This window comes from Bidens hawaiensis, unplaced genomic scaffold, assembly GCF_021521415.1.
Source record: "Bidens hawaiensis isolate Kalapana, Puna unplaced genomic scaffold, B.hawaiensis_p1.1 tig00034242_1, whole genome shotgun sequence".
NCBI classification, from domain to species: Eukaryota; Viridiplantae; Streptophyta; class Magnoliopsida; order Asterales; family Asteraceae; genus Bidens; species Bidens hawaiensis.
The window spans coordinates 1-144,179 of NW_027495918.1; the positions used below are offsets into that span (position 1 = coordinate 1).

The window sequence follows — 144,179 nt, forward strand, 5'->3', positions numbered from 1 at the left end:
TCAATTCATAGCAACGTAAACTTATTAGCGCGTAACAAAGCAAGTCTTATATCTATATAGTAACTACGGTTAATTACACAATTGAAATCCAGTTTGCTCTTATTTCAAGTATATCGAAGTTAATACATTGAACCAAACACTCGACAGCACATAATTAAAGTGAGATTTAGAACAAATAAGGAAATAACCAAGAACACTTACAAAATTTGGTTACTACCGCAACTAACGAATAAAATGATTATTTCTTGCTATATGTGTATTATTTGTCTTGATTTGATTCGAAGAAATGCCTAATATTACCAAGGAAATCATACATCTGTTGGAATTATGGACCGATTCGGGTAAGTCAATACGGCCAACCGGGTTATGACCCGTGAGAGTTACACCGTGAGGTAACGAACCATAAACCCGCTAAAGTTAGTTAACCGGGTTAGACACTTTAACAAGATAAAATTACATGGAACGAGCTTTGAAACAAGACATGGACTTATTGGCCCATTAGGTATATAACTAATTAGATTAGTTAAACCTAATTGAGGGGTTATAAATATATAATATTTTATAACATGAACCTAATCCTGACAAGTCCATCTCCTTCTTCCTCCACCCTAGTTGTCGGCCACCTGCTCCACCGCCGTTGCTTCACCGCCGGCGCATGACCAGTCGCTGCCAGCCTGTCCACCGGTGCCGCCGCCACCTGCCGCCGCTGACCAGTCGCTATCCGCTGCCACCGACCGCGCCTCCAGCCGCTGCCGCACACCACCACCAATGCCGTTGCCGTCGTGCACCGCCACCGTTGGTCGTTGATTTCGTTGTGTCACCTAGCTTGGTTCGTTAGCCTTTGGTGTCTCAACCGGTTATTTATTAACCGAGGTAAACTTAAATATATCATTAGTTTAATTATATATTTAATGTTTTGACTCGTACTCGTTTTCTGTAACCGGATCCTGTCGGGTTTAGTTTCGGTGCCGATTAATTATATCCCTTCTGCTGCGTATAACTATAATTAATAAGATTAATTATTATTAACCACGTTTATTGAACCGGTTTTAATAAACAAAATTTTAACTGCTCACCACTGAAACCCAACAGTGGTATCAGAGCTTTGGTTACAATATACGAGTCAAATCCGGTATTTTCACCGGTTCTACATCATAAACTTCAAGGTAGTTGATGTTTTTGATCTAGATAAAATATTAGGGCAATTCTAGTTTGGTCAAAAATTTTATTTATTTTATTTGACAAAAATATTGCCCGACTTATTTTTCGTTGAATATGTAAATATGGCCCGACCTTGTTTGTTTGGTGAATGATTTTATTTTGACCATATAGATGGTTCAAAAGTTGTATTTAGTTTTCGGTTTTATTTTATGGTTTTTGGCCACCTTGATGGTTCAAAATTGTAATAGATAGGGTTTAGTTTTTCATTACTTGTATTAGTGTAATTTTGTAAAGAAGACCCGAAGAAAACCAAGGACGATGACGAGCTCATGGAGTTCTTGAAGTCAGTGGGAGTTACCAAAGATGACGGGATGCACCAAGAGTCCATCCTTGTGGTTGTTTTGTGTTGTGACCCCTTGACCCGATTGATCTTGATAATAGGCTCTAGCAAGATCAATCACTAATCATGGCCATTTATGATTTACATATTCTGTTTGCGATTTTGGTTGCTTGCTTGATTATAATAGGATTATAATACCACCAACCTAATACCAAATATATTAAAATAAATTAACCAATCAAGTTTTGCAAAATTAAACTAAATTTAATTTTCCATAACAAATAACTTAATAGGTAAAACTATTAACTTAAAATTGGTTGGTATTATCGTGACAAACTTAGTTTTAATAGGTTATATAAAACTAAGTGTCCTGAGAGATGAAAGGGTTCATCAAGTTGTCTTGATCAATAAAGTAAAACTGGACTTTTACTCTATTCGGTAATATTTAAAATTAATCCCAATTTAAATCAATAGTCTATGTCATCCTATTATAAGTCACACTTGAGGCATACTGCGAAAACTTCAAGTGTTTGGAGCTACAGCACCGCACTTGATTTCTAGCCTATCCTTTCAAGGTGAAAGGGTTTCGTTGACACATCCGGCTCTTTCACAAGTGACTATACTAGGGCGACTATTACTTTACTCTCTTGTTACGTGCTACAGATGTCTTGAGACTAAGGTGGGCATAGATGAGGCTAAACGTATCTACTTAGGCAAATGTTGTCTTAACAGGCCTCATAAACGAGAGTTGTGCTCTATTCACAATTGGCAATCGTTGTCTGTCTGCCTAACTACTTACTAATGTTGTGTGCTACAGCTGCTATTAGTAACTGGAAGCCAGATTCTCAAGTTCCTATTTACTAATGTTATTGGGTCACTATAATAGGATTAAAAAATCGAAAATACTAATAAAATTTACTTTTGCTTATTTTAAACAGATGTCTACTGATAATAACTCCTCATTCACTCTCAAGGCTATCCTTGAGAAAGAAAAGTTGAATGGCACCAACTTTCCTGAGTGGCACCGCAACTTGGGACTTGTTCTCAAGATGGCAAAGAAGCACTTTGTTCTCGATGGACCTGTTCCAACCGAGCCTGAAAACAATACTGCTGATGCCAAGAGGGTTCTTGGCAAGCATATGGACGACTCGGTTGAAGTCGCCTGTATCATGCTAGCCACCATGTCTTACGAGCTTGCAAAAGGCTTGGAATATTTTGGTGCCTATGAGATGCTTGAGCAACTCAAGGGCATGTTCCAGAAACAAGCCCGTCAAGAACTCTATGACACCATGAAGCAGCTTATCAGCTGCAGAATGGAACAGGGATCACCTGTTAGTGCGCATGTCGTCAAGATGAAAGGGTACATCGAACAACTAAGGAAACTTGATTATCCCCTGTCAGATGAAATGACAGCGGATTTCATCCTGAACTCTCTTCCCAGATTTTACGACCAGTTCGTAATGAATTTCAATATGAATGGCTGGGTGAAGACAGTGCCGGAGCTTCATGGAATGCTCAAGACGGCTGGGATGAATATTCCCGCTAAAAACAATCAAGTACTTATGGTTCGATCTGCTGGTGTTGTCAAGCCTAAACCCAAGAACTGGGGTCATAACGGTAAAAGGTTACTATTGCTGCCAGGAATGCCACCAACACTAAGAAAGGTGTTGCAAAGTTACCATCGCCGCCTCCTGAGGAGCGCCAGTGCTACAAGTGCAACAAAATGGGACACTGGAAACGTAATTGTCCCGACTACCTTGCATAGCTGAAAAGGCAGAGGACCAATGGTGAAAGCTCCTCTAAAGGTATTTCTGTTTACGTTATTGAACTTTTCACTGTCTCTGGCAACACGTGGGTATTTGATACCGGATGTGGTTACCACATCGTTAATGTCTTGCAGGAGCCTGAAAACTGGAAGAAACTGAAACAAGGTAGCATGGAACTCATCGTTGGTGATGGGAAGAGAGTCCCAGTTCTTGCAACTAGCACATATCGTTTTGCTTGTCCGTCTGGCCTTGTAGTTACTTAGGATAACTGTTTGTTTGCACCTGGTTTGACCAGAAACATTATTTCAATTTCTTTACTATTTGAACAAGGATTTAAGTACATTTTTAATATTAATGCTATTTCTGCCTACTTGAATGATATCTTTTATTTTGAAGCTAAGCCTCGAAATGGTATTTATGAGGTTGATGTTCAAATAAACAATAACGTATATAATCTTTCTAAACGTATCAGATCTGACATCAATGATTCATTTCTATGGCATTACCGACTTGGCCACATAAGCAAAGCACGAGTTAAGAGACTCCAATCCAAAGGGATTCTTGAATCCACAGGACCAGACTCTTTTGATGATTGCGAATCCTGCTTAGCTGGCAAACTCGCCAAAGGCTCCTTCACTCAAAAGAATGAATGAGCAAAGGATCTGCTAGGAATCATACATACTGATGTATGCGGTCCTTTCAGAACCATGTCTCGGAATCATGAAAGATACTTCGTTTCTTTTATTGACGATTACAGTCGATATGCTTATGTGTATCTTATGAAACACAAACATGAAACTTTTGAAAATTTTAAAGAGTTTCAAAACGAAGCGGAAAACCAACTCGGGAAAACTATTAAAATGCTTCGATTAGATCGAGGCGGAGAGTATCTCAGCTCAGAATTCATACATCATCTGAAAGAGCGTGGAATTGTTTCACAGCTTACTCCACCTGGCACACCCCAACACAATGGCGTGAGCAAGAGGAGAAATCGAACCCTGCTAAACATGGTCCGATCAATGATGTGTAGAACTAACTTACATCACTCCTTTTGGAGCTTTGCCCTTTTGACCGCCACCCTCATTGTCAATCTGGCTCCAACTAAAAAGGTAAGCAAAATCCCATATGATATATGGCATGGGCGAAAGCCCAATTTGTCTTTCCTTAGAGTATGGGGATGTGATGCTTATGTCACTAATGACTCTGATGATAAGCTCGATCCTCGCGGTGTAAAAGTTGTTTTCGTCGGATACTATAACCAAAGTGGATATTATTTCTTCCATCTTGATACAAATGTGATTTCTAGCAAAAGGAAGGGCCACTTTCTCGAGAAGGAAATTCTCGATCAAGGAACTGGAGATAATATTGTGGATCTTGAAGAAATTCAAGAACTACAAACAAACGCCGAGGAAGTTGGAACGTCTGATTAACAAGTTGTTGTTGAGACATCAGACATGAACACAAGCGTTCGCAGAAGTAATAGGACTCGCGTATCGAATTCTAAATACCTATGGCATCTAGATGGTCCCTTTCTCTAGTCAACCTCTTCAGAAAAAAGATATTTTAGGACCATTTGTCACAAACTATGTCACGTTCTCTAGTGCAGACAACCTAATCAGTAATCACTTCCTAATGTTACCCAGTAATAATATAATACAGACATCAAGCAATAATTTATATATAGATCCTTACATAATAATAGCATACACAATACTTATAATTAAAATACTACACACATAATGTACAAATGAAGTAAAACAATCAATTTCGCAAGTAATCACTGTTTACTTCTAATCCATACAGACATATATTGCAGAGAAGCAACTCTTCATGACTCTTCCCCAGATTCTACTGTTCTCGTATAATAAACAAATTAGAACACATTTATCTATGATTAATTTATAACAGAGAAAAGAACAAATGAATAAGTAAAGAAGATTCAGATATCATACCTATTCCAGGAACAATTATGACAGGTGCTGCTTTGCAGTTGTGGAAGCAATACTCACTCACACTTCCTTGCAATACACTAAATACATGAAGCAAAAAAGAAAAGGATACAAGTAGAGTAAGAGAAGGAAAAAAGAATGTGTTTCAGGTCAACCCGATCCAATATTAACCCGAACCCCTTACAAACCCACCCATTTAGCAACCTCTAAGAATACCTTTTCATCAAGCTCCGGCCTCTTGTACCCATGACAACTGCTATAGGCTTCACTTTTTCTGCTTCCTTGCAAATTGACTTACCCGCATCTCCTTGCACTATCCGCGTCACTATTTTTACCTGTTTTCAAGTAAAAGTATAAAATTCATGAACAAAGTCAGAAAATTGTCAACTTAGAATCGAGTACTCTGATGGTGGAACTAATTACTTGGTTAGAGAAATTAAATAACGTACTAACTCGGTTCATATACAACTCACATAGACACATAGTCTTCATGTAGCAAATTGTCTTATTCCAAAAATCTAAGTAATTATACATTAGTTAACAACCTCTATTTCTTAGTTACCACTAAACCTTATTATCAGGACATGAGATTCTAATGAGTACAAAACACTCTTTGTTAAACAAAATAAATAATTAGATCCTGGAAATCAAGAGCATATAACGTGACATGGGAGAAATTCCTTGTATAGCTACAACAAATTTGTAAACCAAAGTCATCAAGAGCATATAGCCAGGGACATGGTACATTACTAGGTCATCAATATGCAGAATGGTCACAAGAAGTAAGGATGCCAAAGATGTTCTGGGCAAAATTTGTTAACCAGCAACCGGAGATAGAGGCAACAGTGGTGATGATGGCAGTGAGTAGTAGTGAGGTGGAAACGGCAGTGTGCATGTTGGTGGCGATGGTGGAGTGATGACAGCAACGATGGAGTAGGTGGTGGAGACAACAATGGTCATGGGTGTTGTTAACCCATTTGGACCCTTTTTGAAGTTTTATAAAAGCACCCGTTTTGACAGTTTGCCCCCATCACACTCTCTTTAGACCCTACCAATAGCTTATGCTATGAGTGGAACTATACAGGGTATCTTTGTTTGTTACCCATTTTAACAGTTGACTAATTTGAGCAGACCCAAATTGACCCGTTGACTAATTTGAGGTGACCCAAATGAACCCATATACAAGTTAGTTTTGCCCAAATCAACCCATTCTATGAAGAATGGGTCATGATTGCCACCTATAGTGAAAAGTCTAATTCAGAAGCCTTGTGTTCAAAAGAATCTACAGTGGAGCAGGCTATAAAAGAATAGATGGGTTCACCACACTTGAAAAGAAGCAGCTGTATTCAGGGTTTAAGAAGAGAATGATGACGGCACTATTGTTATTTGAAGAAATGCCATCCCTCTTACATTATACTTTTGTTGCATCTTGATAACATGTTGATAGCAAAACCTGACATGAAAAAATCAACAGAATAAAGAGGCAATTATCACAGTATTTTGAAAAGAAAGACCTTTTGGGGCTGCAAGGAAGACACTTGGCATGAGCATAACCAGAGAAAGAGCATAAGGCACTTTAAAGCTATCTCGTGAAAAGTAAAATGGGAAAGTACTAGAGAACTTAGCAGATGCATGTCAAAATTCAGGCATGAAGCATTAGGAGGCAGTTAAGTGGTTGTTACATTACTTGAAAGGAAAAGTAGCATTATATTACAGACAAAAAAAAATATCTTTGAAGGTTCCATTGATGCAGATTTGGTGGTCATTGCAGAAGCAAGCGAAGTGCTTATTCCATTAAAAGTTTCCTATCAGAGTTAGGCAGAGAACAAAATAACAGTTATTTATTATGACAAGTTGACGAGTAAAGTGCAACAGCCAACAAAATAACAAAGTTTCCCATCACACATTTTCCCAACATCGATCACATTACACACTGCGTGAGGCACATAGTTATATTAAAATGCACAAATATATAAACGCACATATGTGCTACATTACATGGTGTTCGACTTTATCCCAAGGTCAACTTGAAGCTGAGTCTTTAGTAGCTGTTGGGTTACATGATATTGTCTTTTGTAAAAAGAAAAAAGCAATAAAATAGAGCACATAGATTAAAAATAGACAGAATTGTCTTAAACTCTAGCCACGTACTTCAGAACTCCGAGGTTTGCAACAGGATGGTTTTCAAGTCCCGAATCGATAAGAAACACCAAACAAGAATTTACTGAATAACTCCCCAATATTTATTATCAAGAACTTATAACTCAAAAACATCAATTACAATCTCCTATGAATAACCCTAACTTGCAAAAAATATATTAATAGACTCACCCAAACTTTGTCGAACAAGAAAACTAATAATCTAAATCCCACCCGTTATTAGAGTTACACCTGCCGGCCCACCAACTTGAGAAGCATCAAGTAATTATTCGGCCAACAGGTATCATATTTATACAATCACAGCAGCCTTAATGGTCACTAGGCCTTGGCAATACAGCGAGATGAAATCCTAGTGATTATGAATTCTTTATTATTATAATTATTATTATTATTATTATCGAATAGAGAAAAAGCAGAATCATGTTGAGCATAAATAAATTAAATAAGTTACTGACCTTAGAAACCTTCAAAGCCTCAGCAGAGAGTTTATCCATGAGCGTCTGTGATGCATCGCAAACAATATTGTTTTTTAAACCTAATTACAACGGCACACGTATAAAAGATGTTATTATCTGAATAATCATAATAGTGATCAATTGGTGCGGTGCTGTACTATATTCAACTTACTGGAGACAGAGTGCAGGAGATGAACGGTGTCGCCGGGGCGGCAGAAGTGGAGGAGTGCCCAGTCGAAGGCGTGCTTGGACTTGGGGCCGTGATCGACGGCGATGAGGATTTCACGGCCGTCGGTGGAGTCCTTCTGGGTCCAGCTGTACTCTTGTTCTTCCTTGAGAGTTTGCATTCGGAAACTCATTCTGTTGTTTGGTTTGGTTTGGTTTGGTTTGGTTTGGTTGGATCTGAAGAGGAAGGAAGCGTGTTGGTTAGTAAAAGTCATCCCTGCCCCTAAACAGTAAGTCGTTTATTGGTTAATAATATTTTGACCTGACCCATGGTGACACCCGTAATTTCAAAGTGATGACATAGATTCATTCTCAATTTCTCATCACAAAATTATTATTTTTAACACCAGGTTTTAACTCTCAAACTTATGAATTATCATCTCCTATTTCACACATCAATCAAAAATATAATCTTTGATTTAACACGTGAACAAGATTAAATATGATCAATCAAGTAGTAGAAATGTTGAATTGAATAAAAATAAAATAAGATAATAAATAGTAGACACTAAATTATATTATTAATTTATTGTAAGAAGATATGATTACTAGAGTTATATGCAAAATATAACGTTTATTATATGTTTGAGTATTATTAGGAGTTAGAATCAGGGACTGATTTACATAGAAGTTAGGGGGTGTACGAGAATCCCCTGAGTTTCGAAATCATAATGTATTGCTATATATAAAATATGGAGTGCACCCCTTATAAAATTGGAGCACAATCACTAACCGTGTTCGAGTCTTGATACTGGCCGGATTTTTAATTTTTTTATATAAACATAATGTGCTATAGTGTGCATTTAGGTTGTCTAATATTGTTATGTATGAAAACATAGCAGTGATGCATCTATGTAGCGTATTTTCCTATTGTATTCCTCCTCCCGTATTAGTTTCTTTATTTGTGTTTTCGGTCACCTTGATTTTCTTAAACTTAAGTAGCATAGTAGACGAGTATCAAATAATCAAACTCTTCACTTAACAATAAACTTGAATGTAAATCAAACCTTGTGGTCCTTTGAAGATTAACATGTACTTTTCACCTTTTGTCTGTGACCATATAGAAAAGTTAGTAAGATACATGCTTGATGTTTTCTGCATTGATGAAGATGATGCAATTAAATTTTATTATTGAAGGATTAAGCTACGATTTTGTTATTATGGTTGTTGAAACTCAAAAGACGAGAACAACTATAGGTATTTTTTTAATTCGTAAAGATCATTGTATTTATATTATGTATTTTTTGAAATTTATAATTACGATGTCTTTTATATTATTGTATTGTATTTTTATTATGTGATGAACCTTACCCGAACAGTCGAACCGACCCAAATTTTTTTTATTCGACTTTATGAAACTAGAGAAACAACAAATAGTGCACTTCCTGGAAAAAATTCCTGGATTCACCACTAATTAGAGTTGGAGTATTAAACGAATATAGGCTAGTATAAACAAATGTTTAATGTTATTATCTGGTTTGAAAATCACATTGTTTCTACACTTCATAAAGTCTACAGTGTAAAAAGGAAAATTGCTTGGATTAATATTGTTCGTGTTGCTCAATCCAGTTAAATCCAATATATACCACACGCTACAAAAAAAAATCATAAACCAAACCCATTTGAAAAAATAATAATAAAAAATAAAAATTATCAACTACGTGTATACCATTCAACTTTTATATCATTAATTAAGGATATTTTTCATGTTTAGTAATTAGTCTAATCTCTTTGTGTTTCGACTACATGATGTAACATGATAATATCTAAAAACAAGTTGAAGATCCCAAGCGTTGCACTGGATAGAACTTAATTCACAAATGAACCCGATAGAATCCAAACCCTCTCTATAGATGCTTTTGACCGACGCGTTATGGCGGGGACACGACAATAACTCGGTTGGTATCGAGTCGGAATGTTACGGTACCATCAAAATAAAAGTTTTGTGAACAAAGATAAAATGCTGAAAGTCTTATGTTAAAAGTATAAATTCATAAAACTTAGATGGGTAAAGTTTGAAGAAGATGTAACCTTGATTATTAACAAAATAAACAGTTTTAAACTTTGTTTCTAAAAGATTTGGTGGGCAACGTAGAAAGAAACTTTTAATAGTTATATAAATCATGTTAATTTTTTTTATTTTTAATAGTATCTGGACACACCAAGATATTTATCTGGATTACTTTATCAATCCCTAAGCAACCATAATTAGACACCACCTCACCTCGCCGCCGTAGACAAAATGGAAGACTCACCGGAGCCGAAGAATACAAAATCCAGCATATTAATAATCGGCGTAACCGGCAGACTAGGTTTCGAACTCGCCAAAGCTAGTCTCCAAGCATCTCACCCTACATTTTGCCTCGTCAGACCCTCCACCTTCTCCGACGCCGCCAAGTCCCGGAAGCTTCAAATTCTGACCGATTCCGGTGCAATTGTTATCCACGTAAGCTCTACCACCACCACCGTCAGTCATTGTTGTTTGAATGTGAAATTGGTTTGATCATAATTAATGTTTGATATCTAGGGTTCGTTGCATGATGAAGGGAGTCTTGTTGAGGCGTTGAAGCAGGTGAAGGTTGTGATATGCGCTGTGAATTCCAGACAAATACTTGATCAGAAGCCTCTCATTTCGGCTATTAAGAAAGCCGGATGCATTCAGGTCTTATTGTATTATTACATCTTCAAATCATTTCATAATTAAGTTTTCATTTGCAAAGATGTATTAAGGATACTTAAATCAACTAATTTATATCCATATTCACTTTTGTTAAATGCATCAACCCTAACCTGGATAAACTTACAATTGTGTAACTTGAAGCCTTGAAAACGACATTTAATCGAGTTAGACGTGTTAGCGGTTTGTAAACACGTTGGACATGTTGTAATCAAGATGTATACGGGTCGGCGGCTTGACCTTATAAAGTTTTTTTTTTTATTCTAGTTTTAAACAAGTCGTCAGGTCGACTTTATAAAGTTATTGCTTTTATTCCAATTTTAAACATGTTGGCGGGTTGACCGTTGACCTGCTTAAGTTAAAAAGGTCAACCTAAGCATGATCTGTTTAGTAAACATGTTGGACATGACAACCCATGATATTATTATTATTATTATTATCATCATTATGTTTTATGTTTATAGTCACCTCTAATTTAGCCACTTGTTACTAACACACATGATTATTGTAGAGATTTATTCCTTCAGAATTTGGATTAGATCCCGATAAAACTCATATATCCGAAATGGATCAAGGGTTTTATTCAAAAAAATCTGAAATTAGACGACTTGTAGAGGCCGAAGGCATTCCTCACACATACATTTCTTGCAACTTTTTCATGAGTTATTTGATTCCTTCTCTTGTTCAACCGGGCCTCAAGTCCCCTCCAAGGGATAAAGTCACCATATTTGGAGATGGAAATGTCAAAGGTATGTTTTATGGTCTCATTTTTCCTTGCAAATTAGAGGTGGTAATTCCAGTACGTTAACTTATAAACGGTAGCTAAAAAGGAAACTCGTCAAATGAGTTGAAGGGGTCAAATCAAATTGCCAGTCAACTAAAAAATGTTTCTTTACCACATGAATGCTAACTTGCTTACGGTTTTTCAGTCAGATGTATGCATTAGTTATTGGGGTAACTTTACTCAATAGTAACCAAGTTTCCCAAATGTTCCACTAAAGTGACTTTTTGTTCCTATAAAGTTGTTCAATTTTCATTTGGTGTTACAATCTTGTGAAATTGCGTTATAATTGTTTACATTTTTTAAATTGAGGCAATGAAACACATATGAATCTTGGTTAGTATTTACTGACTATTTTACATTTTTCAATTTGACTTAGATTGAATACTTATGAAAGTTGGTTATTATTTTGTGAGTTTTTTCTTTACTATTACCTCCTACTTCAGATAAATTTGGAAAAAGAATCACTAAATAATAACTAGGATTCATATATGTTCCATTTAGTCACTTTTTTAATAAAATTCTCAAGATTAGAATAGTTAATGAAAATTGTGTGACTTTAAGTGGAACACTTGAAAAACTTGCTCACTATTGGGTGAAGTTTTCCCTTACTTGTAGTTAGTTATTTATATTAAAATTTAAATGTTTGAACAAAAAAGTGTTTAGTATGTTAGACCCTTCGGCCAAATATCAATTAATAGGGGTGTCTAATGTTGTCATTATCTTGTATTTTAATCTTGTAATTTGTCACTAGTAGAGTGAGTATTCTAAGTGAATGTAGAAACAACACCTAGTTGAAAAGTTGTGGTTTATCACTGTCTATATTTCATGAATTGAATACATAAAAAGAATTACACCCGTATTTTTATTAAATTTGTAGGTGTTTTCATAAAGGAAAGAGACGTTGCTGCATTCACAGTTAATACAGTGGATGACCCGCGCACTCTTAGTAAGGTTTTATATTTGAGACCACCAGGAAACGTATACTCCATGAACAAGTTAGTTGAGATATGGGAACAGAAGATCGGGAAGAAGCTTGAGAAGATTTATGTTTCTGAAGAAGAACTTCTTACGAAGATTAAAGGTAATGTGAATTCAAAAGAAGCTTATGTATGTTTTCTGGGATTTTAAAGATTGTATGTAACAGAAGGTGGTGTGTTTGTAGAAACACCATATCCGGAGAACATGGAAATGGTTTTCATATATGCGGCGTTTGTGAAAGGGTTTCAGACATGTTTCGAAGTGAAGGCAGCTGGTGGTGTTGAAGGGTCAGTGTTGTATCCAGAGTTGAGATATACTACTATAACAGCCTATTTAGACACCCTACTATGATTATGATTCTGTTAATTTTGAGTATCAATTAGGTGGGATCTTAGTATAAAAACAGTGGGTCATGAGTTTGAATGTGTGATATGCGTGAGCATATGTGATGCGTGAGCATCTGTGGTGCCTGGGCATATGATGCCTGAGCATATGTGATATGCGCCCTGCGCATAGGTTTTGGCTTTGTGCCTTCATAATGTCTTGATTTCAAGTCACTTGTCTGTATCTTTGTGGGTTGACCCGCCTCGCTCGGTGTTGAGGCGGGTACATACCTCTTCAATAGCATTTTTTTCTATGAGGATAAAAAATAAGAACATGCGATGAAATCGTTATCCATAATAGCATTTTTTTTATTATTATTTTTTGTGTTTTTCTATGTCATTAGTTTTTGTCTATTATGGAAGCCATTTTTAGTGTTCATTTTTTAAAGATTTTTTAAAGATGTTCTTTGACAAAAACTATAAAAAAAGAGTGATGTGTGAGGTCAGATGAGGGATGCTTCTAGGAATCTTAATTGGGTAGGTTTTGATGTTTTTAAAGAATAGTATTTTGATGATGTGACAGCTTACTAAGAATGCTTTTTTTTTCTTTTCGGGTTTTGTGGCTCCTTATTGTGAATTCCTTATTGTGAATGCTCTGACTGATTGTTCACGATCTATCATTCTAATGTCCTAGGTTTAAACTTTAAAGTTATACAAAAACGACAAAACATTGATAAATCCGTACACATAAGCCGTAGAGTCAATGCCATGTATTGACGGTGAATTAACGCCACCTTAGAAGCTCAAGTAACATACAATTCACCATCCTAGCTGAATCAACTAATCAAACATACGGTTTAAGTTCAAACATTTGATTTAAGATGAACCATGGTCCCATCTCTAATGGTGCACCCAGACTCCTTCAAGGCCATGTCAAAGAAACTACCACCATCAATCCTAGAGTCCATGCAAGGAGGAGCAAACTCCATAAGAATATCCCTTAATGTTATCATTCCTTTCACCCTTCCACTCTCATCCACAACAAAACTAAAGTTGCTTTTCTTTTCTGCTATATTCTTCATCACTTGCTTCAACGTATCGCTCCCTTTGTTTGTAACCGGCGACTCCATTCTCGGTTCAAACTTATTGTTCAGTGCCAAAGTGCCAGCTGATATAAGAGCCCCAAGCTCATGGTTCACCTCATCGTTGGTTGTACCCGTATCTCTGTGCATGAACCGATCAACGCTTGTATCCCTGTAAATAAAAACACCAAAATCTGGTTATAACTAAATCAATCATGATGTACTGGAAAGTGATAAGAACTAATACATACTGTCTTTCATTAAAAATGAGATCATCATCCAAAAGATGATGGATGTCACTGAGTCTGATGCATCCGATGAGCTTATCCGTTTGTCGGTCCACTACTGCAATTGCACAGACTTTTTTATTCCATAATACATCAACTGCTTCTGCAATGCTTTGATCATTGTAGACCGAAACAATTTGGTCATCGTGTTCAAACCTAACAAGTAGCTTTCAAGATTAGCTTTTTGATCATTTTAAGGTAAGTTAAGAATTTGCATGTTGGATTTGGAACCTGAAATCTGATAATGGTTTATCTGCAATGCTGTCAAACCACTCAAGCCCGCTAGATTGCAGGAGTATATGATTTACTGAATGCTACATAAACAAATATGAAACTTAATATTATGCAAGAATTGGTACAGATGGACACATACGGGTTGTGAAAATGATTAGTTACCTCGGTAACATAGCCAACAACCTTTGAGCTAAAAGATTCGGCCACTGGGACCACACTCAAGCGGTGTTTAGACAGCAACAAAAGAACATGGAAGAGGCTTTGGTCCGGTTTTACAGGGAATACAGGATTCCATAAAAATAATGCGGCTAGTTCGCTTATCTGGATCACGTTAACAATATCAGATAAGCGTTGATTATATTTTAATAAGAAAACTTGCACATTCAAGTTGAAAGCAAAAGCGATTATTTTTACAGTTGAGAGAGAACACCTTAGCCTCGAAAACAGCGGGTATTTTAGCAAGCAAAGAGAAGAATCCATGCGGCTTAATCTTCTTCAAACCTTTATCATGATCAATCTTGGTTCCTCTTTGATGTTTTTGAAATTCCTAGAATTGAATTCATTCATCTGTGAACATGCCTCAGATAAAAATCCATAACGATGATAAATGTTTAACGGGCATGTGCTAAGATTCATAAGATAACTAATTGGGAAGAACTAAACAAGCACCGTTAACACACCATCCAAACACCAGTGACATGTACGGGCCAGATGACATGGAGAAAATGCTCATATGATGTTTTTGACTGACAAAGTCATATGCCGTATGATGTGACAAGCTCTGGTGTGCAGAGTTTGTTTGACATCATACGGGCCGTATGATTTGACAGGTGCTCCCGAGTATTAACAACAATCATCATCATAATTATTTTCAAATGTTGAAACTTCCAACTGAAACTAATAGGTCAAAATGGGTAATTTCAGTATGGCTCGGGTCACCATTATCGCATGCAGCGATTATAGATGATTTGGCAATCACCACTTTGATGGTGTGGCATATGACCTGCCTGCGGTACCAATGTTGAAAGCTAGTTTTAGTCAGATAGTTATCCACAAATGATCATTCTATTTAGTGGATCTTTGTTCTCATTTTAGATTTTAATGTTAAAGGTGTTGTTCTTTGACATAATTTACTGACCGTTATTGATACCTATGATCATACAAAGGACAGCCATGGAGTAATGTGGTTTGTGATTATACATCAGGCTCTTATTCGTTCAGATTATTTTCTCCATCAAAGGTTCGGGATGTAGGACCGATTACGAATGGTCCAGGACCATCCAGGACTGAGATCGGTTGGAACCATGTTAGGACTATCAGGCACAAAAGTAGCCTGGTCGTTTTGCTTTGTTATTGACTGCACTTAATCAGCACTCGTGACTGGTCAGACCAAGATTGGTTAGGTTATATCATGCGACTGGACAAGACCAAGATTAGGTGTCTAACTTGAACGGACCGCTAGGAGTCGGTAAGTATTGGGTCGTATCAGTATAACCGATCGGGACCGGATGATAAACTGACTGCAAAGAAGCACCACCAAGATATTTGAAATTTGCTTTAACTCAAACCATTCTTAAGATTCGAATTTGAAACAAAAACCAGTCCATCTAAATATTATACGTTATTAATATGCACAACATGCCAAATGGTAACTTGCAAGTAGAAAGATTTTTGACATAAACTTGAAATCAGACAAGTTGCGATTGATATAACACAAGCTCCAGGAGGCTCAGTGCTTCCTGTTAACTGCTAAGAACCAGAAAGTTAACTCCCCTACGCTGCAGTAGTATATACAAGACAGTATACCAAAGCTATTGTTTAGAAACATGACACTGTAATCAAAAAGTTGGACTATATTGGAGGGGGGCGCCAGGCCGTTGTGGTAGTGTAAGACCAAGGCGACACATGAAAACCCAAGCAGCAAGCTACTTTGACGGGTCTTTCCCCATAAAAAATAAGATTAATATCAAATGAGCCAATGGCTCACATATCAGATATTAAACTGATAAGAACAGATACTACACTTGATCTTAGCCAAAAGGCCGAGAAAGGTATGCTTGGCTCAATACATAGCTTTTGCTTTTATAATAAACTCAACCCTTATATGTTAGCTCTCTTAGCCGATGTGGGATGCAGAAACCCATCTTTCCTTCCTTAAATAAAGCTAACAACGCTAGCTGCCTTGTTTCTTGTAAACATCAATCTATGAATTTGATCTTCCTTATGAATCTCTATTCCGTATCTACTACCATATAATTGTAGCAAATTTATTGGAGATTATAGATAAAACTATGCCTTCATTAATTCGGAAGAGAGATGAAAAGTTCTTGGATCTTGTAGTTATGCTTTCAAATTCATAAATGATAACGAAATCAAGTACACCCCCGATAAGTTGACAAGCAAACAACACTCTTGATCTCCCACAATTTACAACTGGGGTTGGTCACCGGGTATCTCACAGGACCAACTTAACGCAGATTCAAACTAGAATACTAAGATAAGAGAAAAACGAAAAGGTGATCTTGCTGATGTTCAAAATTAAGATCCGGCACACCAACTCGTGCAATCATGGGGTGCAACACTTGCACCCAAATGACTTCCAAATGGGCTTTTAATAAAGGTGAAACAACCGTTAAGCTTATATAGCCGTGTAAAGAGGGTCATGCGGTCGTTTATTTGCAGCATGTCAGAATTAGCTTTGCCGAGTATCTGCACCTCTTGTTGACACGAAGTGAAAACCTCTCAACAACTGTTATGCACAAACCTAAAAAAGGACATTAAACCACTCTCGTGTGGGGCTTAAAGCTTGGATTTAAATTTTGATTACTACACTAACATTCTTGTTTCCATTAACGTGTTTGTCCCTTGAAAAAGTAACTTCTATATATTTTTAACATGTCATGAAAATTTAATAAGTCGGGTTCATACTCTTATAAACACAACATGCATAACTTTCATTGCTTATGTATCTATTATATAAGCAGATTTGGTTTCTTTAAAAGAACCTCCTTGAGTTTTGTAACTTCAGTTAGATCTTTTGCAACTAGTAACTTGTTAAATATGTTAGAATCAGTCGCTCTTAGGGTGTGTTTGGGATTCCCTATTTTCCTCTCCTTATGACTTATGATGGCTGAATAAGTTCTTTTTGTGTTAACAAAGTGTTTGGAACACATAAGGCCTTTTCCATATCTCCTTATAAACAAAGCCAAAATAAGGGTTTTCAACAAGTTGGAGTTTGCTAACTTATCTCCTTATAAGATTAGAATACCCATTACACCCTTCCAAGTTCCATTCCACCCAACTTATTCACTTATACAAAAATGTCCTTTTTGGTCATTTTACATCAATAAGTTAAACCAAACACTTTATAAAAACAACTTATTGTCTTATGTTAATCCAAACACTTTTTTGGAAACTTCTTACTAAAAAGCCATAAGACCTTTTCAACTTATCACAAAAAGGCCTTTTTACCTTAAATCAGGAATCCCAAACACACCCTTAAACGGCTAGATTTAGTTTCTTCCATCTTTGATCAGCTATGAACTTTTACGTTCATTAAATAAAAATGAAATCAAATGAATTATTTGAGACGCTAAAACACCCAAACAAAAACTTCCTTTGAATCAATGCTTCTTCTACCAATGGTTTTGTGGAGAAAAATGCCAGCGCGTAAGAGTAGAGAGTCTAGGCAGATGCCGAGCACTTAAAGAAAGTAAGGTTAGAGGGATATTTCAAGAGCAGCAAGCTGATCTTCAAATTTCTAAATATAAGATGGTGTGTTAATCTGTTATTGCTTTATGTGAACTAGACGTTGGAAATTATAAAATGTAGACATAGACTTAAGACTATACTTATGAATAAAACTCAGAAGCAAAAAATAGATAGCACGATTAAATGAGCTTTATAACTAGGGCCTTAAACAAGTTGGGCCAGCATTGGTTTGAGCTCAAGCTCAAAATTAAACAAGGAATCTCAGGCATCTCAGCATAGCATAAAGTCAAAATTAAACAAGGAATCTCTAGAAGACAAAAACAGCCTTATAACTCAACCTATGTCTTGAGTAAAGTTTAATTGTATATTGGAAGGATGCGTCAGGCCATGGTGGTGGTGTAACACCAAGGCGGTATAACAAAGTTATTATTTAGAACATTCAATTATATCCTAAAAGCCACAATTACCAATACCCAACAAATTGAAGAATTTAGTTATCTCCCCAAAGCCATATTAGATCATGTTCATGGCTACACATTCGGATCTTCAGGAACCACTTTTATTAGGATCTCAAAGAACCATACTTTATAAACAGTCTTCATGAGACCTGACCTTATTAAACTAACTAAGGGAAAATTTCAGACGGTTGAAACATACAAACTACACAGATTTTAACTATACATTGGAGGATTGGAGGGGTGCGCCAGGCCATGTTAGTAGTGTAAGACCAAGGCATGGTAGTAGTATAAGACCAAGGCAACGCATGAAGACCCAAGCAGCAAGCTACTTTAGCGGGTCTTCCCTCATAAAAATAAGATTAATATCGGCTCACATATCATATATATTAAACTGATAAGAACAGATACCACATACCACACTTGATCTTGGCCAAAAAGCCGAGAAAGGTATGCTTATTCTAATCCAGGGCGTTTGCTTTTATACTAAAATCCCCCTTGTCTGTTATTTCACACAGCCAATGTGGAATGCAAAAACCTATCTTTCCTTCCTTCAATAAAGCTAACAAACTGAGCATTATCTCAATTTGGTCTCCCTTTTATCTACTTATACTATTTAGGTGCTGTTTGTTTTTGAAGACAAAAACTGTCTGCAATCTGATTTCACCTGATTTTATGTCTGCAACTGAAGATGTGGTCTGAAAGTCTGCAATCTGAAAATATAATAATGTTTGTTTTATAAACTGGGTATCGTCTGCATAAGCTGAAAATTAGTTACCTATCATACATATCACAGTAGATAGAAGTCATTTAACGTCTTTAGACTAGTAAAATAGTTGGTGGTAGGAGGTGGACGGTGGGTGGTGGAGGTGATGGACGGCGATGGTGGTGGATGGTGTTGGTGGTGGATGGTAGGTGGTGGTGGTGGGTGGTGGGTGGTAGGTGTTGGTGGTGGTGGTGGGTGGTGGGTGGTGGTGGGGGACGGTGGGTGGTGGTGGTGATGGATGGTAATGGTGGGTGGTCGACGGTGTTGGTGGCGGATGGTAGGTGGTGGTGGGTGGTGGTAGTGGACGATGGTTGTAGCCGACGGGTGGGTGGCGGTGGTGGTGGGTGGTGGATGGTAGGTGGTGGTAGTGGGTGGTGGTGGCGGACGGTGGGTGGTGGTAGTGGACGATGGTTGTGGCCGACGGGTAGGTGGTGGTGGTGGTGGTGATGGACGGTGGTGGTGGGTGGTGGGTGGTGGCATACGGTGGGTGGTGGTGGTGGTGGCGCATGATGGGTGGTGGTGGTGTTGGATATTAGGTGTTGGTACTTGATAGGATGTTAAGAAGTGTGAAGATGTGTGAAAAAGTTAAACAATAACTTCTTTTTTAAGACCGTAAAAGCAGTTTGCAGATCTTATTTAAAAAAAACAGTCTTCAAAAACTTATGTCTGCGAACCCGCAGATATAAGCCTCATGCAGATGTTTTAAGCAAAAACAAACACCACCTAAATCAATAACTATTTCCATAAATAACATTTATTCTCATAATTTCTTACTAATAAAATAATTCAAAATTAAATTAAATTACATTTAACATATTCTAACTTAGTATACTATTAATATACATATATTTCTTAATGACTTTGGGTTTTCTTTCCAAAGTTTCGTGGTAGTTGTTTTTTATTTTGGTTTCATCTAATTCGGTTTTTGTTATTATAAATTTTGTTTCGTCTCAGTTTCGTTTCTATTTGATTTTATTTTTTTCGTGTTAGTTTCGTTTTAGATGGGTTTAACTTTATTCAGTTTTTCGTTTCGGTTTTACAGTTTTTGTTTTTGGTATGGTTTCAGATTTATCAATTTTAGTTTTCTCAGTTTTATTTTGATTTTTATTTTAGTTTTATTGGTATTTGACTTTATTTAGGTTTTTTGTTTTGGTTTTTTTCAATTTAGTTTTGCTTCAATTTGTATTTACTTTGTTTGATGTTTGGTTTTAGTGTCTATTGAAAAATGAAATAATATGACTGGTTCACAAATTAAGTGAAAGGTTCACATAAGTTTTAACTTTTAAGTGAGTTAAAGTCATTGAAGCTTTATATATATATATATATATATATATATATATATATATATATTGGATATTCATAAACAATACTAATGAATTCGCATTTGGTGTAAAGGATTTCAAAAGCTAAGAACGTTGTATGTATTACCCTTTAGTTTTTTTCTTAGTCTTCAAGTGTGTTATTTCAATTTTCATTTATGAATATGGGTCTTTTTATAAATGTTTCGATTTATTTGACTCAGGTCAAAATGGGGCATTTTAAAAGGGTATAAATTTAGTTATGGTCAACAAATTAACATAAAAAGGTATCGATTATGTTCGTGTTTCAACGGATCTTTTTAAAATCGTATTGATTAGGTTCGAGTCATACAGGGTCAATTTTAGAAGATATCAACTTGGTTTGTGCTAAAATGGGTCATTCCCAAACGTATCGATTTGATTCTGGTCAAAACAACCCATTTTAGAAAGCTTTCTATTTGGTTTTGACTCTTAAATGCGCTTTGCACGTGCTTCAGTTTATTAGGGTGTACGACTTTTTCACATGAGATGTAAAACATTATTTGTAGTCAGTTAGTCACTATGTTTGTTACATTGTTGTATTAATGTTCATGTCATCCATCAACTGTGTTCCCGGTCTAGGAAGAAAGAAGCCTGAATCATTCTTGGATGCTTATAGGGAATCTTTTCTGGATGTTTATTTTATGATTTGTTTGCTCTCAAGACTAATGTTAGTGAAGTTTGTTTGTTTCTATTGATATAATTTTTTAAAGTTTATGTTCTAAAGTTTCAAACGTTCTTCGTAAACTTTCTATTATGTAAAGTGATTATTTGTAAATTTATGTATTTCAGTACTTTGTACGCGTATGAATATGAATTACAATTAAACATCATGTTGTTGTCTCAAAAAATATATTAAAAAATAACTTGTCGTTTGAAATTATACATGTGTTTACTTAACGATTTCTATATTTACACCCGTGTCGTGCACGGGTCAATACCCTAGTATACTATTAAAACAATATGTTTTGTTTGTTTTCTATTGGTCCATTTGATTAACTTCCATAAATACAATTTATTCTAAGAATTTGTTGATAATAAAATAATTCAAAAATCACTTACATTCAACATAACATAATTGAATTTGCTAGACCCATTAAATTTAAAAAAATGTTTTGACAATTAATAACAATAATAATTAAATAATTTATAGGTTTCAACTCTCCTATTTTTGTTGCATATTTATGAAATCATTTTTACATTAAAAACCGTTTGACCATTAATAACAATATTAATTAGATTAACGTTCAGCTTTCTTATTTTTGTTGCATATTTCAAATTTCAAATTTATGTGCAAACTGATTACCTTGAATGAAATTGAGAATAACATTTATTTTTAAATTAACTAACAAAAAATATTTATGATATTACCCATCTCTATATACTTTCAGTTTTACACAAAAAATTTCACACCACGTCTTTTCAGCTATCAAATTCTGCAATTTCACATTTCTTTGTAAGCTTCATTTGATTTACTCAAATTATTTCATTCAATCATATTATTGATATTGTTCATATATTTTAATTATTATTAATTTAATACTTTGTTTATATTCTTATTATTTTATTACAAACAACACAATGGAGCCAAAAAAAACATGTTTAATGAGCTGGATATGCTTAAGAATGATTGTTTTCTCAAGATTCGTATATTGAAGTTATTGTGTCTAAAGGCCAATAAAAAAATCAGATGAATGTTGATGAAGGAGTGTTGTTTGCCACCTCAAATGTTGATATGTGATGGACGTTAGTGGCTCAAAATAAATGCAACCTTTGAACCGTTTTTTTTTTGCCTTTCAGTTTGAGTGTGTTTTGTTTTCTAAGACAATTTCCTCATGTTTTCAACTTGATTTGATTTGTGTTGGATTTTTATATATCGTAAGAATTTATGGTTTGTTTTATAATTTGGTATTTTATATTCTAAGGTAATATGTCGATATCTAAGTCTTTAGCATACATGGTGTTTGGAAAGTAAATGTTTTTTTTGAATTTGTTACACGTAATTGTTTTAATTCTCTGACTATTCAAAACATACTTTTATAACATTTGCATTTTGTTGTCTTCACTATATGTTAAAAATTAGATCATTTACCAATGGTATATGATTTTCAAAATCATTAGTAATATTAAACATTTTATTGAAGTTAATACAATGATCACCTCGATAATTTATACTCAACATGTTATCTACTATTTGTTAATCAACAAAAATTTTTTATACTCACAAAAACCGTGAGTAGCGAAAATGGATTATTTATAACTATAAGGTGTGATGTTCATAACAAATTTTTAATTCATGCTGGTTAAATATGTAGTCTATTGGACCTTAGTCAATTTTTCTTATTAACCGTCTCTTTGATTTTCTGGTTAAATATAAATATGAACTCATGGTAGACATGCACCATGGCTTTACACTAGTTTATCAAACTTATTAGTTTATGAATTTTAAATTTTTAACTTTTAATTGTGTTTCTAAACATTGTACTTTGTATCTTATTTTTATTTATCTTTATGTTTGACAATTATTTCCTTTCGTACCAGTATTATTTACAACTAAATATCATGTTGTCGTCCCAGAAAACATATTACAAATTACAATATAATATAAAATTATATATGTTTGTTAGACGATTTCTATACGTCCACCCGTACATGCACAGGTCAATAACCTAATTTATCAATAAAACTAAAATCCCACTTGTCTCCGCATTCATAACTTTTATCAAGTCTGCTAATCTAATGAGCAAAGAGATTTAGACCAACAGATCTCTCTTTCTCTCTCGGTAGAAAGCGCATTCATAGAAGCATAATCCCCCCAGCAAAACACAAAAAGGTACTTTTATTTCCCTGTAAATCATATATTTTTACTAACAGTTGAACAAGAAAAGCTAAAGAAGAGTCTTTTTTTCTCAATTCCATGTTTGAAGTATAAAAAATTGATATGTGGTGTTCGTTATATCATAAAATATAGCATGCAGTTAAAGCGGCTGTACTTTCAGAATAATGCAAGAAAAAATTGTAACTTAATGGCGGTTTCAACAATCTGGGAGTGTTTGGTGGCAGCAATTTTCAGGTTATATCATGTGACTGGTCAGATCAAGATTGATCTGGTTATATCATGTGACTGGTCAAAACCAAGATTGGGTGGCTAACTTGAACGGACCGTCAATAGTCAGTTGGTATTGGGTCATATCAGTAAATCCGGTCAGGACGTACAGGATGATGAGCTGATTGCAAAGAAGCGCCACCAAAATATTGGAAATTTTACCATTCTTAAGACGTGAATTTGAAACAAAAACCAGTCCATCTAAATATTATACGTTTTTAATATGCATTAACATGCCAAACAGTAACTTGCAAGTAGAAAGATTCTTGCATGAACTTAAAATTAGTTGCAACTAGAAAGATTCTTGCTTGAACTTAAAATTAGACAAGTTGTGACTGATATTGTTGGTACATAGATGTCAGTAGTTCATATGTATAAAGTCTGTAATCGAGTCTGTAATATTGTTTATGTAATTGTTTGTGTAACAGCGAAGTTGTTGACAAGTTCGCTTAGGCGAACTTGTTAACCAAGCGAAGTTGTTGACAAGTTCGCCTAGGCGAACTTGTTCAACGAGCGAAGTTATTGACAACTTCGCCTGAGGCGAAGTTGTCGTGTATTTAAGTAACCTACGAGTTACTGTTTCATGGTTGGTCATTTTAGGTTTTGGTTGATCGAGTTCAGTTACGTGTGAGTCTATTGACGTGAGTCTGTAAGCATCTCGGTTTGAGTTATCAATATAACGTGTGGTTGTTCGTATTGTGTGTACGTGTGTTCGTGAGCTAATATTCTACGTCCGTAACGATCTACACAGGGATTCCGCACCTGTGTATATCGGGATATCTCGTGTAAGATCCGTCCAGGAACCTACAATTGGTATCAGAGCATTTGCTCGATTGTGTGGTTCGGGATATTCACGCGGGTGTAGAATTCGTTCCATTTCGGGTGTTACCGGGACGAGTTTGTGGTGTTTTTGCTCATTCTAGCTTCCTACCAGTGTGTTTAAGCCTTCAAATCGTCAAAATCGTCGTTAAAATCCGTTTTTCAGATCTACAGAAAGTTCAAGTTCGTCAGGCGAAGTTGCTGTTCATCAGGCGAAGTTGCCGTCAGGATTCGTAGGGTTTCAGCGAAGATATAAGGAGAAGCGAAGTTATTCATAACTTCGCCTACCTCCTCAACTTCGCCTAACTCAGCGAAGTTCTTCTCAAGTTCGCCTCGTTCAGCGAAGTTCTCTTCAAGTTCGCTTACTTTCTAAGTTCGCTTATCCTAAGCGAAGTTATTCTCAACTTCGCCCATTTACGCGAATTTACAAAGGATCCAGCGAAGTTTTTACTTAAGCGAAGTTATACTTAACTTCGCCTACAGTACTGTTTCGAAGAAATTTTTCTAACTTCGCCCATTTCAGAATTCTTCAAGAAGGATGTCGTCAATCAACATTTCAGAGCTTGTCAAGATGGAAGTTGAAGCGGGGTCAGCCACAAAGGCCCCAAGATTGCTAAAAGGAACCGACTTTGTTGCGTGGAAGGATCGGTTCATACAGTATGTTAAGTACCAGGATGCAAAAATGTGGGTATGCATCCAAGATGGATATATTCCACCAATCATGCAGTATGAGGGTCGAGACCAAATAAAGAAATACAGTAAAATGGAAGAGGAGGAGAAGAAGATGTACGAAGCCGAAAGCAAGGCTCATGCGGCAATCACAATGGCTCTTCCGCAAGAGATCCTCCATACATTCAGAAAGTATACATCGGCTAGAGAGCTTTGGGAAGCTCTTGAGAGCAGATTCGAAGGAAATGTAGGCATTCGGGCCTCAAAGATAAAGCTGCTTAAAACTCAATTTTCAGTCTTTAAGTACTTAAAGAACGAATCTCTTGATGATATTATCACTCGATATTATCATCTCATGACTGAATTGAGTAACTACTCCATTTCCTACCGAGAAGAAGAGATTGTAGAAAAACTTCTCGATGCTCTCCCACCAAAATGGGAGATGTATACTGTATTAATGAGGGAAGACAAGGACTTCTCCACTTATGATCTTGAAACCGCTGTCAACAAGCTCAGAACTTTTGAGCTTAATATGGTGAGGAAAGAAACATCTATGGATCAGGTTCAAGATCCAAGCATGTATGGTGCGAAAGTGAACTCCAATACAAGTTCAAAAACTGACTCTGCCGCCTACTACTCGAAAGGTGAGTCGGGTGCCAATTCTTCATAGGAGGGGCATGTGTCAGTAAATTCAAATGGGGATGTTTGCTTTGTTGCGGGTGGATCTAGTGGTACTCAACAGACAGCAAGCCAGAGTGGTGGATCTTCAAGTTCCTCAAGCAATAATTACTCAAAGATGCCAATGAGCGTCAAATCTGCTGAAGAGCAGTTTGGCCTCTATGCTTCATTTATTGCTTCATACGAAAACTATATTCAAGGAAAGGTAGTTGATCCGGCAATGCTAGATGAAGACTATGACCAGATCGATGCTGATGATCTGGAGGAGATGGATTTACAATGGCAGATGGCCATGATAGTGAGGCGAGTGAAGAAGTTCATGAGGAAGACGGGGAGAAAGTTTGTTGGTGGCAGGCCAGGGTTCGACAAGTCCAAGGTAAGGTGCTATAACTGTCAACAAAACGGGCATTTTGCCAAAGATTGCAGAAACGAGAGAGTTGAGCGTGGTCAGGGCCGATCCCCACAGCACACTGGAAGTGCCAAAGAAGTCAATGCCATGCTGTCCAGAGAAGCAGGTGAATACAACTGGAACCTGCATTTGAATGAAAATAATGAACATGCAAATATGGCTAAGGTTGAGAATGAAGAACGTGAGAAGAATACCGGAGAAGAGAAAGCTACTGGTAAGGAAAAAGCTTTCATGGCATATAACAATGATCAAATCTCCGAGGTAAGTTCTAAATCTAGTTGTTCTAAATGTGAGAATTTGTCTGAGCAACTAGCTACCATGACTGATCAGTATGTTCGTTTAGATGCTGAATTTAAAACTCTTAAAGAAGATCATCACTTTACGAAAGCAAGAGAAAACAGTTACAAAGTTAAAATTAAAGCATGTGAAAAAGATATTAAGAGCTTAAAAACTAAACTTGCTGAGAAAATTGAAGTTATTGATCTTAGTTATGAGGTTTTAGAAGAAAAGACTAAACTGATTGCTGAACGTGAAAAGCAGATTGCTGACCACCAGGTGAAAGTGGTGGAACTGAACCGAAAACTGGAGCAGTTCCGAAATTCCTCAGCTATTCTTGATCACCTTGTTAGTGATCAAGGTACCTCTACAAAGAGAGGAGGAATTGGTTATCACGAGGTTCCACCACCGTATAACCACAATTACACGTTTAACCCTAGTGTACAGAAATCTGCTGATTTTGAAGTTCCTCAGACAGTTCCTATCAAGGTTACAAGTAAAGATTCAAGTGTTAGCAGTGGCGAAACGAGTTCGCCTGTTTCAAGTGTAAATATTTCTGTTACGAGTCAAGTCTCATCGGATTCGGATAAGTTGTCCGAATCGGGTAAGACAAAAGAGAAGGTAGTGTTATCCACTGGTGGAGATAAAGATAAAACTTCTAAAAAGAGTACTCCACTCAACCCGTACGTCCCACCTTATGTGAGACGAACGGCTGGTAACACTGCCTCTACATCCAAAACAACATTTGAAAAGAAAATGGAGTATAGGTGTTGTTTTCGGTGTAATAAGGTAGGACATCTTGTTGCAGATTGTCCTCTGACGCCGAAATTCAGAGGTGCGAGGCCTATTAAAACTGAGCATAAGTCTACTGGTAATTTTAATACTGTTAAAAATGAAAACCCTTTAAAGTTTCAAAATGTAACTAATTCAGGTTTTCACAGAAACAAACCTCAGTTTTACAATGCTAATCACCAAACCGTAAGATATAATACTTTCAATACACATAGGTTTGGAAGGCCTCACATTCAATCTCCAATGAGATTTCCTACTAGGACTGACTGGAATTATTCAAATGCTAACTTCGGAAAGCAGAAGTACGGGATGTATAGATCCAAGACCAATTGGTCTTGGGTCCCTAGATTCTAATCATTTGCTTTATTGTGCAGGAACAGTTGAACAGGGCTGCCCACAGTCTTTGGATTGTAGATAGCGGCTGTTCCCGGCACATGACGGGCAACAAATACTTGTTGCACGACTTAAAACCTGTTCAGGGAGCCAGAGTTAGTTTTGCTGGTGAAAGTGGAGGAAGAATTACCGGGAAAGGAACGGTGTCCAATGGGAAGATGACACTTGAGAATGTTAATTTTGTGGAAGAGCTGAAGCACAATCTGCTGAGTGTGTCGCAGATTTGTGATAAGGAGTATACTGTTCACTTCACGAAGAATGAGGCGATCGTGTTGAAGTCTGGTTTTCAGATACCAGAAGAGTGGATAGTGATGACAGCTCCACGTGATACAAATACGTATGTGATGGATATGAGGTCTACTGAAATGGCCTTGGGAGAATCAAGTTTGTTGACGAAAGCAAGCGAATCAGAATCCGAACTATGGCACAGGAGAATGGGGCACATTCATCTTCGGAAGATGAACCACATTGTCAAAAATGGGCTTGTGATGGGAGTTCCCTTGAAAAGTTTTAACTTTGAAGACAAATGTATTGCATGCAAGAAGGGAAAGCAACACAAGAAATCCCATCTCACCAAGAAGGTCAACTCAATTGCCAGTACTCTAGAACTGCTTCACATGGATCTCTTCGGTCCAGTGAATGTAAAAAGTCTAGGAGGTACTTCTTACTGCTTGGTGATCACTGATGACTACTCGCGATACTCGTGGGTATATTTTCTGAAATCGAAAGATGAGACGGCTCAAATGGTGAAGAGTTTGATTACTAAAGTTGAGAACGTCATGAGTAAAACAGTTAAGTTCATCAGAAGTGACAATGGGACAGAGTTCAAGAATTTTGAAATGGAGATCTTCTGTCTTCAGAAAGGAATTGAACATCAATACAGCGCTCCGTATACTCCGCAACAGAATGGAGTGGATGAAAGGAAGAACCGAACTTTAATTGAAGGAGCCAGGACTATGCTGGCAGATTCGAAGCTTCCTGTGATGTTCTGGGCTGAAGCAGTCGCTACAGCCTGCTATGTTCTGAATAGAGTGTTAACCGTTAAGAGACTTGGTAAAACTTGCTACGAGCTTATGCATGGAAGGAAGCCCAACTTGAGTGGTCTTGAACCATTCGGGTCTCCTTGTTCGATCTTGAAGACAAATTCGAAATTTGGAGAAGTAGCCGATGAAGGAATCTTAGTCGGTTATGTTGTTGGGACTCCCAACAGGCGTGTCTTCAATACTTCGACTTGCAAGGTGGAGGTGGTATGTAACACTGACATCACAAGTTACCAACCGCCAAAACCAAGCAATGGACCTGCTGAGCTTTTCGACTATGTTAAGCTTTTTAAGTCGTTTAACGTACCGGATTTGGAGATTTCTGAAGAAGAAGAAAGAGCTGCGACGAAGATGATGCTCGATGAGGAAGAAAATCTATTGCAAAGACAGCTGATTGAAAAATGTCAACCTTCCTCATCAAACACTATTGATACCCCTGCTGCCTCAACTGAAGAAGAATTTATCAATCCTTTTCACTCTCAGCATGAAACAACCATTGATGAGATCTCTTCTAATTTGGAAGATAATTTGCATGTCAGTTCTGTTCCGACCACGAGAATTCATAAAAATCACCCTTTGGACAATGTGATTGGTGATGTGTCCTCAGGTGTACAAACGAGAAGCAGCTTGAATGAACACACCTGTGTTTATACAAGCATTAAGGAGACAGGAATAATCGATGAATGTCTGTATACCTGCTTTATAAGCCAGATTGAACAGAAAAATTATCAAATGGCTTTAAAGGACAGCTCGTGGGTCGAGGCCATGCAAGAAGAGTTGGCTCAATTCGAGAAGATGGAAGTTTGGACTTTGGTTGAAAAACCAAGGAATGTGCATGCAATTGGCACAAAATGGGTGTTCAAGTGCAAGAGAGATGAAAAGGGGATCATTATAAGAAACAAGGCGAGGCTGGTCGTTAAAGGATTTAATCAGCAAGAGGGGATAGACTATAATGAGGTGTTCGCTCCGGTGGCCAGGTTGGAAGCGATACGATTGTTTTTGGCGTTTGCTGCGTTCAAGAAGATGAAGGTGTTTCAGCTAGATGTGAAGAGTGCGTTTTTGAATGGGATAGTTGATGAGGTTGTGTATGTTGAGCAACCTCCGGGTTTTCCTGACCCAGACTATCCAGATCACGTATACAAGTTGAGCAAGGCGCTGTATGGATTACATCAGGCACCTCGTGCCTGGTATTCAACGTTATCGGACTACTTGCTAGAAAATGGTTTTGAAAGGGGTTTGATCGACAGTACTTTGTTTGTGAAGAGAGAAGGAAGTGACATCCTGCTGGTTCAAGTCTACGTGGATGACATAATATTTGCTGCATCAAGAGTCTCCATATGTCAGGAATTTGAAGCCGTCATGAAGAAAAGGTTTGAAATGAGTGCTATGGGTGAACTAACTTTCTTTTTAGGATTGCAGGTTGATCAAAAGAAGGATGGGATGTTCATTCATCAAACAAAATATGTTCATGATGTCCTCAAGCGTTTCAAGATGGAGGACTCTTCTCCATTTGACACTCCAATTTGCGTCAACCACAAGTTGGGAGCTGAAATTGACGGTGACGCAGATGTGGACCCAACTCAGTATCGGGCTATAATAGGTTCTTTGATGTATTTAACTGCTTCTAGGCCTGATATAATGTTTGCTGTTTGTCTTTGTGCTCGTTTTCAGGCAAACCCAAAGGAATCTCACATGAAAGGTGCAAAGAGGATACTGCGGTATCTCAAGGGCAAGCCGAAGCTGGGGTTGTGGTACCCGAGAGGAGGTGACTTGGAGCTGGTCGCTTACACAGACTCTGATTATGGAGGGTGCAATCAGAGTCGGAAGTCAACAACTGGAAGTTGTCAGTTTCTCGGTGGAAGATTAGTTTCATGGCAGTGCAAGAAACAGACGTCAGTTGCAATCTCAACGTGCGAAGCTGAATATATGGCAGCATCCAACTGCTGTTCTCAGGTTTTGTGAATTCAGCAACAATTGCGCGACTATGGTCTGAATTTCTTACTCACTCCTATTTTAATTGATAACACTGCTGCCATCTCAGTAATTAACAATCCCGTGAAGCATAGTAAAACTAAACATATTGACATTCGTCATCACTTCATACGGGATTGTGCTGAGAAGAAACTGATCAAGGTCGAAAAGGTCGATACGCTGGAAAATTACGCTGATTTATTTACAAAAGCGTTTGATAAATCCAGATTTCAAAACCTAATTGAGCTGAACGGGATGATCAATCCCGAGTAACCATGTTTTTATGATTATTCGAAAAAAAAAAAAAAAAAAAACATCACTATTGCTTAAAATCAGTCGGTTACCTCAGTTTGATGGACATATCCTCGGATATGTTTTGGTCCTCGTTTCTACTTAGAGAATGAGGGTCGCCATTAACCAGATGACTGAAAGTGACCGGGGCAGTTAAGATGTGTTTTCTTTCTGTCACTGAAAATTAGTCGGTCATTCTTAGTGAGAAGGACACATACTTGTATGTGGTCAGTCCAGTTGATCCATTGGATCTTCGGGATTGCCGTTTACCTGAAGACTTTGACGTGATCGGGGTGACTAAAGTCAAAATTTTTTTTTTTTAAGGGGAAATGAAATTACTTTTCAAGTCTAATACTTCGTAAGAAGTTCTTTGCTATGTTTAACAGAAAATTGATCCAACCTTGGAAAATGATATATATACTAACTTTGTGTGCTTAACTGGTGAAGTTATTAGGCTTAAAAGGCTTTAGGACAATCATTGTATGTCATGGTAACTTTTTATGGTGCGTAAAAGTAGATGTGATACAAATTAAAGTTTACTTGATTTTATGTGGAAACTCCTTAAGAGTTTTGCGTGTCTTCATGTATATCTTTCCGAATGATAGGCAGAAAAGTGATTACCCAGTCATACACGAGCCCGTAAGTGTTCTGATTCCCGTGAAGAAGGCGTTTCAAGACACTGCAGTGATCCAGATTCGGGACTTGCAGTTATTTATTACTCTGAAGTCTATAAGTATGTTTGAAAAAAAAAATAGTACTTATGAAGTTATTGTAACATTAGAGAGTTCAAGATATCGAGACTTCTCAATCATGGAGTAAGAATGAATACAGGATCCAGACATAGAATACTTACAAGTTAATCAGACACTATGGGTCGAAGTCAATTCGGGGTGACTTGGGAAAGCCAATTACGCTTTGAGGATAGATAGAATGCATCAATATTTCTGAGTTGTTGCCCACTTAAATTTTAAGGATTAATTGAACCTAACTCGTATCACAGAAATGATGAAAACCATCTTAAGTATATTACCTGCTTACAACCTGTCACTATATGTCATAATACAGCTAAACACGGATCTATGTAACAGTCACGTAGTTAGTATGATTCCTGTTAGGATCTTTTCTAAAACGTGGTGTCCCTGTCTAGACTGAAATTTGATCCCTTATTTGTTAAATTTTTATAAGTTTTTCCTCTTTTTGTAGTTGTATTATTTTATAACTGGTTACTTAGACATGATCATATTGGTTTAACTCTTTTTGGAAGTTTCAAATGTTAATTGCAAAATGTTCAAACTTAAAGGTTTGATTTTGAAATTATAGGCGAAGTTGTTGAATCAGGCGAACTTGTGCTTAACTTCGCCTAGGCGAAGTTATCCGTAACTTCGCCTGAACTACACTGACCCTATATAAGGTTTTTTAAACAGTAATTTTCATTATTTTCAAAGTTATCAGCGAACTTAAGCTCCGAATTTTCCGGCGAACTTAAGAATTTTCCGGCGAACTTGATTCCTTTCCGATTTCGATCTTCGTTTCCAGTTTCGATTATCACTTGAGGGTACGTGTTGTCGATATACATCACTAACATGTTCTTTCATAGAAGTTTTTACCCGGTTCGAGACCTCGGGTCGTCGGACCTTCAAAACCGAGTTTTTCAAACTTGTGTTACGTGTTCATGGACGAACTTTTAGTCTTAATAACATTAATATGTTGTGTTCTTCTCTCCTGGATCGTCAAATCGTGCGGAATCATCGGATTTTTGGCCGTTTGAATCTGAACAGTCGCCGATTCAGATGAAGGCGAAGTTATGGTTTAGGCGAAGTTATCCACAACTTCGCCTGGGGCTTAATTTCGCTTGAGGCGAAGTTATCCGCAACTTCGCCTGAAGCTTAATTTCGCCTAACTCTTATCTTCGCCTAGGCGATGTTGTGATAAGGCGAAGTTGACTTCAACTTCGCCTAGATCATTTTACTTAAAATTAATTAGACGAACTTACAGATGAAGCGAAGTTGTTCCCAACTTCGCCTCACCTTTAACTTCGCCTCACCTTTAACTTCGCCTATACATGTTTGATCACAACTTCGCTCATGGTATAAAGCGAACTTGTGAGTTGCTTAATGGTTATCTAACTTAGTTCGTTTAGTGCAGATATGGCTGCTGTTAGAGGAGCTGGTGGTGATGACGGTGACGATCAGAGGCAATTCTTTCCAGCTCATAACCAGTTCATCACTCTAGATCCAGATGCAAAAGGCGTGGAGGACTACCGGGAGATTATCACCTTTCTACTGCGCTCAAGAATATTTCACGCTATTACAACTACCCTGCCTATTTCACTGCCGAATATTGAAGACTTTTGGCAGACGGTAGAGTATGATTGCTGTAACACCCCGACCAAAGGCGGATTATACATCGGGGCGCCACATATTGTTTCATTACTCGTGACACTATTGGGTGTCAATATTTAATAAATACATTCATTCGCGCACGCGCAAAGTAAACATAAGATAACATAAATCATCATAAATCAATATATTATAAATCATAATATTCGAACAGCAAAAACTTGTCTTGATACATTTTAATCTAGGTCCAAAATAAAGAAAACTTCCTACGTGTCCACAAGCTCCAAAACAGCTACTGCAAACCTGAACATGTGTTAAAATAAACGTCAAACACTTGCGTGTTGGTGAGAAATCAAGTTTAATACAATACATAGGTAACAATAAATCTGCGCGCAACACGTGTATGTCTGGTGTTTAACAAGGGTGCAATCAGATTGTGATCAAGCCTAGATAGATCATAGCTCATAGTTCATAGTTCAATCCGTGCTCCCAATTGAGCACAAAAACGAGAAAACATCTGTGCAAGTGTAAACAAAGAAAACCGTAAACGATAGGTCTCCCGTGTTCATCTAATGGATCCATGAAAACTTCGGAATAGGCCGAACAAAGCGGTTAATGATACACACATACAAATAAACAGCCAAGTAAACGTCCTCAACACATGGGATACTGCGCGACTAAAGTTCATAAACAAGTTTAAGACTCTAAGTTTGTATGAACACATGAACATCCCAAAACATTAAAAATAAAAAGGGATTAGGTACGAGATTACTCACTTGATAAACGATGCGGTGTAAGATAAAGCAAGAACCAACTTTAAACAAGCACAAGTTAACCTATAATTAAAGATTATTGTTTTAATGATTTGTTTTAAGTCTTGATTATAAGTTAGCATAATTAATAAGTAAATTATTATATATAATATATATTACCGGAAAAGCAGGGTAGAACAGGGAGGAAGACGGAGGCAGAGAGGAGGCGGCAGAGAGAGCAAGGAGCAAGAGAACAGGAGAGATTAAGTGTTTTGTGTGTGTAGTGTTATGAAAATATTATTATTATTTATAGAGAAACCCTAGGGAACACAATCCCTAGAAAAGGGGAAAAAGATCTCAAAAAGCAAAAGATTCCAAAAGCAAAAGATATGGAAAGATATGGCAGCTGCAGAGGCAAGATAAAGCTGACAGGGAACAGTAAAAAGCATGGGCGGGTCAGATAAAGGTACTGGTCAAGCATGGAAAAAGCAGATCTCAAAAGATTATGTCAGTCACTTTATCTGCCAACCAATGGGGTTGGTGCGCATGCTGCGCCGAAAGTAACTTTTCAGACATAAAGCAGATTAGGTCAACAGCTCAAAAGACAAGACAACTCAAAAGCAACGGCTAGATTAAACAGAAGAAAACTCAAAGGGTTTAGCGCGAGAAGGCTGGAGGGCGAAGGCAGACACAGAAGGTCAAGAGAGCGCGAGCGCGAAGGCAGACAGAACCAACCTTAACGCATCGCGGAAAGAACTACATTTCTTAGCGCGCCGCGGGAAGAACTATAATTCTTCGCGTGCTGCGAGAAGAACTACAAATCCTTAGCGCGTCGCGGGAAGAACTACCGTTCTTAGCGCGCTGCGAGAAGAATTACAATTCTTAGCGCGCTGCGAGAAGAGTTCGTCTCGCGTATCGCTGAAACAGGTGGTCTTCACGCAGGATTCCTTGTAAGGGGTCTGGCGCGTGGAGCAGCGCAGACAACCTTAGGCGGGAAGGAACAAAGGACAAGCAAAGAGTTAGAAGAAAAAGAGGGAAACAAGGCGTAAGGGCGGGACGGCGACAAGAGGGAAAAGAAGGCGGAAAGAGAGAAGAGGGACGGAACGGCGGAAAGAAAGAGAGAGAAAGAGGCGGGAAGGAAAAGTATATTATTATTATTAAAAGTAAAATATAAGTATAAATAAATATTAAATCATAAAAGAAAGAGATCGGGTAAGAGAAACGGGTACCTGGGTCGGGTCGGATCGGGGCAGATGTCACAGTCTCCCCTACTTTAAGAAATTTCGTCCCGAAATTTATCTCGAAGTAGGTTGCGCAGAGAACAGGTGCGGGTACTTGATCTTTATTTGATCTTCCCTTTCCCATGTAAACTCGGCTCCGCGCTTGGACTCCCAACGAACTTTCACGATAGGGATACGACTGCGCTTGGTTTGCTTAACCTCGTGATCCATAATCTCAACAGGCTTCTCAACGAAATGCATAGTTTCATCAACTTGAACTTCATCAAGTGGAATGTGAAGGTTCTCGTCGGCTAAACACTTCTTGAGATTGGATACATGGAACGTTGGATGCACATTACTGAGCGCGGGCGGCAGGTCAAGTCTGTAGGCAACTTTTCCCACACGCGCGAGAATCTTGAATGGTCCAACATAACGAGGAGCAAGCTTACCTTTCTTCCCAAAGCGGACAACACCCTTCCAAGGCGACACTTTGAGGAGAACAAGATCACCAACTTGAAATTCGAGAGGCTTTCGTCTGCGATCTGCGTAACTCTTCTGTCGGCTTCTAGCAGTCAGCAGATGATCACGGATCTTGGCGATTTTATCGGTTGTCTCTTGAACAAGTTCGGGTCCTGTGATTTGAGTTTCACCCACTTCGTTCCAACAAATCGGGGAGCGGCACTTACGACCGTAAAGTGCTTCAAATGGGGCCATACCGATACTGGAATGATAGCTGTTATTATAAGAGAACTCGATCAAAGGCAGGTGCGAATCCCAATTACCTCCAAAATCAAGAACACAAGATCGGAGCATATCCTCAAGAGTTTGAATAGTTCGCTCAGACTGACCGTCAGTCTGAGGATGATATGCCGTACTCATGTCCAAGCGAGTTCCTAGCGCAGATTGGAGAGATTTCCAAAAGCGAGATATAAAACGGCCATCGCGATCGGATATGATGCTCAAAGGAGTACCATGGCGGCAGACAATTTCCTTGACATAAAGCTGCGCGAGTTGCTCAACACGGTAGTTTTCACGAATGGGCAGAAAGTGAGCAGACTTAGTCAAACGATCCACTATTACCCAAATGCTATCATGTTTGCTTGCTGTCAAAGGTAACTTGGTAATAAAGTCCATCGCTACACATTCCCATTTCCACGTAGGAATTTCAGGTTGTTCGAGCAAACCAGATGGGCGTTGGTGTTCAGCTTTCACTTTAGAACAAGTCAGACATTTAGCTACGAACACAGCAATATCCTTTTTCATACCGGGCCACCAATAAGTAATGCGCAAATCCTTGTACATCTTATCAGCGCCAGGATGAATAGAATACCGAGATTTGTGCGCTTCACTCAGGATATCAGCGCGAAGATTCTCATCAAAGGGAATCCAGATGCGATTAAGATAGCAGAGAATTCCACTCAGATTAGGGACAAAATGCGATTCCGCGCCACACGCTAACTCGGCGCGAAGGTTACCATTACTGATGGATGCGCGCTGCGCGTCACGAATACGCGATTCAAGGTTGCTTTGAATCGGCGCGAAGTGAAGCTGGGTGCGCGGCAAGATACAGTTAAGTTGGCAGGGTTTTCGGCTGAGCGCATCGGCTACCACATTAGCCTTACCAGGATGATACCGGATCTCACAATCGTAATCGCTGATGAGTTCGTTCCATCGGCGTTGCCTCATGTTAAGTTCCTTTTGATCAAAGATATGCTGAAGGCTTTTATGGTCAGTGTAGAGGATACACTTAGTACCATAAAGGTAGTGTCTCCAGATCTTCAAGGCAAATACCACTGCGCCTAGTTCGAGGTCGTGAGTTGTATAATTCTTTTCATGAACCTTGAGTTGCCTTGATGCGTAAGCGATAACCTTGCCTCGTTGCATAAGAACACAACCGAGACCTTGGTTGGAGGCATCGCAATACACGACAAAATCTTCATTACCCTCAGGTAGCGCAAGAACAGGAGCTTCACACAACAAACGCTTGAGCGTCAGAAAGGCTTCTTCTTGCTTCGAGCCCCAAATATACGGTTTACCTTTGTGCGTTAGAGCTGTTAAGGGCAAAGCGATCTTTGAGAAGTTCGAAATAAATCGCCGGTAGTAACCAGCTAAGCCCAGAAAGGAACGGATCTCGGAAGGAGTAGATGGCGTAATCCAGTTCTTGATTGCTTCAATCTTGGATGGGTCGACATGAATACCCATCTTGTTTACAACATGACCAAGAAACTGTACTTCATCAGACCAGAATTCACACTTGGAAAGCTTAGCATAGAGCTGCTCGGTTCGAAGCTTTTGCAACACCAACCGAAGATGTTGCTCATGCTCGGCCTTGGTCTTAGAATACACCAGAACATCATCGATAAACACAATCACGAATTTATCCAAGAAAGGCCTACACACCCGATTCATTAGATCCATGAAAACGGCGGGTGCGTTGGTTAAACCGAAGGACATGGCCAAGAATTCAAAATGGCCATAACGAGTTCGAAAAGCAGTCTTCGGAACATCTTCATCGCGGATGCGCAACTGGTGATAACCAGAGCGGAGATCAATCTTCGAGAAACAAGAGGCACCTTGGAGTTGATCAAAGAGGTCGTCAATACGCAGTAAGGGATACCGGTTTTTAATGGTGAGTTTGTTCAACTCGCGGTAATCAATACACATGCGAAACGATCCATCTTTCTTTTTAACGAACAACACCGGAGCACCCCAGGGCGAAGAGCTAGGGCGAATGAATCCTTTAGCAGTCAACTCTTGAAGTTGGCTTGCCAATTCTTGCATCTCAGCGGGCGCAAGACGGTAAGGAGATTTAGCTACGGGGGAAGCACCAGGGACAAGATCAATACGGAACTCAACTTCACGAGCGGGAGGGATACCAGGAAGATCATCAGGAAAAACTTCAGGGAAATCACGCACAACAGGGATATCGCGAAGCTTCTTCTCTTCAGCAGGTTTGACCACATGGGCTAAGAATGCACCACACTTCTTCCGCATAAGCCTTTGGGATTCGGCGCAAGACATAAGCTTAAGACCGCGGGAGGGTTTTTCGCCGTAGATATGAAGATCACCATTTTCTCGAGGTATGCGAATCATCTTCTTGGCGCAAATAACTTCGGCGCGATTATGCGTAAGCCAGTCCATACCAATGATAACATCAAAGCTTCCAAGAGGCATGGGGATGAGGTCGATTAGAAAATCGTTTTCGTTAAGGTTAAGCGTGCAATCTTTAATCACCGAGTTAATTAAAACAGTTTCGCCATTAGCCAATTCAACTGAAAAATCTTCTTTTAAGTTATCGCGCGGTCGCGCAAGCTTCTGCTCGAAGGCGCGAGAGATAAAACTTCGATCGGCGCCAGTATCAAAAAGTACAGAAGCATAAAATCCGTTAAGCAAAAATGTACCATTAACTACGTCATTATTCGCTTGCGCTTGGTGCGCGGTTATGTTAAAAGCTCGTCCACGCGTCACTTGGTTTGAAATCTGGTTCACCGGATTCGCTTGCGTAATCTGAACTTGTAGTCTTGGGCACGCGTTCCGGAAATGACTGGGATCACCGCAGTTAAAGCACGATCTGGGTCGTGGGTTTTGGTAGGTTGGTTGTGGATTCTGCGGGTAGACTGGTGGTGTTGGCGCAATTGGATTGGCGGGAAGGACTCTACAGTTCTCAGCAGTGTGACCAGTACGGCCACATCGGTTACAAAGTCGACACGGGGTTTGGGTTGGGTGGTGAAATCTACAGGTTGGGCAAAAGGGATGGTTTCCTGTGTAAGGTTTCTTAAGTGGCGGGGCAGGGAGTGCTGGATTGGTTAAGGCATAGTTGTGGACTACAGGAGGTGTTGGGTAAGCTGACAGAGGGTTAGGCGCGTAAACTGGGGGTTGGTAGATGGGTTGCTGGACAATGGGCGGGTTGGTAAGCGCATAGGCCTTGCGCCTGCGCTTGAGGTTGTTACGGTTCGAGGGTTCAGGTTTGGTTTCTGTTGGTTCAGGGGCAGTCTTGGTGAGTTTGGTCTTCTCAGATCCCCGCAGGAACAGGGTTCCTGCTCTGACATGGTTGTCGCTGAGCACAGCGGCCAACTCGATGGCGTCAGAGAGGGTAACTGGGTTTCTGGCCCATACAGAATCTTGAATTTCCATGGGGAGACCCCCAAGGAATTTCTCGATGGCTCGGCGTGAAGGGGTAACAAGGTGAGGGACCAGTAAGCTTAGCTCGTGGAAGCGCGTCGCGTACTCGCGCGCTTCTCCACTGTATTGCTTAAGATTCCAAAATTCCTCCTCCAGGCGCTTAACTTCGTTGGGAGGGCAGAATTCTCGCGTAAGAATTTCCTTGAATTCCTCCCATGTCATGCTAGAAGCAGCCTCTGCGCCACGCGCATGAGCTACTCCATTCCACCATGTAAGCGCTCTGGATTCCAGGACACTGGAAGCATATAGGGTTCGTCTGTCTGAGGGGCATTGGGTGTGGAGGAAAGCGTTTTCTATTTTCTCAAGCCACTGGAGCATCACGGTGGCTCCTTCAAGACCTGTGAACTTTGGAGGGTTACCCGCGTTGAAGGATTTAATGTTGTAACCAGAGGTGTTGGTATTGTTTTGGCTCAAGGCTTGGGCTATCGCGGCGGCCATTTCCTGGGAACGTTGCTGTCTACGCATGCGCGAGGCTTCTCTTCTCTGAAATCGGCGAGATAGCGGAGGCATTCTATAAAAGTTTTAATTTTAGTTAATATCTTGGTTTTAGCGCAAAGTTTTAATCTTATAAAGCTTGGTTTCGCAGAGTTAGATACTATCAAAAGTTAAAGTAAAATAAATGACCCTAAATGCAGACTTAATAAAGGTAACAAATTCGAATCGAGAATCGACAATTCATGTATCACCATGATCTTCCAAATTCTCAATTTAAAATGACGAGTAAACGAGTATTGGAGATTGACGATTCATGTATCACCATGACTTTTCAATCCTCAATATAAAATATACAAGAAAATGAGTATTGGAGGTTGACAATTCATGTATCACCATGACTTTTCAAGTCTCCAACCTCAGAACATAATCGTAAATGGAAATTGAAAATCAACTATTCATGTATCACCATGACTTTTCGGATTTTCAAACCCAACAAACGAATATGTAAGAAAAATCAATAAAAATCGAAATTCAACAAAAATCGAAATATCGCGGAATAAAACATAAAATCATATACTGCGCAAGCGCGAGCATATTCATAAATAACGAGTAATTAACAATAAGCGCGCAAACATGAGATTTCTCTCATGCGCGAGAAGGGACTCTTAGGTATTCTAGGCCGTTACGTCTAACCACCTATCCTAAAGTCAACGAGCTCTGATACCAATCTGTAACACCCCGACCAAAGGCGGATTATACATCGGGGCGCCACATATTGTTTCATTACTCGTGACACTATTGGGTGTCAATATTTAATAAATACATTCATTCGCGCACGCGCAAAGTAAACATAAGATAACATAAATCATCATAAATCAATATATTATAAATCATAATATTCGAACAGCAAAAACTTGTCTTGATACATTTTAATCTAGGTCCAAAATAAAGAAAACTTCCTACGTGTCCACAAGCTCCAAAACAGCTACTGCAAACCTGAACATGTGTTAAAATAAACGTCAAACACTTGCGTGTTGGTGAGAAATCAAGTTTAATACAATACATAGGTAACAATAAATCTGCGCGCAACACGTGTATGTCTGGTGTTTAACAAGGGTGCAATCAGATTGTGATCAAGCCTAGATAGATCATAGCTCATAGTTCATAGTTCAATCCGTGCTCCCAATTGAGCACAAAAACGAGAAAACATCTGTGCAAGTGTAAACAAAGAAAACCGTAAACGATAGGTCTCCCGTGTTCATCTAATGGATCCATGAAAACTTCGGAATAGGCCGAACAAAGCGGTTAATGATACACACATACAAATAAACAGCCAAGTAAACGTCCTCAACACATGGGATACTGCGCGACTAAAGTTCATAAACAAGTTTAAGACTCTAAGTTTGTATGAACACATGAACATCCCAAAACATTAAAAATAAAAAGGGATTAGGTACGAGATTACTCACTTGATAAACGATGCAGTGTAAGATAAAGCAAGAACCAACTTTAAACAAGCACAAGTTAACCTATAATTAAAGATTATTGTTTTAATGATTTGTTTTAAGTCTTGATTATAAGTTAGCATAATTAATAAGTAAATTATTATATATAATATATATTACCGGAAAAGCAGGGTAGAACAGGGAGGAAGACGGAGGCAGAGAGGAGGCGGCAGAGAGAGCAAGGAGCAAGAGAACAGGAGAGATTAAGTGTTTTGTGTGTGTAGTGTTATGAAAATATTATTATTATTTATAGAGAAACCCTAGGGAACACAATCCCTAGAAAAGGGGAAAAAGATCTCAAAAAGCAAAAGATTCCAAAAGCAAAAGATATGGAAAGATATGGCAGCTGCAGAGGCAAGATAAAGCTGACAGGGAACAGTAAAAAGCATGGGCGGGTCAGATAAAGGTACTGGTCAAGCATGGAAAAAGCAGATCTCAAAAGATTATGTCAGTCACTTTATCTGCCAACCAATGGGGTTGGTGCGCATGCTGCGCCGAAAGTAACTTTTCAGACATAAAGCAGATTAGGTCAACAGCTCAAAAGACAAGACAACTCAAAAGCAACGGCTAGATTAAACAGAAGAAAACTCAAAGGGTTTAGCGCGAGAAGGCTGGAGGGCGAAGGCAGACACAGAAGGTCAAGAGAGCGCGAGCGCGAAGGCAGACAGAACCAACCTTAACGCGTCGCGGAAAGAACTACATTTCTTAGCGCGCCGCGGGAAGAACTATAATTCTTCGCGTGCTGCGAGAAGAACTACAAATCCTTAGCGCGTCGCGGGAAGAACTACCGTTCTTAGCGCGCTGCGAGAAGAATTACAATTCTTAGCGCGCTGCGAGAAGAGTTCGTCTCGCGTATCGCTGAAACAGGTGGTCTTCACGCAGGATTCCTTGTAAGGGGTCTGGCGCGTGGAGCAGCGCAGACAACCTTAGGCGGGAAGGAACAAAGGACAAGCAAAGAGTTAGAAGAAAAAGAGGGAAACAAGGCGTAAGGGCGGGACGGCGACAAGAGGGAAAAGAAGGCGGAAAGAGAGAAGAGGGACGGGACGGCGGAAAGAAAGAGAGAGAAAGAGGCGGGAAGGAAAAGTATATTATTATTATTAAAAGTAAAATATAAGTATAAATAAATATTAAATCATAAAAGAAAGAGATCGGGTAAGAGAAACGGGTACCTGGGTCGGGTCGGATCGGGGCAGATGTCACAATTGCCGGGTTGAGCCCCCGGTGATGCGAGCCACCGTTAATGGTCAAGTTGTTCAGTTTTCCTCTGAACACATACGGGTGGCGTTGCAATTTGGAGAAGAAACAAGATACGACCCCACGGAGTTTGTTGCTCCTTTTCGTGATGGCGCGTTCCTAAGGATGGGGTATTCAGGTCTCTTAGGAGATACACAGCGAAGGAAAGGATTCTTATTAGATCAGTGGCGCTTCCTAATGCATGTCATGATAGTCTGTATGTCGGGACGGAAGGCGGGCACTGATGGAATGGGTGCGACGATGCAGTCTGCTATGACTGCCCTGACTTACAATAAAAGATATTCTTTTAGTCAGATGATCTTTTACGAGATCGATCGTCAGAGGAGGGCTGTGGCGCGTGAGCGGTTTACAATGTATCCTCGATTTCTACAAATGATTTTAAATCATGTGGCTCCGTCGCTACCTCAAAGACGCCCTATTCGATACGTGGAATGTGTGACGAAACGTATCTTTGCTCAGTGTCGCACGTCTAGCGCACGAAGCAAGCTTGAGCTGCGTCCCAGGCATACTCCGCTTTTTGGGTATCTTATAAACCCAGAGTATGTGCCTGCGGCGGGGGACGAGTTCAGGGACCCAAGACCACAACAGGCGGCAGCACCCCAGGCTGTATCAGCTGCGCCTGCTGTATCCACTGCTGTATCTGCTGCTGTGCCAGCTTCTGAGATTGATCTTGACGCCATGTTCGGCGGGCAAGGGCTGTTTGATATGGACCGGTTTGATCCACATGAGAATATTCAAGTCTCGGGTCCACAAGCAGATTTTGATGAGGTGATGGAAGAGGCCAGACAGATGATGGTGAGACATGAGAGAACGGTGGGTAAGCAGAAGAGAATTGTCGATGACGACGATGAGGAAGATGATGAAGAAGAGGCTGTGCAGCTGGTGCGCAAGCGCTCAAGAAGGGAAACGACAGGTATGGGTGTAGGAGCCGGAGAGACTTCAAGGTTTGCACGATTTGCTCCATCTGCCTTGTCTGGTATGTCCCTTGTTCCTACCTCTGTGCAGGTATCAAGTACAAGCGCTACGGTTGTTCCCGTAGTGGCTACATCGTCGGCTGACATTCAACAGATCACAGCCGTCCAGACGTCGGCTCCAGAAATTGTGTCTCTACCACCTCAATCGCGTACTCCACCGGTGGTAGTAGCACGATTTGTTGAGTCTACGGTCACCACTACTGCAGGAGTATCGGGTACGGTACCACCTGCGGACACGCCCAGTTCTGACTCGGAACGGATAGCTTCACTAGAGCGGATTGTAGCTGAGCAGTCAAAGACTATTCAAAGCCTAGTGGAAGCAAATCAACTGCAGGCATCCCTCCTGGCTGAGCACGGGAAAATAATAGATGCCTTGAAGGAGTTCTTGGCATCTCAGGGGGAGATGAGCTGTAGAGGAGATGAGTTGAGGACCAAGCGTAGAGAAGACCGAGACGATGATCCCAATGCACCGGAAGGTGCAGGTGGTGAGCTGCCAAGAACCTCACAAGCTCTTGGGGCTTCCACAGCTGAGGGGGAGTCTACCGAAGCGGCTGGTGGTGATGACGACGTGATCGATGCGCTGAAGGAACTTGATGATGACATGTTCAGCGACGATGTATTATTTGATGAAGATGTTCTGCCAATCAGTGAGATTGAAAAGATTGGTGCAGAAATTATTGTTGAGGATGTGATAGAGGAAGGAGAGATTGTGGAAGAAAATGTCGAGCACGAGATCCCTGAAGTTGAGAAAGCAGATGTGAAGGCTGAGATGGATGAGACTACTGAGTGGGAGGAGCAGCCTAGGTGGAAGGAAGGCTGTGCTCATTGATTTATCAAGACCAAGAAGCCTGCTGTTCCAGCCATGTTCAAGAAAAGCTATAACATTAAAGGCTATGCTGAGGCGAAGAAGGGAATCATCTGTTGGATTTATGATGAACAGATCAAGTTATTTGTGGTAAAACGCTATGATGGCATTCAATACTTCAAAAGAATGTTGAGATCTCTCAACACGTTGCCGGAATGCGAGGTGAAAGATTTGGGCAGGTTGGGCCTGATAAACAGAAGTAACAACAATATGGCAAGAATGATTGAGAAGATTGTATGGAAAGAAGGCGTAAAAGAAAAGAAGTTTGAACTCTTAAAGCCACAGAAGGGAAAACTCGTGGAGGATACAGAGAGGGGATTGAGAGCGGATGGCAAGCCATGGATGGTGATGAAGTACAAGCCGATCCGATGCATCAAAGAGGTTCCAATGAAGAATTTGCCTCAAGATGTGTTGAAGAATCTAAAATGGTGGTACGTTGATTGCCAGACTGCTGAAGCTGTGATGGAAGATGAGGATGAACAAGAGATACTTAGAATTTACGATCCGATGCATCTTGTCAACTTATCGCAAGCTGATCTGAAGATGCTCAACGAGAAAAAGATCTTTTATATTCCAGCTTGGAAGGATGAAGCAAGAAAGTATCAACGAGTTGTGACGGTGTGTGTGAGAGAAGGAGTGCACGCATGAAGATACAGGATTACGAGACAAGAGCTGAAAGATCAAGATATGAAGCTACTGCCAAGGGGGAGTCTGTTGGTACATAGATGTCAGTAGTTCATATGTATAAAGTCTGTAATCGAGTCTGTAATATTGTTTATGTAATTGTTTGTGTAACAGCGAAGTTGTTGACAAGTTCGCTTAGGCGAACTTGTTAACCAAGCGAAGTTGTTGACAAGTTCGCCTAGGCGAACTTGTTCAACGAGCGAAGTTATTGACAACTTCGCCTGAGGCGAAGTTGTCGTGTATTTAAGTAACCTACGAGTTACTGTTTCATGGTTGGTCATTTTAGGTTTTGGTTGATCGAGTTCAGTTACGTGAGTCTATTGACGTGAGTCTGTAAGCATCTCGGTTTGAGTTATCAATATAACGTGTGGTTGTTCGTATTGTGTGTACGTGTGTTCGTGAGCTAATATTCTACGTCCGTAACGATCTACACAGGGATTCCGCACCTGTGTATATCGGGATATCTCGTGTAAGATCCGTCCAGGAACCTACAGATATACCCAACCTACAGGAACTTCAGTATTCCTGCTAACTGCCAAGGAGCTTCCCATCATGATAGTTAATGTCCCTAAGCAGTATAACAAAGGACAAGAAGACATAGATGAGATGCTTTTGAGCCTTTATTTTTGTTCAAATCCTCTATCAGGAACACCATACGTAGTTATAGTTAAATTGAGCTATTAATTGGAGAGGTGCGCCAAGCCTTGGTGGTAGTGTTAGACCAAGGCAACACATGAAGACCCAAGCAGCAAGCTACTTTGGCGGGTCTTCCCCATAAAAAATAAGATTAATATCGAGTGAGCCGATGGCTCACATATCAGATATTAAATTGATAAGAACGGATACTACACTTGATCTTAGCCAAAAGGCCGAGAAAGGTATGATTATTCTAGTCCAGGGCGCTTGCTTTTATACTAAACTCGCCTCTTATCTGTTATCTGACTTAGCTGATGTAGGATATATGCAAAAACCCTTCCATAATACTAACAAACTCATCATTCTCTCAATTTGTTCCTTTCATAACTTTTATTAAGTTTGCTAATCTAATGAGCGGAGAGATTTAGACCAGCTGCTCCCTCTCTTTCTCTCTACGCAGATAACTCATTCATGAACTAACGAATTTTCTTTAGTGGATTGATCTCTTTGTTTCTTGTGTCTCATTCATATTAGACCTGAATCCATCTCCCACCTATAGTATTTTAAATATTTGAATACTATTGGTGGGAAATGGTTTCTCAGTTGCCTGCACCTTATCTCTATTTAGATATCTAGAACACAATAGAATTCATGTATAAATATGTGAATAGAGTCCCTGATCAATATCATATCTGTGTTACCTTAATTTTTAAAATTGAGCATTTACAGTCCAACTGTAGCAAGAATAGGGGCCGCTCCACCTATAATGCAAGCTGTCATGACTCCAGCTGGACCTTTGGATCTTTCTACTGTGTTATTCAAGAACCGCATTATTTTTGTTGGTCAGCTAATCAACTCGCAGGTAGCTCAGCGACTTATATCACAGCTTGTTACATTGGCCACAATATACGAGACACAGACATTCTGGTGTGATTTCATTTTTTTATCACTCATATCTTGGGAATTTTAATCCATAAAATGATTATTAAATATACGAACTACCTTTTTTTCCTTATGTAGATGTATGTAAACTGTCCTGGCAGGAGCACTTACTCCATGTTGGCAATTTGTGATTGCATGTCTTGGGTAAGATTGAACACTTTGTTTTCATTTTCTGTTAGTGAAACTAGTTATAAGAAAATGTAGCATTTAATTTATATGCTGTTATGTTCTTCTAAATTTTGGTTTTAACAATAAAACCTAAAGTTGGTATGGTGTGTTTTGGAGTTGCTGCAAGTGAAGGGACACTTTTTCTTTCTGGTGTAGAGAGAGGGATGTGGGGTATGGTTAAATTTTTATATTTCACAGATTTTACAGTTCAGTGTCAATATTGGATATTTTGATGCTAGAATCGATTCGTATTTTGGTGAACTTTTTATAGGGTCATGTTGAAGATTGTGGTACATGTACCAATCTTTCCCACGGGTTCTTCACTTTTCAGGCTTGGCCTGCCAAAGACAAAACACCATTAAACTCACAGTAGGAAGCCTCCAAAGTATTTCATTAGAAAGTGTAGATAATACATACTTGATGTGCTTAGAGCCTCTATTTTCACTATCTTGTTGCTATGTTCAGATCTTAGAAGATGTTTAAAAAGTAAAAACCATTTGCTCATTAAGGTAGTTTCGCTATGTAATTGAATATAGTAAAGCAGTAACAAGCTGCATTACTAAAAGTGAAAGTTGAACTAAATATTGGAGGGGTACGCCTAGACTTGGTGGTAGTGTAAGACCAAGGCGACGCATGAAGACCCAAGCAGCAAGCTACTAAAAGACTATACTTATGAATAAAACTAAGAAGCAAAAAAATTGCACTAATTTTGACGTTATTTTACTAATCACGTGAAAATAACGTTAAAAGTGGCGGAAGGTTAATCAGGCATCATGTGGTGGCGTTGATAGCCGAAAGACAAGGGCACATGCACCAATCAGCCGGTGTCCCGATGATTGAGTGTTATGTGTCTTATGTCCAAGGCTTGATTCAAAACCATTATCGAGCCGGGGGTCTCACCGGAAGCAGCCTCTCTATCCCTACATCTTACCCTCCTCAGACCCTACCATAGCATTGCTATTGGTGATATATACTGAGTACGATGATGATGATAAAAAGAAGCAAAAAAATAGATGGTTAAAGTAGCTAAGAGCGCAATTAAATGAGCTTTAGGGCCTTAAACAAGCCGTGACAGCATTGGTTTGAGCTCAAGCTCGAAATTAAACAAGGGATCTCGTGCCAGAACTAGCTTGAGCTCAAGCTCGAAATCAAACAAGGCATTTCAGTATAGCACAAAGTCAGCAAGTTATCTAAGACACATAACAGAACCAACAAATCACGTTAAGCTAAGACAGCCTTAAAACTAGACCAATGAATTAAGAAGTCTAACTTCTTAAATTGGAGGGGTGCGCCAGGCCTTTGTGGTAGTGTACACATGAAGACCCAAGCAGCAAGCTACTTTGGCAGATCTTTCCTCATAAAAAATAAGAATAATATCAAGTGAGCCAATGGCTCACATATCAAATATTAAACTAATAAAAACAGATACCACACTTGATCTTAGCCAAAAGGCCGAGAAAGGTATGCTTGGCTCAATACATGGCTTTTGCTTTTATAATAAACTCAACTCTATCAGTTATTTCACTCAGCCGATGTGGGATGCCTAAAGCCTTTCTCTGTATTATAAAAATAAAACTAACAAACTCTTCTTCATTCTCTCAATTTGATCTCCCCCATTCGTAACTTTTATTTTAGTCTGCTCTCTCCCTTTATCTCTCTGTAGAAAACACCTTCATAGAAACATAATCCTTTCACTAAAACACAAAAGGGCACTTTTTATTTCCTTGAAAATCATATACTTTTACTAGCAGCTGAACAAAAAAAGATAAAGAAGAGTCTTTTGTTCTCAATTTCCATGTTTGATGTTGTCTACCTTAGTGGTTTGTAACTGATCTGTGGTGTTTGTTATATCACATAATATCACATACAGTTAAACCGACTGTTCTTTCAGAATAATGCAAGAAAAAAATTGTAACTTAATGGTGGCTTCAACAATCTGGGAGTGTTTGGTGGCAGCAATTTTCATGAGCTAATGAATTTCTGAAGTGGGTGTGAATCTCTTTGTTGGTCAGCTAATCAACTCGCAGGTTGCTCAGCAAGTTATATCACTCGTATACTTATTTGTTATTCGTTTCAGAGGTATCATTCAATTGCATTTGTAGATCTTGTTCAAGAAACAGATTCAACCTTTTGTTCTCTTTGGTTCCATAAATTTAAATTTCAAATTTTAAAACTTTAACTGAAGATTAATGAATCAAAACTGGTAATTTCGGTAGGGCTCGGGACAAGTTGACCCTCAAAGGACTTTTGTTCATGTCTCTTTTAGTTTTGTGAATAGTTATTGTGTTAATTATGAGTTACGATGTTTTTACAAAAGTAATCTTAACTTTAATTGTTATAAATTTTTAGACCAAAACCAAAGTGCTTAGGTTTGATTCAAAGTAATGTATTATCATATACTTAGGTTTGCATTAAACTGGCAAATCAAACAGTAACACAATGCATAAACTTATCAAACACAAAATCCAAAAATAAACAGAGGAGTTACAATTACCTGGAGAGACCAAAGAACCATATTAGAAAAACTAATGAATCCAATATACGGATGGGAGAACGATGCAGTAAAACTGGTGGTCGGATCAGGTTCCGAACTATCATCAATAAGAGCTCCACTCACATTCTTTTCATACAACATCTTAATCCCATCCTTCATGCACGTATGCGTTTTCACCACCAAAACTGCCATACATCCAATTCACGTCAATCAAACGCCCCAAATTTTGAGTATATAAAGTCATATGTAGTGGGGCGTCAACCCACTGCCAACTAGGACCCTGGGCGGGGCGTCGGCTAAAAACGGCATGGCATTTTTCCGTTTGTTTGTGGAACCACTACGGGTGTGTATGGGACGGTTTTGACCCAAAACTATAATCATAACTGAGATGTTGGTTAATGGATAACCAATACCATAATCATAACCATAACCGATCACCAATTAGCTATGGCTGCTTCGGTTAATCGATTTTGAAGGTTATAGCGGGTCCATTAACTGTGAATTTGGACCTAGCAAAAAGTAGCTCCATTCAGTATAATTGAGCCTGAAAGTTTGGCTTAAAACTTTTTAACCATGAAATAAATTGTTATATGTATATTAGTATATTACATAGCATTGATAGTGGCGAAGCTTGGACGAGTTTTAAGTCGAAAACGGATAAATCTACACTACGTAAAAATAATTTTGGATGAAAACGAGTAAAGTTACGTCACTACTAAAAAAGGGCCTAGGCACCCCGGGCCCTCACTAACCTTGACATTGAAAATATAAATATAATTAATAATATTAAAATTAAAAAAAATACGTATAATAATTTCATATCCGTTCAGTTTTGGCGGGTATGAGAACTATTAACACACCCACTATGGGACGTTTACGTCTTTGGTTTCATCGGTTAATTCGGTTAACAACTGGTGCGTAAATGGAGACATATGTTAACTGTGGAAGGGGAATTGTGGATTCCAGGGATGGAGGAGATGGGAATGTGGTCGAGGAAGAGTTGGAGAGCGGTGGCGGAATCAACCGGCGGTGTTGTGGGATCGGCCTCGGAATTGGGTTTGGAGAAGGTTGAGAGGATTGCGTCTTTCTTCTCGATGATTCCACCTTTCGAATCATTTCTTCAACCTTTCGAAGATCCATTTCTGTTTCTGCTTTTGGTGGTTTCGTCTGCGTTATGGGGAAGAAGATTGTCCACGTGTACTGTTGCTTCGCCACGTGGCTTTCCAGGATGTGTTAAAAGAGTTGTGACGCTCGCTATTTTTTTTTAAATTATGCTTAATAATCTCCCTTTAAATACGTATAATAACCCGTCTAGCGTCCGATTTGAATTGTCAATTATCGACCTCCAAAGTTTTAATTGAGAGATCACATATTATCAGTATATAGTAAAATTACTATAACTTTTGGTGCCACAACATTGATGTTCCAGAAGTTTCGTATATATTAGATATTTGTAAAAGAATTACAACCAAGTATGTGTGGTCTGTTGGTTTTGGTAGGTGTGAAATGGTGTTTCATTGTCATGTCTAGAGATCGATTCTGGGCTAATGAGGGCAACTGTTTTTATCAAACAGTTTTAAATTTTAAAACATGTTTCAGTTACCATAAATTTATAGTAGGTTTATTATAAATTCAACTCCAAAAATGTCAGAGTTTTATCAACCGAATAATTGTCGTTTTAAAATATTTTATTTGTTTATATGTTTGTTTTTCTATATGTCAATATGACGACTTTGATTTTTGGGTTTAACGTTTTGGTTTTACCGGCTTTGTTTATACCATAATGAACATGATAGGTACTGACCGAATTCTTGTCGACTCTGCTTTTACACCCTCTGGTGTTACCAACGCTCGGATTTTACCAACCGAATAAATATTGTTTTAAATTTTTATTTTTCTTTTATGTTAAGTTGAATTTGGTTTATTGGGTTTAATTATGATACCAACTGAATCCACATTGATGCATCGCTACAATATGTTGGATACATAAAAAGATCCGACTTGCCCAATGCAACAAAAGCATGAGGTAATCAAACTTTGCCGCGCAACGTCCAATACCGACAACGCCTGCGTTTTACCCACGCCCAGGTTTTGCCAAACTTTATTTTAGTTTCGTCACCGTAACAAATACCGACCGCTGGAAAGCTTGGTTTTTTAGCAGCGCACCGGTTTTACCGACTCTCCACCACAATGCCTGAACATGAATCGACTTGCCGTTGCAACGATTGGGTTTTACAAACGCCCAAGTTTACCGACCGAGTAAATGTTGTTTTAAATATGTTAACTTAAAATTTATAATATGTTATACGAGTGTCGTGGAGTCACTGCCTTTGCGTCTGGGACCGACCGACGTCACCAAATTAGCTCACCTCAATTTTTATTTTTATTTGTTGTTTTCATTTTGTTTTAGTTATAATACCATAGCGAACGTTGCTAATACTGACTAAATTCGTGTTGACTCGCTGCTTCCGTCCAGGACCAACTGACGCCACCCCATTGGCGTAACTCAATTTTTATTTTTTTTGTTTCCATTTTCTTTTAGTTACAGCACCGTAACGAACGTAGCTAATGTTGACTGAATTCGAGTTGATTCGCTACTACAACACTTGGGTTTTACCAACCGATTTTACCGCACAACGCGCGGGTAAATCACTACTTACACCTAAGGATGCAAATAAGCCGAGCCAAGTCAGAGCTCGACTAGGCTCGAGCTCAGCTCGTTAACTTACACATAGCTTGAGTTTGGCTCGTTTCGAGCTCTATTTTCAAAGCTCGAGCTCGGCTTGTAAGTATATTTTCAAGCTCGAGCTTGGTTCGTTTACTATTTATCAATTATTTTATATGTGATTATAATTATTTTTATATAATGTTTTCTATAATAAGTTTATTTTATGCATAAAAACATATTATTATTTAGTTACTCTTATTTATTTTTTTCATAATATTATATATATTAATTAATAATTATTAAATATATATTCTAATAAATTGTATAAAGGACAGGCTCATGAGCCGGCTCGAGCTCGGTAAGAGAAGCTTAGGCTCGGACTCGATTATTAAACGAGCTTACTTTTAGGTTCGGGCTCGATTAAGCTCAATTTGATTGAGCTTTTAACGAGCCAATCTCGAGTAACTCGTAAGCAGCCCGGCTCGTTTACACCCCTAATTACACCATATGATAATCAGATATCATTGGAACAAATTCCTTATAATTTTTAAAAATATTAAATTTTAATTACATTAATATATTGCCCGATAAAATCTCACATGTGTATATCATGAATAACTTGTTCTGATCCAAATCAAAATATAATATCCAGATAACGTAGCTCATAATAAGATCGATTATTTGACAATAAATTGTTTATTGCTTCGTAATAAACATGAGGGGATATGATGATTTCTTCAACCTCCATTGTTGTCAATCATCACCTTTTTTTTCAAAGTTCTTTTATTTGAAAATCATTATTCCAGTCTAATAGTTTAAAATTTATGATTTAAGACCATAATCTTTTATTTTCGTTGCTATTAACTTCGGGCCATCTAATCTAACTTCATTTACTTATTTTGTTAGTTGTAAGCTAAATAACCAAAATATAAAGCTTAATATATTCGCTAATAATGAGTAAATGAATGTCAATGTGACAAACAAACATGTACAAAGTTTAATTTAATAGTAGTCAAATAAGTAAATGATCTTTTACGAGTAATGCTATACACACACCACTTTATTTGGAGTTAAGTGGCGTTTAATAGTGAAACACAAGAGCTAAATGCTCGATTTGCTAGAATTGTCAAGACTAAACGCTCATTTAACCGGAGTTTAGTACATTTAACATAACCGCATGTATAAGCGAAATCATTATAACTAAATATGGTTTTAAAAGTTAAAATGATGTAATGTGAGTCGGGTGGCGTAGACCAATCCCCCCCCCCCCCCCAAAAGTCTCATAATATTTAATGTGTGGTATTTAAAAAACTAAATAGAGGCGAGGCATTCTTTGATGGCGGATGATCATGAAATCATGCACGTTTAAATCACCTTCCTCTTCTTCCGTTCAAAAGGTCCTGCAACTTTTTTATCTTTTGTCAATGGTAATTCATTCCTCCTTCATTTTTCTTACTTTTACCTGTTTGTAATAATAATGCCAATTCTAATTCTTCTTGTTTTCTAACATCAATAAATAAATGATTCTTGCAATTTCGATCAATAATTGTATTGTTTTGTTTGTTGATTTGCTGATGGTTTTTTGCAGCAGCACGCCTATGTAAACGCATGCTCAGGTATGGATTTTTCGGTTTCTTTAGGGCCGTTTTTTTTTACAAATTTATTTTGTATGATTTTCTAACATGTATTAGCCAAAAGGTGTAGGCATTTGGCAATGACCATAAATTCGGTACTGGAATCTACATCACAAGATGCAAACATGAGTGACCATATGCACGGACCTCTTGACCGCCCTAATCGATCAAGTATGTTTATTGAACCTAGAAGATGCTCAAATGCAAGGTTGATCATCAACAACATGACTTACATTTGTTTTAATAATAAACAGGTATGGAAAAACTCGACCTTGAACACCATGATGATGAAAAGAAGAGTAAACACAACTCATTTAAAAAGAAGGCAATTAGTGCATCGAAAAGGTTCAAAACCTCACTCAAAAAGAAGGGAAGGAGGAACAGCAGGGTGATGTCCTCGGTTGTCGTTGAAGATATCCATGATGCTGAGGATTTGAAGGCAGTCGATGCTTTATGTCAAACGTTAATCTCAGAAGATTTATTGCCACCAAAGCATGATGATTACCATACCATGTTAAGGTTTAACATTTCTTTCATAAACCCTTTGGAGTGTTTTAGTCTTGCCATAAACGGGTCAAAAGTCAAAACGCGTTTGGTATTGTAATTCACTATGGGTGAGCTTAAAACATTAATGCTTCAACTTTATTGCAGATTTTTGAAGGCCAGAAAATTTGATATTGAGAAGGCCAAGCAAATGTGGGCTGATATGCTCCAGTGGAGAAAAGAGTTTGGTGCAGATACCATCATGGAGGTACCTTTTGGAACATATGCAACCAAAATATTATCAATTTTTTCATCTAAATGAAATTATGCACATTTTTAGGATTTTGAGTTTAACGAAAAGGAACGCGTGATTGAATATTATCCACATGGACATCACGGGGTCGATAAAAATGGAAGACCTGTTTACATTGAGCTAATTGGTCAAGTTGATGCTACAAAGCTTTTGCAAGCGACAACTCTTGACCGTTATGTCAAATACCATGTAATGGAATTTGAAAGAATCTTTAGTGATAAGTTTCCCGCGTGCTCAATCGCTGCTAAAAGGCATATTGATCAGAGTACCACCATTCTTGATGTACAAGGAGTCGTAAGTTATACGAGTCCCACAACTTACAGCATCTAGTTCAAGTTAACTTCAGTTTTAATTCATTTCTATAAGATAATTTAGTCAAAGTAGTTGACTGGTTATGAATCAGGGACTAAAAAGCATGAACAAAGCTTCTAGGGAACTTATACAAAGTCTCCAGAGTATTGACGGTAACAATTATCCTGAGGTCCGTATATTGTGAGTTACTGATCTAGAAGTTTATAAATATACCTGTTTGTTTAGTTTCCTTTTTTTGTTATAGACACTGAGTAGCATGTACATAATCAATGCTGGCTCTGGCTTTAGGATCTTGTGGAACACAGTGAAATCATTTATTGACCCGCGGACTACTGCTAAGATTAATGTAAGTTTTACAGTTTGTACTAGAGGTGGAAATTTTGACCCGTTTGATAACGAATGGGTCAATGTTGGTCGTGTTTACTTCTAAGGATCAAACAGGTAGACTTTGAAAAGTGGTTTAAAAGGAAACAAGTCAAATGTGTTGAAACTCGCCCAAAATATTTTTTTAATGCATAAAACCATCTAAGACATTTATTAGAATATTTTACTGTTGTTATTGAAACAATGTAACTTTTATAACTATATTCATCCACATGTTGACCCACCAACCAATTTATGGCCGTTTAACCCATTTTTTACAACCCACCCACTCGATTAACACGTTTTGCAACTTGATTGTTACCCAACAACCCGTTTGACACGTTTAGATAAATGGGTTAAACGGATCGTGTTCATATTACACGGTTTTAAGTGTGCGCAGGTTGGCTTGATGTTCTTGACACAAATAAAAATATTGGTTGTGTTTGTTGAACAATTCAACTCATCAACCCACCAACCCGACTCGCTTCAACAAGTACGAAAAGTCACCTTTTGACCCATACCCAACCCGCTTGACCCATCGTTTTTCCACCTCTAATGTGTACAAATCTTCTAACCTCAAAAAATTTCAAGGTTTCTTGAGATCATGACAAATAAATGACATTGTGTTGACTAGGTTTTGGGCAATAAATACCAAAGCAAGCTCCTGGAAGTCATCGATGCTAGGTACTTTTTCGAAACAGTTGCCAGGTCATCAATGACATGTCACTTCAATTGTTACATTTCCTTATATATGTTGACAGTGAACTACCAGAATTCTTGGGTGGTACTTGCACCTGCACGGATAAAGGTGGCTGCATGCGATCCGATAGAGGTCCATGGCAAGATCCAGATATCATGAAGGTCATTTTAATATAAATAGTATTAGTTTATGTTACTTTTTAATCATGCATTATCTCTAAAATATTCTCAAATTCAATTTGTGTGGCAGATGGTACGTAACGGTGAACACATATGCACAAAGCATTCAATCCAAGAAGAGAATTCAAAAAAGGTATCATCCCTGATTTAGAAAAAAAAACAAAGTTAAGAAGTTAGGCATGATTAAAAACCATATTGCCTTAATAATAATAATAATAATATAAATTGTTTAATAAAATGATTTAGGAGGTTGTGCGTATTGAAGAACACATGAAGCCTGCGAATCTGCCTCCTGTTAATGAAGAAGTAAGCTACATAATATTCTTATAAGTGAAACAAATTCCAATTTTGCCTTATGTTTTTTATTAGAAATTTGATTTATAATGATTTGTAGGATCATACAAACAAAAACATTCCAAATGCAAATGAGCCCGTAGTTGACAAAGCAGTTGATGCAACTTCTTGTAAACAAAACCACAAGCTTTCTCTCTCTAAAGGTACAAAATTTAATGTCATTAAGGTCATCAAGTACTTGTAAAAAGACATATTATCAATCATTGTTAATTTGGTTAAATAAACACTAACAGTTTAGTTTTCATAGATACGAATAATAATGGTTGGAAGAAAGCTTCCACAAGTAAGCTAGCCAACCAGGTTGTTACATTTATGATGACATTGATGATGGGACTTACGACATTGGTTCGTATGACACGTAACATGCCTAAAACAATTTCAAATGCCACTTTATACTCTACTGAATTTATAGAGGATTTGCTGGTAAATAAAAAGAAGCAAGCCTCCACTATCTCAACTGCTGAGTACCTAACACTGATGAACCGTTTAGCCGAATTGGAGGAAAAGATGATTGTTTTGGATAATAAACCAGCCGAGTTACCACCCGAGAAAGAAGAGGTTCTTAGTAATGCTTTAAAACGTGTTGATGCGTTGGAAACAGAACTTGCTGCTGTCAAGAAGGTACCTTTAACATTCTTGTTTGTGTCAGAATATTTGAAATAGTAAGATATTATTGTAATGCGATATGATTTAGGCCGTTTTGACCATTTATATATACGTTAGGCGACTTTTTGACATGTTTTAACTACTTGAGTAAATAATTGATGTGATTATAATGCAGTCTCTTGATGAGTCTCTTACTCAACAACAGCAGCTGGTGGCATATCTGGAGAAGCAGAAGAGGAGGAGGAGGAGGAAGAGGAAAAAGAAATTCTTTGTTTTTTGAACTATATATATACACACACACACCAAATATCATGGCATATGATACCAAAACAAAAAAGAAAATTTTGTTATGTGACTGTACAATACTACTCTCACTCACCTGCTGTAGCAACTCCTTATGCATTTGTTTTTGTCCACTTGATTAATGAAGTATGGCCTTAAACCTTTATCTCCAAATGTTCTTTGTGTTCTTATATAGTAGTAATTAATAGTAAAGCTTAGGATTTTGTGTTTATCTTTTTGTAGAAGTTTGATATCTGAAGTTAAATGCGGTGCTTTTAACCGAAGAAGGAAGAAATATATTTTATTGTAATCAGGTTCATGGCGAGACCAAAGGGGTTTTAGTTAAGTTATAACACGGATAAACTGATATTAAATCCTTAACCCATTGAAAGGAACCAAAAGGGTTAGATAATGAAGTTAAATTTGTACTTCGGAAATTCGAGTGTCATTAAAAAAACTGACCTTATGTTAACCAACTTTGGCTTGCCCATGACTATGTAGGATTTGCCTAACATCCTAAGATGCTACAAACAATTCTTTAATCGAGTGCAAACAATTCCTTTGTCCTCGATGAGTTTTGCACCAAAAACTCAAGGACAAAGAGAAATGTGACTCTACCTTCCACATCGATTACTGTATGGCCTTAAACCTTTATCTTTAATGTTATTTGGGTTTATGCAGTAGTAATTAATAGGAACACTTGGCATTGCAGTTTGTCCAGCATTCAATATTTATTCCTGATCATACGTGGGGAAACAAATGTTTTCAGGTATTCAATAGTTGCGCAAAATAACTTAGGGTGATGAGTAAGCTCGGCATAAACAGGCAAACCCAAATATGTTACAACCACGTGAGTGATATTAGGGTTAAATAAACATAGAAATGTCACTTTTGGGAAAATATCCATATACAGTTATATTAAATAAAACATGAGAAAAAAACAGTTGCATACGCATCCTTAATTCAACTCCTTCACCAGCATGATGATTTCTTCTTCTACAAACATATAGCAATAATAAATAAATATTTTTTTCTATTTTCATTAGAAAAAACAAAAAGGTGTTCACCAAGTCTATTTTCAACTCACCCTGAACTTTTTCTCCTCTTGACTGTCAATGTAAGCTAGCAATTCCTCTTGCCTCATCAAAGCTTCATGCAGGGCCTGCACATAGAGGGAAGGTTTTTAATAAACTAGTATATCGAATCGAAAATGATAATAAAAACTAATTAGAATGGCAAAACGGTCATGTTTTCCCTTGTTAATTAAAAGTTCACCTTTTTGGTAGCAATAAGTTCTGCTTCTAAAGCATCAACACGGCAAACAGCAGCATTTAGCAATTCCTCTTTCTCATAAGGCATCTCTGATGGTTTTGCTTTCAATGTATCAACTTTCTCTTCAAGATCACCTAATCTTTTCAAAAGAGAATTGAAAATTTCTGATTCTTTAAATAAAGGAGTCGGTGATGGAGGCCGAAATTCCTCTTTATTTGATGACGCATCAAAACTGAACTCCGTGCTTTCAACAACCTCAGGTGCTGAGTCAGCAATTGCCTTTTTAGTTACACGACTCATTGCTGTATTGAACATGGTCAAAATAGTCATGAAGAAAGCCACAATCATCATCCATATATGAGTATGAAGTTTTTCCGGTCCCTTTTGAGCTTCCGGTTCAATAAGTGCCCCTATACATATGTTTGAAATGTCAAATTCAACCAATATAATAACAAATTTCAATCGATTATCTTCACGTGTCTTAAAACCTATAAGTCATTCAAACTAATATACTGTTTATAAACAAAATCGCCAACTGTGTACTTTACGCATAAAACACCTAAAATAGGGATGTAAACAAACCACACCAAACGAGACCTTGTTTGTGTTCGTTTGTTAAGAATTTGCTGAGCAAACGAACGGTTCATGAGCACATGCTGAACGGAATTTCTTGTTTGTGTTCATTCATTAAAGAAATGAATTTGCTCGTGTTCGTTGGTGTTGGTTCGTTAATTCCATGAACGAACGCAAACAACATAAATGAACAAACACTAATAAAACATATATGAATTTGAAAACAAAAAACAACATTCTTATTCCCAAACATAATACATAACCAGCCAAAACATAAACAAAGTTAACTACTTTGATATAATTATCCAAACGAACGTAAATGAACAAACGTTCATGAAAACATTGCCCAAGTTCACGAACACAAATTAACAAACGGGACCTCTTTTCATGTAAGTTCTTTTACTTAATCAAATGAAATTCCTTGTTCACATTCATTCATTTATTAAACGAACAACCAAACGATTCGCTGAATGTTGGGTTCGTTTACAACCATACCTAAAATCATACTCAACAAATTAGATTAATATCGACTATCTTACGTGTTAGCAAATTAGAGATTAATTATCTCTACTTTTTTTTATTTATAAAAAAACCAACAAGCGTGGGTCCCAACCGCACATTTTGCCACCTGTACTCACCTTTGGGATCATATGGCTTAGGTGAAGGTTGTTTCTTCCAACCAGAATCAACAGCTTTATCAACCATGGGAACATATTCATCATATCCGGAAAACTGACCACCATAGCTTGTACCTCCAATTATCTTTGCCTATATATTTATAACCGCTATAAAAATAATACCAGCAAAAATGAGAATTCATACATTAAAGATAAAAAGAGGTGAATGCTCACTTCTTCACGAACAGGAGTTAACCGAAGATGTGAATAACTCCTCATTGCTTTAGGGGATGCAATATCATCAGCTTCAGATCCAGACTCAGCAGATGTATCACTGCTTCTCAGCTGCTCAAAATAATTACAAAATAATAAAAATGACAAATTATCCAGCAGTTGATGATGATGTGGGCAACAAGTTGACCAAAACCAATTAACAATATGATAGTTTTGTCTTCATACCGCCGGAAGCTGAGGCTTAGCATATGCAACAATCTTTCCCTCACTATTTAAAACTTTAACCACCTGTCTCGCACGTCTTGCTTCACTATTGAGAGCCAACTGCAGTACAGTTAATTCAGTTAAATAAAAGACAAAACTAGTAATTAAATAATATTAAAATGCTTTAAGATCAATGATAACCTTCAAGATATCAGGATTATTCCATGGTCCTTTATCAGATAGAAGACAACCACCTTTATCTGCACACGTGCAGGTGCCACCTAAGAATTCTGGCAATTCACTGCACAAAATACCATTTTTTTCATTTTCAAGTATTTAGACAATATTTTGTTTTGTTATGAAATATGAATAATATGAAGAATTACCTGGCATCAATTATCTCAAGCAATTTATTCTTGTTACCCAGAACCTGTGAGTTCAAAACAGAAGTAAAACTAGTGATTCTTATTAACACAGCATGAAAAAATATAATACACCATGCGTACATGAATCTTTGCAACCGTTTTGGGGTCTAGAAATGACTTCACGGTACTCCAAAGCGGTCTAAAACCAGGACCAGCATTGATTATATACATTTGATGAAGCGTCTGAACAAATAAAAAGTTAGTTGTAAATAACAGCTATAAACAAAACATGACAAATTTCCATTTGCAAACTGATTAATCTTACTTCAGGATAATTATCTCCATCGATTTTTTGTAACCGTGTAACAAGTTCACGAGCACTTTTACCAAAGTTCTTCAGCCCCTATAACAATCAAAATAAGAATAAGACATTGATTCCGATAATACAAATACTATTCTAACATGTTACATACCACACCCTGAACATCCAAAATGGTTGTGCTTGAGTCAATGTGTCTTTTTGCAGCAATTGAACAAGCGGGAAACTTAAAAGCAAAGCTTTTTTCGAACTCACGAACGTGATACTTTATATATCGTTCCATGGTTGTAACTTGCATGAGTTTGTTAGGGTCAACTTTTCCTAATCTTTCAATGTAAACAGGTCTTCCCTCTTTATCTACTCCATGATTACCTTGGGGATAATACTTCAAAACTTCATTCAATTCAGGAAAATCAAAGTCCTGATAAGATCCAATAAAAGATATATTAGTTTTGATGCTATAGATCACAAACGCATTAGACCAACGCATATAAAATTGTATACATAATTTAATCACCTCAATAATTGTGTCAGCGCCAAAATCCTTTCTCCACTGAATCATATCAGCCCACATTTGCTTTGCCTTTTCAATATCAAATTTCCTTGCTTTCAGAAACCTAAAGCAAATTAACATCAAGTCATCAATCATAAACTTTTATATCAATATAGTTTGCAGTATAACAGAAATCCAGAAGCTAAAGTACCTCAACATCATATGATAATCATCAAGTTTCTCCGGTAGCAATTCCTCCAAAATGAGTGCTTGTCTGAAAGCATCAACAGCTTGTAACTCCTTTACATCTCTAATATCCTCAATTGAAACCGAGCTGACTCGCCCATCACCTTTCCTTCTATTGCTCTTTTTCTTGAGAGAATGTTTGAATTTGCTAGATGCATTTAATGCTTTCTTTTTCAATGAACCAATTCTTGTTCTCCTTTCATCTTCTGAGTTTTCAAAATCAGATTTTCTTTCTCTTCTCTCTGATCTCTCTCTTCTTTCTGGCCTCTCATCATTGCCTGATGACCCCTCAAAGCCTATGAACAAATAGTCAAATACATGAAAACTTGTGCTTTTAATGTCGCACTAGCATATACAAAAACAACATCTTAAGGTTAGACATCACATATAACATAATCAGAAACAAAAACAACAGCTAATGTTATAAACTCTAAACAACAAACAAGATCTATAGGTTGAGTTTGTAGAGTATAATTATTGATCACAATTATGTGTTACCATTTATACTTAATCAGAAACAAAAAAACAGCTAAAAAAAAACAGGATCTATAGTTAAGTGTATAAACTATAATTACTATTGCTCACAATTATGTGTCACATTTTATGCTCCACTATAACACTGCAAGAAACTGAAACCCTAGCTAGAAAGATTAACAGATCACAAATTTCAATAATTAATAATGCATCATGACATAAAAAATTCAAGAAAATAAGATAATCAACAACATGCCAATCAAAACATACAAACACCTAACTAATTACACACTAATTCAGATTGTATAACAAAAACTGTAACCTAGCTATACTGAAACCCTAAATTCATACATCACATCACAACAACATATCAACTAACAAAATTAAACACGGCCTTGCAAATCGATCGAGCGGTCCAGACATCGAATCGCCGTAATCAGCAAAACCCTAAGAGCTCAATCGCACAATTAAGCCACGTACTCTGCATCAAATTGTAAACACAAGCTGAATTAATGAACAAACAGTCTTAATTGAGCACTTAGCATTGAATAATTCAATTAAACGTACCTTGAATTACGCGAAGAAGACCGAATAATCGGGCGGTGATGATGATATTGATCTGAATAAAAAATAGAATTATTACTATTATTATTAGGGGTAAATATCGGAAGAGTCAAAAAGACGATGAGCGAGATGAAGGGTTATGGAGGTGGGGCCAGGATTGGTGAGTGGGGTAGGATGTGCCACGTGGCGGATTGAGTAATTTGGATGGATGGAGTCAAGACGAATATTAATATACCGTCTTTCTGTTTTGTTTGGCGCCTGCAAGAGCGGCATTATTCGGGTACAAGGCGGTGTGTGTGACATGGGATTCCAAAGTCAAATGCTTAAATGTTTTTGACTTTTTTGTGGTTGTGTTGCGGAGTCATTTTAAGGAAAGTGTGTTCATTTGTTAATTTGTTCTTTTTAACAAAAAAATTTGTATTATTTCCTCAAGCTGACTTATGGGTTTTCTATTAGACTCCACGTTATGGGCGTTGTCGAGGTGGTTTTTTTGAGCGCCGATGGAGGGGGAACAGTACTGGAACACCGCCGGGGGCATGGAGAAGGCGGTCGCGAAGGGGGAGGCGCCTTCTCTCTCTCTCTATTCCTCTCATACGCACACATACATATATATTTATATATATAATATATAATGGGACGTCCAAAGGGGCTTTAAACCATTGCGGGGCACTATGGAGAAGGGCTTCGAAGCCCCCCGGTGCCCACATGGCGTTGACTAGGGATGAGTTCGGTACCGTACCGGTACCGAAAATACCGATCCCGAAAATCGCCAAATCTTGGTACCGGTACCGAAATATTCGGTTCGGTACCGGGACGGTACCGGTATTGAAGGCAAAAGTTCGGGAAATACCGGTACCATACCGATCCCGAAACTCAAAACTTTGGTACCAATTCGGTACCGACGGTACCAAATCGGTACCGATTTCGATACCGGTACCAAGTACCAAATGCTCATCCCTAGCGCTGACGTGGCACTGTGGGGAGCTTGGATGCCCCTCACCATAGCGAATAGTCTTAGAGTGGAAGGGATAGTCGTGGGTATTAATTATTAATTCATTTTTAATTAGGGAAAATTTTTAAAATGACCCAATTATGATAAGAGATTCCATTTTTGTCCCTTTAAATAAAAGTTTTCATAAATGTCCCCTACAAACACGTCTTTGACGACGTGTTAGTCCTTAACGCGTCTTTCATGACCTGTTAACCTCCAACGCGCGTCTTTCACGGCATGTTAACCTCTAACGCGTCTTTCACGATATGTTAGTCCTATTAATTGTTTTTTAATATTGCATTATTATAATTAATTTAATACATATTTGCCATTTCTTTTACAACTTGTAACGCATAAAGTTTTATAAAGTTTCAAATTTTACTTAAATTTTACTTAAAAGGAGACTGGTCAAATTTTACTTAAATTTTACTTATTTTTATCTATGCGTTGAGACTTACTTATTTTTATCTATGCGTTGGCATAAATTTTACTTAAAAGGAGACTGGTCAAATTTTATTAAACATTTATTGAACATTTTAATATCAATTTGACACTCGGTATTGAATAAAATTTATGACAACGGGTATGTTTGGCAAGGAGCTTTTAAGAGCTTCAAGCTTTTAAAAAAAAACTCATACTCAATTAAAAGCCTTGTTTGGTTGAAGGAGCTTGAAGCTTTTAGGTCATGAGAAAAAGGTTAAAGCTTAAAGCTCCAACTAGTAGCGTTTAGAAAGAGCTACAAGCTTTTAGTATTTTAATTACTTAAATAACCTTCCAAAATAATTATATTTAATATTATTGTTTTTTAGTTATGTCCATTTTGGTCATTTTATATATTTTATTAAAAACTCCAGCTACTCTACCAAACACCTAAATATATATAAAAGCTACAGCTTCCGGCTACCAGTCACCAGCCACCAGCTAGTTTTGCCAAACATACCCAACATGTAGAAAAATAAACACATCTCAACGACATATTTAAAATTATATATAAAAAGAAATAGAAAATATGTATTAAATTAATTATAATAATGTAATATTAAAAAAAACAATTAATATGGCTAACATGTCGTGAAAGATGCATTAGAGGCTAACATGCCGTGAAAGATGCGCACTGGAGGTTAGATGCGTACTGGAGGTTAGTAGGTCGTGAAAGACACGTTAAGGCCTAACACGTTGTCAAATACATGTTTATAGGAGACATTTCTGAAAACTTTTATTTAAGTGAACAAAAATAGAATCTCCTATTATAATTGGGCCATTTTGAAAATTTTCCCTTTTAATTATCCAACATTTGTCATGGAATCAATTTCGTGGCAAATCTTTGTTACAAAATGAAGCCATGTACCTTAACCACATGGAGTGATAGCGGTGATACTATGTTGTTTATAGGTCATTTACCCTACCCATGTTAGTGTCTCGTTCTCTCTTATGGTCGTTTGAAATGGTTTTAGACCTTTAGGTATGGATTTTATAAACACGATAGTGAAATTTGATGTAGTCTTCTTTGATTTAAGCGATGCAAGATACACTATCTTCGCTACTAATTGTTTGGTTCTTGATTTGATAAACAATATGTTTCAATCTTAGCCACTTGACTTATATCATTATTAACGAAAATATACTATGTATGGTTTATTGTATAATTTATAGCATTGCTAGAATACGTGATCTGTACAGGTTTTATTTGTAATTGTCTTTATTTTACTCCAATAAATAGTTGGGCGGTAATACACAAAAGTTGTATGATTTTCATTATTTTATATGGTATCGTAGTTTTAGAGTTTTTGCATTATTGTTCATGATCTCTAGTTTACCTTTCTTTAAGTCATAAAAGCTTGGTTGGTTGTTGACCCTCTTCACCCATCAAGACATGAGTATTTTCAGAGATTAATTTTTATGAATTGGTTTCCAGATGGTGTTGTATGCTCGTAAAAAGCTAGACAAATTTCAATAGGTTGTTTTGTGAATGTGTGAAGACAATGGTGTTGTGGATGGTTTAAACAAAACACTAATCTTCAAACGAGGATCAAAAGGCCAACTAAAGGCTAGTAGTAAGATTTATAGCTTTTACATAATTCAACCATAGATGTAATTATAAAGATAAGAGTTAGGTTCAAATAAGAAGTTTGATTTTCCTAAGAAAGCTAGGAATGAGGGTATTTTTGTCTTAACACTTTTATATCAAAACCCACTTACTTTAATCTCAAAACCCACTTACATAAAACCCACTTACATCTTCACTCATCTCCTACATCCACCACCACTTCACCACCCACCGCCACCACACCCGTCACCCACCTCGCTGGAAAAGTCCGAAAAAAACACAATGAAAAACACTATGAAAAACACAATGGAAAAAAACACTATAAAAAACACAATGATAAAAACACAATTGTAAAAATGCAATGTGTTGATAATATGACGAAAGTAAAGAAATATTTAAGTTTTTATTTCAGACGAGTTTCAAGATATGCAAACTTCAATTACATACATAATAACAAAATAATCTATCAACAAAAATGATAAATATCAAATCAACTTGAATACAAAATAGAATGCATGCAAAGATAAATATATATTATTATAACAACTTTGTAACAACCGTCTCTTATAAAAATTTTAAAGTACATCACGGTTAAGTTTGACATTCTTATTATCTTTTCTCATTTTTACTTATTTTATTAACCATTCGGATTTTATAATTAAAAGGCAGTAACATGTAGCATCACCTGTATTTTTAATAATAAACCGATGACACATAACAACATTTAATAAAATCTATGAAATGTTAGATCACCGAATACATAATTTTATGTTTTTATTTAAATCATAGGGAAAGTATCCATAATTTTACTCGGTGGTTTCACTCATAATTTTAACGTCAAAATTGCTAGAATCATGGTATCACGAAGCCTTTATGATTATAGAATAGAATCATGATATCATTTTTGTTAAGTGACAATTTATAAGGCCGTACAAACCGCTCGTCGCTTGAACTTGCTAGCTACTCGTTTAAAAATTGCTTGGAAATGCTCGCTCGTTTTTCACTCGATTGTAAACGAGCCGCTCTGCTCGGTTCGGTTTGTAAACGAGCCAAGCAACGAGCAATGGTCTACTCGGATCGGTTCGATTTGAATATTTTTAATTTATTTTATATATAATTATATATGAACAAATATAAATATATAGATAACACACATAAATATAAGTATAGAATTCTTTAAACCCTTTAAAATTTTACTAATTCCGTCAGTTTTATAGCTTTATTTGTTCACTTCAAATTTTTAGAATACTAGAAGTTTGTTTGCACATATCATTATATCTTAGTTGAAATTTGTTTCATCATAAATTACAACATATTACACATTTGTCTAAAAACTAATTTGTTTATAATATATATTATTACAACCTTTAAACTTGTTTTCTAATTGAAAATTTTGAAGTGAAAAGAAAATAAATTATGCTCGATCAAAAAATGCTCGATTCGATTTTGGCTCGTTTCGATTTTCGCTCGTTTTGAATTTTAGTTGTTCGGTTATAAAACGAGCCAAGCAACGAGTAAGCGTTCGCTCAGTTCGGCTCAACTCGTGAACCGCAATTACAACTATCCACGTCGTTTTACAATGCCTAATTACAATTTACAACTATGAAGTATGATTGTATGAACTATCCACGCTGTTTCTGTCACACCCGGCCCTGAGCGGCGGAAACAGCCGGGCGCGCGCGAGTGGGGATTGATAATTAAGCACGGGCCATTGCAAAACATTCAAAGATTTTCATTGCGCATGAAATGTTTAATACAAATACATTACATTGTTTAAGATTACATAAAAACATCCAAGTATAAAAACTGTTGAAGATTTCCACGCCATATCCCCTTGCGCGGCGGGTACAACCACGCGCATCGAAGGGATAGAACTAAAATCTTCCAAAAAGCTAGTTTTAGATGTTCAGCGTGAGGTGCTCTAAGTGTGACTCCATGCGCTACCTAGTTATCTCCTGAAAGACACGTAAAAACATTTGAATCAGTATAAACTGAGTGAGTTCACAAGTTTTAGTAACTTGATAAATCGTATTGCGTCATAATCATTCTGAAACATATTCTGTTAGCATCATTAAAACACATGCTTGGTAAGACAGTTATATTAACATATTCTGATAAAACCGTTCCGCGGGTTACGCGCGAACATTTCTGGAAAACTGTGCTCGTCTGTGTAAGTGGCGCTGCCACTACGAGCGAATATATGCTGTAATACCGTCCCGCGGGTTACGCGCGGACGTTGTGCCGGAAAACAAGGCGCTCGTCTGCGTAAGAGGAGCGACCTCTACGAGCGGGCTTAATCCCATAGTACTGCCCCGTGACATGCTAGGCACTCGTCTGTGTAAGAGGTGCGACCCCTACGAGTGGGCGGATCAAACCAGCAGTCCCTACCCTTAGAGTTCCAATGGTAAAGTGATCACTTACTCGAATCTGGTGCACTATCATCGAAAAACCATAGATAACTGTTCGCGTTGCTCATCATGAAACATAACTTAAACACGTAATCGTTTGCTTAGCTTGTAAGTATACCATGATAAAACATTATTTAAGTACGTGTCCCTCGCCCCGAAAACAGTTTAAAATAGTGAAAACAGTGAAAATGGGGCTGTGAGACTCACCTGTGGTTCTTGTTAAGGGATTAATCGAGACTCGGGTTTTCTTGGTGTTGGCCTCGGAATCGAAGGTCTAGAATACGATTAAATAACAAGTATATATATTAAGATCAAGATATAAGGGTTGGAAAGTAGATCTCAAGGTTATAATCTCGGCTTACCTAGTAACAGGATCGGAGCTGGAAACAACGGATGCTTGGGAAAGGATTAGTGCAAGTTTGTAGTTCTTTGAAGTGTGTTTTGGGTGATAATTTAGGCTACAAATTTATAGGCAAACTCAAGGGAACATAATCCCTTGCTTTAGGGAATTGTAATCTTTTGAAATGATGATAAAGTATGGAAATTATTATTATTTATTAAAAAGAGTAGAAAAGTAGATTAAAGATTCTGATTTGATATGGACAGGACATGCAGGGCGGTGGCTGGTGAGAGTGGGTGGCTGGCAGTTGACTTTTACAGTTTGCTTTTTCAGTGCTTTAGACAGTGTACAGTAAAAAGTAGAAGTTTTCTGAAACACTCAACCGCCCTCTTTTGGGCGGGGACAATTTCCTTAAATCTGATCATTTTGACTAAGTGTTCTGCGCGTATAACTTGGTGCGCATAGCTTTCTGCGTGTAGGACATTTCTTTGCTGCGGGTAGGTGCGTAACCTTCTCGCAGTTAGGGACATTTGAGTTTCATTTGTAGATTCTCCAGGTGGTCTTGGTATTTCAACATAGTGATCAGTCATGTTGAAGTCAATTCCATCCTGGAGCTTCAGACAAACTAGCTCTCAACGTTCCCGCCATGCGGGTAGATTAGTTCCCTTCCGCACGCGCATAAACGATGTAGGATGCACCCGCCTTAGCATCATGCGGGATGGTCAATCCATAGACAATATAACGTTTAAGTTACATGAAAACATAAAGCCAAATCATTCACGCATGGCGCATATAACATATGCTCACGCAGGTTCTTAATATGGTGCGCTCGCGCAGGGCAAACATAAATGCCCGCGTTGATTCTAACATATGCTCGCGCCGGGCGCACATAATGTGCCCGCGCTGATTCTTAACATAGCGCGCTCGCGCAGGGCGCACATAACAAATGCACGCGCTGACTAACATGGCGCGCATAATATTTACAATCACCTAAATATTAGGTTGATTACTTAGTTTAAGGGGTTGGGAATTTACCGGGTGTCACATTCTCCCCTCGTTAAACGAATTTCGTCCCGAAATTTAGGAGACGTTGCTGGCAGAAGCCATATTCTGAAAGAGGTGTGGGTATTTTATGCGCATCTGATCTTCTCTTTCCCAAGTGAATTCAGGCCCACGCCTTGAGTTCCATTGAACTTTTACCAACTTGATTCTGCTTCTGCGCAACCTTTGTTCTTTCCAATCGGTTACTGCTATAGGCTCTTCTACGAAGTGCAGCTGTTTGTCAATATGAATTTCTTCCAACGGTAAAATCAACGTTTCGTCAGATAAACACTTCTTGAGGTTGGATACATGAAACGTATCATGAACTCCACTGAGTTCGGCGGGTAGACGGAGTTTATAAGCAACTGGACCGATCCTCTCCAGGATCTCAAATGGTCCAATGTAGCGCGGATTTAGCTTTCCTCGCTTACCGAAACGGGGGACTCCCTTCCATGGAGAGACTTTCAAAAGTACTTTATCCCCTACTTGAAACTCCAACGGTTTCCTTCTCATATCAGCATAACTTTTCTGTCTGTCGCGTGCTGCCTTAAGGCGATCCCTTATCTGAAAAATCTTGTCTGTTGTTTCTTGGATCACTTCTGGACCAGTCATTTGCTTGTCGCCCACTTCAGCCCAACACAGTGGGGATCTACACTTGCGCCCATATAAAGCTTCGAACGGCGCAGCCTTAATGCTTGTGTGATAACTGTTGTTGTAAGAAAATTCAACCAATGGGAGGTGGGTATCCCAACTACCTCCAAAATCGATCGCGCACGCGCGCAGCATATCTTCCAATGTCTGGATCGTTCGTTCGCTTTGTCCATCCGTTTGGGGGTGATAAGCCGTACTCATGTCCAGTCGAGTACCTAACCCCTCTTGTAATGATCTCCAAAACCTTGAGGTGAACCGACTATCTCTATCAGAAATGATGGACACTGGGACTCCATGTTTTGAAACTACTTCTCGAATATACAGTCGGGCTAACTTTTCCATTTTATCAGTTTCTTTAATCGGCAGGAAGTGCGCTGACTTAGTTAGCCGATCTACAATAACCCATATCGTGTCATAACCCCCAGGTGTCCTTGGTAGTTTGGTGATGAAGTCCATAGAGATTTGTTCCCACTTCCACATGGGAATTTCTGGCTGCTGAAGCAACCCCGATGGTTTCTGGTATTCAGCCTTTACTTTTGAACACGTCAGGCACTTACTGACATACATCGCGATGGCGCCTTTAAGATTGGGCCACCAATACAGCGTTTTAACATCTTGGTACATCTTGTCTGCGCCAGGATGTACGGAATATCGCGTCTTGTGAGCTTCGTTTAAAACTTGCTCGCGCAATCCTCCCTTGAGAGGGACCCATATGCGGTTGGCAAAATATCGAGTGTTGTTCCCTTTAAGTTCCAAATTCTCAATCATACCCCCAAGGGATTCAGTTTTAACAAACTCTGGTTTCAAGGCTTCTTGCTGAGCGTCTCGGATGCGGGTAGAGAGATCTGCGTGAATGGTCAACCTTAGAGCCTTGACTCGTAGCGTTTTTATTCGCTCCTTTCTGCTTAGCGCGTCTGCTACCACATTCGCTTTCCCCGGATGATACTTGATCTCGCAATCATAATCATTCAACAATTCAACCCATCTTCGTTGCCTCATGTTTAATTCCTTCTGATCGAATATATGTTGGAGGCTCTTATGATCCGTAAAGATTACACATTTCGTACCGTAGAGGTAATGGCGCCAAATCTTTAGCGCGAAGACAACAGCTCCAAGTTCTAAATCATGCGTTGTGTAGTTCTTCTCATTGGTCTTAAGTTGGCGCGAGGCATACGCTATAACTTTGTCTCGCTGCATAAGGACACATCCGAGTCCCTGGTGTGAAGCGTCGCAGTAAACAACGATGTCATCTGTCCCCTCGGGCAGGGATAAGATTGGCGCACTACATAACTTCTGTTTCAACATTTGAAATGCCGCTTCCTGATTCTTGCCCCAAATAAACGCCTTGTCTTTCTGAGTTAGCGCGGTCAGAGGTAGAGCTATCTTGGAGAAGTTCTCAATGAAGCGTCGATAGTAGCCAGCTAGTCCTAGGAATTGCCTCACCTCAGTTGGGGTTTTTGGCGCTTCCCAGTTTTCGATGGCTTTAACCTTAGAAGGATCGACGTGTATTCCTTTCTCGTTTACAACGTGACCGAGAAAGTGAACTTCTCTAAGCCAAAACTCGCACTTGGAAAACTTCGCATACAACTTTTCTTTCCTTAACAATTCCAAAATCATTCTCAGGTGTTGCTCATGCTCGGCCTTGGTTCGAGAGTAAATCAAAATATCATCTATAAACACAATCACAAACTTGTCCAAGTATGGTTTGCACACACGGTTCATCAGATCCATGAATATAGCTGGCGCATTAGTTAGCCCGAAAGGCATCACTAAGAACTCATAATGGCCATATCTGGTTCGGAAGGCTGTCTTTGGCGCGTCTTCCTCATGGACCCTAAGTTGGTGGTATCCTGACCGTAGATCTATCTTCGAATAATAACTGGATCCCTGCAACTGGTCAAATAAGTCGTCAATCCTTGGTAAGGGGTACCGATTTTTGACTGTCAGCTTGTTCAGCTCCCTGTAGTCAATACACATCCGGAACGAACCATCCTTCTTCTTTACAAACAGTACTGGAGCTCCCCAAGGTGAAAAGCTTGGGCGTATGAAACCCTTATCCAATAGTTCCTGTAACTGATTGGATAGCTCTTGCATCTCAGATGGAGCTAAGCGATAAGGCGCTCGAGCTACTGGCGCAGCTCCTGGGACCAAATCAATACGAAACTCGACTTGTCGCGGCGGCGGTAACCCGGGCAAATCTTCAGGAAAAACTTCTGGAAATTCGCGCACTACTGGTAAGTCTTCAATTCTTCGCTCATCTCCTTTCTCTACTACATGCGCCAGGAAGGCGTAGCACCCTTTCCTTAGGCACTTACGCGCCTTTAGGCATGAAATCAGTTTCGTCGCAACTCCCCTTCTTTCCCCTTGAATCATCAAAGTTTCTCCGTTCAACAGTGGAATCCGAACCTGCTTCTCATGACAAACAATCTCCGCGAGATTCTCGACCAACCAATCCATACCTACCACAATATCGAAACTTCCCAAATCTATTGGCAACAAGTTTATATTGAACTCATGACCTCCCATGACTAATACACATTGCTCAGTCCTTTCATTCGCGCATAACTGCCTACCATTGGCTAGTTCTATAGTATAAGGTTTGTCTAGCCTACTGGTCGCTAAGCCCAGGGAGTTTTTAAACTCATGGGATATAAAACTTAGGTCAGCGCCAGTATCAAATAAGACAGATGCATAATGACCGTTAAGCAAAAACGTACCGGTTACCACATTCGGCTCTTCATTTGCCTCACCCGCGCCGATCACAAAAGCTCTCCCGCGAGCTTGGTTTCCTTTCTGCGGGCAATCCCGACTGAAGTGTCCAGGCTTCCCGCATGCGTAGCAGTTGTCATTGGCTCCAGCTTCTTTAGCACGGCAATTCACTGTCTTGTGTCCTGGTCTGCCACATTTGGCGCACGTGACGTTCGCGCATTCACCCTCGTGGTGATACTTGCATTTGCTGCACCATGGGCGAGGCCCGCTGTATCCTTTCCTTGATGGTTCCGCGGCTTGAATCGCGTAAACCCTTGTGCTTTCCTGCTTCTTGGGCGGTGGCTGCTTGAAGTCTGACCCTCGGTGGGAGTTCCATTTCCTCTTGGAGTCAGAGGTTCGCTGCTCGTTCAAGCGAGCGGTCAACATACCCGCACGAACCGTATCCCTTGTAAGGGTGATGGCTCGCGCAACCACCTCGTCAAAGGTCGGAGGTGCGGCGGCGTTGAGCGGGACTCTAACGACAGGAGGTAACCCAAAGATGTACCTCTCGATTTTCTTTTCTTCTGTGCTTGCCATGTCTGGCACCAGCTGGCAAAGCTCGTTGAAACGATTGGTGTAGGCATCGATATCCGTTCTTACCATGGTGTGGTTCCAGAATTCTTGTTGCAAGCTCTGAATTTCTGCGCGAGAGCAGAACTTTCTCATCATCATTTCTTTCAATTCTTCCCAGGTCTTGTGAAGAGCAACTTCTCGCCCCAAAGTCTTTACTTGGAGCTTCCACCAAGACGAAGCTGCTTCTTGGAACATGCAGGTCGCGTAAAGGACCTTCTGGTTTTCACTACATCCGCTGATGGAGAGAACTGTCTCCATCTTGTCAATCCAATTGTAGAGCCCAATGGCTCCTTCGGTGCCTTTGAACGGCCAAGGCCTACAGGCCATGAATGTTTTATAGGAGCATCCTTTGTCCAAGGCCCCTGATTCGGGTTCTGGGGTCTCGTTCTCTTGGCGACCCTGACTAGATTCGGCCTTGCTGGCCTCATGCGTTGCAATCGCCTGCGCGATTATTTCTGCGAGCTCCTCGGGTGTCATGGTAATTCCCTTGGCTCTGGTTGGAGGCATTCTTTTCATAAAAAGAAAATATAACAAACTTAGCGCATGTACTCAGAGCACATAATGTTCTTATCTCTAGACACTGTGACCCGTGTTCCTAAGTGCGTGTGTGATTTTTCTTTTGAAAATATTCTTTGAAAAATATTTCATGCGATTCCCCAAAGGTTATAGTCTAGGTTAAAAACTTCTTTTCCTAGTTCGCTATAACCAGTGCTCTGATACCAATCTATCACACCCGGCCCTGAGCGGCGGAAACAGCCGGGCGCGCGCGAGTGGGGATTGATAATTAAGCACGGGCCATTGCAAAACATTCAAAGATTTTCATTGCGCATGAAATGTTTAATACAAATACATTACATTGTTTAAGATTACATAAAAACATCCAAGTATAAAAACTGTTGAAGATTTCCACGCCATATCCCCTTGCGCGGCGGGTACAACCACGCGCATCGAAGGGATAGAACTAAAATCTTCCAAAAAGCTAATTTTAGATGTTCAGCGTGAGGTGCTCTAAGTGTGACTCCATGCGCTACCTAGTTATCTCCTGAAAGACACGTAAAAACATTTGAATCAGTATAAACTGAGTGAGTTCACAAGTTTTAGTAACTTGATAAATCGTATTGCGTCATAATCATTCTGAAACATATTCTGTTAGCATCATTAAAACACATGCTTGGTAAGACAGTTATATTAACATATTCTGATAAAACCGTTCCGCGGGTTACGCGCGAACATTTCTGGAAAACTGTGCTCGTCTGTGTAAGTGGCGCTGCCACTACGAGCGAATATATGCTGTAATACCGTCCCGCGGGTTACGCGCGGACGTTGTGCCGGAAAACAAGGCGCTCGTCTGCGTAAGAGGAGCGACCTCTACGAGCGGGCTTAATCCCATAGTACTGCCCCGTGACATGCTAGGCACTCGTCTGTGTAAGAGGTGCGACCCCTACGAGTGGGCGGATCAAACCAGCAGTCCCTACCCTTAGAGTTCCAATGGTAAAGTGATCACTTACTCGAATCTGGTGCACTATCATCGAAAAACCATAGATAACTGTTCGCGTTGCTCATCATGAAACATAACTTAAACACGTAATCGTTTGCTTAGCTTGTAAGTATACCATGATAAAACATTATTTAAGTACGTGTCCCTCGCCCCGAAAACAGTTTAAAATAGTGAAAACAGTGAAAATGGGGCTGTGAGACTCACCTGTGGTTCTTGTTAAGGGATTAATCGAGACTCGGGTTTTCTTGGTGTTGGCCTCGGAATCGAAGGTCTAGAATACGATTAAATAACAAGTATATATATTAAGATCAAGATATAAGGGTTGGAAAGTAGATCTCAAGGTTATAATCTCGGCTTACCTAGTAACAGGATCGGAGCTGGAAACAACGGATGCTTGGGAAAGGATTAGTGCAAGTTTGTAGTTCTTTGAAGTGTGTTTTGGGTGATAATTTAGGCTACAAATTTATAGGCAAACTCAAGGGAACATAATCCCTTGCTTTAGGGAATTGTAATCTTTTGAAATGATGATAAAGTATGGAAATTATTATTATTTATTAAAAAGAGTAGAAAAGTAGATTAAAGATTCTGATTTGATATGGACAGGACATGCAGGGCGGTGGCTGGTGAGAGTGGGTGGCTGGCAGTTGACTTTTACAGTTTGCTTTTTCAGTGCTTTAGACAGTGTACAGTAAAAAGTAGAAGTTTTCTGAAACACTCAACCGCCCTCTTTTGGGCGGGGACAATTTCCTTAAATCTGATCATTTTGACTAAGTGTTCTGCGCGTATAACTTGGTGCGCATAGCTTTCTGCGTGTAGGACATTTCTTTGCTGCGGGTAGGTGCGTAACCTTCTCGCAGTTAGGGACATTTGAGTTTCATTTGTAGATTCTCCAGGTGGTCTTGGTATTTCAACATAGTGATCAGTCATGTTGAAGTCAATTCCATCCTGGAGCTTCAGACAAACTAGCTCTCAACGTTCCCGCCATGCGGGTAGATTAGTTCCCTTCCGCACGCGCATAAACGATGTAGGATGCACCCGCCTTAGCATCATGCGGGATGGTCAATCCATAGACAATATAACGTTTAAGTTACATGAAAACATAAAGCCAAATCATTCACGCATGGCGCATATAACATATGCTCACGCAGGTTCTTAATATGGTGCGCTCGCGCAGGGCAAACATAAATGCCCGCGTTGATTCTAACATATGCTCGCGCCGGGCGCACATAATGTGCCCGCGCTGATTCTTAACATAGCGCGCTCGCGCAGGGCGCACATAACAAATGCACGCGCTGACTAACATGGCGCGCATAATATTTACAATCACCTAAATATTAGGTTGATTACTTAGTTTAAGGGGTTGGGAATTTACCGGGTGTCACAGTTTCACAAGCCCAACTCGTCTCACTTAGAGGTGCATAAATCGGGTTTTTCAAATACCCGGGTTCGGGTATGGAACCAGGTTCGGGAATGACCGGGTATTGGAAAATCGGATATTCACAATACCCGAGTCGGGTTCGGTTCCGGGTATTCTCTCTAAAAACCATACTCTATTATGCATCAAGTTCGGGTCGGGTATCGAACCGGGTTTTCTAAAACCGGGTATTTGAATACCCTATTTTCGGGTATTGAAAAAACTCTATTTTTGGGTTTTTTTGTGGCTTTTTTCGGGTATAGATTGGATATTTTTAAGGGGTTACAAAATTTAGGGGTATTTTTGGGTATTTTTCAGGTATTTTTCGGGTATTTGAAAAACCCGGTTTCGGGTACTGGAAAAACCCGGTTACGGTTTTCGGGTATTATCGGGTATAAATCGGGTCCGGTTCCGGGTACGGGTTTTGATACTGAAATGCATACCCTATCCGTACCCTACGTGTAGGGTCAGGTATTAAAAACCTGGGTATAAAAAAATAGGTTCTAGGTATTTATTTCGGTTCCGGTTCCGGTTCCGGTTCCGGTTCCGGGTTCGGGTTTTTTTCACCTCTAGTCTCACTAAAAGACGGTATCAAACATTCAAACTATCAATATGTTCCTCTAAAGCCCATCTAAAAAGTTTTATGGCCCATAACCAAAAATCTGCCTAGTTTCCCCCTTTCAGTTTTGTAGAATATACTTGGTATAACTATTATACCAAGTTGCATATAGGGTGTGTTGATTGATAAATTACACCAATTACTTGTCAATATTTTGGATCTGTGTAGTGTATGCTAATTGATAGATTATACATACTACTTTTACATTATTACGGGTTTGCATGTAGCCTGTGGCCCTGTGCTAATTATTATGGGTTTGCTTGTAACATGTGCTAATTGATGTGTTAAACCTATTAGTTGTTATGCACCGTATGAGTTAAAGCTTATACCGTAGATCTTATGTTAAGTATTACCGTTATGTCAATATGTCGTTGTCATGTGCTACAAAAGTACAAAGTAAAACACTTGTTGCGATAGAATTTTAAGATGTCGGATTTTAGAAAAGAGTGGATGTGTCTTTATTAAGTTAGCTTGTTTCAATAGGCTTATTTTATACGATAATAAGACTATGGGAACCTACGGTTTTGAAAATAGAAATCTAGGATGTCACTTTTTTAAAGTACCAAAAACAAACGAGTTAAGGTGCACGGTAGGTAAAGATCACACCATGAAGAAACACTAACCGGACCCCGGGCAGATTACTGGTAACCTGGGGGTTGGATAGCTGTTTCCCACGAGGGGTTAGACCCTTGGAAGATGGTTCTTCTGATAACCTGCAAAACAGACACCGTGAGCTCGTCACTGAGAAGGGGGGGGTTCCTCCTTGTGACCACCCTCCGGCGTGAGAATCAGACTAGATTGCTCTTTAAATATAAAAGTATATTAAGAGATTGCTAGAGCAGATATCAGGTATAATATGATGATAATGTAGTAAGATATGTTATCCTTTGATGATCATACCATTTGGGGTATTTATAGCCGAAGGTAGGTTTCCAAGGAGGTATGGCCGGCTGCAACAGTGTTCCTGTTCATCAACAGTAGCCTACGCACGTGCCCTGCTGGTAGTTGGTGGGTAGGCAGCGGCTGATAGCGACCAGGCCTGCTGTATACTATTCCCTTTCCACCAACTGCCGGCTACACACGTGGTATGACAGTAGTTGGTGAGTAGGCAGCGGCTTAATAGTGATACAGTACAGGAGCATGCTGCTCGCCATACTGTATCAGTGAGCTGTCGTATCCCTGATCAGATCTTTCGCCCATACCTCGTCAGGTACAGTGAAAGGTCCTTCAGTATAGACTGGCTTATTTGGGCGGGAGTATTCCCCCTCCCGCCTCTGTGCGGGATTGCTCCCGGCTTTGCTCATTCCTTCAGGTGACACTGAATGATCGAGAGCTAAGTACCTAGTGCGTGTAGCCATGCTGCGCGGGTGGCCTTCCCTCATGGCTTGTATCCGAGGCTGCGGGAACAGGCGGAGTCCTTCACCATGGGAGGCATTTCCTGCGGGACCAGCTTGCATACTGCGCGTAAGGACGTCACTTCTCTGAGCATGGTTGGTCCTGCGGATCCAGTTGGTCTCTGCGCAGACGTCCCTGTTTAAGTTGAGTCTTGCGGGTCCAACTGGGCTCTGCTGGGACCTACCTCTTCAAGTCCCCCCAGTCCAATGTTCTTCTCATGCGTGTTTAATAAAGTGAGGTGAACTTTTGGACTTAAGCAAAGGGTTTTGAAAAGGGTTTTGTAAGGTTTTCCATGGGAAGTCCTTGTCACTTGCAGAAATGCCCGAGTTTCCTGCTTGGTCTTTGGGTATGATGCGGGTAGGTCTGTAACCTCCTCGCAAGTCAGGAGCATTGAGTCCCAGTTGTGTGGATTCTCCATGAGGTTTTGGTAGTTTTGAACATAGTGATCAATTATGTTAAAACCACCAATTCCATCCTGGCGCTTCAAACAACGTAGTTCTCAATGTTCCCGCTATGCGGGGATGTTATTTCCGTTTCCGCAAGCATTGCCCAGAAGATCCTTCCTGGTTTCAATTCCCAGCGGAGCGCTAGGTATGTGAAGGGTTTTGCCTTAACACTGTACCAGCGCTCGTCTTACGGTTACTTTACTTCCAAGGTATTCCTAGCGTCAATTCCCGGCAGGTGCTAGGTACGTGAAGGGTTTTGCCTTTACACTGTATCCGCGCCTGTCTTATAGTTACTTGGTTGCCGAGGAATATTTGGCTTCAATTCCCTGCGGGTGCTAGGTACGTGAAGGGTTTTGCCTTTACACTGTACCCGCATTCGTCTAACGGTTACTTGTTCGCCAGGGTTTACTTGGCTTCAATTCCCTGCGGGTGCTAGGTATGTGAAGGGTTTTGCCTTTACACTGTACCCGCATCCGTCTAACGGTTACTTGTTTGCCAAGGTTTTGGCTTCAATTCCCTGCGGGTGCTAGGTATGTGAAGGGTTTTGCCTTTACACTGTACCCGCATTCGTCTAACGGTTACTTGTTCGCCAGGGTTTACTTGGCTTTAATTCCCTGCGGGTGCTAGGTATGTGAAGGGTTTTGCCTTTACACTGTACCCGCATCCGTCTAACGGTTACTTGTTTGCCAAGGTTTACTTGGCTTCAATTCCCTGCGGGTGCTAGGTATGTGGAGGGTTTTGCCTTTACACTGTGCCCGCATCCGTCTAACGGTTACTTGTTTGCCAAGGGGTAAGGGGTATTTTCCCGCTTACTTTTTAATATTTTTTAAATTTTGAATTTTGAAATTCGAAGAGTTGGTGGAAAGATAAGAACAGTCCAAACCTCTGAAACGTCGTGTGACGGTTTCTTCTGACTGTGTCAGGACGTGCAGGAAGTTATGGTGACGTGACAGAACATGGTCATTCCAGTCGCTTTTTCAGGCGCGTGGGCGTGATTTTTCGGGCGCGTGGCCGCGAAATTACTGGCACACGTCCTTTCAACAGCTGTTGCCAGCCTGCTTTTTGCCACGTGTCATAGTTTCATTGCACCTTTGATTTCTCTCTCCTCCGCATTAAATTCACCGCATTAATTGCGATTACTATATAAAGGGGAAGAGGGTTATTTGTAATTCACACTTTCACCTTTCTTCTTCTTCTTCTTAGTGATTTCCGGCAAATACTCCCCTTTTTCAGGCAAGCATTTTCCCGAAATCACTTCTCTTTCTGCAAAAATGTCTTCTCATGATGCCGACGATCAGAAGACTGCTGGCGAGTGCCAGTGTTCTCTTCCTGTCGATCTGTACCAGTATATCGTCAGGAAGTTCATGCTCGAGTCTCTCGAGCCTGAGTTTCCTGAACCCCACCATACTGTGTACGATGCCCCTAGTGGCAAGATCGGGGTTTATGCTGCATTCTTTGTCTACGGGAACCTTAGGTTCCCGTTGACAAAGTTTGTGTACCGTGTCCTTGAGAGGCACAGCGTTCATTTGACCGAGCTGCACCCCATGGCGATCGCCAAGATTCGTCATTTTGAGTGGGTGTGCCGGATTCTGGGCATCGAGCCCCATGTGGACCGCCTGATGACCTTCTACACTTGGAGGTGCATCCAGGGGTGGTACAGTCTTACAACCCGGATTAAGGGTTTAAAGATTTGTACCACCGAGCGGAGTCTTCGCTCGTGGAGAAGAGAGTTCTTCTTCATATCCGCTCGCGCCATTCCCATTGCCATGAAGTTCAAGAACGGCCAGGCACTTCAGAGCCTTCACGCCCTCAACTACGAGGAGGCGGAATGGTTCTCGAAGATATCCCGGGTCCAATCCCCGGTTTTCCGTTTTCCGGAGTCAGCGATGGTAATGCTGGGGATGAGCCGAGTGTGGAAGGCGGCGAATGCGCAGAAGGTTCCGATTGTCCTTGAATATGGTTCGAACTCTGTCCCTTATGGTATGTCTTGTTTCTTTTTGTTGATTTTGACTTTTTTCTAACTTTCCTGTTTATTTCAGAGGGGAACGACCTACAGTCGCTCCTGAATCCGCGGGAGGAAGATGGTCCCGCACGGATGGGTACTCGTGCTCTGGACGAGAACGAGTTGCCCATCCTAGAGCAAACTGCGTGTCGGTTCGTGGAGGTTTACCCGCCGGGCCAAGAGATCCTGAGCCACCGACGGCCTGGTAAGCCTATCTTCTACCCTGAACCCCTCAATGCTGTGCCTGCTGCTGGAGTTCTTGACATTTCTTCTTCTGAGGAATCCGCAGAAGGTCCTCCGTTGGTGCGGAAGAAAAAGACTGCTGCCGGCGTGAAGGGGAAGGAGAAGGCCACAGCTGATCCAGTGGTTCTATCTGACACGGAGTCAGATAGTGAAGAGGTGGCGGGGAAGCCCGGTGGTGAGAAGACCACTGCGACCGTTACCTCCGGAGAACCAACGAAGACGACGGTGACCGGTACCAAGAGGCCGGCTCCATCGGGTTCCTCCCCGCCCGTCCGTACGTTCAGGGTCAAGAAAACCCGTAAGTATAATCATAATGCCTTTGTAGATTTGTCAATAATTTTCTTTTAACACTTTCTTCTTTGTGCAGGCGTGGATGTTGACGCAATCCTGGGTGAAACGCAGGGGAGTACTTCCTTGCCAATGATGGTAGGCTCGGTCAGCCTTCCTGAGGCGTCGACCCAGTCGCCTGCGCCTGCATCCGCTGGTCCAGTTGGTCGTTCCGTCGAGCCAACTGTTCCGGCCGAGATGACGTCACCGCCGGCCGTGAGTGCGATTTTTACAGCATCCTTCACGGAACCGGCGGTTACTGCTGCTTTTAAGGAGGCGGCGACCGCGGCGGAGACAACGACGGCGACCACGGCGGCTGCCACCATGCCTGCGCCACCGGCACCAATGTCCGGACCATCAGGTACGCGCAGGGCTTCACGCCGATCTTTGCCACCTTCCCGTCTGCCTGACCTGTTGGATGGATTTCCTTTAGGTTCAGGTGATGGGTTTGGCGGCTATCGGCCTGTCATTGACCCTACAGGTGCGTAGGGTTCCTTTCTTTTTCCCTTATGTTTTTCATCATCTTTTCCTTACTGCTTTTGTTTCTTTTGCAGTGTCGGATTCCAATGAAGTGTATGTTCCTCGATGGAACATACGCCGAGGAACAACCCTTCGCACACCCGTGGAGTGCGTGGACTGGGTTCGCCACGCTGCTCCTCCGGGCGCGTTGGGGGAAGCCATGGTTAGCTACCAGGAGGGTAGGCTAACTAATGAGCTTCGGGTTCTCCAGGCCCGGATGCAGCCGCGCGTCGAGCTGCTTTGTCGTGAAAACGACAAGTTGAAAGCAGCTCATGCCAAGGACATATCTGAGGCGCGTGCTCTTCGGGAGGAGAACCAACAGCTGGCGGCAGCTGCCGCCGACAAGGAGAAGGCCTTCAAGGCCCGCGAGGTTGAAGTTCAGGCGCGACTCGAGGCCCGCTCCAAGGCTGCCCAAGCTGTGAATGAACAGCTTCGGTTGGCCAGGGAGACTGCGCGAAACGCAACCGAGAGGGCTGCCAAGGCTGAAGCCGTTGCTGAGCCTTTGCGTGTGGAGAATGAGGAGCTCAAGGCCAAATTAGAGGCTCTCCAACGCGCTCATGATGCCTTGGCAATGGAAGATGCCAAGAAACTCCAGGAAATCCTGGACCAAAGGGGGGTGCTTGACCAGACCCAGCGGAAGCTTAAGGGCGTCGAAGAGGCTGCCGCTAAGGAAGTTTTACTTGCCAACCTTAACAAGAGCGAAGCCGAACGTGGGACATCTGCCCCGATCCGACCCGACCCAGGTACCCGTTTCTCTGACCCGATCTCTCTTTTATTATTTAATATTTATACTTATATTTTACTTTTAATAATAATATATATTTTCCTTCCCGCCTCTCTCTCTCTTTCTTTCCGCCGTCCCGTCCCTCTTCCTTCTCTCTTTCCGCCTTCTTTTCCCTCTTGTCGCCGCCCCGCCCTTACGCCTTGTTTCCCTCCTCTTTGCTTGTCCTTTGGTTCTTCCCGCCTAAGGATGTCTGCAGCTCCACGCGCCAGACTCCTTACATGGAAGCCTGCGTGAAGACATCTTGTTCCTGCGATGCGTGAAGAGAACTCTTCTCGCAGCGCGCTAAGAATGCATGTTCTTCCCGCAATGCGCTAAGAATGTATGTTCTTCCCGCGATGCGCTTAGAATTCTTGTTCTTCATGCAGCACGCTAAGGATTTGTGATTCTTCCCGCAGTACGCTAAGGATTGTTGTGCCAGCCTTCGCGCTCGCGCACTCAGCCTTCCCGCGCTTAACCCTTGTATCTTCTGTTTAATCTAGCCGTTTGCTTTTGTGTTGTCTTATCTTCTGTGCTGTTGACCTAACCTATCTAATGTCTGAATAGTTACTTTCGGCGCAGCATGCGTACCAACCCCCATTGGTTGGTAGAAAAAGTGACTGACATTATCTTTTGAGATCTGCTTTTGCCAAGCTTTATCCAGTACCTTTATCTGATCCGCCCATGCTTTTTTTACTGTTCCCTGACAGCTTTATCTTGCCCCCTGCAGCTGCCATATCTTTTAATATCTTTTGCTTTTGGAATCTTTTGCTTTTTGAGATCTTTTCCCCTTTTCTAGGGATTATGTCTCCTAGGGTTTTTCTATAAATAATAATAATATTTCATAACACATCACACACAAAACACTTAATCTCTCCTGTTCTCTTGCTCCTTGCTCTCTCTGCCGTCTTCCTCTCTGCCTCCGTCTTCCTCCTTGTTCTTCCTGCTTTTCCGGTAATATATATTATATATAATAGTTTACTTATTAATTATGCTAACTTATAATCAAGACTTAAAACCAATCGTTAAAACAATAATCTTTAATTATAGGTTAACTTTGCTTGTTTAAAAGTTGGTTCTTGCTTTATCTATCACTGCATCGTTTATCAAGTGAGTTATCTCGTATCTAATCCCTTTTTATTTTAAATGCTTTGGGATGTTCATGTGTTCATACAAAACTTGAGTCTTAAATTTGTTTATGAACTTTAGTCGCGCAGTATCCCATGTGTTGAGGACGTTTACTTGGCTGTTTATTTGTATGTGTGTATCATTAACCGCTTTGTTCGGCCTATTCCGCAGTTCCGTTGGTACCATTAGTTGAACACGGGAGACCTATCGTTTACGGTTTTCTTTGTTTACACTTGCACAGATGTTTTCTCGTTTTTATGCTCAATTGGGAGCATGGATTGAACTATGATCTATGAACTATCTTAGGCTTGATCACAATCTGATTACACCCTTGTTAAACTCTAGACATACACGTGTTGCGCGCAGATTTACTGTGATTATCTATGATTATCTATTAAACTTGATTTCTCACCAACACGCAAGTGTTTGACGTTTATTTTAACACATGTTCAGGTTTGCAGTAGCTGTTTTGGAGCTTGTGGACACGTAGGACGTTTTTACTTTTGGACCTAGAATTAAAATGTATCAAGACAAGTTAATGTTGTTTGAATGTTATAATTTATAATATATTGATTTATGTTTAATTTATGTTCTTTATTTTCCCCGCTGCGCGTGCGCGATAAAATGTGTATTAATAAATATTGACACCAATAGTGTCACGAGTAATGAAACAATATGTGGCGCCCCGATGTATAATCCGCCTTTGGTCGGGGTGTTACAGAACGCGCCCATACCGAAGCTCAAGCTGCCCTCCGATGGCTTCTTCGAGAAGCGTTGCCTCAGGTATGTTTAGATTTATCTTTACGCATTTCTTTTGTAAGAAAAGGTTCTAATACTTGTGTTTTCTTTGTAGGTTGTGCGTCGGGTCTTTTCAGAGACCTCTTACGATGATGCTATGACCGCAGCCCTCAACGCTTCTCATGATGATGGGGAAAAGGCCGGCTTCATGCTTGGTCTAGGGTTTGTTGAGAAAGGCGTCCCGCCTTCCAACTTCCCTTTGTTCAATGTGGATACTGAAGCCATTTATGACCAAGCATTGAACCAATACGCCGCCTTCCCGCATCCAGTGGTGGAGAAGGTGGACGAAGTAGCTGCTGCTGATGATGGGTTAGCTGTCCTCAAAGCGTTCCTCGAACCACCCCGTTCTGACGGAGCGGGTCCAAGTGGTAGCGGCCCTGAGGCTTGATCCTGAAGATCCCTTCCCATTGCTAAGACTTGTATAGTTTTTTATTTTTTCTTTTAGGCGGGTAGTTACCCGGCCATTCTTGTAATATATTCTTGAAATATTAATCTTTTTGCGTATAAGATTGTTATTTCCTTCTTTGGGTTCCTTGCTTTATAAACTTATGACTTGCATACTTAGTTTAAATTAGCAATTTTCCAAGTGTTTAGAATAAGAACCTTTGAACGTGGTTGATAGTGGGTTAAAGTTTCGCTTCCTCCTTCGTGATTGTGCGGGTAGAACCGTCACTTGCACTTGGTAGGATGGCTAAACTTTAACTTTTATCTAACCTGCGTGCTGGTTTTTCTTACTTTCTGAGGATAAGTTAACCTTTGAACGTGGTTGATAATAGGTGTGAAGTTTTGCTTCCTCTTTCGTGATTGTGCGGGTAGAACCGTCACTTGCACTTAGTAGGATGGCAAAACTTTACCCTTATCTGACCTGCGTGTAGGTTTTTCTTACCTTTTGAGGATAAGTTAACCTTTGAACGTGGTTGATAATAGGTGTGAAGTTTTGCTTCCTCTTTCGTGATTGTGCGGGTAGAACCGTCACTTGCACTTAGTAGGATGGCAAAACTTTACCCTTATCTGACCTGCGTGTAGGTTTTTCTTACCTTTATAAGAATTTTGTTTTGAACCGTTCGACGCGCGGTTGTCGATAGGTTAGTGTTCATTTTCCTTTCATGATTCATGCGGATAGACCGGCACTTTCATTTAATGGAATAATTGAACTCCTTCAACTGACCTGCGTGAAAGTTTGCCACGTTATTGGGTTCGTGCGGGTAAGACCGCTTTCCCACGCAACGACTTCACGTAATGTGAATGCCGTCACCAGTGTTGGATAGTTTTAACCGTTCGACGCGCGGTTGTTGATAGGTTATTATTCAGTTTCCTTAATGATTCATGCGGATAGACCGGCACTTTAATTTTTGGGTGCTGAACTTTTTTTTTTCCCCTTCAACTGACCTGCGTGAAGGTTTGTCACGTTATTGGGTTCGGGCGGGTAGGACCGCCTTCCCATGCAATGACTTCACGTAATTATGCGGTGAAAACCGGCATATTAGTGTCCAGAAAAGTATTAAATGTAAAATCATCAGCTTCGATATTCTTAAGAGAATCATTTCCATTAGAAGTGGCTCTTGGCCTTTTCTTTACAAATTGGAATTGATTTACATGCAAACTGTGTAAATGAGCTCCCTTCCTTGTCGGGATGGGAGTGCCATCGAGCCGATACGCACCTGGTTCGGGATCTCGTTCTTTACGCAGCATGTAGTCTCGATTTTGAAGCTGGAATTGATTCGTGTTTTCCCCAGCTGGGGTTCTATACACACCCGCCTGCTCAGCCTTTATTACGCCACGAGGTGCGCGAGCGTCCCATCTCTGACAAATGCTTCGACCATATCTTTTACATCTATGCATTCTTCAGTGTTGTGGCCCTTTGTCTTGTGAAAGTCACAGTATTTGCTCCGATCTGCATCGTGACGATGTCGGATTATTGGCGGTTTTGGCCATGGGAGCCCTTCAGTGGCGAATATCTCAGTGACGCTTTTGGTGAGTGGCGTCCATCTGGAGTTCCGGTGCGACTGTACATTATCCCTTCCGCCCAACCGATTTTGCAAGCCGGATGAGGTGTCAAAGTTTACCCTTGACTGCCAGATGCCTAGCTTTCGTTTTTTATTTAATCGGGCGGTGAGGACGTTGTCTTCTCTCGTCCTCTGGGTGTAGAGGTTTGTGCTCTGTGGGAGATCTCTACCCAGTTGTTTCTCTGTTTCCGCATAGCGTTTTGCTGCTGTCATGATGCCATCCCATGTGGATGGCATGCCATCTTTACCCGTTAGGGTGCGGATGAGCTCTGGGTCATGTGCGCCCTGGATGAAGGCAGCGCGAACAAGATCTTCACTGATATTGCCCAAACTTAGCTTCTTTGAGTTGAAGCGAGTGATGAAGTTTGGCAGAGATTCGTCCTCCTCTCGTATGCATTTGAGGATTGTCCATTGCTCCTCGGTATACTTCCGTTGCTGGCTGAAGTGTTGGCTAAACTTCTGTTGGAAGTCTGCCCAGTCGTAGATGTGGTTGACCGGTAGACGATCGAACCATGCTCTAGCAGCCCCAACCAGCGTCATTTGGAACATGTAACACCACGTGGGTTCCGTCCAATTGCTGACGGTTGCCCCTGCTATGAACCTGTTCAAATGATCGTCTGGATCAGATATACCGTCATATGTGCCTATGTTGGGCATTTGTTTGGCACTCTTTGGGGCGATTGCCTCAGCAATGTCCCTCGCAAATTTGGACGTTCCTGCATTTGCAACGTTTGGTCTGAACGTTTTAGAGAAGTCTCGTGGACTTCCACCTGTGCTTTTTGGTTTGAAGGCTTGTCCAAAATGCCTTTTCGGTTGGGATTCCGTTTCCTTATGCTTCCCTTTTGCCCTATGGCGAGGGTTCGCGTCGGAGTCGGATTCCTCCGAGTCATCCTCCCAGTATTCGAATTCGTCGGCCTGTTGCACGGAACGCAAGCGTTCGTCCAACTCAGCCTGGAATTCCTTTTGTCGTGCCTCCGCCCATGCCTTAACTTCATCGAGAGTTTGGCGGGGGAGTCTTCGTTTCTCAACCTGGGTATCAGTGGATCCCAGTAGGCGATCATTTACTGCACTTGCCCCTGCTTTGGTAAGTGGGGTAGTGTTCGTAAAATTTACTTCGCTTGCCCCGGCTTCGGTAGCCGGGGTAGTGTTTGTAAAAACTGTGTTGCCGGTATTCCCCCTAGTAGCAGGGGTTATGGTTACCGGAATTTCTCTAACCATCTTTGCAGAAGTTTGAAAAAACTGGAGAAAAATAAAGTTCTAGCTTTATGCACGGATGGCGCCAATGAAGAAACACTAACCGGACCCCGGGCAGATTACTGGTAACCTGGGGGTTGGATAGCTGTTTCCCACGAGGGGTTAGACCCTTGGAAGATGGTTCTTCTGATAACCTGCAAAACAGACACCGTGAGCTCGTCACTGAGAAGGGGGGGGGGGTTCCTCCTTGTGACCACCCTCCGGCGTGAGAATCAGACTAGATTGCTCTTTAAATATAAAAGTATATTAAGAGATTGCTAGAGCAGATATCAGGTATAATATGATGATAATGTAGTAAGATATGTTATCCTTTGATGATCATACCATTTGGGGTATTTATAGCCGAAGGTAGGTTTCCAAGGAGGTATGGCCGGCTGCAACAGTGTTCCTGTTCATCAACAGTAGCCTACGCACGTGCCCTGCTGGTAGTTGGTGGGTAGGCAGCGGCTGATAGCGACCAGGCCTGCTGTATACTATTCCCTTTCCACCAACTGCCGGCTACACACGTGGTATGACAGTAGTTGGTGAGTAGGCAGCGGCTTAATAGTGATACAGTACAGGAGCATGCTGCTCGCCATACTGTATCAGTGAGCTGTCGTATCCCTGATCAGATCTTTCGCCCATACCTCGTCAGGTACAGTGAAAGGTCCTTCAGTATAGACTGGCTTATTTGGGCGGGAGTATTCCCCCTCCCGCCTCTGTGCGGGATTGCTCCCGGCTTTGCTCATTCCTTCAGGTGACACTGAATGATCGAGAGCTAAGTACCTAGTGCGTGTAGCCATGCTGCGCGGGTGGCCTTCCCTCATGGCTTGTATCCGAGGCTGCGGGAACAGGCGGAGTCCTTCACCATGGGAGGCATTTCCTGCGGGACCAGCTTGCATACTGCGCGTAAGGACGTCACTTCTCTGAGCATGGTTGGTCCTGCGGATCCAGTTGGTCTCTGCGCAGACGTCCCTGTTTAAGTTGAGTCTTGCGGGTCCAACTGGGCTCTGCTGGGACCTACCTCTTCACACCACTAATCGATTTATTGTATAGAAATATGCATGCTTTATTTTGCATATGCTTTATTTCGGAACTATAAGGTGAGTATAGATGAAAACTACACAATTGGAAAGAACCATTTAACTACCAACTTAAAACCATTTACTTTATTTTTAAAAATATATATAAGACAATGGAGGTGCGGTGGTATGGTCCATGGGATGTGGAATATGCTACATGAACGCCACCTCATTTTCATATTATTTTCAGACGAAGCCAAAAAAAATGGGGCGTGGTTTCACTTTCCACATGTGCCACACCATTTATGTTTTAATGAACATTTAATTAATTAAATTTTATTAACAATTATTAAACATTTTTTTAACTTTAATTAATAAAAATACGTAACATAAATTTTAAAATACTACATAATATAATTTTAAAGTATATTTAAATATTTAAAAGTACTAGCAAACCAAGGTAAAGTAAAACTACAACCTGCTAGTCGTCCGATCGGGTGTGTTGGGCATCCTTTTTTTGAACCACTTACTGCCCACGTTAAACTATGTAGAAAAATATCCCAGACTAATACAAGTTTGAAAACTTGGTTGTATTCCTTGAAGTATGCCTTTTGTGACTCATTTTGGATCTTGTGGTCGTTTTGTCTATATTTGCTGTTGATGAATTTATTATTATACATATATAACGAAACACCTTGATGTATTTAAGAGCATATACATGTAAATCAAACAATTTTTAAAAATAAGTTTTAAACGTATAATATTTTATTTGAATCCATATATGTATAACTTTGTTGAATTTTTGAATATAAATTATATAAGGTGAAAAAAAATAATACTTCAAGACTAAGGCAAGGCGAGTGACAAGGCGAATGTACATCACGTGTTCACCTGCACTAGTTGCAGTTAGAGGGAGGGACAAATTGTCACAACTTACCATAAGTATCAAAGATTGCATAAATTATTAATGCGTGATAAGAATCAAAACTAGTGTGCACACATAATATCATATCTAAAACATAGTACTTTGAATTAATCATTTTATATATAATAGTATCGTGTAAATATATAACTAATAAATTAAACAAAACTTATACAAATAAAAGACCGGTTTAGTATCAAAAGCCTGGTCATATAGAGTAAGTTCGGGTTCAAACTCGTTTTTTTTAATAGAGCCGCAAGCTCAAGTTTGAGCTCGACTCAATTCTAGCTTTTAACAAGCTAATCTTTAGTAGTTACTAGCTTCTTAGCTTGCTTACGCCCCACCTGGTTACTCACATATATATTTTTTTTGATAGACCTACAAAAAGGGTATCATTGTATTAAATCAAAGATGCTACAATATAATAGCAACATCATATTACACCCAAACACCTGAATAGATATGCCATGGTGACATATATATGTAACCCCGTTTGCATAATAAAATTAAAACCCCTCCAACTCTCGCAAGTTAAACTCATATTCTTTGATCTATTTTTCACTCACAAGAAGCGCAATGCTTTTATTTCACCAATGACCCTATAAATATTGATCGTCTTCCTTTCAAATACCAATGAATTCCTTGCCCTCCACAAGCACCAAATCGTCATAAGAAATACCGTACGAGACATTTTTGCTTTCCGTGGAGGTAACGAGGAAAAGTTATGCAAGTCCAACACGCCTCTAGTTGAACCCACATAGATTGGAGGCACCTTGCACCACATAGAAATGATGTTCCATGTCGATTGCGCGAATTGACATGACACAATCAAATGTTCCGCCGACTCAACCTCCTCTTCACAAATAAAAAGTTAAAAACCTGATTACACATCTTCTTAAATAAAAAGACATGCGCCCATAAAATCAAACACCATCTATGCAGAAGAACAAACAGAATTTTCGAGCTAAAATATATTTTAAAAACTTATTTGTTCTTTTAGTAAAAATAGAATTATACAAAGATATTTTCTTTACCGATATCTTAAGTCGATCTCAGTTTCAGCTTTTTTAAACATGTTTTTTAGTGAAGATTTCCCCCTTTACTTTTATTTAGGGATTCTTGCCGTGGGACCGTCGAGGTAGGAAACATCGTGGAGGAAAAAGATTCTAACCAAGTAAAAATATTTAAATTCATGTATGTTTAAACTCTTCCTGTCAAAAAAATTTCTTTTTAAGGAATACTATATATATATTTTTTTCAAAATTTTGTTTACAGATTTATTACTACTTTATTTCGTGCGTGTGTATATATATATATGGTAAAGTTAAAATAAAAACCTTACTTAAGTTGTGAAAACTCTATAAACCCATTCTCAACCACATGTTTTTAATTAAAGTTTGAAACTTGTGACCCACAATTAAAGTTAATAAAAAATATAAATATAACTTTTTCTCTCTTCTGAAAACATATATAAAAATTAGTAAAAAAATGTTAAAAAATAGCAAAACATTTTTTTTTAGTTTTCGATTTTTGTATTAAATGTTACAACATATATTACGTGTGTAACAAAAAAAAAACAAAACGATGTTACATAGAGTTTTCACAACTCAAGTGGGTTTTCATTTTATACTTCTCCTATATATATGTGTGTGTGTGTATTTTAGAGATCATTCTTTATTAGTATTGTAGACCATGACGGATTTAGAAGAACCTTTGAGGTTTGGTACGAGTTAATTTTTTTTAACACTAAAAATGTACTTTGCTAAAAGAGTTGAGGGTTGCACGACAACCATTCAACCTATCCTAAATCTGCCCATGATTGTAGATGTAGATGGTTTTTATATTTTAGTATAAATTAGGTGTGTTTAAAGCTCAAACTTTTAATGATATTATTTCATGGCATTCCCACTTTAATAAAGTGGTTAAGATGTGAAATCTGATCAATTGTTCAATCCTTGTAGCGTAACAATTTACCGTTAAAAAAATGACGTTATTTGATGTTTAAATGATCTGGCCAATAAACCAATAAAATGAATGTTTTGATAAATATCAATTTATCATCAGAACATTTCTGGCGGCATACTATATTTATTACAATTTAACTAAAGTTTAATTAGCTTGTTTATTGTAATCAACCAACTTTTTTTTTATAATATTTCAATAATGAAATTTTGGTTTCTGCGTATTAAAACACTCTTTTACACGTGAAATGTTGAATGTTATAATAATAACAGGTTACTAAAAGTTTAATTCTCAAAAGTTTCTTCGTGACTCACAAGTAGAACGCTCTTATTAAGTTTGTATATCATTTTCTTGGTATAAAACATTCGATAAGAACGTGAATGTGAATCTAAATCCTTAAATTTTCTTTTTGCTAAATTATTTAAAGCAGTTTTATAACCTGGTTTTATATTTCGACTATAGATATATTTGTATTGAATTAACTTGACTGAAATGACGTTAAAATCAATCTTTAAAAACACACACAAACACATGTACATGTGTATGTGTGTGAAGATTTGGATTTACTGATTGAAATGATATTGAATTCATTAACCAAATTATTCAAATCCTAAACGGATCAATTACCAATATCTAAATACCAACACATCGATTATAGGTTCAATTTAGATAATAATCAAAGCATGCAGACTCATATTTACGTTAAACCATATCATATAAAATGTATGTGTATATAGTGTACACTAGTGTGAAGCATTAAGACTGAATATTTTGGAACGAGGTTAGTTAGCGAAAAGTCACATCACTCTCATGTAGCTAAGGATGATTAACTAACTAACCTATTAAATGGTTGCAATGGTTCGATAAAAATGTGAGTGAGGTATTTTAATTAGTGATTTATAGTTGGTCCCACCATCAATGCCCTTCATCCGTTTACTTTGATGGCGCCTAGGGGTTCATCATCCTCAATGGCACCCCCATTACTTCATATGTAATGATGTTTGGCACCCAAAAATGTGAGTGGGTTGTTTTGCTTGGTTGGATTTGTAGTTGGTCCAACCATCAATGCCCTTCATCCCTTTATTTCGATGGTGCCAAGGGGTGCATCATCCTCAATGACGCCCCCATTACTTCATATGTAATGTTGTTTGGCCCTGAAAAATGTGAGCGGGTTATTTTAATTGGTTGAATTTAAAGTTGGTTTGACCATCAATGCCTTTAAATCTTCAATGACGTCTAAGGGTCTCAATGGCGCCCCCATTACTACATATGTAATGATATGTTTGGCCATCAAAAATGATGATGTACACAAGAATTTTCACAACCCCCCCCCCCTCCATAACACATAATCTCATAAATCTATGGTTATCAAATCCCATATCTTAATATAATTCAATAAAAATTTTCTTTAATTTTGGGAAAAATAAGTACTTTTATATAAATTAGTACTATAAAGTTAGCTTTAAAAAAAATAAAGTTAGCTTTTCTTAATCCTTATATAAAGAATTTTAAATTATAATCAATATTATGAAAAAAAAAATCTTTTACATTACAATAAAAACTCCAAAACTTACACGAAGTATGTAGAAATTTCCCTCATTAAGCAAAAACAAACTTTGCTTTTGGCATTTACATTGAAGTAAAGGCAAAGTATACAAGTGATTTTGCCCAATGTACCACTAGTTATTAATCTATACAACTATTTCTTGGGCCGATCTTGACGGTAATCAGTGTTTCGGGCCCCCACATGTCTCCCCCCCATCCCATCTTTCTTTTCCTTCACCTTTTATTCCCTATTTATAAAGTTAAATTAATATTTTATTCATTTATAAAATCTTTTAAAGCTTATTCATCGTATAAAGTAAAAAAGCTTCGTTTTATAAAATTACTTCATAATATATTTTTTACAACAAAAACTCAAATACCCAGCATGACCCTGACAAATAGACCACCTTTCCACTCGATAAACAAAACAAGGTGATCCGGTCCACCCATACAGGATAAACCCACAACTAAGAAAACATCATGGCTCAACCCAAAACAAATTGCTTCATATGAAACTCGAACCCACAACCTCTCACAAATAAATTCAAGACTGCTAACAAAAGATCCCGTCCTGGATCTTGCTTACACTGATTTCCTACCATAACCTTTTCAAAACCACAAAGTGACATAGCATATGCTATACTTTATTACTTTACTTGATTCATTGGTTAGCGGGGTATTAACGAGTACCATGAGTTTTTCTGTAAAATGCTTTTCTAATAATAATAATAATAATAATAATAATAATAATAATAATAATAATACACACATACCTTTTTGTTTTGTTGATGGTGTATGAATTTTTCCTATAAATCCACCCATAATTCTTCCCAAGTCTCTTCCCCCTCTCCTTCTTCTCTTTCTCAGATCCTTAAGATCATCATCATCATCATCATCATCATCATCTTTCTGTTCTTTCATCAATTGTTTTCAATTGATATTCTGCAAAACTCCCAAGTATCTTTTTTCCAATTTGCAATCTATCTCCTGTGTTGTGTTATTATTAAAAATCAACATTAATGTGCAACCTTTTGTTGTTAATGTTTGAAATACATGTCTCAGATTCTAAGTGAATTGTTTCTTTCCGGGTTTATGATCAATTCCACATATAGACGCAGGACACATTTAGTTCAATCATTTTCCGTTGTCTTCCTCTACTGGTTTTATTACATTTCATGATTATTTTTATGCTCTCTTATTTCACTAGACTATTATAATTATTATAAGTCTTAAAACTATATATTTCCATATATAATTAACACTCTAAATAATATTTCATTTGTCACGTTCAAAATATTCTAATGGCTTCCTCTAGCGGTTCTGGTTCTGGTATATTGAGTTCAGGTTCGGAACAAGATCTTCAACAGATAATGGATCAGAGGAAGCGGAATCGGATGATGTCGAATCGTGAATCGGCAAGGCGATCTCGAAAGCGAAAGCAAAAACATCTAGATGATCTGACGAGTCAGGTGAGTCAACTCATAAAAGAGAACAATGAGATGATGTCTAGTGTTAGCATCACCAACCAACTTTATATGAGTGTGGAGGCTGAGAATCATGTGTTAAGAGTCCAGGTGGCAGAGCTGAGCCACCATCTGCAGTCACTGAATGATATTATTTGTTTTATGCATGTGGACGAGCCGTACGGGTGGGGTGGTGAGTTTGTGGACGAGTTTATGAACAACTCAGTGAGTTATTTTTCGGCTAATCAGCCGATTCTGGCTAATGCAAACATGTTCATGTAGTGAATCAGTTGTGAATGTTAAAAGGGGAAATTGGATTTGTTGGTAGGGAAAAAGGTGTAGTCAGTGGTCCAGTTAATGTTATGATGATTAGATGAATAAGGATTTGTGTACAAATGAAGTAGATGAAGATGGTGTGATGGTGTTGGTGTTGGATACAATGAGTTATGATTGTAATGGGGTAGATCTTGTTAGTGATATTTTATGGTTATGATTATGTGTGTTTTTTTAATGAAAATGTGTTGATTTTATTTAAAGCAAATCTAGGAGTGATTGATTGATCATAGATGTAACTATGGCCATGTTTACTTTAAGCATGAAGTTTAATTGAAATAAATGATTCCGTATGAAGTATTTATAGAAGGATATATTCTTTTCCGAATTTAAAATATGTTGCGAAACCTATGATACACTAGTACATAACTACATATTGCATTATAAATAATCGAGGCGGTGAGAGAAAGAGAAAGCGTGACGGTTATAATGCCTTATGTATTACAATCAAAACACCATATATAAGTGTTTATGTGATTTTCATAATTTTAAACATTTTTTTAATTTTCATATGAACTTCTCCCTATTTATTGGCAGTTTTATTTACGCCAAATTAGAAAAAATTGCACATCGTAATCGAATTGAATTCAAAACATGGATTGGAAATTTTAAAATCAAGTTACATCCGTACCGAATATTGTATTTAATTTTCTAAATCCCCCGTCATATGACTTTTAAAATATATAATTGTATTTTATGTTCTCTCTCTCACACACACTACGTTTTTTTGTATTTACTTGTCATTATTTGTTTATTTATCATAGTTATGTTTTTGCTAACAAACGCTAATTTGAATCGCAGTGTAGTGGTTTTTCAAACTCTTAAGTTCTACTTTAAAAAGATCAAACTTTAAATGACACCAGTTAAATCATCCTCGTACTCAGTAAATTCCACAATTTGATAAACGCCCTATATGTTTTTAAAAGATAAATAATACCACCAAAAATTTATAAATAGATGTGCTCACTAATAATCTTGACATAATGACATAATATCAACCATCGTAACTTTCTAAAAACAAAAAGTTTTACACGTGATATCATCTTTTTATCCTTTCTCTTGAAATCTCTAGATTTATTGCATACGTCATTGTCATAAATTAATAGTAAAAGTACTATATAATATATCATATCATGACTTATTTCAACATTTGATAAACCCAAACATTTGTAATATTTTATTATAATCACTGGAAAAGCCAAATCAAGTTGTTCTTATTTTTTTTTTATCAATATTACATGTTTTAAAAACTAAAACAAATATAACTACTGCATGTATTATACAGAACAATATGTTCAAATTTTCTTTTTAGTAACATCTTTTGGAGAAGTTATCATATAATCACAACTATTTGATCCATCGTGATACTTTGGGTTCTTACTAGTTTGGGCCCGTGTATCACATGGGTAATTGATAAAAATTTTATATTCTAGCCATTAACTGAAATTCAGTCAACAAAATGACCACTTATTTTTCATACAATTATAACTTACATTAAAATTGTAAAATTTACATAAATAAGGTTACACAAATATGTTATAAATAAGTAAAAAAACTTACTTGTACGCTAATTTGTTGTTGTTGTTGTTGTTGTTGTTGTTGTTGTATTGGTAAGTATACATTATTTATCAAAAATCAAAATCTTTAGTTCATGTCTGCTTGTAACTCTTGATAAGGTAACATATAGGTTTGATTGTAACTCTTGATGTAGCCACGCATAATTGTCCGTGCGACAAATAAGGTTCTTTCAAGTACATACCAACCCTAAATAATGATAAATATATCCATGAAACCAACAAAAAATATTCATACACATAAAATATCATACCAGTTAAACAATTAATATGATGTCATTTGAGATCATCTGTTCATGTTTATCCAGAAAACATGATTATCCCAAAAACCAGATTACCTGAACTTTGATGATATAATCATCCTTAGAATCTTTAAAATATCAAATTGATTGATCATGATAACTTTGTAGTCATTAATATTTTGTGTATGATAAATTTTTAATTGATTTTATATTTTACAATTAAAAGTTGTATAGTCAAGCAACCTATAAAATAAAAAATTATAATATAACAAAACGATTTGTCTCATTTCATATGAATGCAATTCATAGGAAAATGACAAAGACATACTAACCTTAAAGCCATTGTTTCAATAACAATGATTATTCTAAGTTAAGAGAATATTAGAAAATTTAAAGTTGCATAAAGTGAAGGTAGCGATTCTTATTTATAATAGTTCAAAGTATTAGATAATAAATGTTTAAATTTTGAATACTAATCCCAAGTTATTAGTTAATATTATGGAAAGCTGTTGAACATCCAACAAACATAGAATGCCTAGGTACTCCGTACGAGGTGATCCAGTGCTAAAGGCCACCGTCAGCTGGCCCAACTCAGCCATACAGAGCCCTTAAGCGCCTCCAAGTTATCTCCAGTTATGGGGAAAACCCACCTGCCCGAAGGCCCACTGGTGGTAAAACCCGGATGCCCTCAGGATCGAACTGAAGATCACAAAGTTCCCAGTCTTCCTTCATTGAGCCACCCATGTCCCCCAAAGTGTTGTAAGTGAGAATTGAACTTGAGTCTCCATTGAGAAACCCAAACTCCCTACCACTACACCATATTGGAAAAGACAACTTATAGAAGAAGAAGAAGCAATGATTATGGATTTTAGGAAAGCATGGTAAATGACTTTTAACCTAATTAACTATTTTTTTACAATTAATATGAAAGCAGAATATCATTGAAACGAAATGAAAAACATTATTAAGTTACAAATAATAATAAAAATAAAAATAATAAATATTTCTATTACCTTACATTAAGGTGTGAATCTTAATGAATTGTTATAACATATTTTTATAATAAATGTATAACTGTATTTATTTAAAAAAAAATTTGTGTATAACTTTATTATTTTGAATATAAACCATAATAAACACTTGAATTATGTACTAAACAACAGAAAACACTAATATAACCCCAATTCGTTATATTTGTGTAAAAATAAAATTAATAAGTTAATATAATATTGAAATTGTGTAAAAACCTAACAAATATGATATTCTGTGAATCTAGATTTCAATATCCTAGATGATATTGAAACAGATTTTTTGATTTAAAATTTTGAATTCGAATGCTTTTAATTAAGTAATTTGTCTTATAAGGCATATTAAATTAAATATATTTAAATGTATAAAAAATGTATAAATCAAGTCATAAAATATATGTCTTAAAGCATTTTGGGGTCTATGAATTGTAATTAGAATATTCAACTTTAATGAATTAATTAAAGTTAAGCACCAAGATTTATGTAATAGGTATTCTCCATGTTTGCAATATTTATACAAAATAATTAGAGAAAATTAAGAAAATACATATTTTTCCGAGTTCAAATACATATGAGAAAATTTTAAATCCAAATATGAAACCCACCTTATATAAAATATTATGCACTGTTGCTCGAATCTCAGTTTAAAAACAATTTGTAGTTTATTACCATACAAATCCAAATTCTTCGACAGTGATGCGCCTTTATTTTCTTTAATTTGCAATTACCTCTGATTTGAAAATTTTTTTTAACAGACCTGAAACTTCAATGTTGAAATATCCTTATTTTCTTATTTCATCATTAATACTAATAAACGAATTGGTTGTGATTTACCTTTAATAAAAATAAATTTGAGTTCATATATTGAAATGACTTAAAGATAAGGGACCATGTATTAAAATAGGCTAAAAAAAGATGAAAAGAACTATAAGATTGATAAGTGGCAAAATTAATTAGTCCTTTGTTAGAATAGATAGAAGATAGGGGGAGGACTAATGTTTGTTTTCTAGTTTTAATTATTTTTTTTAGGAAAACGCATTTTACTCTTATACAAGGTGCATCTTCAAGTCTAGAAATTATGTTTGGAGCCGATATATGCACTTGATACGAACCGTGACCCCTCTCCACCGTCCTCATACAACCCAGATCATAAACTAAAACCATGAGAGAATGAGAAAGAACGACATGCTGCCTTGTTAAAAAAGACCAAATATGATGGGTGGAGTTTTTATATTGCCTCCTTGCTTAAGAGATTAAATCCAGAGGTGGAGACAACTATATGAAGTTATTTTAAAACACGGGTTAGCAGATGAATCGAGAGGAAGCAAGATATATTGAGACTTGAGAGTGAGATGGAGAGATTTTTGTACCAAATGGAACCATATTCATAGCCATCAGTTTATAGATTTTTGAGGAGTGGCTCCTGCAATCGATTAAATAGCTGCTTGCTAGTCTTTTAATGGTCATTAAGAAGATACATCTTAATGGTTCATAAACCTTATGTCTAAATGGTTATAAAAAGACTACTTCTTAACCGTTTAGATTTAAAACTACCACTTAAGAGGTTATGAATCATTATAAAGTTAGCTTCTTAATAACCATTAAGAGACTACAAAACAACTTATTATCACCTTATATTGAAGCCTTGAAGGGGTGTGACGGGGGATGAGTGAATAAGTGCATAGTTATGTTTTTTATATTTTTATTTGTTTATTAGTTTATAAGGTCATAATAAACATTAGCATATATATTAAAAGGAGGATTTCCTCCTCCTCACAAAACAACTATTCAATTTACTATTCCTATTTATTCTTTTTTTTTTCTTAACTTCACTATTTTTTTTACATATGTTGTGTTTATTTTTTTTATTACTTACATTTTACTTTGTTATATTTGTTATTTATATTGTTTTAACTTTTTAAATAGAGTAGAGGTCAGTACACTATTAGATGGTTTTTATATTTAACAAACTGTATTTCTAAACTTTAACTTGGGTAGGTGTCGGCTTTACAAGTTTTATTTGTCGGTTAAACAATTTTCTTAAACTTTGCTTTCGTATTTGCTATAGTTGGTCCTTAAAATGATTGAAACTTTTTTCATGATTTAAAAATATCTCATCGTCACATGTTTTTATATTCGTGTTTCAACGTTTAATACCGCGCCTTTAAATATGATTTTTTTGGCTCCCTAATTCATGTTTGCCAATTTGTGCAGTTGTTGCTGATACTAACCAAATTTTTGTTGGTTCGCAACTGTACCGTGCTATTTTTTTTGTTCTACATATAATAATTTTTGTTGTATTTTAACACTAACGGTTTAATGGCCCCGTCACGAAACGCGGGGTCCTAAATTCTAGTTTTATCAAATCATAGGTCACCTTTTAACATAAATTGGTAAAAATAATGTTTGGTAAAACTTTTGAATATTTTGTCATAGAAATGATTAAAATAACGTTGGCTTTACATATGAGTGACGCTTGTCATTTACTATTGCCATTTTCTCTTATTTATTTGGTTGTAAAATTTACACAACCCTTCAATCCAGTAATCTAGCATGAAACAGTTATGGCTTATCCAAACCACTAATTTGAAACATTTCTTACCCTCTCTTATTCACATAAACACTATTCAGTTTTCATCGGTTTTGGATTGGTCCTTATAAATTTCATTTACTCATTTCATATATTTTTGTAAATATTTTTTGTAAGTAGAAGAAACAGAAAATATAATAAATATGTATTATTTAACTGAATAAAAAATTAATTGGAGCAACCGGATGTAAAAGTTCATTTTTTAAATAAACTAATTTAATTTTGTAAAAATGTGTATTTTAGTAAATTTATAGAATGAAAACAAGAATTTCAATGTTAATGCTCTTAGAATAGTATACCACACTAGCCTTTAAAACTAAATAAAATTTATGATTATTAAAATGAAACGAAGACCATTAGCGGACCTACCTTTGCTTAGGCTGGTCCTTACAATTGAATGTTGCTCATATAAACATTTAATGCGACACCTTAAGATGTACTACATAATTCATATCTTATATCATCTTTGACTTAGACTAGTCTAAAGAAAATATAAATTACAACTATAAAAATCATAATTCATATCTTATATCATCTTTGACTTAGACTAGTCTAAAGAAAATATAAATTACAACTATAAAAATAATGTACTCGAATGATACATCATATAATGAATAATTTAAATGATACATACATACAACATTACATAGTTGGTGACGTGCTCTAATAGTAACAATAAAATAAATGAAATGCACGTGCTAGTTTTAAAAAGTATAAGACCTAAAATACTAAACTGCACACCTAAGGGGAGATGGGGTGGTCCGTTATGGCCCTTCCATCACGAGTGATGGCTTGTGGAACACCGCCGCCGGTCCTCCCATCACGTGTGATGGGGGCCGGCCGTGATGGCAATCACGCAACTCAATTCTTCGACCGTTGGAATTGTTACCGTTGAGGAGATAAAAAAAAACTTAATTAACCTATATAAATATAATCAAATCCATCTTTAAATCCAACTCAAATCTAACTTAAATCCTCTACTACAAACAACATTCTAACATCACACAAATGGAGGGTTCAAAGAAACGTGGCTCGGGTTCAAAGAAAACCCAATCCCGACCAAAGGTTCGATAAAATTTTGGCGAGCCGGCGAGATTCCGATTACAAGATGAACCCGACACAACCCAACCATTCCAACAACAACCTTTTCAACCACAACCGTTCCAAAACCAACAATTTCAATCTCAAACATTTAATTCACCGTTTTCATCGACACCGTATCAAAACCAACCGTTTATTCCACCTTTTTCTAGCCAAATATTTCAAAATAATCCTTTTGAAACGTTTCAATCTCAACCGTCACAAACGTCCGTCGATCCTTTAGAGGATAACAATGTTATACATCAATTTGCACGTGCTTTTCGTGATGAAGATGACGATGTGGATGAAGACGACGATGAAGATGAACCCGCGGAGGAGCCCGAGGAGGAGCCCGCGGAGGAGGATGCCATCGTCCGTAGACCTTGGTCGTCCGCGGAGGAGGTCGCCTTGACCAAGGCTTATTTACACGCCTCCGAAACAAAAAAAACACGGAAACCAACAAAAACGAGATATGTTATGGAGACGTGTTATTGCACATTTCAAAAAACTTCCCGGTACAACCGATCGAAACATGGATAAAATGACTTCCAAGTGGGGAGATTTGAATAGAAAAATGTCAAAATTTAATGCTTGCTACATCCAATTGGTAATTATTTTTTTAAATTTATTAGTTAAATTTTTTTTATAATTTATTGCTTTATTTTTACAATTTTGATATATATATATTTTTCGAAATGTTTTGTAGAGCCGAGATCCACAAAGCGGAGCGAACGAGGCGACTATCATAAAGAATGCTTTGAGCAATTATATCAAGATTTTCCGATATAAATCTTTTCCCCACTTGGACGCGTGGGAGATTGCGAGACACCACCCGAAGTGGGAACCGGTTCCCGTGGTCGACATGGACGGACCGACGGCTCCAAGGAAAAAAGGATATTCTTCAAAAAGATCAAAAACTTCCGATTCTTGGAACTACACAACGTCTTCCGACGGCTTGTCAAGCAACATGCCGAACATGAACTTGAACGATCAACCCGGAGACGATCCCGACGAAGACACACCCACACGGCCGCATCGCAAGAAAAGTGGGGAATCGTCAAGATTAGGAAAGGAAACAGTGGCCGAGGACTTTAACGAATACAAGTCGGCTAAGTTTGCGGAAATGGTCGAGACGAAGGAGCGAAAGCAACTAACTCTTGCTTCAAAATTAAAACGTGACGAGGCGTATATCAACCATTTGAATGAAAACCAAAAAAACGCCGATTTAATATTCATTGTACAACCGCACGAACATCTTAACGAACCCTTTAGATCGATCATACTTCAACGCAAACGCGAGCTATGCGAGAAGTGGGGTTGGGAAGCGCCGTAGGTTTTTTTTTTGTCGGTTTTTTAATTTATTTATCTTTGTAATATTTATTTAATCTTGTTTTATTTTTTATTTAATTTAACCTTGTTTTAGTATTTATTGTAAAAAAAATAAAAAAATAAAAAAAAAATTCCATCACACCACCACCCCCACCAAAATTCCATCACTAGTGATGGAAAGTGGTGGGGTGAGGTGGCACACCGTGATTGGTGGGAGCAAGTGATGGTTTATAAACCACCCCCACCCCCCTAATAGGTAAGCAAACCTATCATAGTATTGCATACCAAAGGTAAGGTTTCAATATCATGGGAAAGGTGACTCTTGATACTAAGCTTTTTATATGTAATCGATGAAAGGTAAAATGATTGATTTATACTTAAAAAGAGATGATAGGCAAGAAAATAATATACGAAATTGAAGAATGGTTAAAAGATTAGATGGCAAGAATATAACTATTCATAATTAAATTATAAAAGATGGAACGAGTAGGATGTTGATATTCCTTATGGAACTCCCTCGAAATTAATCAATAACATCTTGTGGATTGCTAAGAAAGATGAAGACCGGTTAAGGCTAATTCCACCGACTTTGGATCTTCAAGTTCCCCGACTGATTATATTCTTCAATCCATGAGCCTTTTCGCCTTTGAAGTCACCTCTGAACTCCGAAATCTCAATGTCCCTATATGTGTTACGGCTGCAGCCTTAAATAGGCTCGAATTGGGGGCAACTCGATCCTTGCATGACCAATGCAATGCAAGTGTATACGGGCCGTGCATGTGCTTTTTTGGGGTTGGACTTAGATTTCTTATGAACAATATCGATAATTTAGGTATGGATAGTTAAAGGGTGAATGTGCACGAATCATTCATTATTTGACCTGCCTAATTTTCCTTGATTTTATGATTCTTGATGCACGTGACATCCAGAACTCCTTTTCCATCAAAATCTGTAAATCACTCAAACACTCAATTACTTATCTACAAACATTAAATTTGCAGTAAAACAATATCATATAGGGGCTAATTACTTACAAAAACCATATGCTAATTCAAACACGTCAGTTGGCTAACAAAATTCAATACGAAAACTGCTTAATTTTTTCAAGAACCTAAAACGGTTTCTAAAACGGTATACTTTTTATAAAAACGTACTATTTTTTTTGGATTTAAACGCATAAATATGATAACAAACGTGTTTGTATATGATTTTTAAAATGCACACAATCATACATATTAGAGTTGGTGTGAGTTTTAATGAAAAGAAAACTCTTAAAACTATACTAACTTTTTGTTCTTTTTATTAAAAACTAAAAAATAAATGAAGTTAAATCCTAGAAATTAAAAGCATATAAACATGAGGCTAAACCCCAACTTTTGTAATTCGTTACATGTATTTTAAAATACTTTGATTGGAAAGATGCCTAACATAAAAACACTATTTTAAAGCTTAATAAGGATATATAATGACGAATAACATGATAGCTAATCCATACAAGTTTACAAAAAACATACTAAAAGGAACCAACATAATACGCTATCAAAAAAGTTTCTACACCGGTCTTTACATGTGGGGCTGGTATCTTTTCGTAACAATCACATGCTTTGCAATAAAATGCGACACATTTATTTACCTAATGTGTTATTCGGTTTTAAGTTAGACGGCTAAACCAAATAGAATTTAATTATTAGCAAGTCTAAAATGATGATATCCATTGACATCACTAGCAATCGGTTTTCATCGCGATGCCACTTGTATATGGATCCTTTTGGATATTTGTATACAAAATCGTTAGGATATTCGTATACAAATTTAAGTTTGTCTTAGGTCAGCTTGGTCGGATGAAATTGTATGTTATCTATCATCTTTGGTTGAATTAGAATAAAAATGTAATCTTCCAAGTATATTGTTTGAAATATATATCTTGTTTTTTATTTGTTTTTTTTTTTCAAAAAACAACTATGGATTTATCTTTTAGAATATCATAAAATTTAAGAAAACTGGTCTCGAATAAAAATAACTTAGATAAAAAAAAACCTTAAAAGTTGATTATTTTCGTGTCATGTACTCGTGTTTGGTTGTATCACATGCATCAAGATTCTTCGGTGTAGCTTTATGGGGGGAAATGTTTGTAAAACGTTTATCTACAGTTTTGTAAATTACTTGCACTCGATCAGTGACCCTTTTTTCTGGTCATAAAATAACAAGATTGTCGGCAGTACTTATAATGTTTGGCCCACCATCCATTTCTAGGTGCAATACACATGGTTGACATCTGGTGCACCAAGATTCTTAAGTTTTGCAAGAATTAACAAGAAAATCAAAGTTGTATCAAAGTTGTGTACACAGTTTATATGGCCCCTCCTGTATCAAGAATTTTCTTTTTGCAAGACTCATCACCAAAAACTATTATAAAACACATATATTTTCTTGATTTTTGTGACTAAAAAAAAAATAGTTTACATTGCTGGTTCTTTTGAGATTTGACCCACCATTCGCCTTTCTTGATCCACCAACACATGTATAATCACTTGGTTCACCAATATTTTGCAAGAATATATCATCTTGAAAACCCTTCACTAGAAATCAAATCACTTACAACAACGAACACATATGACAGGAATTTGTCTGTCGTCGGTAATTCCTTGGTTAAGTATGTGTGGAAAAAGAAGGCATGGGTAGAGCCTTCACCAATGGATCACTATAAAATTTAAAGAATAGACTTGTCATTGATGGATCACCGACCGTATACTACTGTTGGAAAAAACGGTAGCACAGGAGATCACCAACATATATATCGTTCACCGGCAGATTCCCTACTATATTTACTTTCATCGCTAGTTTCAACGACAATTTACTTGTAGAACATCAATGACATAATCCCGTCATAAATCCATCTATATCATTCATTATAATATGAAATGAAATTAGAAAATATTTATTGTATTGGAGTTAGACTGCCTAATGCGTCTGATCACTGACAGGAAGCTGTTGGTCGATAGATAGTTAGGAAATAATATTCTAGTAAATAGTTTATATAATTATGAGACTGTATTATATTTGATTGATGATTGTATTTTTCCCTATTTAAAGGGTTGAGAATATTAATGAAGGGGAAATAATATTCTAGTAAATAGTTTGTATTTTTCCCTATTTAAACCCCTTCATTATGTTTAAATAGGGAAAAATACAATCATCAATCAAATACAATACAATCTTATAATTATATAAATCCCTTTCATTAATATTCTCAACCCTTTAAATAGGGAAAAATACAATCATCAATCAAATACAATACAATCTCATAATTATATAAACTATTTACTAGAATATTATTTCCTAACTATCTATCGACTAACAGAAGCGAGGTCGGTAACTTTCTGTCAGTGAAAGCCATTTTTCTGGTAGTGTTATACATCATCTCTTATAGATTTGACGTGCACATTACTAGTTGTTTAGACACTAGTCCCACCACCGATACATGCTTGATGCCATTGCTATACTATATATCGCAAGAATTGTCACGAAATCTCTATAAAGAGTCTTTTTTTAATAGGTTTTATAAAGTGACATTTTATAAACTTCTTTTTATTACAAAATAGCAATATCATTGGTTGATCGCCCTGCTTGCGGTCTGCGTATATAAGGTATATATGTGTGAACCCTTGAATGGGCAAAAGTGAAATTACACTAATTTTGACGTTATTTTACTAATCTTGTGAAAATAACGTTAAAAGTGGCGGAAGGTTAATCAGGCATCATGTGGTGGCGTTGATAGCCGAAAGACAAGGGTACATGCACCAATCGGCCAGTGTCCCGATGGTTGAGTGTTATGTGCCTTAGTCCAAGGCTTGATGCAAAATTACTATTGAGCCGGGGGGTCTCACCGGAAGCAGCCTCTCTATTCCTGTGGGGTAGAGGTAAGGCTGCCTACATCTTACCCTCCTCAGACCCTACCATAGTTTTGCTATTGGTAGGATATACCGAGTACGATGATAATATCATTGGTTGTTAGAAGGCTCTTCTCACCACTAATGTATATTATAAGAAATTTCCAGTCAGAAGAAAAGAAAATTTGGTACCGTATACACTTTCATGTGAAGAAAGTGACAAAAGAACCTTAGCAATTGGGGCTGCAACTTGATTTCCAATAAAGAAATATATGATTAATTTCTTTGAATTCCTTATATATTTTTCTGCATCCATCACAAGTCAAGAAACAAACTAACCAACAACAAATTAATAATTATTAAAGAAAGCTAAATTAGATTTAACAAGTTAACCTATGATGTATTAGCCGATCGATAATAATCCATAAGGATAATTTAACTGGTGACGTTTCTAAACTATATTTTTGTTACTAAGGCAATTTCACGCACATAATTTAATAGATTTACACTTGATTTATGCTTGATTTTCAATCAATTTCGATCACATGATACGTTTTTTGTTTCCCTCATAATTATTCATGTCAGTGAAATAGAGTGAAAAATCAAGTTTAAATGTATGATAATTATGTGAGTGGGTGGTATTGCCCATAGTGGCGTAAGTTAACGTTACGACTACTGTCAATCTTTAAACTGTCGGCCAATTATTTATAGTTTAGACATGTTAGCGACCAATGATGTATAGCTAGGACTAGTCTCAAAATCTAAATTTATAGTTAGGCCAATAATTTATAGTTTGGACATGTTATCGGCGTAAGTTAAAGCTTGAACTAATCCCAAAATCTAGATTGTTATCGGCCAATGATTTATAGTTTGGCTATTTATTGGCAATTTGCCTTGAATAGATTAATAATTGAACTTTTGTAATCAAAACCTAATTATTTGTTTTTCTGTTGGATGCCTTTGCCTTTCTTTTTCTTGATAAAGAAAACAAACATGACAGAGACAAGATCTGTCACATTCTACTCACGATCAAAGCGAAGAAAATAGGTTTCAGATCATATGTGACACAAGACACTTACTTTCCAATATATAAAGTTATTCAAAAATGATCTTACTTACCTTAGTCAATGATCAAATATCACAAGCAACAAATATAAGCAGCCACACTTGAAATTACGCAAGTGTCCTCAAACCGGCATAGCGAACTAGAGCATATTCAAGAAAGTGATATAATACTGAATGAATAGAACATTACACATTGGTCCCTTTACAAGAAATTTTTAAATTTTTGGAGGTACAAAGAGCGTTTGCGTATAAGTATACGTTCGTCACAATAGATTTCTAGATCCCAATATAACCAATGTTAGATAGTTGTCAGAATGCACAACCCAGATAGCACAATAATATGCACTCCAGTCACAACTTCGTGACTCCAATTACCTAAATTTGTTATAGTCCCCTCAGTATTTCTAAAGATTCCCTTCGGGAAAATGCCAAATCTTTGACATTGACAACAAATAACAAAATACGCGTTTTACACTAAAAATGAAAGATTTTGAGATCACTAGAATTTGAGGGAAATCTTTTGTGTTGAAAATGGAGCCCTAATTGATAGGATCCAGATTCCACAACGACAAGGCCAATATGCCTATGGTGTTTGTCACATGATCTAACTCATCAAGACCTTTCCGTCTGATATTTATGGCCCCGTAACTCTATTTATTGCTCAAGTTATGCTTCAATATGTTTGGGTGTTTGGGTCTTACATGCTTTGTTTCTCCTTGTCTAGTTTGTCCAAGTAGGAGTATGCTAGCTTATGGATGTGCTTCATACCAGGAAGGGTAATATGGGAAACATGTGAAAAAGATATTGGCAGTTCGCCTAATCATTGAAAGATAATTAATTCAAAAGATAATAACAGTAGATTCAATGCATGGGTTGCATTTGACTAGTATAAATGGACCTCCATTAGTTAAGCATGCTGATCAGCAGTGTTTTACCATCTTTTTATACAATATTTATGATATTAAAACAAAAAAGGTTATACCAAAGCTCAGCCAAACAGGCTAAACTGAGTTCAAATCTTGCATTTGTGTATTATTTAACGAACTACAAAAGGTAATGCTTAAACATAAACTAAAAGAAAGTACATCACGACCTCACGGGCTCCTTGATCAACCATCACCATGACGATAATGCCAAACACGCTAATTTTAACAACTAAAACGCCTTAATATCCAAAGTATCCAAACCTACTCTAAATCTGTATGGCATATAAGCATATTCAATCAACAAGGAACCCTAGAAAGTGATGAAGAATATAATGGTTCTTTGAATATATTCTTATTGAATGAATGACGTTTACAGACAGCCTTAATATATTTAATAATCAATAACAAATGTCATATATTATAATCACTAGATGCAAGGAAAGAAATGCATAAAACAAACACATAAAGATGTGAGGAATTCATTAAAGAAAAGAAGAACAAAAAGTTAAGAATCTATCTATATTCTAGAACACATGTAAATTCTTGTATACAAAAGCCTATACTATAAAACCACATGAGCTTGGTTTTCTATAGACAACTATAAGATTAGTTTTCAAGTTAAGAATCTATCTCTATTCTAGAGCCACAGTAGACTGATGTAAAGATATGCTTATCGCGCACCGCATTGAACGGACCAAAATTAATAAACTTCGCTAAAAAGTGAACAAATAAATGTAGCTAAAAAGTGAATGCGATACGATTTCCATTATCAACTTAATGTAATATAGTTTTTTCAGTCGCACAGTTATTGTTTACAAAAAAAATATCAAAAAATTGACAAAATATAGTTTAGACGCGCTATAAAATCACTCGTTTTGACTCATTATGTCACTCATTTACCACCTGTAAATTGTTGCGGTAGTAAATTAACATGTACCATCAATATTGCATTTGAAAAGTACAAGAATACAAGGTTTTACTATATAGTTATTGGAGTATATATAATATATAAAGGAGTACAAAGATGATGATATCTCATGTCATGGCTTGTTTTTATTTAACTTTAGAGATCTTTGATTTTATAAAAGATGGGAAACTGCAATTAAGGTAATACTTTATATAGTTGTGGAGCATGTGGCCAGACATGATAATTCTAATGGTTCACATGTGTTCTGGAAAAAGTGTCCTTTTCTTGATTTGGTTTAGTGGGTGGTTACTTGTATATTTCTTAAAGTAATCCTGAACTAATTAAATTTATCATCATAAACTTTATTTCATTGATGAGATAGATTGCTAACAAGATGAAAAAGCTAATCTTGATGAATTAATCAAAACTTCTTGATGTTTCAATGAAAGGATAAAATATCAGGATCTTGTAAGCCCGGAAGATCAAGAATCTTGCGGGTGGTTTGGGCTAAAACCCGTATATAGGAATCAAATGATATTTGATTTAAATGTTATTAGATATGTATGCACGCGCACTCAACCTAATTATGAACAAGAAATTAAAGTAAGCAACTTAAATAATTTAATCATGGGCCAAAGGAATTGTCTTATTAGTTGAAAATTAATTGATGGTGGATTATCATCTCTCTAATTAAAAGCATCTACTTGATCATCAATCATTTCGGTAAGAAATACTAGCTAGATGAGAAAGACAAGAACTTGTCTTTTCTGTTTTATTGTAACTGGGAGGTCCGTCCATTTAGTTTGGTAAACTGCAATAACAACCCTTGATATATATTCATAGTTAAGTCACAACCCCCGAACGTGTCCACATCAGATTAGAAGATAGGGTTATAAGAAATGTTCGGTCTTAAATATGTCATCAATATGTTTTAGATGCATTGGTTCTTGATGATAGTAGAGTTGTGGAGCCAAAATATTTTTCACCAAGGCCGGTTTTTCCGTGCGTAGATGTTTCTTAACCCGTTATCCAAAATGTCAGACCGTGTCGGCTGTACTAACGTATAATACTAAGAGCTGCAAGGTAATCCAACATTTGAAACCATCAAGACTAATACATAAATGAAATATTTAGTGGAACTTGATACTAATTTTCTTTTTTTAATTTTGTTTTTCAAATGCAACACGTATAGCCTGATCTTTAATAAATAAGATAAAAAAATCCCAGGGGTCGAAATTCAAAAACTTGTAGGGCCGGTCGAAAGAGCATAATATACACGCGTAAAATGAAATAATAGGCTGCTAGGCCCGTCCATAGATATGATAACTCAATATTGAAAAGTACTTAACCAACCAAAAACAAATCTTTGGATTTCTTGTGGACAAAACAAACAAAAATAAATATTCTGCGCTCATTTTGTTTACCTTAATTAAGGTTTGAGTTTCTTTTGTTATGTATTTTGGATCCATTGACCATGGATTCATGGTATATTTTACAGCCAAGCATGAACATAAGTCATACTGTATTGAACAGTCCTTAATTTCCATCCTACCCTCAACGAAAAAGTGCTACCAAATAACCGAATGCAAATGAAAGATAGAAAGAACATGGAGGTGGTCTCTATAATTTACCATTAAACCTAATTGTAGTAGTGGTTGTACATGTCTTGATCACCTAATTATAGTAGTAGAAAAAGAAAAGAAAAGAAAAGAAAACGATAGAAAAGATTACGTATAGTCATATCTGGTATCCGTATTTATCGCACTTTCTTCGTAAGTGGGACACTTTTTATCTTGGCCTACATGTACAAAGTTACCTGCTGGTTCCACATATACTTGGGAACTTTGAAAAACACCTACTTTATTATGTTTGTTTTCTTTATGTCAAATTATTTATGTCAACAACAACACTAGCTAGTTCTAGATGTTAGCATCGACTTATACTTTTCAATAAGCCTTTATATAATAACGACCCTGCAGGTTTAACCCTAGAAACCAGCCATATTGTGAACAATGAAATGTTCATGGTTCAGGTTCACTTACAAATGTGCTTAGAGCGTGTTTTTAGTGTTTGGGTTATGGAGTCTCGATTGGTTTTGGGCCAGTTTGTTTAAAAAACTGGATTGGTGGCTTCGGACTAAAAGGGCAGGCGATCCGGTTTTAATTCATCCCTAGCTTGTTAATGTTATTATGTGGAACAAGTTATGTAACCATAAATTTTTTTTTATAAATGGGTGTCTTTTACTTATAATTCCTCATCACAAGTGGTGAGAGGCATAAAGCAATACAAATCCTGGTTGTAGCCCGTAGATATAGGTTTCTCGTTGGAACCAAACTACGTAAAACCTTGTGTTCACATGCTCATTTGCTTTTTGTGTTTGGTCGTTGATTATGTGTTGTTGCTTCTGCGTGCATATATAATAACATTAGTGACTCATACGGAACATTGTCTTTTGAGAAATGTACAAGCCGCATAAACTTCATTGAAGATGTAGTCGATATATGGTTGATTCTTGTCACTCTAGTTTTCCTTCTAATATGTCGTTAGTGGTGTTACTAATGTGAGTATCGCAAAAGCCATCTTTATACTTTTCTCATGGTGATACTTTAGCATCATGAAGAATGAGTAGATCAAATAATAGGAAATTGTTTAGTGAAGCAATTTCTTTTGATTAGATAGAAAGATAAACATAATGAACGTTTCCCTTTATCTCTTTCAATAAATCAAACTACGTACACAGAAAATGATGCAGAGCAGAAGTGATATTAAGGCTGAGTGTTGTGGTCTCCAAACGAGTGTCAAGGGAGCTCCCTCTTTCACTTCGTCTCCAAAATAAGGCAAAGCCCCTTCGTGCGCCACCATAGTATCGGCGGAAGGGGAGCACCGTTGATTGCAACCCAATCAAATGGATCCATGGTAGAGAGTGAGGGCATCAATGGGGGGTTTTAGAATACATGGTCTAGTAATTTTAAAGAAAAAAGGTTTCTATTAGAATTTATAAATGATTAAACCTTTACAAGATGCCTCTTTAATCAATATGCACGGAATTTTTATTCTGGCATGTATGACTTAGAAATTGTAATAAAAATATTAAATGATAGCCTAAATTACCGATGATAGCTAGAAAACGAGTCAACCTATTTATGGAAAGTTTTGAATGTTGCTCTTGAACTAGTAGTCTTCTTGGCTGAAATTGGCCGTTTGCATGATGGATTTTGGGCCTGACAACTAGGCCAAACAGCCTATGGCTTGGCTCAATTTAAGCTTGGGTTCAAACTAGTTTCGGCTTGGCTCAGTTTAGAACTTCAAGCTTTTAACGAGCTATTGTCAAGTAGCTTTCTTACACTCATGTATGTACACACAAAGAGGACCCTAGGACCAGAATCCTCAAATCTGGCATATTGCATTATTGCATAATTCGGTTGATCATAATGCGCGTACTTCCCACATATTGGGACTAGAATATCTGACATATCATTTTCAAAGCACTTGAAATTCAAACTAGCCACCATGAAAGTGAACAGATTGACCTGTAAAAGTAAAAGAAACAAGTTGATGAAAAGAAGGATATTGTAGGCAACTTTTGGGCTGTGATCTTCTAGTAGTAGTAGACCGACCCGATAACTTTTCATATGGGCTGCTCAAACAAACCAACCAATTTACCAGAAGCATCACTATCCACTGACGAAAAAGAAACCACTCTCACATGCTATCTTTACAACATCATATTAACAAGAAACTTAATTAATGCACCATATGATCGTTGAATAATTAGAATAATTCAATCTGCTGCGAGCTTTATGAATACAATGTTGTTTTTTGCCACTACTTACGTCTTGTTTGATTGGTCAACTTTCGCCGCCATACCATAATTAGGGACTAAAATGGCTTTGCGACCAATCTTAGTGACTAAAAGGATATTCTCTATATTGGATGCATGAAACCACTCAGAGTCGTCCCAAAGAATCCAAGAGAATTCATGGGACTGAAAGAGTACAAAAGATAGGTCTAATTGTTTAATGAGCATAAACTAGATTAAAATTTAATTGATTTAATGAGCAAATTGGGTTTTTAAAATTAGTATATAAAAATTAAAAAAAATGTTGTTCCTAGGACAATGGATTTTGGCGGTTGCCCACCTTACCCTTCCCTAAAGTCAATCTGAAACCACTTCTCTCTCACTCTTTTAGCGGTCTGCTTCAAAATACTCCCTGAAAATCTACACGAACAAGCTAAGGTTCTCAGTTTCTACACGAGCAAGCTAAGGCTCTCAGTTGGTCTCTCCTCATCAACATGTCTATCAAGCAACCAGACACTATGTTGAACCCGTGTATTTTGAATGGCAATTCCTTTAAATTTATTGTGTGATTAAATAAACGATGATAGATGGTTAAGGTGATTAACTCCACCTCCGTAAAACAAATTGAGTGAGTTCCAAACCTTGTTGGCTATAGTTTCTTCCTTTTCCCTTGTCAAGTTTGTTTTTTTTCTTAAGGTTTCAAAGCATCTTTTTTTTTCTCGATCTTTTTTACTTGCACAATCAAATTATCATCTTCTTCCGATGGATTTTTATGTTGAAATCTCTTATTGAGTTCACATGTGAAAAGAGAGATATAATGAGATAGGATTAAAGTTAAGAGTTTGAATTAAATGTTTAGTTTATTAGTTAGGGTTATCAGTGTAATATTGGTATTCAAGTTTCATGAGTTGAGTTTATAATAAGGGAAGAGTCGAAGCAATCTTTGGCATCAATCCGTTTTTAACGTGCTTTGGTTTGTCGGCCCCAGCCATTATTTTGAAGAACTTTTTGTGATTTTAAAGGTATAGAAGGTGGATCTCATTCTTGTTTTGAAAAAAAGCCATTTCTTAATTAAGAGGATTTCTATAAGGTTTTCTTGAACAAGCAAAGCTTGTGTATTGGTTTTTAAGAGATTTTTACTTCCAATGTATTTAATCACGTTGTATATTTTATAGGACCTGATTTAAAAGTTCCAATTCTGAGTTGAATCATTAAATGACAAAGTATCAGAAAAAACTGACCCGGTAAAAAGTATTTCGAATCCACCAGATATATAAGATCCATGAAACGACCTACACTTGGTCCACTTATGATATATGATCTATCATCCTAACCCCTTGAAGAGTTGAAGGTAAGAAAGAATATCGAACTTGTAAATCATTTTGGGCCCATATTTGGGCCTAAGTGACAAACCAATTTGTGCAGGCCTGCATTTTGTTGAAATTTTGATCCATCATGGGCCATGTACGTGATTCTTTTACTTCCATTCAGTTCAATAATCAATAGGTGTCAAATGTAAAATTAGCATGTTTAAGCTCAAAAGTCAAAATGATCCGGTTTTAATTAATAAGTCTGACCCATTATTCGAGCTCTTTTAGTAAACGAGCCTGGGCCCAATGCCCATGAGCTTAAATGAGTCTAGTAGTCTACTATGCATTTTCTTTAATATAATAATACTGAGATAAAAAAATTAAATACTATATTATGTTATATATTAAATTTATAGCATAAATATACAAAAAATAATTATCAACTTATACAAATAAATAAATAAATTTTAAATCAAACAAGTCTAGCCCGACCCATGCTCGAACTTGAAAAACTACTCAAGACCAGATTTAAGCTCGAGCCCTCGTAAGTTAGCGAGCCGAGATGTTTACACCCATAACTCTTTACCATTTAAATTTGATCATTTTTAACGTTCCCAAGTATGAACCAGTTGGCTATTACGTGCATAGAGTATTACCATTACTAATGAAAACATGTATGAGTACATAATTTACGAAAACCTTACAAACAATACTAACGTTCCTAAAATTATTAGAAACTATATTATATTCACTTACAGTTTCATATAGTAAATAAAATGGTTATTAATGTACGGTAATTCTCAAACTGTACAACCTATGAAAATATGCATGTCTTACGTAACTAAAAGATGCTGGGCCTTTAAAGCCCAATTAAAGCTGAAGGCTAACCAACATAACGGGCCTCCAGCCTAAAATAGCCTAAACCCTGCACGTGGCAAACAATCATTAGTCCTTGAGTAAAACTCACCTCACCATCAAGTAACCCTAGAACTCCCTCGTCCAAAGCCCGTCAAGTTACAATAATACCCACCACACAGCCTTAAACCGAAATATCTAGAAGGGCAATTTGGGTATAAGCCAGACCTACCACCCCTTATACACACCATCGCCTCAGATCTACCCACAACAAACACACCCCCAATCCTCAATACAATCCAATCCTCTCTATAAATCATAATCTCTTGATATATAAGACCTCTTTTTTCAAATTCAACCGCTAAATCCCCACTACCGAATTTCATATTAATCGATTCACCAAACCCTAAGTGAGATTTCATTTCACACCTAAATCAGATGCTATGCAGTCGGTATCACCCATATATCGGGTATCGGTCCCTTGGTAAAATATCGGTACCGATAATATTGGCAATATTGACCGATATTTTACTGATATATCACCCTGTGTTTTAGGTCTTTAATGATCATTTATTAGTGTTCAGTGTTAGTGTTTTAAGTCTTTGTCAGTTCCCACTTGCTACTATTGTTAGTGTTTTGCAAGTTGCAAAAGGTTAATTTGTTAACGGTAGGAGAGTATACCGAATTATTAGTGTTAAATTGCTATATATAGGAATTTTACATGATATTAAAATTACCGATATCCCACTGATATCCCACCATGATAACCGATACCTCAGCTTGACCGATATATCTGATATTTTGTTGCATTAACTGCTTAGATCAGTTGTTTGATAAAACCCAGTTTGCTAATCAGATGTTTAATTGATTGTATATTGGTTTTGAATTTAGAGGATTAATGGCAGATCAAGCGTTGGAGGGAAACCAGCCGGTTGATCTTCAGAAGCACCCGTCTGGAATTGTGCCAACGCTTCAGTATGTTTAATTAGCGTTTATTATTATTATTGGGTTTTTGATTTTTATACTAAAGTTGTGTGATTTTTGTATTGTTTTTGAACTTTAGGAATATTGTTTCTACTGTTAATCTGGATTGTAAGCTGGACTTGAAGGCGATCGCGTTGCAGGCTCGAAATGCGGAATATAATCCAAAGGTAATCGCTCTTTTATAAAGTCGTTATGTATAACTTGTAGAGTTATAGGTTATAGCAGCTGAAGAGAGCTAATTAATACTTGAAATCCTGTTTGATATGTAAGTACGTAACCGTCTTTAGTTGGGTGATACTTTGATTATGTTTTTGGTCTAACGGGTCGAATATTACTAATATTTGTCACCGTTTTCAAATACGTCACTCTTGTTGAAGAAGATTGCATTTTGAACCGTTGATGATGTGTTTTCTTTTTAATGTTGTTCAGCGTTTTGCTGCTGTTATCATGAGAATAAGAGAACCAAAAACCACAGCTCTAATATTTGCTTCTGGGAAGATGGTAAGATTTTATTTTTTCTGTAATGCATATGTTTTATGCTCTTTGCTTTGAGTCATTCTTGTTTAATAACTTGTTTCAGGTTTGTACGGGAGCCAAGAGTGAACAGCAATCAAAACTAGCTGCACGGAAGGTAATTGAAGCATATAACGCCTATTTCATTGCCATTATATAATCTTTTATGTCATAGTTAGAACTTAGATTTCTTTTCTAAACTTTGTATGATGTTTGCTCTTTAGTATGCTCGGATCATTCAGAAACTTGGGTTTCCCGCCAAATTTAAGGTATTTATTGTTTTCTTACTAGCCTTTTTTATAGGTGTTTATGTTTAATTTAATAAGTTCTTTTTCATGATGACTTGTAGGATTTTAAGATTCAAAATATTGTTGGCTCCTGTGATGTTAAATTTCCCATTAGACTTGAAGGTCTTGCGTACTCCCATGGTGCCTTTTCAAGTGTGAGTTGATAATAGTGTGCTTTCATTTATATATAGATGCATGTTATATATGCATACATGCATAGTATATCTACCATGCATTCTCTTATAATCTTCATTATGATTGTTCATACAGTATGAACCAGAACTGTTCCCAGGGTTGATTTATCGTATGAAACAACCAAAAATTGTTTTGCTCATCTTTGTTTCTGGGAAAATTGTTCTTACTGGAGCCAAGGTGGGACTATCGAACACAATGTCTATTTTTCTGTTTGTTTCTTATTTCATTTTATTATCCTCTTTTTATTCTTTATTATTTTAACATTTTCAGGTTAGAGATGAGACATACACTGCATTTGAGAATATATATCCAGTGTTGACTGAATTCAGGAAGAACCAGCAATGGTAAGTAACTGCACTATATTTATACATCTTTTAAAGTAATTATGTTAAACATGGTTTCATGTGATGTTTTTTGCGGCAGATCTATGGATAGACCTGATCAAACAGCGTGTGGGTGGGTGTGATAAAGGCCTCAACTTGACCATCAATTTTTAAAACAAGTGTAAATACACGATGAAAATCAATAGCTGAAAGCAAGTTAAGCTCTCTAGTGTATGAATATCATAAAGCCCATTTTCTCTGGTCTATGTTTTCGTTTGTTTTAAGACTGACTCATATTAGGGCGGTTAGTGTAGTTTTGTGGTAGGCCGGCCAATATGGTTGGAAACAAGCTTTTCTTGGTCTGTTTTTTGAATTCTTGACTTCTTTGTGTGTGGACATGGTATGGACATTTTAATTTTTTACTTGGTTAGTATGAATGTTTGAATTGATTGAATGTTGCACAAACAAAAGTTGCGGGAACGTTCTAGAAGATCGTTTTTTAGATCTATTTGTGTCTTACAAGTCTCTTCTATGTGGTTACTGATTGTTACAACATTGAGTTTTGTTACCTCTGGCTTATGGTAACTTTTATATCGTAATGCATTCATAAGCACTTGATTATCCTCTAGGATATGCCTCATGTTTGAATTATGCTACCACTGGTTTCTTATCATAAACTATGGAAGGCTCGCATGCCCATAACAAGCTACGATTCACTTGATCTCGTTGGTTGGCAGGGTGGTGGCTAGATCTTGTGAGTTTTCTCATAAATGGTTTCTATTGTGTGCACTTAACGATCAAAATACTCGTATACTGGTACTTAAAAAATTAAAACTAATGCTAATACATATTAAACAGTATTATTAGATTGTGAGAGAATCATAATTCTCATATTTAAAACAGTGAAAATGATGGTTCCGGTAGTACTTGAACTATGAATATGATGCACATTGGCATTAAAATCACTGACAACACTTCACTAGATATAGATTCATGTTTCATAAACTCTATTGAGAATTTGAAATCCATATCTGAACAATTTAGGTCTGCTCACTATTTATGGATTCATTTTATTTCTTTCACTGGGGCATGATCTTCTAAAGCTTTAATTGGAAGCTTTAAAACTATTAAGCAATTTCAATGGCATTATTACCAAACCCAATGCATAGCATTTAGCTATGCATTTGGATGATGTGGCAAACATAAAACATGAAATCTAATTTTTAAGCATTGGAGGGGAGATGCATTTAGGCAACCGCCCTTCAGTACGTGCACCATATTTGGGAGAGAGGTGGGCCAAGGTAAGGTAACTTTTGTTTTTTAGTTTTATAGTTCAAATGCAATAATAACCTTTTTATTGTTTTTAAAATAAATTTATTTTTAGAAATTATTTCCTTTTTTATTTCCCAAAGGCTCTTCACTCTGATTATAAAAAAGATGTTTTCTTTATTGATTCTTCGACGCACACATGTTATTAAAAAGAAAAAAAAATTATTTCTGTCCACTTTTTTTCAAGAAAAATATTTTTTTTCTTAACTAATTTCAACAAAACCGTATAATATATATTTGAAAATGGATTAACTATGTCTAATTATTTAATTCTATTTAATTAATTAATTTTATATTTTAATAATACAACAATAGAAAGGGGATTAAAAACAAAACATTAGTGATGATGTGGAAATTTAAGTATCGGTAAGGATGTTTGTAGGGTTGGAGAGAAAATACATATTTTTAGTGCATTTGTGAAAATCTGATGTGGCAGATGACTAGACGTGTTTTAAGTGCATTTAGCAACTTGCGTTGATGATGGTCTTAGGGCACCACAGGGGGTGGGGGGACCAATCGCAAGCGTTGTTACCCGCCCAACCCAAGTCTCTCTCTCTCTCTTTCTCTCTCTCTCCTTCCTATGTGCACACAAACATCTCCCCCCCCCCCCTCATCTTCCTCGGCGAGTAAGCGAAATCCACTTGTTGGATGTGTACTCGAATTCGAATTAGCAAAAGCAATGTTCCTTGCATAATACGGATCCTAAGCATTTATTATCTGGATATGAATAAGTCTAATGTCTTCTCCCCAGGTCACTGCTTTTATCGCTCGGCAAACCATTACCCATGAAGGGTACCCAAAGGCACCCCTAGTTCTGTTATCCTTACCGATTCACCATGAATACATCAATACCTTTTTTAATCTATGTGCACTAACAACCACACTAGCCTTTTTAGTGTGGTAGAGAAGTTCAAAAGTTATATTCTCTTACCAACGATATTCATCATTGTTCATTATGATATATAAGAGTAATGAATACATTAATCGTGTATTCAAAATCACGAGTTAAGTCAATAGCTTTTTTGGGTTCCAAATGACGAAATGTGAAGAAAATCATCTAACCTCTTATGCTTGATCATACCCCTCTACCCTTAGCTCGTGAGCATACCTCATACTCCTTGAAATAAAGATCATATATATTTGATTTTAAATTGTCGTAAGAGTGAGAAGATACCTAGTTTCCCTTGATGACCACCAAGTACTTAATTTATTCAACTCCATTTTCATCACTGTTTTGATCATTTTCTTCAAGAAATGCTTGATCATTCCATAGCTATCTGGTACTAGTGCTTAACCAAATTCTCATAATTGTTTCCTTTTAATCTAACACATTAAAAACGTGTTTATATAAGTTTTCCAATTTAATAAGTTAAAATCTATGTGAACACATTTCCTCTTGTCATCAGTCTAGATAGTGATCACATTTGAACTTCTTCACTAACTTGATAGTAAACATCATTTACATAATTGTACAGGTGTTTTGCTAATAGAGTTTACAATGTATAGCCCAAACCATCATTGTTTTCTTGATTTTTCATATTAATATTTGTTCTTTCAAATGGATAAGATATATGAGTGAAAGATCACTTGAGATGATATATTATTAGCTTATTGAAGTTTCAAAAAATATGTTAAATTGTAGAAATAATGGTTCTTTAAAAAAATGAGAAGACCGATGCGCAACAAGCATATTAATGTGTAGAAATATTAATTACGTGTTTATTTTTAACAATGCATCTATTAGTTACTTTTATTACAATATATATATATATATATATATATATATATATATATATATATATATATATATATATATATATATATATATATATATATATATATATATAAATACAGCACTCTCTAAGTCTCAATTTCTAAGAACTGGTAGACAATGAAACACATATTGAGTTTATGAATTTAAGTGGGAAAATAGAAATAGACTCACTGAATGACGTATAAATATATTTCTTTACTTGTTGAAACATGTTATCTAAAAAGTCAGAAAATTCTGATAAGAGAGGTTAGATTGAAACGGAATGGACATGTGAAGAGGGGTCACATGACAGCTCTAGTAAGAATTATGGAAACCCACATAGCAAAGGAGGGAGCAGAGATCTAAACTGATATGAGATGAACAAATTATGTAGAATTTTTTAGAGTTTTAGAGGAGTGTATAGGTTCTTCTAACTGTCTTCAAGGAAATAAACCTACCTAGTGCATCTTCATGATAAGGAAATAATTCATGATAAGAGTTTTAAGAGACATAAGGATGTAAGATTAAGGTCATAGAATTGAAGGGAAGCGTATAGGCTTGTCTCACATTTTTTCTAAGCGCTTTAGCTTTTTCTTACACTTTTGTTTTCCTTAGCCCCTAACTTTGTCTTGATGTTAATGCATAAATTTTTTTAGAGGAATGTATAAGTTCTTCTAACTGTCTTCCAAGGAAGTTAGTGCTACTTTTCATTGTCCCTTTCCTCTTCCATCTATTGTTACAAGGACTTACACGATCGTCACTGTATGATAGCGGTTGTTACTTCTATGATACTGGAATTTTGTATGGTTGTTGATTTTATTTCTTTAGCCACATTTTATGTTATTAGAATTATTATATTGTAAATGTCAAAAGTACGTTTTCGGAGCCAAGAGTTTCAGTGAGAACAATCGCTCTATCCTCTTGGATAGACTTAAAACCTAATATTATCTCACATTTCTCAAACACTATCATGAACTTTGCAATATGTCGGATTTTATTGTATACGTTTGTTTGTGTTTATATGCAGAATAAAGTATATATTGTTTAGTTTAATTATTTTAATTAGAGTTAAGTATCATTTTATTACCTGTGGTTTGTCTAATTACATAACTTTAGTACCGTTTTTGAATTTATTGTAAATAACTACTTCAATTTTCTAAAACTTGCCCATTTTAATATTTCTTTTTATAAACCCGTCTATTTTGTTCTTTAAGTCAGTGGTAAATTGGTAATTTTGTTTATTTTATTTATTCTCTTTTAAGTTAAAAGCCACTTTTATGTCTGTTGTTTTTCAATTATGCAATTTTAGTATCTTTTTTTTTAAATTTAATTGCAACTAGATAATTATATTAGTTTTGGATCAGAGGCAAACCGCAAACCATAAAGACATTACATGTTACAAAGGTCATCTATAACCCTAAATAAACAGACCCCCCCCCAAACCATTGTTCGTCTTCAAGTTCACTGAATTACAACATGGTGCTTTGCCCATGTGGTTCGTCAACTATCATTCGAACATCTTGGACATCGTTTAACCCTGGTCAACGTCCTTATTGTTGTGGTAGAAAGATATGTTAAAATACTAATTTTGTTCACTCCTAACCTAAATAATCGATGTTGGTTCCCCAATTTCTGGCCTAACCAATGTTATACTGAAAGTTGCGAAGCTATGGAGTTGCTATTTGGCTTGATCCTCCGATGTGTAGAGCTACTTTTATCATACCTAATCTTTTGAACAAAACTAACGCGCATAAAGAAAAGGCAAGAACAATAGCTAAGATGAGCTTAGATCTTGAAGCTACCGTAAGAAAAATTGCAATCAAGAACAAAATGCTAAAATTATGTTATGCATTTCGTGGTTGTTTTTCATCTATTAACATGTATTTTAGTGACCTTTTAATTGTAACATGTAACATATAATGTTTTTTTTGGTTTGTCCATGTATTCAAAATTAATTTAAGTATGCAATTACAATAAATTCAAAAAATATACTAAAATTGTGTATTTGAACAAACACGGGTATAGAAACGTCAATTAGCTCAAAAGATAAAATAAATAAAATAAACAAAATTAACAATTTATCCTTGGCTTAATGGACAAAATAAACGGAGCTAGAAAAAAAGTATTAAAATGATAAGTTTTAGAAAAGTGAAGTAGTCATTTGCACTAACTAAAAGTTGTATAATTGAATATACTAAAATAACACTTAACTCGTTTAATTATATGATAATATGTATTATATTTATACAAATAATGGAATCACCTGGACATCAAGGACTCAAGGTGATGTTCAAGCTTGCTTAAACTCATCTTCATTCAAACCTTTAATAAACCAATTATACTATATATTAAAAGAGAAGGCCCGCTACAGTATTTTGATTATTGGTCTAATCAGTGACTGTCATGTAGCAGTCACTAAGTTTCTTATTTTTTAATATTTCAAAATATGTTTGACTATTTATTAATTTGGAAGTAATCAAAGAACAAAAAAGAAAGTTGTTGTGGTAGTAGTGTTGCATTGTTATGACCCGGTTGTCTCGAGTTCGAATCCTATGCAAGCTGGTTTTTTATTTATTTATTTATTTTTTTGTATATTTGTTTTTTGTGGCTTTCTTTTGTTTTTTCTTAGATTTTTTTTTTTTGTATTTTTGTTTTTTATGGTTTTCTTTTGTCTTTTTTTTTTGTTAAAATAGATGTCATACGAGATCAAGCAACGAAAAAGTAAGGTGGTGTGATGTTTCGTTTTTTACTTTGTTTTAAATACGTTATTTTGAGAAATTATTTTTTGGGTTTAGTTTTTTTTTTTTTTGTATGTTTGTTTTTTGTGGCTTTCTTTTGTTTTTTCTTAGATAGATTTTTTTTTGTATTTTTGTTTTTTATGGTTTTCTTTTGTCTTTTTTTTGTTAAAATAGATTTCATACGAGATCAAGCAACGAAAAAGTAAGGTGGTGTGATGTTTCGTTTTTTACTTTGTTTTAAATACGTTATTTTGAGAAATTATTTTTTGGGTTTAGTTTTGGTACCGTAAAGAACGTAGCCGATACCAACCAAATTCGCGACAACTTATGGAAACGACGCCAGACCAACAAATTAGCCCGGCGCGTTTTTTTTATGGCTTTCTTTTGTTTTTTCTTAAATATATTTTTTTTTGTATTTTAGTTTTTTATGGTTTTCTTTTGTCTTTTTTTTAAATAGATTTCATACGAGATCAAGCAACGAAAAAGTAACGTGGTGTGATGTTTCGTTTTTTACTTTGTTTTAAATACGTTATTTTGATGAATTATTTTTTGGGTTTAGTTTTGGTACCGTAAAGAACGTAGCCGATACCAACCAAATTCGCGAGAACTTATGGAAACGACGCCCGACTAACAGATTAGCCCGGTGCAACGCACCGGGTAACAACCTAGTTTTAAATAACTCATGCTAACTGTTAACATCTTTCTCGAAATTTCTACCAATGACGTACCCAATATGCTATACATAAATACAATATTAAATTAATTATTAACTAATAATAATAATAATAATAATAATAATAATAATAATAATAATAATAAACAAGCGGTTACGTGGTAGTGTTTTGACAACTGAAACATACACGTGTTTCTAGTTCTAATTCACGACATTTTTTTTAACGACTACATTTTGTTTGTACACGTGAAATTATTTTATAACCTAAACTAATAATAATACGTTAAAATAATATGTTGCAATATCCCTGACCATTTTAAATGAAATTAAAATTTGGGAATGAAATTGGAGAAAGCTTGGGGTATTGTAGGCGTTTCAAAATAACGTATGTGTTGACTAATTTAGGAGGAAAAAAGAGTAAAAAGCTTTGACGTGTAGGATTGTACAAACCCACTATCGTCAACCGGTTTATTGCCGACCTTTGCTTTTCTTATATTACATACTAAGTTATTGTCCCGTGTACGATACGGGTGAACGTATAGAAATCGTCTAACAAACATATATAATTTTATATTATATTATAATTTGTAATATGTTTTATAGGACGACAACATGATATTTAGTTGTAAATAATACTGGTACGAAAAGAAATAATTGTCAAACAAAAAGATACACCAAAATAAAATACAAAGTACAATGTTTAGAAACACAATTAAAAGTAAAAAATTTAAAATTATAAACTAATAAGTGTGTAGTTAGCGCAAAGCAATGGTATGTATCTACCATGAGTTCATATTCCTATTTAACCAAGAAATCAAAGAGACGATTAATAAGAAAAATTGACTAAGGCCCAATAGACTATATATTTAACCAGCATGAATTAAAAATTTGTTATGAACATCACACCCTATAGTTGATAAATAATCCATTTTCATTACCACGGTTTTTGTGAGTATAAAAATTTTTTTGTTGATTAATAAATAGTAGATAACATGTTTAGTACAAATTATCGAGGTGATCACTATATTAACGTCAATAAAATGTTTAACATTATTAATGATTTGAAAAATTATATACCATGGGTAAATGATCTAATTTTTAACACATAAAGAAGACAGCAACATGCAAATGTTATAAAAGTATGTTTTGAAAAGTAAGAGAATTAAAACAATTACGTGTAACAAATTCAAAAAACATTTACTTTCCAAACACCCGGTATGTTAAAAACTTAGATATTGACATATTACCTTAGAATATAAAATACCAAATTAATTATAAAACAAACCATAAATTTATACGATATATAAAAATCCAACACAAATCAAACCAAATTGGAAAGATGAAGAAATTGTCTTAGAAAACAAAATACACTTAAACTGAAAGGCAAAAAAAAGAGGGGGGGGGGGGGTCTTCAAACGTTGCATTTATTTTGAGCCATCAACGTCTATCACATATCAACCTTTGAGGTGCCAAACCTCACTCCTTCATCAACATTCACCGGGTTTATTATTGGCTTTTAGACGTAATAACTTCAATACGAACCTTGAGAAAACAATCATTCTTAAGCATATCCAACTCATTAAACATAGTTTTTTTTTTGCTTCATTGTGTTGTTTGTAATAAAATAATAAGAATACAAACAAAGTATTAAATTGATAATAATTAAAATATATGAACAATATCAATAATATGAATAAATGAAATAATTTGATTAATACAAATGAACCTTACAAAGAAATGCAAAATTGCAGAATTTGATAGATGTAAAGAAGTGGTGTGAAATTTCTTGTGTAAAACTGAAGTATATAGAGAGGGGCAATAACGTAAATTTTTTTTGTTAGTTAATTTAAAAATAAATGTTATTCTCAATTTCATTCAAGATAATCAGTTTGCATATAAATTTGAAATACACAACCAAAATATGAAAGTTGAAACATATAGTTAATCCAACTAATATTGTTATTAATGGTCAAACGGTTTTTAATGTAAAAATGATTTCATAAAGATGCAATAAAAATAAGAGAGTTGAAATCTATAATTTATGTAATCATTATTGTTATTAATTGTCAAATATTTTTTTAAATTTAAAGGGTATAGAGAATTCAATTATGTTATGTTTAATGTAATTTATTTTTAAATTATTTTATTATAAAAAAAATCTAAGAATACATTGTATATATGGAAGTTAATCAAATGGACCAATAGAAAACAAGCAAAACATATTGTTTTAATAGTATATATAGATATAGATTAAATAAATAATATTTTCTTCAATTTCTTAGTTGTAAATTTATATATTACGGTGGGTTCCCGTAATCTTTTAATGGTTTGTGGATAATATGTCGGTGTATAGCATAACTTTTATCGGTGGGCTTTAATCAAGTTGTAATTGCATAAGGGTATTAGTGGTGGATGGAGAATTATGGTGAAGAATCACTAATGAGAGTGTCATATCAAAACTATATAGAAACTGATAGTGTATCAAGATTTGTAAGGGGTGGATGGAGAATTATGATGAATCATTGATGAACTTTTTAACTTTCATTTTTAATTTATATCTAAATTAACATATTTAAAAACACAAAAACAAATAATGCATAAATTTTAGACGCAATTACAACAGATGGTGTCTGAGGTTTGAGTAAAGTAACACCATTAGATATTAAGGTTTTAAAGTAACTTATAAGTTTAGGTTTTAAACTTTCAATTTTCTAACGGATTTGGGTATTAACATTAACATATGTGTAGTTGTGTCTAAACTTTATAAAAATACATAAGTAATTAGACAATGCTTTTTCATTTGAAAAATACATAAAAATATTATTCATAATCCCATCGGCTTTTAACTTCCGTGTCATTTCTAGCGTGGCTTTATCACGAGCGTTAATTTATCTCATCATATTTAGTCATTTGAATACGTTTGATGCAAGCTACGTTGTCTTGATCCTCTCTTGCACAAAATAGTTGAAAGCTCATTGCCAAAATCTCAACATTTGCTGGTTCACGGGATCCAAGTCTTTGAAAATGGACCTAAGCCTTTGCAACGCCACATATTCCTTGTAGCTCCATGTTCATGGCCTTTTCCTATTCTCGGTTCAAATATTAGGATTTTGTTGCTTTATAGAGTGTTGTTTTTAGAGAAAAATGTAAAAGTTCGATAGAAATACAGGAATAGAGTATGTTTAGTATAAAAATTTGAAAAGGAATTTGATAATTTATAAGGTTAAAAGTGTATGTGATTTTTATTTTTATTTTTTTAAAATTTAAACAGTCAAATGACCGTTGAACGTTTATTGAACACATAACATTTTTCACCAACCTGATTTCCCTACCCGAAATAAAGGCCGAAGTGTGCCTGTCTAGCCGAATGAAACCGACTCCAACCCGGCCTCCAAGTCTTCCAATACTATAAGAATTGATTTAAATAATATGATCCTTAATAAGTAAAGAAAATATAATAGTGACTTTAGCATCACCCAAGAAAACATGTTAACATTTAGTTACTTGTCATTGATAACTGTCGAAGCACGAGATGAATCTGACCTGATCCATGACGATATTTCCACGGATTTCGAGATGAACGAACCACGTCTTGATCCTCTTCTCCGGCTGGTTGGGATCTGCAATGACTTTTTGGGGGTGTGGAGGTGACCGCTAAGAAATCTCCAGGATCTCTTGTTCACAGACACAAAAATATGGTGGTGGCTCTTATTGAGAATGACCAACCCCTAATAAGGAGGTGGTGACCTCCTTATATAGGGAGCCTCATGACCACCATCATGGTACCCTAATGGGCCTAGCCCAGTTAGGGTTACCTCCACAAAACCCCCTCAGCCCAATAACATTGTATTAGTCCATGTAATAAAATAAGCCAAACATAATAAATTTCATCATCATTATCATCGTACTCAGTATATCCCACCAATAGCAATGCCATGGTAGGGTCTGAGGAGGGTAAGATGTAGACAGCCTTACCTCTATCCCATAGGGATAGAGAGGCTGTTTCAGGTGAGACCCCCGGCTCGATAGTAGTTTTGAATCAAGCCTTGGACATAAGACACATAACACTCAATCATCGGGACACCGGCTGATTGGTGCATGTGCCCTTGTCTTTCGGCTATCAACGCCACCAAACATAATAAATTTAGGGTCGTAAAAACGGGTTTAGTACCATACCCCAACAAGCCCCCCCAAGTCCAGCGTTGCTCCTGGGTGCGCAAGCGTTTAGGTGGAGCGCTGGACTTTATGAGGTGTGTTAAGGCGTGAGGCGGTTTTTTTCCCTTTTATTCGGCCTTATCTTTATTGTCTTTGAGTTTTGGGAGGTTTTCTTCATTATGGTGACGTGTTGTGGTTTTTATGATAATGATAGTGCACTAGCATGAATAAGATATAGCACGCCGAATAATAAAAGCCTGCGCGCGAGGCGACTTAGGAGCTATGAGAATAATAAAGCTTGCGCGCGGGGCGACTTATGAGCTATGAGAATAATAAAGGCTTGCGCGCGAGGCGACTTACGAGCTATAAGAATAATAAAAGCTTGCGCGCGAGGCGTCTTACGAGCTATATGAATAATAAAGCTTGCGCGCGTGAGGCGACTTACGAGCTGTAAAAATAATGAAGCCTGCGCGCGAGGCGACTTACGGATCTATGAGAATAATGAAGCCTGCGCGCGTGGCGTCTTACGAGCTATAAGAATAATAAAAGCTTGCGCGCGAGGCGTCTTACGAGCTATAAGAATAATAAAAGCTTGCGCGCGAGGCGTCTTACGAGCTATATGAATAATAAAGCTTGCGCGCGTGAGGCGACTTACGAGCTGTAAAAATAATGAAGCCTGCGCGCGAGGCGACTTACGGATCTATGAGAATAATGAAGCCTGCGCGCGTGGCGTCTTACGAGCTATAAGAATAATAAAAGCTTGCGCGCGAGGCGTCTAACGAGCTATAAGAATAATAAAAGCTTGCGCGCGAGGCGTCTTAACGACTTACGAGCTGTAAAAATAATGAAGCCTGCGCGCGAGGCGACTTACGGATCTATGAGAATAATGAAGCCTGCGCGCGTGGCGTCTTACGAGCTATAAGAATAATAAAAGCTTGCGCGCGAGGCGTCTTACGAGCTATAAGAATAATAAAAGCTTGCGCGCGAGGCGTCTTACGAGCTATAAAATGATGATAATGACTGGCCCACAAGGGCCTCCTCCGCGCAGGATGAATATCCCGGCCTGTTTTCAAAATAATAATGGAGGCACAAATGGCCAGATAATAATAATGATGTCATAGGTGTTTGTGCGGCTCGTAGCCGAACCTGCAAAAACATGTCAACTAAAAGTGGATGTATTGCATGGTTCCCATCCTCGGGCAAATTATGAGGTGTGCCCAACCTCTAAGCTTGGCGCGTGGCCTATGGGTTTATGAGGATTCCCAACCTTTAAGTTTGGCGCGTAGCCATATGGGATATTATGAGGATTCCCAACCTTTAAGTATGGCGCGTAGCCATATGGGATATTATGAGGATTCCCAGCCTTTAAGTATGGCGCGTAGCCATATGGGATATTATGAGGATTCCCAGCCTTTAAGTATGGCGCGTAGCCATATGGGATATTATGAGGATTCCCAGCCTTTAAGTATGGCGCGTAGCCATATGGGATATTATGAGGATTCCCAGCCTTTAAGTATGGCGCGTAGCCATATGGGATATTATGAGGATTCCCAGCCTTTAAGTATGGCGCGTAGCCATATGGGATATTATGAGGATTCCCAGCCTTTAAGTATGGCGCGTAGCCATATGGGATATTATGAGGATTCCCAGCCTTTAAGTATGGCGCGTAGCCATATGAGTACAATCATGGTTGTTCTTATCCTGATTTGGATTGGACTGTTCATTTGTTACGTCGCTTACGCGCGGCCTGCGCAATGTCTCCTTTATTCTCACGCGCAGATGTTGTGCGTGAGTGTGCATGATGCGTGAGCATCTAATATGCATGAGCGTACGTGAAGCCCAATAACATATGTGATGCGTGAGCATATGAGATGCATGAGCATGTGATATGCGTGAGCATACGTGGTAGGCGTGAGCATACGTGATACGCGTGAGCATGCGTGATGCGTGAGCATGTGATATGCGCCACGAGCATAGGTTTTGGCTGTCTTCATGAGCATGTGATATGCGTGAGCTGTGGCGTAGAGTAATCGCCGGGAGCGCGCATGCGATCCGCTGTGGCGTAGAGTAATCGCCGGGATCGCTCATGCGACCCGCTGTGGCGTAGAGTGATCGCCGGGAGCGCGCATGCGACCCGCTGTGACGTAGAGTGATCGCCGGGAGCGCGCATGCAATTCGCTGTGGCGTAGAGTGATCGCCGGGAGCGCGCATGCGACCCGCTGTGGCGTAGAGTGATCTCCGGGAGCGCGCATGCGACCCGCTGTGGCGTAGAGTGATCGCCGGGAGCGCGCATGCGGCCCGCTGTGGCGTGTAGTGATCGCCGGGAGCGCGCATGCGACCCGCTGTGGCGTAGAGTGATCGCCGGGAGCGCGCATGCGACTCGCTGTGGCGTAGAGTGATCGCCGGGAGCGCGCATGCGGAATCCGAAGTTGATTCACAGGGAACGATTTTGATCCGCGGTGGCGCGCACGATCTAGAGATTTTGAATATCCACATCAGGTAGGTTTTATGTAAAACCAACAGATCTAATAGGATTTATAGATCTATGAATATGAAGTGTGACTGTTGCTCAAACGAACCCAGATCTGAAAAAATCATAACTAGATTTGGTATATTTCACTTAGAAAAAACACAGATCTAAGGGTTTTCCCCAAAAGTTCGGTGGTATTTCTTCATGTGTATTTCCAGATCTGGAAGTATTTTTTAGATCTACGGATTTTTGGATTTCCATAGAACATATCTGAAAGAAGAAACCGTAGACCCGAGATATTGATGAACTGATCGGAGGGCCGAGACGAGAAGCGAAGCGTGGTTCATTGCCGTCCCACGGATGGCGCCAATGTCGAAGCACGAGATGAATCTGACCTGATCCATGACGATGTTTCCACGGATTTCGAGATGAACGAACCACGTCTTGATCCTCTTCTCCGGCTGGTTGGGATCTGCAATGACTTTTTGGGGGTGTGGAGGTGACCGCTAAGAAATCTCCAGGATCTCTTGTTCACAGACACAAAAATATGGTGGTGGCTCTTATTGAGAATGACCAACCCCTAATAAGGAGGTGGAGACCTCCTTATATAGGGAGCCTCATGGCCACCATCATGGTACCCTAATGGGCCTAGCCCAGTTAGGGTTACCTCCACAAAACCCCCTCAGCCCAATAACATTGTATTAGTCCATATAATAAAATAAGCCAAACATAATAAATTTAGGGTCGTAAAACCGGGTTTAGTACCATACCCCTACAATAACCTAACTCTTAGACTAGCCATATGTATTTTGGCAATAATCGTCAAAAGTTCCTTTTCAATAGTCATGGTAAATATTGGTAATAACAACCATTTTCTTGCATCGATCCTTGTACTCGCTTTATATGTGTCTCGCCCCTCCTGTTTTTGATGTTGATATTGCCTAACTTTCTTATCAAATACATGCACCCAACATATCATTTTCACAAACTTCTATTTATGGTACAAGATTTAAAGCAAACAAATATAATCTTATAGACCTTGTGGGATGATAAAAACAAGTAACATTTATAAAACCAAATATTATTTTTGTTGTAAAGTTCATGTATGTATATACATGACAAATGTTTTTTAATAAGTTCATTCAAAGATGATTAAAAAAGAAAAATACTTATCAAGAGTTGAAAGATCTATGAATTCTTTCAAAAGAGTTACTAAGTTTTGGAATGGAGATATCCATTAATTCGATTTACCTATCTTTTAAACTCTAGCTCTCAAACAAACTCTAACTCTTAAAATGAGTTATAATTCTCAATCCTTTTATACTCACTAATTATACTAATACTAATCATACATATTAAGTATTTCTTTGGTTTACACTTTATCCGTCAATCCAAAAGTAGGCTTGCTTCACATGAAGCTAGGTTAGAAACGGTAAACCAATTATTTTTTAAATGCAATCAAAATAAGACGATAACTTAGAATAAAGTCAGGATTAGGTAACTAATTTCGTGTTTACTCCAGTAAACACATCTCCAAATAAACTTTTACCTATTACAAACAAGCATAACCCCTTCATTTTATTTTGACGAACCGTAATACTTATTTAACAATCTCATTGTATAAAAGAGTGCATCAAAGCCGGTTAAAAATGTATTCTTTTCGTAATGAAAAAGCAATGTGGCAATACTTATATCAACTTAAAAAAAGACATAAAATTCTAGATTTATGGCAAACCTTTTTAATATTCGAAGCATATTAAAACTTACAAGTATTTAATGCTAGACTTTGGTAAAAATAATATTTTTTGAAGTATAAATAAAAACAACAATGTTGCTTTTCTTGCAATTCATTCTTTGTTCTCTCTCACATTTAACTTTTGTATTAATAAAATCATGTTATTAAAGCAACCTACCATTCATTTGATGTAATCAAAGGTCACAGATCTTATTATCATTCTCTAAATGTACCTTTATTTTATGATAACTATAAACGTTTATGCAGTCGGTTCAATTAACACAATTGTCTAACTTACATCACCTAACAATCAAACAGGCTTCTACATTTTCACCAACCAGTTGTTTGAAACTTCGCTGCTAGTCAAACCCAACGAATTGCTACTTTTCATCTAGTTTCGACGGTTTTAATCATTCATGTACACCTAAGTTTAACTCAGCAGATGTCAAATTTAAATTTTAAAATTTAAACCATACCTCCCATGTTTAAATTTGTCTATTAACACTTCTTTTGTTTTTAACCCCAAACCACAAACCTTTTAAAGAAACATACCATAAAATCATAAATACAGAATTTTAACATTAAAACGTACGATGACACTCATTGATTTGTTGGTGGAACATAGTCACATAGACTAGTTTACAATCACAAGTATACCCAAAGTAGTTGAGGGGCTATTTTGTAATTTTTTTCTCTTACTTTGGTGTATGGTTGGAGTAAACCCAGCCAAGAGAACGTGTACTCCGCACTCCGCGTATGTTAGAAGTCTTCACTCTCTTTTAGCCTCACATTTCCTCGTTTAGACTTGTCAACCCACTTTGGTTTCCAAAACCAATAACATGTATATGATGACATTTGAAATGTTAGGGAATTACAAATTTTTTCTTACTTTTGACATTTTTGTAAATAATCTTACTTGGGTCCTCAACAAATGGTAGATAACATAATGGTCCCTAATATTTGTACTATTTTCTAACATGCTACTAACTTCACCGATACGGATATTATGTTATCTCATTCGCCGCCACGAAAGAGGAGAAAGAATGACCATGAGGTAGATACTAGATAGGAATAAATACACATATGCGAGTTATCTTTTGAAAAGAATCATAAAAGAGCATTAATCTTTGCTAATTTGTTGAGTTTAGGTAATGTTGGTAGGATTATTGTGGGATATATGTGTAAATAAGTTCCAATTATGTGTTTATGTGGACATTTTCATTACTAATAAAGATGATCATCTACAAATGGAAAGATTTATAAGATCTTAGCATGTCTTTGAGCAATCTAACTATTAAAGTAGCCATACTAATTGATCAACAATAGTTACCTAATATTTTCATTTGAAATTACTTAAATACGCAAAAAGTATCTAACTTTTCTAAAGCGACTTTACAACATATATCAAACCTTTCACCAAATTTTAAATAGTGATTGTCACTTAAAATTTAAAACTTTAGAGGCCTCAGTTACGTGAATGAAATATAAAAACTTGTCACTTTTAACAATCTTAGATTTTCTATATTACGTGATCTGTCCACCTCCTCACAGATATGCCCATTTATCACGTAACGCTTAAGTGTAAAAACTAAACTTATAGCATACCAGTCATCGTCAAACAATACCAACAAATAAAATAAAACTTACTGTGTGAAAGCCCAAATAACCGAACCGGGACAAAACATATAAATAGAGCATAATACAAGGGTAGAAAATGAATTTGTTGACTTTACAGAAAACCAATTTTGACTGCCTTCATATTCATTTCATATTCTTCCAAACACCAAAGAATCAGACTCTCTCTCTCACACACACACACACACACAACATAACCTTTTTCTCACCTAAAACCCAACGCTTTTGTTCTCTGTATTGTCTCCGGCCACCGGAGAAACAGGTACATGTTTTGTCGGCAGTTTTGCCGGTGTAAATGGTGACGTGGGTTTGTTGAAAAAATTAGTTTTTTTTTGTTGGGTTTTGTTAATTTGATGAATTGACTGTGTGTTAGTGTTGAATCGGCACTAATTTCGGATCTCCAGTGTTGAATGGTTTATTTTTAGGGTTAGTGTGACTGTTAGACCCACTTTAAGCTTTTACATCCTACAAATTAGCAGGTGGTGTTTTATTAGGGATTGATTATTATTATTATTATTATTATTATTATTATTATTATTATTATTATTATTATTTTAGGTGTTTTAATGATATGAAGATGGTTAAATCAAATTGAATGTTTTAGGTGAGAATTGTTGAAATGGAAAGTGGTTTTGTTCGATTAATCAATTCGTTGTCGTTATTGAGTTGGGAATTTGTGTTTTTAGGTTGTGATTTAGTTTTAATTTTTTTCTAGGGTTTCAAGCTGTTTTGTTGGATTTTTTAAATTTAAACTACGCGCGGTTGGTGATGGTTAAGGCTTGGGATTTTAAAGTCTCGGGTTCGAAACCTGACTTAAGGGTTTTTCTTCTTGATGGTGTTCTTGGATGAGTCAGGCCTGAAGCGTCAAAATCAGTATGGACGGTTGATATCCCGTCTCAGGAAGGCTCATCCAGGTATTGGAGGTGGTTCCAAACGCTGTTAAAAAATAGAAATTTAAACTACACTTTAATTAGAATCGTGATTGTTATTCGGTTGTGTTCGTTCGTTTATTTTCATATGATGAGTGTCTTAATTTGATATGCCTTTAAAGGGATAAGTGTCTGATCATAAGTAGTAGTACCATGTAACATATGTAATATTTTTGGAACTGTTATTGTCTGCCATTAATCTTTGTTTGGGTCCAGGCTGACATGTGTTTTGATTGAGCTTGTATTATTGACTGAAACGTACCATAACTTTATTATTTGAACAGTATTTGCATTTAGATTTCATGTTTTTTGAATGTGTTTGTCCAAGCAAAGAACTTTTAATGTTTTAGTTACTCTCTATATATTTCACATAAAAGCAAGCCTCTTGAACACATTCGCTTTTAGATCTTTGGTTGTTAATGCTGCATACCCTTGTTTGGATTTATATATTGCAAGCTTTAAATCTTCTATCATTGATCATTGTTTTATATGAACATTCAGATTACAGATCGCAAAGTGTCTTGATGCAAAATAATTTGGTATCTTTTATTGGGTAATTCAAGTAGTTATTGCACACTTTACATGTGAGCAAAGATGGGGTCTGCATGCTGTGTTGCTGCTAGAGATAGAACTATAACAAATGGATCAAATGGTGATATTATGCCAAGAAACATCAGATATTCTCCTTCATGGAGTGTCAGGTGGGAAAACAGGCGGCGCGTTGCAGGCGAAGAAGCTTCTATAAACTGGTATTCTGATGGCGCTGTAACAAATGACAGGCTGGACAATAAATCTCAAACAACTGTTGGAACTGCTTATGCATCAGAAGAAGGTAGTCCATTGGAAAGTTTTAGAAATCTGACATGGCAGAAGTCCTCTCCTTCTGAAGGATTTGCAGTTCCTCAGTCAGGTAAATAACTGAATTTATCCTAGTATAAATAATAATATATCACTGATACAAGGTTTTCATAATCGTTGAAGTGATACTGTCATACTGTGAACCATGGTTGTAGAAGTCGCTAGGTGCTTCCAACTCGGTCGACTTGTGAATTGCGAGTACTTGGTCTAGGCGGGGAGTACTCAGGGATTACTCGTTGAGTAATCAGCGCATAGGCGCGGTTTTTACAACCATGCTGTGAACCTTATTCTTGTTGCCATTATTCAGATGGTTACGTAGATTTAGGATTAATTGTAGGGTAATTTTTTATCTGAATTTTGTCTTCTTGTTTCTGTAAAAGATATAATGTGCATAGGACTGTAAACGAACCAAATGTTTAGTGAATCGTTTGTCAACTGTTCACGGCAAGTTCGTATATTTTAATAAACGAACTAACCGAACAAAGAATTGTTCATTTAATTAAAAGAAAGAACATGAACACATGTCTCGTTCATCGTTTATGTCTGTGAGCGTTCGGTTACATTTGTTCATACGAATTTGTTTATGTTCGTTCGTTTACGTTCATTTAAGTTTGTTTTCGGAAGTATATGAATTTAAAAATTAGGCCAGTTACATTTTTTTCTAGTTTTAATAACTTTTTAGGCCCAACACATTGTTGTTCACATTTAATTTTTAGTTGGTTTTAGCTTTGTAATGTCAGTTCGTCTATGTTCATTCGTTTACGCACGTGAACCGTTCGTTTATATTATTAGCGAACGAACACGAACAACAAAACTCTGTTTGCTTAAATTTCTGTGTTTGATCGTTTGTTTGGTTTCGGTTTTGGTTCGTTTACATGCCTATATCTTATGCTATTTTACTTGTTTTTGCAGATCAATCTGGCTCTCAAATTACTTCAGAGGTATGTAAATTAACCGATCTTATGCTATAAGAATATCATAATTTTATAATCTCCAATATGTTTTGCATGTTATAGGTGAAGGGGTCAACCGAAGGTCAACTTACTTCAGAACAATCGCCAACGATGATGATGTCATCCACACACTCGGTTTCTTCATATTCACCATCTCCTCTATCCTCTTCTCAGCTTCATTTTCTACCCCCATCCAGGTGGCATGGGCGGTCACCGGGCCCCCATTTTATGCGCCAGGTGTCAGATAGCCGAATCCCAATGAAGTCACCAAACCTGTCAATTTCTGAAGAGGGTGGCTCTCCTTTAATGCTCCCTGGGTGGAGCAACGAGTCAAACCTTGGGTCACATGGTGGATCTTCAGACAGTTGGTCTGTACCCGCATTTAACGAGCTCATGGCAGCTTCACACAGTCGAAGAGAACGATGGTCGTTTGACAGCAGCCGAACCAGTGGCAGGGTTTCATCTTCACCGTCTATTGACATGCGGACATGTGGCGTGTGCTCAAAGCTTCTAACCGAAAGGTCAGCATGGGCGGCCCAGAAGATAATAGCAAGTAACGAGCTTGCGGTTGTGGCCATTTTAATATGTGGGCATGTTTATCATGCAGAGTGTTTAGAAAACATGACATCTGAAATCAACAAGTATGATCCGGCATGTCCTGTTTGTACTTTTGGGGAGAAAAAGGTTGTTAAGTTGTCTGAAAAAGCTTTGAAAGCTGATCTGGAATTGAAAGCTAGGATAAATAAGAAGTCGAGAAGTCGGGTGGTTGATGGTGATATGAACAGCGATGATATTATGTTCGATCATCATCATCATAATCATTGTAAGATTAGCCCTAAGATGGGGTCAAGTTCTAGCATGAAGTCTTCTGTTGGAAAGCCTTTTCTAAAGAGACACTTCTCTTTCGGTTCTAAAGGCAGTCGGTCCATGTCAGATAACAATTTCCCTCGCAAAAAAGGGTTTTTTTGGGCGAGATTGAGCAAGGAGTGATATCATTTTGCTCTAAAAGGTAGCATACTTGACTTAAGATCATTTAGGACCTGTATGTGTATGTTAATATGCTATGATATGCTATGTTTTGTTTTTAATTCTGACAGTGGTTTTTGGGTAAATAATGACAGGTGTAGGCGGATTGGACGACTAGGATTAGCTCCTCAAGATACTGTAAAGCAGGATTTGAATAACACATGATGAATGATAATCTTGATGAATATGGTATAATATATAAGTGGGGAGAAAAATCAAAGGATTAGTTTTAAGTTTGTGTTCTGTAAATCTAAAATTTATTTTTATTTTGTTTTCATTGGCTTTCACATTTGCTTTTGTTGACAATAATAATATCAGTAGTTACCAAAGTTTTATGGTTTTCTCATTGCATATATTTATGTTTAGTTTATATACTTAAATCCGACATGGCTCCGGTGGTTCCCAGCAAGCTCTTCCACGACAGGTTTCTATCCTAGGCAAACACATTTTGCATTGATTTCGTCCTTGCTACCTTGATGCTCAAAGGTAGGAACTGGCTCCATGTATGGTTAACTTTACCGGGTTCGTTTAGGAATTGGTTCGGGGCATAGTTAGATATTTGACCGGGTTTTGAATAAGTGCACAAACCGGGAAGAACCGGAATTGGGTAGGAACCGGTTCCGTGTATGGTCAACAAAAGTCAAAACTTGGTCCATTTAGGAACCGGTTCCTGGTATAGTTGGATATTTGACCGGTTCCACTGGTCTTTTTCGGGTAGGGTTGGGAGGGTTTTGACCGGGTATTGGTGGAACCGGCTTCACCGGGTTCTGGTCGGTTCCGGGTACAGTTCTGGGGTAAACCTAAAGCCCGGTTCATACCCTCGGGTAGGTTAGGGTCGGGTCTGTTCTGGGTAGGAACCGCCGAGTCGGGTTCTGAACCGGTTTTTTTTGCACCTCTAAGTAGATGGGTTATATTTTTAACATTTAATTTGTGATGTGGCGAATTAGAAGGCTTCGGAATGATACGGTTTTGGCGGCAGTAGGCGAAAAAAAAAAACTCGTGGCTGTTTGATGTTTTATTTCTTTTTTATTAGTACTCGATTAGGAAGTATAAGTGTAAAGTTTTATGGATAAAGTGTTTGAAAAATTCTCTTTTATTCAAGTAATTTGTTTTTTCTAATTCGTATAGGGTCTTGCTAGTTGGAGCTTTATAAAATGCCACAGTTAAAAAAAAAAGGAAAGAAATTTGTTATATCTATTATGGTTGGGCTATTCTATCGGCCTTATTTTCAAAATCGAATGGTAATAGCTTTTAGATAAGAAAGTAGAATAGAAAGCTAGCTAACCATTAACTAATAATAGTAGATAGTATATCATTAATTAATTTAGTTACACCAGACACATGTACATGCAACAGTGGCAAACGTACGTTTCCTATGACTCAGCTCATACGTGGCACACAGCATTGGACACGTATAAGCAAAGTGCATGCAACACCGGCCACCTCTTGATGCTTATTTAGAACAACACGACAAACACCGCCACCATAAATAAAACCCAAACACTACCTCTAATTCTAATTTCACTCAACTCAACAATCAATCAACATATAATAATATCAATCGAAAATGACCGATATTCGCGACGAACTCGGCCGTCCGATTCAACTCACCGACGAGTTTGGCCGCCCTGTTCAACTCACCAACGAGCATGGTGTTCCCATCCACCTCACCGGCGTTGCCACCACCGCCGGATCAGAGGTTCGTAATAAGACGACGCATGATCAGGCAACTCAAACTATGGGTTCGGAAGTTCATGGTGGGACCCACTTTGCTCCGACTCCAGCGAACTATGTTAAACATGCCGCTGGTGCAGTTACGGGTGCGGGTGTTGGAAAAGGTGATACGGGTGGTGTTACTAGTGGCGGTGGAAGCCACACGGAGCCTCATGAAGCTGTTGGAGAGGATAAGAAGCCGCTGGAACGATCAACGAGTTCTAGCTCTAGTTCGGTAAGATCATCTAATTAACATTTGAAATGTATATCGGTTATTTATTAAATTCATAAGTGTAATTATGAGCATGCATGGTGGCAGTCGGAAGATGACGGACAAGGAGGGAGGAGGAAGAAGAAAGGTATAGTGCAGAAAATAAAAGAGAAGCTTCCGGGACACGGTGACAAAGATAAAGCAGCCGCACACAGCACCGACACCAAAGTTATAAGTAGCACCACCACCAGCGAGAAAGAAGGCGAAAAGAAAGGGTTCTTGGACAAGATTAAAGATAAACTTCCGGGTCATCATTAATTAATATCTTCTCTGCAGCTGTTTTAAATTCTGTGTGTTCTATTTATGGATTTTTCATTTTCTATTTTCAGTTTTCAAATATTAAAGGGTTTGTGCTGTGTTATGTATATGTTAATCGTTGTGTTTTATTTTCTCTAGTGAGTTACTGAGTTAATATAATTATATGTTTACCTTAGGTCAGGAATTTATAATTGTTTTACGTTTTACATATTATGTTATGAATTTATGATCCTTGTTCTTTTGGTAAACTGTGTCCATATTTAGATTTACTTACACCATCAGAATGTCGGATTGGATTATTCCGCTCGTACTGAGCCTGGTTGGTTTAGAGTACAGTCGTATGTTGTCCACCCGCAAGTGTGTATATTTCTTCTCGTATTGAGCCTGGTTTAGAGTATAGTCGTCCGCTCTCCATCCTGGTTGACTATACTCCATCCTGGTTGAGTATAGTCGTCCGCTGTCCACCCCACTCGTACGGAGAATTTATATTTATAAAATACTTCAACTGAGCCTAAATAAAAATGTCCTTATTTCCTAACAAGGAATTATATGACTTAAATTTTGCTAAATTTTTCTACGTTATTTACAATAAAAATAGAAAAAAATTAGTAAAAAAATAAGACGCCATATGATTTTTTGTGAAGCTTTTCTATGTTTCGTGAAGCTCTTTAACCTAAATTTTACCAAAAAGATAATAAATAAAGAATTTTTGGGTCCAATAATTTTACCAAACAGATAATAAATAAAAAAATTTTGGGTCCAATAATTGAAGCTCTTCTCGCATGCCTCAAGAGCAGTGGCGAAGCTTGGACGAGTTTGTCGTGGGAGGGGGGGTATTAAAAAAATTATAAACGCTTGGGCTGGGCTCAAATTTTAATCGAAAACGGGTGGGCTGGGCTCAAATTTTAATCGAAAACGGGTGGACTTGTACCACATGTAAAAATTTTCGAACGAAAACAGGTAAATTTACACATTTTCGAACGAAAACAGGTAAATTTACACCACTGTACAAGAAATTGGGAGGGCCCAGGCCACCCCGGGCCCTCACTAAGGCTTGCCCCTGCGTCAAGAGCCGGCCCGTGCTCATATTTAGCCTGGTTTAGAGTACCGTAGTCCATTTGTCTACTCTGCTAATATTAAGCACGGTTTAGGGTACCATCATGGACTCATGGTGGGAATTGTCATGAGCCTGGTTTAGAGTACCATCGTGTGGGAATTATTGAACCGGTTCGGTGAGTTGGACCAATTATTGAACCGGTTCGATGAGTTGTACCAAACCGTGAGTTTGAGCTATAATCAAACTACTCTACTCAAACTCCTAACATTAAGAAATAAATAAACATGTTCATTTATATATTTAGTTGGTTTATCTATCTATCTATAATATATATAAATGAAAACTCTAAAATCCTACGTGTCGTGATGTGGTCGCTCCCTTCTTTCATGAGCGCCACCAGATTGCTTGATTTTTAAATGGAGGCTTCTCACTGATTTAACCCAAATTTATGGGTATGGGTCTTACCAAAACCAGATAGCTCCTTAAACGGGTTATAAAATCTCATTAAATTAAAAATTAATCTTACCAATTATTTGATATGAAAATCATATAAAATAGAGATATACTGAAATTTAATATCCAATTAAAAAAGAAAAAAAATATTATTTATAATTAATAAACAATTTTATAGTAAAAACATAAGCGGGTCATGGGTCCACCGAATCCATATAGCTTTTAAACGGGTTATACCATATCATTTATTTATGAAACCCTTTCATAATCAAAACCCTAAGTATATTATTAACTTTCTTACAATAAAGAAAATTAAAATTCAAAAAATAAATATTAAAAAATGAAAAACATAAAACAACCATTCTCTCAAGCTATCAGATTGCTTTATTTGTAAATGAAGGCTTCTCACACATTTGACCCGAATTCATAGGTAAAAGTCTCACCAAACTCAAGTAGCTCTTAAACGGATTATAACATCTCATTATATTAAAATTAATCTCATCAAATATTTGATATGAAAATCCTATAAAACAGAGATATACTAAAATTTAATATCCTATTTTATTTAAAAAAATATTATTTATAATTAAGAAACAATTTTATAATAAAGAAAATAAACGGGTAATGGGTATCACCAAACCCAGATAGCTTTTAAACCGGATTATAACATATCATTTATTTGTGAAACCATTTCATCATCAAACCTCAAGTATATTAATTATTAATTTTCTTACAATAAAATTAAAATCCAAATATACATATATAAATATTAAAAACAAATAATGTAAAACACCCCCCGTAATACGGGGATAAAATCTAGTTTAGGTATATTAGACAAAGATAGTTTTATGTTTTTGTTCGGGTAGAATTAGGAGTAATCTATAGATTCGTTGTAATCAGCTTTTGAGTAGGTTTGCGATTAAATGTAGCAAGTTTGGCAACATTAATGTTCTTATATTGCTCTGTTCAGATTACCAATTCAATACCAGATTGTCTGTTTGTCCGCCCATACAAAGTGTGTCTGCTCAAACTGAGCCTGGTTTAGAGTACCCTCTTTCGCTTGTTTGCCCATGAAAAGTTGACACTTTAAACGTCATACCTCTCTTACAAACCAAGAAGCAACCAGACTTTGAAGGAGAGTGTACTCATTTCCGGTTAAGGCATCGACGAATGGCCATTTTTTTAATGTTGCAGTTGATGAAGAACTCAATCTCAATTTTCGGATCATACATCGTTAAAGGCTTACAATCATGCGCCATTTGAAATTTACTTCTGCTTTTTCCTGGTCATGATTTTTAAGTATAAATGGAATTCATATTTTCCTGATTATGGTTTTCCATTTTTGTGATCATCTGTTGATGGTGGTACGGTTATATAAACGAGTTTATCAATTATGTCCAACTCGAATTGAGTTGATTTTAGCAATATGGAGCTTGCAAGCGCTAATTGCAGACACAAAAGAAGAGAATGGTTAACTTTGTCCAGAGAATCAAATTACAGCGCATTCTAATTTCTTAATATCTTAATTCTTTTATATAATGTTTTTTGATCAGATCAATGAAAGAGAGTGTGATTAAACAATAAATCTTTTACATAATCATAAGAGTTGCATTACAATAAATAATCAATTTAAAAATTCTTACTCTTTCCCAAAATCAGCACTGTAATGAGCACTTGACTCCAACTTCTTAGCCTCATTCAATTTACGAACAGCCTGAAACATTCATCGTCTCACAAGTATTAAAATTCCAAGCATTGAAGATAAAAACAAATCATGTATTTGTTTATAACGGAACAAAGGCTAATTAATTACCTTCATGAAATCTTCATGGATAACATAATCACGTTCTGCACGAATAGCAAACATACCAGCTTCGGTGCACACATTCCGAAGATCAGCTCCATTAAAACCCTACCATTTTTCAAAACAATATGCATAAAAACATAAACCAACTACAAATAAACCACAAATGCCACAATTCAAAATTTAAAACCAAAGCACA

At 37.4% G+C, this 144,179-nt stretch overlaps 8 protein-coding genes, 3 non-coding genes and 3 pseudogenes across 12 annotated transcripts in view; 6 read left to right on the forward strand and 8 right to left on the reverse strand.

Annotated features, from left to right (window-relative positions):
* Nucleotides 1-4,913: 4,913 nt before the first annotated feature.
* Nucleotides 4,914-8,201, reverse strand: LOC143585951 (universal stress protein PHOS32-like). Its single transcript, XM_077067615.1, has 5 exons — nucleotides 8,004-8,201; nucleotides 7,832-7,911; nucleotides 5,433-5,551; nucleotides 5,220-5,296; nucleotides 4,914-5,118 (listed from the first exon to the last, which is right to left on the reverse strand). The coding sequence occupies exons 1-5, from the start codon at nucleotides 8,188-8,190 to the stop codon at nucleotides 5,096-5,098; spliced, it is 486 nt and encodes a 161-aa protein (XP_076923730.1). The 5' UTR covers nucleotides 8,191-8,201; the 3' UTR covers nucleotides 4,914-5,095.
* A 2,097-nt stretch (nucleotides 8,202-10,298) lies between these two features.
* On the forward strand, nucleotides 10,299-12,866 carry LOC143585954 (putative pinoresinol-lariciresinol reductase 3). The gene is made up of 5 exons (XM_077067616.1): nucleotides 10,299-10,502; nucleotides 10,584-10,718; nucleotides 11,245-11,482; nucleotides 12,395-12,598; nucleotides 12,680-12,866. The coding sequence occupies exons 1-5, from the start codon at nucleotides 10,299-10,301 to the stop codon at nucleotides 12,844-12,846; spliced, it is 948 nt and encodes a 315-aa protein (XP_076923731.1). The 3' UTR covers nucleotides 12,847-12,866.
* Nucleotides 12,867-13,681: 815 nt separating this feature from the next.
* LOC143585950 (SNF1-related protein kinase regulatory subunit gamma-1-like) lies at nucleotides 13,682-50,724 on the reverse strand (annotated as a pseudogene).
* On the reverse strand, nucleotides 16,281-16,476 carry LOC143585967 (U2 spliceosomal RNA). Its single transcript, XR_013144628.1, has one exon. It is a non-coding gene; the product is annotated as a U2 spliceosomal RNA (small nuclear RNA).
* Nucleotides 18,850-19,041, reverse strand: LOC143585969 (U2 spliceosomal RNA). The gene has a single exon (XR_013144629.1). It is a non-coding gene; the product is annotated as a U2 spliceosomal RNA (small nuclear RNA).
* Nucleotides 46,032-46,226, reverse strand: LOC143585966 (U2 spliceosomal RNA). Its single transcript, XR_013144627.1, has one exon. It is a non-coding gene; the product is annotated as a U2 spliceosomal RNA (small nuclear RNA).
* Nucleotides 48,372-48,555, reverse strand: LOC143585968 (U2 spliceosomal RNA; annotated as a pseudogene).
* Nucleotides 50,725-53,966: 3,242 nt separating the features above from the next.
* On the forward strand, nucleotides 53,967-57,482 carry LOC143585955 (phosphatidylinositol/phosphatidylcholine transfer protein SFH12-like). Its single transcript, XM_077067617.1, has 13 exons — nucleotides 53,967-54,057; nucleotides 54,141-54,405; nucleotides 54,538-54,637; nucleotides 54,710-54,976; nucleotides 55,086-55,163; nucleotides 55,239-55,340; nucleotides 55,992-56,041; nucleotides 56,119-56,218; nucleotides 56,307-56,369; nucleotides 56,486-56,542; nucleotides 56,631-56,733; nucleotides 56,838-57,211; nucleotides 57,372-57,482. Exons 1-13 carry the CDS (start codon nucleotides 53,967-53,969, stop codon nucleotides 57,474-57,476), a joined length of 1,755 nt encoding a protein of 584 aa, XP_076923732.1. The 3' UTR covers nucleotides 57,477-57,482.
* Nucleotides 57,483-58,374: 892 nt separating this feature from the next.
* LOC143585948 (phosphatidylinositol/phosphatidylcholine transfer protein SFH8-like) lies at nucleotides 58,375-62,929 on the reverse strand. The gene is made up of 15 exons (XM_077067613.1): nucleotides 62,843-62,929; nucleotides 62,665-62,756; nucleotides 61,767-62,097; nucleotides 61,580-61,679; nucleotides 61,217-61,483; nucleotides 61,069-61,146; nucleotides 60,885-60,986; nucleotides 60,765-60,808; nucleotides 60,580-60,679; nucleotides 60,400-60,498; nucleotides 60,175-60,285; nucleotides 59,962-60,091; nucleotides 58,754-59,160; nucleotides 58,566-58,640; nucleotides 58,375-58,474 (listed from the first exon to the last, which is right to left on the reverse strand). Exons 2-15 carry the CDS (start codon nucleotides 62,696-62,698, stop codon nucleotides 58,451-58,453), a joined length of 1,902 nt encoding a protein of 633 aa, XP_076923728.1. The 5' UTR covers nucleotides 62,699-62,756; nucleotides 62,843-62,929; the 3' UTR covers nucleotides 58,375-58,450.
* Nucleotides 62,930-94,778: 31,849 nt separating this feature from the next.
* LOC143585965 (bZIP transcription factor 44 pseudogene) lies at nucleotides 94,779-95,222 on the forward strand (annotated as a pseudogene).
* Nucleotides 95,223-116,726: 21,504 nt separating this feature from the next.
* Nucleotides 116,727-118,642, forward strand: LOC143585956 (TATA-box-binding protein). 2 transcript variants are annotated; one of them, XM_077067619.1, is made up of 9 exons: nucleotides 116,727-116,843; nucleotides 116,932-117,019; nucleotides 117,282-117,353; nucleotides 117,433-117,483; nucleotides 117,590-117,634; nucleotides 117,715-117,807; nucleotides 117,923-118,024; nucleotides 118,118-118,191; nucleotides 118,271-118,642. In XM_077067619.1, coding segments are annotated over exons 1-9 (603 nt in total). In that variant the 5' UTR covers nucleotides 116,727-116,766; the 3' UTR covers nucleotides 118,272-118,642. The 2 variants fall into 2 exon arrangements, with proteins under 2 accessions (XP_076923734.1, XP_076923733.1); XM_077067618.1 differs by lacking the exon at nucleotides 118,271-118,642 and having other exon boundaries at nucleotides 118,118-118,195.
* A 16,178-nt stretch (nucleotides 118,643-134,820) lies between these two features.
* LOC143585949 (uncharacterized) lies at nucleotides 134,821-138,729 on the forward strand. Its single transcript, XM_077067614.1, has 5 exons — nucleotides 134,821-134,920; nucleotides 136,089-136,497; nucleotides 137,358-137,386; nucleotides 137,462-138,407; nucleotides 138,520-138,729. The coding sequence occupies exons 2-4, from the start codon at nucleotides 136,182-136,184 to the stop codon at nucleotides 138,386-138,388; spliced, it is 1,272 nt and encodes a 423-aa protein (XP_076923729.1). The 5' UTR covers nucleotides 134,821-134,920; nucleotides 136,089-136,181; the 3' UTR covers nucleotides 138,389-138,407; nucleotides 138,520-138,729.
* Nucleotides 138,730-139,989: 1,260 nt separating this feature from the next.
* Nucleotides 139,990-140,674, forward strand: LOC143585957 (uncharacterized). The gene is made up of 2 exons (XM_077067620.1): nucleotides 139,990-140,372; nucleotides 140,457-140,674. The coding sequence occupies exons 1-2, from the start codon at nucleotides 139,992-139,994 to the stop codon at nucleotides 140,664-140,666; spliced, it is 591 nt and encodes a 196-aa protein (XP_076923735.1). The 5' UTR covers nucleotides 139,990-139,991; the 3' UTR covers nucleotides 140,667-140,674.
* Nucleotides 140,675-143,780: 3,106 nt separating this feature from the next.
* The window catches only part of LOC143585958 (26S proteasome regulatory subunit S10B homolog B-like), a 4,069-nt gene continuing 3,670 nt past the window's right edge, over nucleotides 143,781-144,179 (reverse strand). Inside the window, exons 9-10 of the mRNA XM_077067621.1 lie at nucleotides 143,990-144,088; nucleotides 143,781-143,890 (exon numbers count right to left, since the gene is read on the reverse strand). Coding sequence (XP_076923736.1) covers nucleotides 143,816-143,890; nucleotides 143,990-144,088 — 174 coding nt within the window. The 3' untranslated portion in view covers nucleotides 143,781-143,815. The remainder of the gene's footprint in view (nucleotides 143,891-143,989; nucleotides 144,089-144,179) is intronic.

Coding starts and splice junctions, on each gene's coding strand:
- LOC143585951 (XM_077067615.1), bottom strand. CDS start 8,190: ATGAGTTTCCGAATGCAAACTCTCAAGGAAGAACAAGAGTACAGCTGG. Junction 5,297..5,432: donor GGCCGGAGCTTGATGAAAAG/GTATTCTTAGAG, acceptor TCATGTATTTAG/TGTATTGCAAGGAAGTGTGA. Junction 5,119..5,219: donor CATAATTGTTCCTGGAATAG/GTATGATATCTG, acceptor ATACGAGAACAG/TAGAATCTGGGGAAGAGTCA.
- LOC143585954 (XM_077067616.1), top strand. CDS start 10,299: ATGGAAGACTCACCGGAGCCGAAGAATACAAAATCCAGCATATTAATA. Junction 10,503..10,583: donor CCGGTGCAATTGTTATCCAC/GTAAGCTCTACC, acceptor TTTGATATCTAG/GGTTCGTTGCATGATGAAGG. Junction 10,719..11,244: donor AGAAAGCCGGATGCATTCAG/GTCTTATTGTAT, acceptor TGATTATTGTAG/AGATTTATTCCTTCAGAATT.
- LOC143585955 (XM_077067617.1), top strand. CDS start 53,967: ATGACCATAAATTCGGTACTGGAATCTACATCACAAGATGCAAACATG. Junction 55,341..55,991: donor GGACTACTGCTAAGATTAAT/GTAAGTTTTACA, acceptor TGTGTTGACTAG/GTTTTGGGCAATAAATACCA. Junction 56,734..56,837: donor CAAGCTTTCTCTCTCTAAAG/GTACAAAATTTA, acceptor TAGTTTTCATAG/ATACGAATAATAATGGTTGG.
- LOC143585948 (XM_077067613.1), bottom strand. CDS start 62,698: ATGTCTGGACCGCTCGATCGATTTGCAAGGCCGT. Junction 61,484..61,579: donor GCGCTGACACAATTATTGAG/GTGATTAAATTA, acceptor GGATCTTATCAG/GACTTTGATTTTCCTGAATT. Junction 60,680..60,764: donor CTTGAGATAATTGATGCCAG/GTAATTCTTCAT, acceptor TATTTTGTGCAG/TGAATTGCCAGAATTCTTAG.
- LOC143585956 (XM_077067618.1), top strand. CDS start 116,767: ATGGCAGATCAAGCGTTGGAGGGAAACCAGCCGGTTGATCTTCAGAAG. Junction 117,020..117,281: donor ATGCGGAATATAATCCAAAG/GTAATCGCTCTT, acceptor AATGTTGTTCAG/CGTTTTGCTGCTGTTATCAT. Junction 118,025..118,117: donor TTGTTCTTACTGGAGCCAAG/GTGGGACTATCG, acceptor TAACATTTTCAG/GTTAGAGATGAGACATACAC.
- LOC143585949 (XM_077067614.1), top strand. CDS start 136,182: ATGGGGTCTGCATGCTGTGTTGCTGCTAGAGATAGAACTATAACAAAT. Junction 136,498..137,357: donor ATTTGCAGTTCCTCAGTCAG/GTAAATAACTGA, acceptor TTGTTTTTGCAG/ATCAATCTGGCTCTCAAATT. Junction 137,387..137,461: donor GCTCTCAAATTACTTCAGAG/GTATGTAAATTA, acceptor TGCATGTTATAG/GTGAAGGGGTCAACCGAAGG.
- LOC143585957 (XM_077067620.1), top strand. CDS start 139,992: ATGACCGATATTCGCGACGAACTCGGCCGTCCGATTCAACTCACCGAC. Junction 140,373..140,456: donor CGAGTTCTAGCTCTAGTTCG/GTAAGATCATCT, acceptor GCATGGTGGCAG/TCGGAAGATGACGGACAAGG.